Source organism: Onychomys torridus, chromosome 20 (assembly GCF_903995425.1).
Source record: "Onychomys torridus chromosome 20, mOncTor1.1, whole genome shotgun sequence".
Lineage (NCBI taxonomy): Eukaryota > Metazoa > Chordata > Mammalia > Rodentia > Cricetidae > Onychomys > Onychomys torridus.
In genome coordinates this window covers 45771722-45908745 of record NC_050462.1, presented here as the reverse complement: position 1 = coordinate 45908745, position 137024 = coordinate 45771722, and the positions used below count along the sequence as shown (strand labels likewise).

Sequence of the window (137024 nt, the reverse complement as noted above, 5' to 3'; positions counted from 1 at the left end):
AAATAAACAAATATGAATATTTTAAGAAAGAGTTAGAATCTGAAGAGCTGATCCAGTACTTCAGAGAACCTGTTGCTCACAGGGGACAGAAGTTTGGTTCCCAGCATCCACATGGTGGCTCAGCTATAAATAACTCCAGCTCCAGGGAGCCTGGCACCTTCTTCTGACCCCCACAGGCACCAGGCATGTGTGTGGTACACATACGTGCATGTAGGCAAAACATTGATGCACACAAAATCAAATAGACACACCTAAAACTACATAAGTTAAAGAGAGGATGGGGGCACAGCTCATTAGGGAAGGCACCTGCCACACAAGATAAGATTTGTGTTGGGTTCCCCAGTACCCGTATAAAATCCCGAGATGGGGACATCTGTGACCCCAGTGCTGGGGAGGAGGCTATCTGCATCGATGCATTCCAAGTTCAGGGAGGGACCCTGCTTAAAAAAAAAAAAAAAAAAGATGGCTAGCTGGACAGTGGCGGTGCATACCTTTAGTCCTAGTACTTGAGAGGCAGAGGCAGGTGGATCTCTGAGTTCAAGGCTAGTCTGGTCTACAGAGTGAGTTCCAGGACAGCCAGGGCTACACAGAGAAATCCTGTCTTGACAAAAACAAAGAACAAAACCAAACAAACAATAAAAAGCGAGGTGGGAGCTGATGAGGGGACTCTGCAGGTGAAGGCGGCTGCTCCACGCCCGAATACCTGGCTATGTATGTTCAGTCTCTAGGAACCACAGGCTGGCCAGAGAGAACCAATTCCCTCAAGCTGTTGTGTTGGTTGAAGTGAGATGCCCCTGCAGCCATAAGTTTCTCCAGTCCCACCCAGCCCTGAGGTCCTGCAGCTGCTTATAAAATAATCACTCAGAGGCTTAATATTAATTGCAAATTATGTGGCCTATGGGTCAGGCTTCTTGCTAGTTCGCTCTTATATTTTTGTTGTTGTTTTTTGAGACAGGGTTTCTCTGTGTAGTTTTGGTGCCTGTCCTGGAACTCGCTCTGTAGAACAGGCTGGCCTTGAACTCACAGAGATCCGCCTGGCTCTGCCTCCCGAGTGCTGGGATTACAGGCATGCGCCACCACTGCCCAGCTAGCTCTTAGAATTTAACTCAACCCATTTCTATTAATCTATATGTTGCCACTGGCCGTGGCTTAACTGGTCTGCTGGCATCTTGTTGCTCTGTGGGCAGCAGGCTGGTGTCTCCCAGACTCCATCCTTTTTCATTTCATCTTTAGTTTCAGTGTACCACCTAACTTTATTCTGACCTACCATAGGCCAGTGCAGCTTTATTTATCAACAAATCAGAACAACACATATTCACAGCATACAGAAAGACATCACAGCACTTCCCCTTTTCTGTCTTGTCAAAAGGGAAGATTTTAACTTTAACATAATAAAATTACATATAAAAGAACAGTTATCAAGTAAGAATTACAGTTATAATATCTAGTCTATTTGTATTTGGCAAAGTTAAAGAAAATATTCTATCATCTAGCCTATATTTGTGAGTCTAAAGTTTCATATCTAATTTATTTTTTATCATAACCAAGGAAAACTATAATTATAACTAACTGGTCTTCAACTACATCAAAGACCCCAGAAGGATATATTGTTTATTACCTAAGTAAATAGGAAGTGCTTTGTAAGCGATGTCCATAATTCTAAAAATGACGGAGACATCTGTCTGCCTGGGCAGTCATCCAAAGTTCCTCTGCAACATTGGGGCATCTTTAGCCTATAGACCTAGTGTCTCTCAGTCACCTTTTCCTGTGTCCTGTAGATTGTCTGGCAGTAGATTGCAAAGCAGGAACCTGAAGGACCATTTCACCTTGTTTTGGCAAAATTCAGTGGTCATTTTCCTATGGGTCCTGTATGTCCAATTTATACAACATATTGTCAAGCAGTCCAGGCAAGAGCAGTCTCTTGCCCAAATGACCAGTTTTGCCAAGAAGAAGATAAACTCCATATGGAGTGTCTTCAATGCCCATCTTCCTCTTTGAAGTAAATTGGTGCTGCCAGGAGCAGATTTGTCTCACTGTCCAGAAAAGTCTGTTTTTAAGTATTTGAAGATTAGCTACCTAAGTGATATATATCTATGTATAACTAGAAAACTTAATTAACATGATTATAAATTTGATCATTATAAATGGCTAATTATTTTGTATTTTTAATTATATATTACAATTTAAATGAGTTGCATAAACTTAATACCTTAAACAAATATATATATATATATATATATATATATATATATACACACAATTAACTTTAAAATTGTATCAATAAACCAAAATCCATAGCAATGTAAAACAGTTCAAATAAGTTGTTGCTCTTTAAAAGTAGATTCAAAGCCGGGCATTGGTGGTGGTGCACGCCTTTAATCCCAGCACTCAGGAGGCAGAGCCACGTGGATCTCTATGAGTTCGAGGCCAGCCTGGGCTACCAAGTGAGTTCTAGGAAAGGCACAAAGCTACACAGAGGAAACCCTGTCTCGAAAAACCAAGAAAAAAATTAAATTAAATTAAATTTTAAAAAGTAGATTCAATAATCTACCCTTTTATCCTATCATATCTATATCTTACATTTCTATTTCATACCCCCTTTTCTTCTTTTAGAAAGAAATTAACTATGACCATTAACAATTTGTAACCAAACCCCTAAACAAAGAGAAACATCATAATTCATTTTTTGTGGAGGGAGAATGTGGACATAGTCCTCTAGGCTACTTCCTGCTGATTGGGGGGCACTGTTAATCTTATGGGGATCCTGAGAAAATTGGGAGAGGGGCATTATTTTCTTAGAATTACTTCCTGCTGTTTAGGGGCCAACAGTATCTCAATGGGGTCCTGTAAGAAAGTTTAGATAGGCCGGGCGGTGGTGGCGCACGCCTTTAATCCCAGCACTCGGGAGGCAGAGCCAGGTGGATCTCTGTGAGTTTGAGGCCAGCCTGGACTATAGAGGGAGTTCCAGGAAAGGCGCAAAGCTACACAGAGAAAAAAAGAAAGAAAGAAAGAAAGAAAGAAAGGAAGGAAGGAAGGAAGGAAGGAAGGAAGGAAGGAAGGAAGAAAGGAAGAAAGAAAGAAAGCTCAGATAGTCAGTTCTCAATAGGATAGCTGTAGTAATGGGTAAGATTGTCTGAGACTAGAAGTGTGGTATGATGGACCATCTCATCTTAGAACTATCCTGAAGAATTATCAGTCCAAGGCCAATCACTGAGTAACATTCTTAGGTACAATGGCATCTTTCTGGACTGAGTAGAGTCATTGTTACGGGGCCCCATCTTCCTTCTGGAGACTTCAGAGATTGCTATTGGAAAGATTCATATTTCACTGTGGAAAACTTGGAACATTATTAACATCAAAATGTAAAGTTTGGATTTATGCTGGATTGAGAAGGGATTCCCAGGAAGCAAGGATAAGCATGGAAAGAAATAGAATCTTGACAGCAATAGTCCCTAGATTATTGGTTTTCTTCTGTCTCATACCAGTTGGCTCTTCTGATATGAGACAGAATTTCCTGATTTTTCTTTTAGCAATATGCTTGGGTTTAGAGAAGGAGAAAACCACATCCCAACTCCAAAGCCAGCTTGATTTGTAATTGAATCGGGACCTCAACTATTCTAGAGTTAAGGAGATATTGATGTTATGGTGCTGGAGAGATGGCTCAGAGGTTAAGAGCACTGACTGCTCTTCCCGAGGTCCTGAGTTCAATTCCCAGCACCCACATGGTGGCTCACAACCATCTGTAATGAGATCTGGTGCCCTCTTGTGGCCTGCAGTCATACATGCTGTAAACATAATAAATAAATTTTTAAAAAAGAGATATTGATGTTAGGCATTGAGGTATGACCCTGTAGAGTATATTGGTATCACTAGGTCCTTCTCTTCTGCTGTAGACGTCTAGATGTCTAAGGCTTTATGATTTCTTAAAGGTGGGTATTTCTATTATCCTGTAAAGACAAAAGACAGAAACCTGCCTCAACCCTTGTTTGTTGAGTTTTTCTTACAGTTTGTAGAGATGTCACATCAGTAGATGAGCTATTACTTCTCCTTATCAAGGGGTTTCTCCTGTTCCAAGGAAATTTTTGTTAATGTTGTTGGTATCCATAGATTTTTCTTCTCCTGTAGAAACAAAAGCAAATCCCCTTCCCCAATGTAGGGCGTTATCCTTGTGGTGATATTTCATTTGTGCTGAAATGTGGTGGTATTTTATTTGTTCTTTAATAAATAAAGCTTGCCTGGAAATCACAGGAATAGAAACAGCCATTATAAGTAAACAAAGAAGTCAGGCACCGGTAGCACACGCCTTTAATACTGTCACTTGGCAGGCAGGGATCTGTCTGGATCTTTGTGAGTTAAAGGTCACACTGGAAACAGCCAGGTGTGGTGGCACATGCCTTAAATTCCAACACTAGTTAACCATGGAGGTCTGGAGGTCTGTACAGACAGACAGGGAGTGACAGAGCTGGGCAGGAAGAGGAAGTGATGTAGCTGGACAGAGAGAGCAAATCAGATGACAGAACAGCAAGGCATGTAGGCATGGGCAGACAGGAAGTCGCTCACATTTGGAAGGTGCCAAGTTGGTGAGGTGAGGTTGGCTATGGCTTTCCTTATTTCCCTGATCTCTCTTAGGCTTTCACCCTTATATCTGGCTGCATGTTTATTTAATAAGACCATTTAGAAACTCATCTACATATGCTGGTTTCCATTCCGAGGTCAACACGTATTTGAAGTAAACCAGTTGGTTTAGCTCAGGAGTTTTTTCTGTCATCCAATGTCTCTCTGCGACTGTTGTTCCTTTCTCAACAGCATTGAGAAAATTCAAGGTTAATAAACCACTATGCAATCTATTTCTAGGAGTCATTGTTACCTGTTGCTGTTTATTTAGCATATCCTTGAAAGTTTGTTTGGATCTTTCTATGACTGCTTGGCCTATGGGATTGTGGGGTATACCTGTAACGTGCTTTATATTGTAATGAGCAAAAAACTGTCTTATTTTATTTGAGACATATGCTGGAGCATTGTCAGTTTTAATTTGTACAGGTATTCCCATGATGGCCATAACTTCTAGTAAGTGTGTAATCACAGAATCAGCCTTTTCTGAATGCATGGGAGTGGCCCATTGACATTCTGAATAGGTGTCAATGGTATTTTTTTTTTTATCTGTACTAGCAAAAGCTAAATCCGCTACACAGTGTGCGTGGCATGGAGACACCTCTGTGTACCACAATGGGAATCCACCATGCTGTAGGTCAAGCACACATGCTGCAAACCTGCCATGCTGTAGCTCAAGCCTGCACGCCATGGCATCTCTATATCACGGATTGCCCAAGAGACACAGCTGCTTTTGGTTCCATTTTAGAAAGTTTCAGGTGGAAATTCTTGCTACCATGTTGGTTGCCAAAATGTAGTCATAAGTTTCTCTGGTCCCACCTGGCCCAGTGGTCCCATGTTTCTCTGGGCCTGCCTGATCCCATGGCCCCACAGCTGCTTATAAAATAATCACTCAGAGTGAATATTAATTGCAAATTACATTGCCTATAGCTCAGGCTTCTTGTTAGCTAACTCTTATAACTTAACTCAACTCATTTCTATTAATCTATATGTTGCCATGTGGCCATGGTGTTACTGGTCTGCTGACATCTTGTTGTTCCTTGATGGAGCTGATGTCTCCCCTGACTCCAGCCTTCATCTCATCTTTAGTTTCAATGTACCACCTCACCTTATCCTGCCCTGCTTTATTTATCAACCAATCAGAGCAACACATATCCACAGCGTACAGAAAGACATCCCACAGCATGCCCCCCAAAGGTTCATCTATTTGAATCCGTGGTCCCAGTTGGTGGAACTGTTTGGGAAGGATTAGAAGGTGTGTCCTAATGCATTTACCTTAATTGTTCTAGTATTAATAATAAAAACTTGGGAGTCAGAAATTGAGATCAAAATCTGATAAATTAAAAAAACAGCGGAAGAAGGATCAGCTGACCCTACTCTCTGTTTCCCAGATCGAAAAGCCCGAGAAACCTCTCCAAGCCCCGCTTTATCTCTTCCTATACCTCTCTATCCAACTCCGTGGGTCCTCCGATATATCTATGGCTAATTCCAGTCAGCCAACCACTGACTCTGCCCTCTGATTCAAGGTTTAACTTTATTAGAAGCCCTGGAGTGTCAGTGGGGACAAACGCCACACAACAGTGTCTTTGTTGAAGAAGATGTGTCTCTGTGGCAGACTTGGAGGTTTCAGAAGCACGGGTCATTTCCTTCTCTCTCTTTGCCTCCTGGTTGTATCTCAAGATGTCAGCTCTCAACTACTGCTCCAGTGCCATGCCTGCCTGCCTGCTGCCATGCTCTCCACTGTGATGGTCATGGACTCACTCTCTGAAACTGTAAGCCCCAAATAAACACTTCCTGTTATAAGTTACCGTGGTCATATTATCTTTTTTATTTTTTCCAAGACAGGGTTTCTCTGTGTAGTTTGGTGCCTGTCCTGGATCTCACTCTGTAGATTAGGCTGGCCTTGAACTCACAGAAATCCACCTGGCTCTGCCTCCTGGGATTAAAGGTGTGTGCCACCACCACTGCCCTGGCAGTCATGCTATCTTATCACAGCAACAGATAGAAATCTATATTGTGTACCCTAATAAATTTGTCTGAGGATCAGAGGACAGAGCCAGCCACTAGATTAGACATAGAGGCCAGACAGTGGTGGCACACACCTTTAATCCTATCACTTGGGAGGCAGAGATCTGTCTGGATCCCTGTGAGTTCAAGGGCACACTGGAAACAGAGCCAGTCATGGTGGCACACACTTTTAATCCCAGTACTGGGAAGCACACATGCCTTTAATCCCAGGAAATGATGACAAGGCCGGGTGGAGAAAGGTATATAAGGAATGAGGAAAAAGGAACTAAAGCAGTTCAACTGAGACCCTTTTGGGTGAACACTCAAAGGATTTCAGTCAGAGGATTGGTGGAGTTGGTGAGGTAATAGGTGGCTGTGGCTGCTCTGCTTCTCTGATCTTTCAGCATTTGCCCCAATATCTGGTACTGGGTTTTTTATTAAAAGACCATCTAAGATTTAAACAACACTAAGTTGGTTGTCTAAGAGAACTGAGTCCTCCAAGTTACCCCTTGCCTCCACACACACTATGGCACTTATGGTGCTTTGAATAAGAATGGTTCCCACAGACTCACATATTTCAATGTTTAGTCATCAGGAAGTGGCACTATTTGACAGGATTATAAGGATTAGGAGGTGTGGCCTTGTTGGAGGAAGTGTGTCACTGGGGGTGGGCTTTGAAGTTTTTTTTTTTTTCTTTTTCGAGACAGGGTTTCTCTGTGTAGCTTTGTGCCTTTCCTGGAACTCACTTGGTAGTCCAGGCTGGCCTCAAACTCACAGAGATCCACCTGGCTCTGTCTCCTGAGTGCTGGGATTACAGGTGTGCGCCACCACCACCCAGCGGCTTTGAAGTTTTGAAAGCCCATTCCAAGCCCAGTGTCTCTCTGCCAGAGGATCAGGATGTAGCCCTCAGCTACTTCTCTAGCACCGTGCCTGTCGCCATGCTCTCTGCCATGATAATGGACTAAGCCTCTAAAACTGTAAGCCAACCCCCAATTAAATGCTTTCTTCTATAAGAGTTGCCGTAGTCAGGATGTCTCTTCACAGCAATAGAACAGATTAAAACAGTAGTCAGTGCACCCTCTGCTACAGGTACACCAAATAAATAAAAATGCGAAAATAAGTAAAATTTTAAAATAAGGTGGAAAGCTGGGCATGGTTGTACAGGCTTTTAATCTGTGTCTCTCTCTTTTTAAGATCTATTTATTTATTATGTACACAGTGTTCTGTCTGCATGTATCCCTGCAGGCCAGAAGAGGGCGCCAAATCTCATTACAGAGGGTTGTGAGCCACCATGTGGTTGCTGGGAATTGAATTCAGGACCTCTGGAAGAGCAGTCGGTCCTCTTAACCTCTGAGCCATCTCTCCAGCCCCCAAGCTTTTAATCTCAGCACTAAGTAGACAGAGAGTTCAAGGTCAGCCTGGTCTACAGAGTGAGTTCCAGGACAACCAGGGCTAATATGGAGGGACTCTGTCTCAAAACCAATCAATCAGTCAGTCAATCAGAAGCAATGGTTCAGGGATTGAGAGCACCGACTCTTCTTCCAGAGGACCTGAATTCAATTTCCAGGACGCACATGGCTCCTAACAACCTTTCCTAACTCTGGTTGCAGAGGATCTGACATTTTCTTCTGACCTCCTCAGGCACCAGAAATGAATGTAGTACACATATATACACGCAGGCAAAGCACTCATACACATTAAATAAATAAACATTTAAAAAAACTAATATAGGACTGGAGAGATGGCTCAGAGGTTAGGAGCACTGGCTGCACTTCCAGAGGTCCTGAGTTCAATTCCCAGCAACCACATGGTGGCTCACAACCATCTGTAATGAGATCTGGTGCCCTCTTCTGGCCTGCAGGCATACATACAAACAGAACATTGTATACATAATAAATAAATAAATATTTTTTAAAAACTAATATAAAACATTAAATAAAATAACAATAAATAAATAAAACTAGGAGAAACTGGGTGTGTTAGGGTTCCTATTGCTGTGATAAAACACCATTAGCAAAAGCAAGCTGGGGAGGAAAGGGTTTATTTGGCTTACACCTCCACATTGCTGTTCACTGAAGGAAGTCAGGACAGGAACTCAAGCAGCCTCCTGGAGGCAGGAGCTGATACAGAGGATACAGAGGACACAGAGAAGTGCTGCTTACTGGCTTGCTCTTCTGGCTTGCTCAGCCTCCTTTCTTATAGAACCCAGGGCCACCAGCCCAGGGATGGCACCACCCACCATGGGCTGGTCCCTCCCGAATTGATCACCAATTGAGAAAATGCCGGGCGGTGGTGGCGCACGCCTTTAATCCCAGCACTAGGGAGTCAGAGCCAGGCGGATCTCTGTGAGTTTAAGGCCAGCCTGGTCTACAGAAAAGAAAAAAGAAAAGAAAAAGCCTTACAGCTGGATCTCAAGGAGGCATTTCCTCAGCTGAGGCTCCTTCCTCTCTGAGGACTCTAGCTTGTGTCAAGTTGACACACAAAAGCAGCCGGAACACTGGTGTGTTGGTTTGTGCGTGTCATCCCAGCACTGGGGAAGCTGAGGCAGAACCGCTGGGAGTCTGCGGTCAGCCTGAGCTACAGAGTAAGGAGCCTGACTCCAAACCACGAGATCAATTCCCTTCCCACAGAATTCAGAAGGCCATAGAGGGGTCTTGGAACCTAAAGGCTCCATAATTGTCCAGCTGTGGACAGTGCGTCACATGACCCATGCAGAGCTCTTTCTTTCTCTGTGGTCACTAGCCTGCCCTGACTTTGGGTCCCTTGTAACTTCTCTATTTGGGACCTGTCAGTCATGCGGGAGTGGCAGGTTGGTTCCCACTCGCACAATGGCTGCCTGCATTGGTAAGATCTCAGGCCCATGCCCAGCCTCACCTCATGTTGATGTTGTTTTAAACACACTTACCTAGCAGGCCCAAGAAGGTGGCTTAGAGCAGGAGAGATCTGTTTGAGGGAAAGGACTGCTTTTCTCCCGCCACGCTTCTCTCTCAGGTGGGAAACGGAACCAGCGACCCTCTTCCTCCCCGTACCCAGTCACCACAGCAACACCAATCCAAAGAGACAGACTACTCCCCTGTCAGGCGCTGCCTCCAGGGACTGCAATCTCCCCTGGGGTGCTCTTCTTTCTCTGGGCTCATGCAGCTCCCTCCCGGGGCTCCTAACTGGGCCTTGCAGGCGGGGAACCTGTCAAATTTAAGTCCGCGGGTGCAATCGGATCCCGAGGAGTGCCGTGTGCGAAGACGGCCAGCAGAGGGCGCAAGAGGCCTTAAAGAGAGCCGTGTGGAGGTGGCCGCAGCCTCCAGAATTTGGAGATGGGGAAGGAAGGTTGAGGTGCTTTATGGACAGAGGACGCCTCGGTGATCTGTGCACACACACCTGGCACTTAGGACTTGAGCCCATGCTCCTCTTTCATGTTCCTCGGGCCGCACCCCATAGCCAACCCAACTCCCTTTGCCCAAACCCCAACTCTCCCAAATCCTCCGCGTTCCAATCCAAGAGCGAGGCTGGCCTATTAGACCACACAGCATGGAGAATGCTCAGTTAAGACCTAGGAAAGCCGACGGCCGTACCTCCAAAGTTAACTTTCTGGGGCGAGCTTCTCCATCCCCACTCCCACCCCACCCACCCACCCCCACCTCCACCCCCCTGCAGCCGCGCAGTATTTTCCCCCAATGTTTTCCTGGCCCTGGTTCAGGTCCTCTTCGTGGACAGCCGATCCTGGGATCCGCGCCGGGATTTGCTGCCCACCAGGAGAAGCGTGTTGGGGGGGGGGAGTAGTAGGCAGTATAGGGTCCCTCAAGGGAGGGGGAGGATCCTGGGGGTCCTGGGGGTGCCATAAGCCCGGCACCCCCTCTCTAACTTCTGGCCACCCCACCTCATCTCCTAGAACGGCCTGAAGGAAGGATATTGGAAGTGAGCGGGAAGAGCGGCGGCGCGCCGGTGGCAAGAGCGAGAAAAAGTTTTTGCAAAAGGGAGAAAAAAAAAAAAAAAAAGTTTGCGCTTCTCGCGGGTGGTCCCGGCTCGCGGCCCGGCGGGCTGGGCCGGCGGGAGGGCTGGGGGCCAGGTTGGGGGGGGGGGGTGGCATTGAAGCTGCGCTGCCGTGGCCCTGTCGCCCCCCCCTCCCCGCCGCACACCCCCCTCCCCTGCCCAGTTTCCAACCCTGGACCACGCATCCCGAGCCCTGCGCCCCGACGGAGGTGAGAGGGGGGGCCGGAGGGGAGACCACCTGGGAGCGATGGGGGAGGGGGCTGCGGGGATGCTCTACCCCCCTATCCCACCGGGAGACCTGGGGTGCAGGGGCAGGCTGGGGTGGGAGAGACTGGGGCGAGCTGGTAGGAAGTTTGGGTGTTTTCCTTGTCCTGCTTTAATGGGTGCCCCCTTTTGCTCCGTATCTCCTTTTTCTCCTGGCAGTCTGTCTGTCTCGGGTCCCTTTGTCTGCGCCCTCCCACCTCTTAGAAATCTCTCCCTCTCTTGAGGTTGGCATGAAGAGGCTGCTGGGACGGCCAGCTGGAGGTCTGCGCGGTAGAGGGAACCCCAGGTGCGTCCCCGCGCGCCGCTGGAAGACGTCAGTGTGGCTAAGAGGGGACCCACCGCCAAGAAGGGAGCGCTCGCTCGGCGGGGTGGGAACCGCCGTGCTCGGGGGGCCGGGCTGGCACTGGACTCTCGACCTGTGTGTTGTGACAGATGTCCCGGTGGGGGCTTGGGTTTGGGGGCGAAGGAGTGTTTTTGGACTAGGGAGGAAGCTGGGGTGGGTTTCCGAACGTGTCGTGTAGGCCTTAGGAAAAATCCCTAGGAAACGGGTGCTTCTCCGTCCCGAGGGCTGTGTGGGCAGGGCGCAGGAGCTGGGGAGACCCTGTCCTGACCCTCTGACCCCAGGACCACCGGGGCAGCTGAAGCCAGGCGCCGGGAGACCCCTGCTGGGGCAGAGCGGGGCCACGGGCCACTGCCAGCCTGTGTATCCCGGTTGGCCCCCCGCCCGAACGGGAGCTGGGGACCGAGGCCCCTCCTCTGGCTTAGACCACCCTGCCTGCCCTCGCTCCCCGCTCCGAAGCCGCTTTCAGGCCCCGTGACCCTGAAACAATCCACCCAGGACAGTTAGCTTTGGGGACAGGATCAAGGAGAGGGGACTCCACAGAGGCCGAGGGTTGGGGATGTCTGGAGGACCGGGGACTTCACGGCGTCGGTCTTTCCTTCCAGGGCTGGGGGATAAGATGGGCAGCTTGCTGGGAGCGAAGTTCTGGAGCGCGGGTGATTTTTCCCCAGGGGGCGGGGTTCAGAAGGACCCCCCATTATCTCCCTGGGCATCCCCGCCGGACGGACGTCTCCGACTCGCCCTTGACGTCACTAGGGGGTTCCCGGGGGTCTCTAGGGGTTAACCCTTAGGAAGCCGGCGGCCGGGATAGTCCGGGAGCCCAAGGTGTCCTCTCCATGCACACCTTATTTACCCCGGCGCTTCTTTCTCCGTGGTGTCTGGTTTCTTCTGTCCCACTCCACTACCGGGACCCCACTTTCCAATAGTGCCCCCCCCCCCACCCCACCCCACCCCGGGACACCGCCGCCTGCTCTCAGGATGCGCTGAGAGGAGGGAAGAATGTTCCACCCTTCACCCCCCCACTCCCTCCCTCGCTTTTCTGGGCTCCCCAGGCGGGCGGGGGAAGCTGAGCCGTCTGCAGCCGGAGCCTGCGGCGGCGACTTGGGTGGGCCGAGAAGGCACGGGGGCGGGGAAGGCGGGACCGGGAGAAGGGGGTGGGGCCGGCTCCTGGGAGTTGGGGAGCAGGGGTACGGACGGACGTAGGGGACTCGGGGAAAAGAGACACTGGCCACGATCCGGGTCTCTTATGGGCAGGGTAATCATTCTGAGCGCTCTCTGCCCCATCCCGCCCAGAAAACCTTCACCGAACCTGGCAAAGCCAGCGACGCCTTTGCTAGCTGGTATGGGAGAGGGGAGGCGTGAGGTGGAGGCTGTGGCGCGCGTGGGCGAGGAGGGCTCTCGCCCCGTGTCCATCGGGTCTCCCGGGGGGCGCCCAGGCCATGGCGACAAGAAGCTAAGCGTGACACCGTCGAGGGAGCCTCTAGTGTCCGGGGGCCGCGTGCGAGCCCCTCCCTCCCCCTCCCCGTGAATGAGTCACAGCGGAGGAGGCAGGAGACATGCCCCCTCATCCAGCTGCCAGCCAGCTGTGCCCCCCTCCCCCCCCCGCCCCCCACCGTAGTGCCAAGGTCGAGTTGGGAGGTCTTGGATGCGGGATCCGGGGCCCAGCTGGGAAAGGAGGAGTTAGCCTAGGTACGGCCCAGGCCACGGCGCCTGGGCTGGCTGGGTCGCAGGGTCCGGGTTCCGTTCCCCATGTTGCCCCGCCCTCACCCTAAATCCCAGCATCCCGGGATCACCCACCGCGCCGGCCGGCCCCGCTCCCGGTGGTTCTCCACCCCACCCCGCCCCACCCCACCCTCCGCTCCCGGAAGACCGAAAAACGCGGACTGGAGTGGAAACTGGCTGAGGGAAGGAAAGCTGGACCTCGCACCAGCTCCTTGCTCTCCTGCTCATCAAGCCCATCCTCCAAGTTCTTTTCCAGGCCCCCCGCTCCCGCCCCCAGACCAAAAGGGTTAGGTAGGCGCAGGTTCAAGCCGCCTCGGAATGACTTTAGCCCCCATCCTTTTTGCTCAGCAGACGGGAGACGCGCTGCTCCGAAGCCCTATTCCCTCCCACACACAGTTCTCTAAGAGGACAGATCGTTTTTGGTCTCTTCTGGCCCCACCAGCTCCTCTGGACTGAAGCGAGGTCTCCCTCTCCTGGACACCGGAGAGATTGCATATGCGTTCTTGGGCTGGGGTTCAGACAGAGCGAGCAAGCAGCCCTGGGCATTTCCCCATCACACCTTCAAAGCTGGCCGTGGCCAGAACAAGAAGGGGTGGAGGGATCATGGCATTAAATCTCCTGGAATTTATGTTAGATCAAGAGAGATAACTTTCCCATGTGCATACACAGACCGTGAGGCTCTTACCCAGTTCCCCCCAGAAGACCCCTAAGACTTCACAGACTACTTACTTCTGCCTGCTCTTTGGGATGCTTCTTCTTAACGCTGCTGAATGGCATTGTTTTCAGCTTGATTGCCATAACCAATCTCTGAGAGAGAGGTTAGGGGCCCAAGGGGCTGCCTGTGGTTTTGTGCCCACCGAGATTGTCTTCTGCTTCTCACCGTCTTTACAACGTGGCAGGTCTGCTTTTCTTTCTGCAGTCTCCGTCATCCTTCCCTGAGACACCATGTTCAACTCCATGACTCCACCACAAGTCAATACCTATGGTGAGCCCTGCTGTCTCCGACCCCTCCCCAGCCAAGGGGTCCCCAGCATGGGTACGGAAGGTGAGTGTGTTTACCAGTCCCTGAGCCTTGAGGACTCGGCAGATCTCTCACCTAGTTCCAGGATCCCCCCCAACCTGCCCCACGCTACTTTGCTACCTACAGGACAATTTCGAGACCCCATACTTGGAGTCTGGGATCATAGCTTACGTGGGGTCTCAAGGTACGCCCCGTATCGCCGCCCCATCCAAATGCCCCACTCCACCTGTCTCTCTTTTCCAGGATGTTCTGGCTTACCCTTTTGCCACCAAGCCAACTTTATGTCAGGGCCCCAGGGCTATGGGTCTGCCAGAGAGACCAGCGGCTGTACGGAGGGTGAGGACCCGGGCAATCTCTCTCGCCTCTCTGCCACTCTGGGACTTGTTCTGAAGGAGGAAGTGGGGAGGCAAGGACCAAACTCACTGGAGGAGATGTCCAGAGACTGACCAAGAGATTGACCAAGAGGTCCTAGGTAGAGCAAGGCAGAAAAAACCACCATTTTGCTCTTTTGAGTCAGGCGCCACCTACTGAGTGCACGGAGACATGCACTTTTACTGGATTCTTTTTCTTTGTAAATTTTATTTTTTAAACAATGTGTGCGTTTGTCTGTCTGTGTGGGTTTGCACATGGGAGTGCTGTGCCCCGAGAGGCCAAAGGTGTGGGGCCTTCCTTGGAGCTAGAGTTACAGGTGCTTATGAGCCACCTGACGTGGGTGCTGGAGACCCAGCGCAAGTCCTTTGGAAGAGCAGCAAGGGCTCTTAACTACCGAGCCATCTCTCCAGCCCCCTCTGCTGTATCTCACCTCCTGTCTCCTGCCCTAGGGCCGCTTTTTCCTCCTCCCCGGAGTTCGGTGAGGTTGACAAAGAAGCGGGCGCTCTCCATCTCCCCTCTGTCCGACGCCAGCCTGGATCTACAAACAGTTATCCGTACCTCACCCAGCTCCCTCGTGGCCTTCATCAACTCACGTTGCACATCTCCAGGAGGCTCCTACGGCCATCTCTCCATTGGCACCATGAGGTGCTGGCAGCCTCACACTAAGAGACCCCTAACACATGTACTGAAACCCATTAGAAGACTCCAACCCTTCAAACCTCCAACCCAACTTGAATCCCTAACCTTCCCAAAGCATTGGAACCCTTTTCAGGAACTCCCTGGGGCCTACTCAACCAGGCCTTCCAGAAACCCACGGAGTAGAGCAGAGACTCTGATAACTGACGGTCTTAAATAACAGCCTCCTCTTCTCCTAGTCCATCTCTAGGATTCCCATCCCAGATGAGTCACCAAAAAGGGACTTCGCCGTCCTATGGAGTCCAGCCCTGTGTTCCACATGACTCTTCTCGGGGTGCAATGATGCTGCACCCTCAGTCCCGGGGACCACGTCCGACCTGCCAGGTGCCGCTCTCCACATTGCCATCCTACTTGGCTATCTCAGGATAGGTGGGTGGTCGGGCGACTTAGCAGCGGGGCAGGTGAAGAAAGACGGTAGACATAAAAGCCTTTGGTACTAAGAAGGTAGAGGTATGGATGGTAGGTTCACCCTTCCGGGCTGACCCAGGCTCTCCCGGATGAGAGCACCCTGTTGTTCATCCCATTCACCAGTGCAGGCCGTGGAGGAAGTCCATCCACATTCATGGGGTTCCTGCTAGTTGGGTGGGGGCCCGTAGGGCAGAAGGACCTGGCAAGCTTTTCCTCCTGACTGCTCCATCCTCATTACCCTCACCTCTTCCCCTGGGAAAGCTGAAGTCAGAGCTGGACATGCTGGTGGGCAAATGCCCAGAGGAGCCTTTGGAAGGTGACGTGTCTAGCCCCAACTCAACAGGCACACAGGTAAGGGGATGGGCAGGACTCTCTCTGTGGCATCTGAGCAAAACAAAACGCGCCACCTGTGACCCTGAGGTTGTCCCCTTTGCCCTAGGAGCCCCTGCTGGGGATGCTGGATGGGCGGGAGGACCTGGAAGAGAAACCTGAGCCTGAGTCTGTTTATGAGACTGACTGCCGCTGGGATGGCTGCAGCCAGGAGTTCGATTCCCAGGAGCAGCTGGTGCACGTGAGCCCCAGGGCGTAACAGATGGTTGGTGGGAGCCTGGAGGAGACTGAGTGGGGCATGATGGTCTCCCCGAGGGCGGAGGGCAGGAGGTTCAAGGGTACTGGGGTCAGAGATTGCATGCTCAGACCTGCATACCAAAGCTCTGAGTAGCTTTGCTCTAGAAGGCTAGAAGACCTGAGATGTGGGATGTGCCGCCTTCCTGAATCTTATCTCCCCTAAGAGGCGGAGCTGAGGATGAACAGAGGGCTGAAAGGGATATGTCTCGGGCTTGGGTGGCATCGGGAACCTGGGAAAGCCTCGTCTTCTTCCTCCTCAGCATATCAACAGCGAGCACATCCACGGGGAGCGGAAGGAGTTTGTGTGCCACTGGGGAGGCTGCTCCAGGGAGCTGAGGCCCTTCAAAGCCCAGTACATGCTGGTGGTGCACATGCGCAGACACACGGGCGAGAAGCCGCACAAGTGCACGGTGAGGCACCCGTCCCTCCCCATATTGGTGCCAAATCAAGGTAGGGCCCAAGGTAGACGTTTGCCTCCAGAGTCCCTTCCTTCATAAGTGAGTGTTTAAAAACCTTGCTGAAGACTGCATTGATAGAAAGAGGAACATACTGATATGCATTAAAATATTTTCAGTTGAATTTTATGGGGTGGGGGCTTGCATTCCGAGGTGTGGATGTGGAGGTCAGAGGGCAACATGCAGGACCCGGTTCTCTCCTTCCACCATGGGGGTCCTGGGGAATCAAACTCAGATTGTCAGGCTTGGCCACAGACACCTCTATTCACTGAGCCATCTTGCTAACTCTAAAATATGTTCCTGGTATTGTGGCATGCACCTGTAACCCTAGCACTTGGGAAGCTGAGGCAGGGGGATCAAGAGTTTGAGGGTAGGGGCTGGAGAGATGGCTCAGAGGTTAAGAGCACTGACTGCTCTTCCAGAGGTCCTGAGTTCAATTCCCAGCAACCACATGGTGGCTCACAACCATCTGTGATGAGATCTGGCGCCCTCTTCTGGCCTGCAGGGATACATGCAGACAGAACACTGTATACATAATAAATAAATAAATAAATCTAAAAAACAGAGTTTGAGGCTAGGTCTCAAAAAACCAAAAATGCCGGGCGGTGGTGGCACACACCTTTAATCCTAGCATTTGGGAGGCAGAGGCAGGTGGATTTCTGTGAGTTTGAGGCCAGCCTGGGCTACAGAGTGGGTTCCAGGAAAGGCACCAAAACTACACAGAGAAACCCTATCTCAAAAAAACAAAAACAAGCCTCATCTCATACCCTTAATCCTAGCACTAAAGTGGCCAGGCAGGCAGATCTCTGTGAGTTCATGGCCAGTTTGGTCTACATGATGAGTTCCAGGCCAGCCAGGGCGACCCAATGAGACTCTGTCTCATAAAGAAATAGATGGCAGGGCCTGGAGAGATGGCTCAGTGGTTAAGAGCACTGGCTTGTTCTTCCAGAGGTCCTGAGTTCAATTCCCAGCAACCCACATGGTGGCTCACAACCATCTGTAATGAGATCTGGCGCCCTCTTCCGGCATACATAATAAATAAATCATTTAAAAACCAAAAATAATAATAAAATAAATGAAAACGTATTTCTGAATCCCTCATTGTGGGCTCCTTAGTAGTCTTGCTACCACCTTGCTTGTGGATAGGCCCTGCATCATCGCTGGAGGACACTCACGTAAGCCCCACCCTCAGCAGACGCCACTCTAGGACACGCTAGCTCTGTGCAGGAGACCTGCTCCAAGAGGCTCCCTACTTCACCGCTGTCCCCTACCCTGAGCGGTTTCCAGCTTCCTCCGCCTTTAGCTCCCATCTGCCCTTGTGCCCGAATCCTGGGATTCTCGTAGGTCCCCATGTCCCCCCCTCCCATTTTCATTCATATTCTCCGGTGTGAACCCTTACATCCCCATGTCCTGTCTGAGGAGTGTTGCTTGGCCCCTTCACACCTCCAGTTTGAAGGCTGTAGGAAGTCATACTCCCGCCTTGAGAACCTGAAGACGCACCTGCGGTCGCACACGGGGGAGAAGCCTTACATGTGTGAACACGAAGGCTGCAGCAAGGCCTTCAGCAACGCCAGTGACCGTGCCAAGCACCAGAATCGGACGCACTCCAATGAGGTGAATGCCCGAACTACTGGACTCTTCCCACGTGAGACGCTACCCCCTGAGTGCGTGCCCCCGTGAAGAGCCCCTTAACCCAGGACTCACTCCAGCGGGGAGTTCCCTTCTGTGTAATCCATACGGGAAACACTTTGCTGAAAGCAATAATTTTGTCCTTGCCACTCTTTGGGCTAGCCATCCAAAGGGTCAGTGTAAAGTAGAGCCCTGACCCCTTCAACTTCTGAATGTATGTGGCCTCTCAGCCTGGGGCGGGGTGTTACCTCTTTTCTCCATGGGCCCGCACCATCTGTTTGTTAAGTCTTTCTATGAGCCTCTCTTGATGTACTCCACCCGAGGTTTAGAATTCCCCTTACTTGAACCCCGGGCCTTCCGGCTTGGCAACTCTACTCCACAGAAGCCGTACGTGTGTAAGCTCCCCGGCTGTACCAAGCGCTATACCGATCCCAGCTCACTCCGCAAACACGTCAAGACAGTGCACGGTCCTGACGCCCATGTGACCAAGCGGCACCGAGGCGACGGCCCCTTGCCACGGGCACCGTCCCTGTCCACGGTGGAGCCCAAGAGAGAAAGGGAAGGGGGATCCATCAGGGAAGAGAGCAGATTGACTGTGCCCGAGGGTGCCATGGTGAGCCCCCTAGGAAGTCCTGCCTCCATACCCCATCGTGCCCTGCTGACCTCTTTCTAGCCTTTTCTAGAAGCATCCTCTCCTATATACAGTCTTCCTGTGGCCAGCCTGCCTGTCTTTAGTTCTGGTGTTTCCCCGTGGCTGCCCCCAGGTCTAAGGATGATGTTATAATTGTCAGTTGTTTAATTGGTCCAACACATTCATTTTGCAGGGGTGGGGGTGTGGGGGGGGGGGTGTAGGGGTGTGGCTGCTTGGACTATGAACACACGGTCGGCAAATGCTCCACCACTAAGCAAATCTTCAGCCCCCTATGGACTCACTCTTAAGTAGCACTTAACTATATAGTTCCGAGCCTTAGGCGTGTGTATTTCGTGTATTCTTCAAGAGAGGGAGCAGGCAAAGACAGCTTGTCAGGGTCATAGGACTAAGCAGGAATGGAGCCCTGGGAGTCTGGACTCCAGCAGGGACCCTTCCCATTTTCCTCTAGTTCACCCTGACCTCTTGCCTGCTCAGTCCTCTCTACCCTTGTATGCCTGTCCTCAGCCCTTGCAGTCACTGGGACACAGGCTTCAGCCACTCCCCGAGAGGGAGTGGGGGAGGGTGCCACCCTCCACTCTCATCCCGCTTCACAGAAACCACAGCAGAGCCCTGGGGCACAGTCTTCCTGCAGCAGTGACCACTCCCCAGCAGGCAGCGCGGCCAATACTGACAGCGGGGTCGAAATGACCGGCAACGCAGGGGGCAGCACTGAGGACCTGTCCAGCTTGGATGAAGGCCCCTGTGTTGCTGGCACTGGAATTTCTACTCTTCACCGCCTGGAGAACCTCAGGCTGGACCAGCTGCATCAGCTCCGGCCAGTAGGATCCCGTGGTCTTAAACTGCCCAGCTTAACCCATGCTGGTGAGACCTGGGTGTGGGAAGTGTGGCTGAGCTCAGCTGTGGATCCGTCTGTCCTGAAGCTGAGATGACGAGGTCACCCTTGAGTGGCCACATGGCATCTCTTTTCATCATCTGAGAAATATTCCCCTTCCTTGAAGATGTTTTCCCTTCCATCCCTATATATCTAGGCCTGGTGGTTGTCCACCTGCCATCCCACCACTGTGGAGGCTGGGGCAGCAAGAGTGTTCGATACATCCACGACATGCTGTCTCTAAACTGTGCAGCACTGTACAAAACTAACTGCCTGGAATCCTTTGGGGAAGCAGAAACAGAATAAGTGTGGGGGAAGGGGACAGCGTGGTTAGGGCGAAGAAGCCTAGGACTCTTTTACATGGGGGTTCTGGGTCAGAGCAGGGTGGGAACCACAGGGGCTCCCTACCACCTGCCCTTTCTCTGTCCTCTGCAGGCACACCCGTGTCCCGCCGGCTGGGCCCCCCAGGCTCCCTTGACCACCGCAGCCCCAGCTCCAGCAGTATCAGTTCAGCTTACACAGTCAGCCGCCGCTCCTCCCTGGCCTCCCCTTTCCCTCCTGGATCCCCACCGGACAACGGGGTGTCCACCCTACCTGGCCTCACACCTGCCCAGCACTACATGCTCCGCGCGAGATATGCGTCAGCCAGGGGGCGTGGTACCCCACCCACGGCAGCCCACGGCCTGGATCGGATGGGGGCTCTTCCTGTACCTCCTTGGAGAAGCCGAGCTGAGTATCCAGGATACAACCCCAACGCAGGGGTCACCCGGAGGGCCAGTGACCCAGCCCGGACTGCCGACTACCCTGCTCCAGCCAGGGTCCAACGGTTTAAGAGCCTGGGATGTGTCCACACGCCCCCTGGTGTGGCGCCCGGACGGGGCTTCGATCCCCACCTCCCTACCTCTGTCTATTCACCACAGCCCCCGAGCATCACTGAAAATGTTGCTATGGATACCAGAGGCCTACAGGAGGAGCCAGAAGTTGGAACTTCCGTGATGGGCAATGGTCTGAACCCATACGTGGACCTTTCATCTGCTGATAGTCTGGGATACGGGGGACCTGAGGGAATGGCGGCTGAGCTTTATGGAGCTAGGGGTCCAGGCTCCCTGCCTCTTGGGACTGGTTCACTGACCAACTATGGCCCTAGCCACTGTGCCCAGCAGGGCTCCTATCCTGACCCCACCCCGGAAACATGGAGTGAGTTTCCTTCCCATTCTGGGATGTATCCGGGCACTAAGGCTCCAAGTGGAGCCTATAGCCAGTGCCCTAGACTTGAACATTATGGACAAGTGCAGGTAAAACCAGAACAAGGGTGCCCCGTGGGGTCCAACTCCACCGGACTGGCACCCTGCCTCAATGCCCACCCCAGTGAGGGGTCCCCAGGCCCACAACCTCCATTTTCCCATTATCCCCAACCCCCTCCTTCCCAGTATCCCCAGTCGGGTCCATATCCTCGGCCTCCCCATGATTATCTTCCGTCAGAACACAGGCCTGGCCTCGATTTCGACCCCCCCTCTCATTCCACAGGGCAGCTCAAAGCTCAGCTCGTGTGTACTTACGTCCAGTCCCAGCAAGAGCTGCCGTGGGGGAGCAAGGGCCGGGGAGGGCTCCCCGACCAGGAACTTCCCTACCAGAGCTCCAAGTTTCTGGGCGGTTCCCAAGCTAACCAAAGCCCTGCCAAAGGGCCAGCAGCTACATACGGATCGGGCTTTGCACCTACTTTGGCCAATCACAAGTCAGGCTCCTTTCCCGTCCATTCGCCGTGCCAAGAGACTTTGGCAGTGGGGGCAAACCGGCCTTCCCATAGGCCGGCAGCAGCACCACCCCGGCTTCTGCCCCCACTGCCCTCTTGCTATGGACCCCTCAAGGTGGGGGGCACCAACCCTAGCTGTGGACACCCTGAAGTGGGCAGGTTGGGTGCAGGCCCTGCCTTGTACCCTCCCCCAGAAGGGCAGATGTCCAACCCTCTGGACTCTCTTGACCTGGACAGCACTCAGCTGGACTTCGTGGCTATTCTGGATGAGGCCCAGGGGCTGAGTCCTCCTCCTTCCCATGAGCAAGGGGACAGCTCTAAAAATACCCCACCTCCCTCTGGACCTCTCAACATGGCAGTGGGTAACATGAGTGTCCTACTGGGGTCTCTGCCCGGAGAGACACAATTCCTCAACTCTAGTGCCTAAAAGGATAAGGAATCCCAACCAGATCATGTTTCCTAGATGGCTACACGAGGTGCCCAGGGACGGAAGGTTTGGGCTGGGGACTGTATTTAGTCTATGTATGTTCCAGAAAAAACAAACCTTTAATAATGACAGTTTCCTGACAATAAAGGAATGCTGAGAACAAGTGCCTGTTCCCGTCAGCTTGGGGAGAGTGGAAGTGGGTTCATACACCTTCCTCTTCAGAAAACTCCCACATCCAGCAGCTCAAGTGAGACTCAGGATGTGGAAGAGTGTCCTCTGGGAGAGAGGTTATGGGATGTCTTCATCCCTCTCAGAAAACTAGCTGACCAATCACAGGAGATGTCTTCCTTTTTCTCGCCCAAGTCAGGTGAAGAGGCTAGCAAAGTTGTTGAGCATCAGTTGGATGAGCTGCCCAGGGTAGAATACATGGGCCGTCATGTCCGAGGTCTCCTGCTCAGGTCGGAACAGTGTTGGTCCAAACACAATTCCCAGGTTGTGGGCAGTCATTCGGTTCTTATCTGCATGTGCAATCACCCTGAGGACAAAGCCAAGGAAAGGGGAGATAGGCACTAGCTACTCACTACAAACCAGTACAGCTCCATCAGGTCTGAGCAGGGCAGAGATCACTCTGGGATCCCTCCACGTGCTGCTAAAGGAACCAAGTACAGACCCAAAGAGGATCAGGGACGGGCCGGTGGAGAGAAACCTTCAGGATACAATCTGGAGGCACAAGCGGGTTAGAACTGCTTGGGTCTCAGCTCCAGGGATAAGCCCTAGCATCCTCTCACAAAGTGGGAGGCTTGCCCTCAAGCGTACCCAAGTGCGGCTCAGCTAAACAAGCCGCCCTGCCCCGTGGGAGACGAAGGCCAGGGAAGGGAGAGAGAATACCCTGTTTCTCTCACAGCATTCCCGGTTCCCCATGCAATGCTCGGCTTGGACACATGTCGGTGTGCCCCATCTCCAGGCTGCCTGATCAGAGGCCCCGCAGACCGCCCACTCCAGCCTCCCCAGCACGAACCAGGCTGTTGTGTCTTCCTGACCTGCACAAATGCCCCAGGATGTACTGCAGTGTGTCATGGTTGGGCTTTGGCAACAGCTCCACCAACTTCTTTATTTCAGCGAGACACTGCTCTGGCTCAGAAAGTTCTAGAGAGCGACAGGAAGGACAGGAGAGGGAGGTTAGGAGGAGGGACACAGCTGGGTGGGCAAATTCCCTCTTTCCCATTAACTAAACGGTATCGTTTGTCCAGCGCTCTTCCCTCCCCCTTTGGTACAAGAGATTCACCCAGGGCCTTGCATGTGATAAGCACACGATTTACTGCTGAGCCATAGCCCTCCACTCTTTTTTATTTTTATTTTTGGTTTTTTTTGAGACAGGGTTTCTCTGTGTAGTTTTGGTGCCTTTCCTGGAACTCACTCTGTAGCCCAGGCTGGCCTCGAACTCACAGAGATCTGCCTGCCTCTGCCTCCTGAGTGCTGGGATTAAAGGCGTGCACCTCTGCCGCCGCCACCGCGGCCACCACCACCACCTGGCTGCCCTCCACTCACAGCTCAACCTCAACTTTCAGAATTCTTTCCAGCTCAGCCCTCTAAACACACACACACACACACACACACACACCAAAAACAACTAGAATTGGCATGTAAATTATCTTCCATCCTTGTAAATAAGGATGGACGGGACCCTCTGTGTCAGGAGCACTGCACAGAGCTCTTGACCCTTACCGAGGGTGTCTCGAAAGTGAGGCAGCAGTGGCGGAGGCACCAGAGGCTGTGGCAGCTCCCGGAAAAAAAGCTTCAAGGCCCCGGTGACCACATGGATGTCATCCCATTCGGCGCTGTCTAAATCTAATTTGCCTTCTAGAAGGAAAAAGAGGTTCCTTGGGTTGAAGGCTCAGAAGAGACAGAGACATTCCAGACTCAAAGGTCAGGGATTTGGGGGACATCTGGTTAAGAATGTGGTGATGGTCCACAGTAGGGCATGCCAACAATGGAAAGGATGGGACAGCCTTTGTAGGGGCGGGGCGTGGGGACAGGGGCGGGGCAAGGCGTGGGTGGGATCCATGGAGCACAAAGAAGGCATGCATGTCAATTTCCTGAGTCTGTGGGGCTTCCCAGGTAAGTACCTTGTCCTGGCTGTTCTGGGAACATGTATCTCCCATCAGAGGTTACTGCCCGTTCTGTAACATGCATAAGAAGAGACCAGTAGCTGAGACATGCTGTTCCAACCCCCAGAACCACACTCAATTCCGAGGTGCCGAGTTCTTAGGTCCACCACTTCCTCCCACGTCCTCTCACCTCTGTCTACCAGGAAGCGAAGCTTCTGGACCACCGCCAGGTTCCCACTCACCCGGTAAATGCCGTCCACATCTAGACCTAGGTGAGGCACAGGGAAGATGAGGACTCTAACAGTGTGTGTGTGAGGGGTCTGAGGGCAGAGACGGGGCGAGGGGGTCCTAGGGCTTCCAAGGGGAGATTTTTGGAGTCTTTGGAGAAAACTACCTTTTTTATCCACAGCCTCGACACAAAGCCGGACAAAGCTGGGCACGGTGTCCCCTTCCCTTTGGCATAGGGATTCCAACTGGCAACCAAACACCTGGTCTGCAGAGCAAGTGAAGGGGGAGGTGATCAGTAAAGGTCTCCAGTACCCACGTGAGACTGGGCCTGCTGCCGCAGGGGGTGACGTGGGGGGGGTTCTCTGCTCTCTGCTCCTCCAATAATGAGGAGTAGGGGAGAGCAGGATGTCATTAGACTCTAACTGGTTCTGCAAAGCTCTACTTTGAACCCCACTAGAGTTTTGGTTAATGCTGAGATTAGGAATGTGAAAGATCCTGAAAACACACCTCTCAGTCCTGGCATGGCGCTTTTTTTTTTTTTTTTTTTTGGTTTTTGGTTTTTCCAGAGAGGGTTTCTCTGTATAGCCCTGGCTGTCCTAGAACTCGCTTGGTAGACGACTAGACAGGCCTCGCACTCCGAGATCTACCTGAGTGCTGGGATTAAAGGTGTAGCCACCACCCAGTGTGATGCCTCTTACCTGTAATCCCAACGACACTAAGGAGGCTGAGGCAGGAGGATTGCCCAGATTTGAGGGAAACGCTGGGATAAATACTGAGAGTATGTTTCAACAGTAATAAAACCCGAAAACCAAAATCTACACAAAGCAAAAACACTAGTAACTCAAGTGCAGGGCTGATCCAGCCCAGCAGACCTCGGAACAGGCCCCGCTCCTGAAGGCTCTGCAAGGTTGGTCTCTTGGCGATCAGCCGCTTCAACTTGTTCCGCACGCGGTTCTTCTGCTCAGTGCCCTCGGCGTACCGACCTGCCCAAACCGGGGTGGGGAGTGAGCGGGGGCGGAAGGACCCCTCCCCTGCACCCCAGCCGGGCCAGCTCGCTCCCACGCCGTACTGGAAATCCTTCGGCTGCTGAGCCGAATCAGCGGCTTGGACACCGGCTCTGACTCCAGCTCGTCGTCCTCCTCACCAGCGCTCAGCTCCGCCAGCTCTGCGGGTCCCGAGCCCGACAGACGCAGCTCCAGGGGGTTCTCGCGATCCTAGGCCCCGGCGGGAGATGAGGAGGGAGAACATCCGCACCTCCACATTCCGGCCTGGGCCGAGGTCAGGGCTCCACCCACCCCGAGGCCCCGCCCCGCTCCCCCGGGCCCACGCGGGTCCCCCTTTCCCGCCTGCCTTCGGGGGTCTGCACCCATCTAACCAGCCGCTCGATGACCGCTCGCAGCGCGCGGTGCCAGGCGCGCAGCTCCGGCTCCTCGTCCGACTGCAGCAGGAACTCATGGCCCGGGACCGTGCGGATCTGGGGGGCCGCGCGGGGCAAGGCTGGCGTCAGCGGGGACGTGCGCCCTGGGGTCCCCCCGTCCGCCCCGTCCCCCCAGTCCTTTGCGGACGCGCGGCAGGGCGCTCACGTGCAGGACGTTGCGGCGGCTGGACAGGTGGCGCCCGCTAGCCAGGGCCGCCCCGCGCAGGTCCACGCTACTCTCCGGCCGGCTTCCAGCGGGCGCCTGGCCAGGACGGGAGAAACTGAGGCTAAGAGCTGGTTTCCTCACCGCTTCCCTCTCGGGAGGGAGGAGGGGGGTGAGCTGCTTCCCCTTTCCTTTACCTTACTCTCCAGATCCTTCCTCGCCGCCCCCACTCCCGCCTCGGTGGGCCTGACGCACCCACCAGTAACCCCCCAACCAAACCCTTGCTGCTCCGCCTTGGCCGATGCTCACCCAGCCTTGGGAGGGCGCAGACTGCGGCGGCCGCTCTCGGTAGAACACGAGGCTGTTGCCAGTTAACACCACCCAAGCCGGGCCCCAGTTCTTCCTGTGGGGGGAGGGGAGGAGGGAGGTAGCTGAAAGGTCATTTTAGAATTTCACCTGGGGTGCCTGAGCTCCCCGGCGCCGTTACCGTCGCTTTCTACCCTGTCGGAACCCAACAGCCCAGACCCCTGGCGTATTCTGAGTCCTCACCTGAGTTTACGCCCTCCTTGAGCAATCTTGGTCATGTTGATCAGGCCTGACTTTTCCTCCTGGGAAAGGTATGGAGTATTGTCTGTAAACCGCCCTGTGCCACCCACAGCCGCCAAGGGTTCTCTCTAAGGGGTGAGGTCCGTTCAAGTTTGAGGGTGGGGGGGGCGGGGGGACTGGAGAAGAGCAAACATCCAGAAAGAAGAAGATGCTTTCCAGGAGCAGGAGTCAGGAGGGCGGTGCAGAGAGGATCTTGGCACTCAGAGACAGGAAAGACTCACATGGGGGTCATCCAGGTGTGGCGGACCGGGACAGGATTGCAAGGCTGTTGTTGGCTGGTCTGAGAGGTCTCCCCAGGGGCCGCTTCGGCTGAGGCTTGGTAAACCCTGAGGATGGGGGATTGAGACAGGTAGAGGGACCTTCAGTCTGGAGGTCCCAGGTTCCAAGAGGAAGAGGGGTGTGGCTACAGTGGGTAAAGAAGAAGCCTTACATAGGGGAAAGTCATAAAAAGGTAAGGGGAGTGTTCTCACCTGTGGATCAAGCCATTCCTGAGGTTGTAGGGCACCACTGTCCCTAATCAGAGTCTCTGTCTGTTCCATGGAGCCAGGTTTCTGGGTTTAGGGGGAGACAAAGCAAAATCCAGATGGTACCCCGACAGTTGAACACTTCTCACGGTGTTCTCTTTCTTCTGACCTTCTAACAGCCCCAGAGAGAAATGTGGGAAGGGGGCTGAAGGGACAGTGGGACAGGCAGAAGGAAGGTGTCTTGAGTGTAACTGTGGCACAGGGGCAGCATCCAGAGGGGAATCGGTCGTTACAGGGGTTTAGTTATGGCTGAAGCCTGTGTCGGGGCCGCTTAGCAATCTTAGCTTTGCTACTTGTCCCCAATAACCAATGGAAGAGACAATGCTGCAGGTCAGAGAACAGGTTTTCTGGGGCTGGACAGGTGGCTCAGTGGTTAACAGCACTGGGTGCCTTCTGGAGGGGCCGGGAGAGGGGGGTGCGGTTGGATTTTCAGCATCCTCGTTAGGGCTAAAAACTCCAGTTCCTGGAGATCTGACACCCTCTTCTGGTCTCTGTGGACACTGCATGCATGTCCATACACACACATACATGCTGGCTGGCAAAACACCCATACGCATAAATTTATTCAATGTGGCCCCACTGAGAAGTGGATCAGTCATATAAATAGATCCAATGATCCCCAATGCTGCTTTTGGGGTCTAACATGAGGTTTAGGTTTGAATAGAGGGCAAGAGATAATCATAAAGCCAGGCATGGGAGCACACCCCTTTAATCTCAGCCCTCGGGAGTCAGAGGCAGGCAGATCCCTGTGAGTTCGAGGCCAGCCTGGTCTACAGAGTTCCAGGGCAGCTAGAGTCCCTGTCTGAAGTGAAGAGGGGGTAATTGTGACAGAGCAGTGTGGTCCTCGCCCATCTTTGTCCCAGCTCTGTTCTCCGTTGCAGGAGGACCTGCCTGACAAGTTGTGAGAACAGTGTGAACTGTCCTCCTGGGAGACAAGTTCCTTCTCTGGCTGATATCAGGACCGCAGCTTTTTACTTCCCCGGCAGAAGACTCCTGGGGCAATTCTAATTCCTTGGGGTCCATGTCTCGATGGTCTGATAGATGAAGGAAGAGACACAGCCTTTCTCTTTAGAGTTCTGTCCTGTCCAAAGATGCTCCCAGGCATCCAGCCTGGGTGGGGTGGGGTGGGAGGGGATACAAGGTCTTGGCCAGGGACCCTGGACATCGAGAAGGCCAACTAGATTACAATACACAGGGAGCTCTGGCAGGAGGGGCTGGGATCCTGCCTGCTAGGGAAATGGGGAAGAAGGAGGTGGTTGTTCTGCGCCACCCCCCCCCACCCCCGTCCCTCCCAAATCTCCCATTTACTCACGGTCAGCTCCGGGCCAGGGTGACCCTGGTACGGGGTAGAAACCCCCGTCCCCGGCTGCTTTTTAAAAATTCTCCTCACAGCCTTCTTTGCTCTTCTCCTCACTTCCTGTTGCCAACTTCCCCCCTCCCCCACGCAACCCCGCCCCGGGGCTGCAGGAAAGGGGAACAGGCTTTTGGGGTGGGGTGGGGAAGAGAGAGTGCCCCTTCCTCACATCATTCCCAGTAAAGGACACCACCGAGAGGTGGGAGGCTGAGCTAGGGGCGTAGGAGAGAAAGGACCATTTTCTTAGCCACAGGAGACAGAGAGGAGAGGGGGCCAGGCTTGCTTGTAATCCCAGCACTTGGGAGGCTGAGGCAGGAGGATTATAGGCGTTGGAGGTCATCTGGCCTACCTAAGGAGTCCAGCTCAGCTGGGCCAGCTATGGAGTGAGACCCTGGCTCAAAATGCAACTGACGGAGGGGGATGGGGGCACTGAGCAAGAGAGTTACAACTTCAGAGGGAACTTGCTGGTGTCCTGACTTGAAGACGTGACAGAGGACAAACCTTGCCCTGGGCTAGGAGTCAGAACCAGAGAAAAAGCAGTCTGTTGGCCCTTCCTTCCTTCTGTTCTGCTGGACTCCCATTCCCTCAGGGCCTGTGTGACTGGCTGTCCTCTCATCCCCTGCTTTGCTTATGGCCATTCTTCCTGTCTGCTCAGGCTCTCTTCGGTGTGCCTCGGCCTCCTCAGGGTATCTGCCGTGATTACTGTCAACCCTCCCCAGACTCAGTCCTTCAAGGGAGGGAAGCTGTCTGTCCTCTTAACCACTGTGCCCAGAACAGGGCCCCCTGCTGTGTAGCTGACAGACCACACTCTGATGAAGATCTGTAACTCACCATATCGGCACTGGCCTCTGTCATCGAGCCTTCCTGGGAGAGAGATCTTTCTCTCGGCCCTTCCTTGAGGGGTTTCAGGAAGCAGGACTTCAAACTGGCCATGCTGACGCTTCTGCACATTTTGTGGGGACAGGGAGGAGGCTGCTCGGGAGTAACCTGGGGTTCCTGAGACAGGCCAAGCTCCTCCAGGGAGCCATGAAACAGCGTTGTCCCTGGAAAGAGAGACAGAGAGGAGTGGCAGGTGATGACAGATTAGGGCCTTGGAGGAGTTGTCAGGGAATGCAGAGGAAGGCTGCCGGAAATGGCTTGAGACCTAGACCGCTCAGAGCTGGAGGGGGTAGAGGGGGACACCACCGTAGTGTGTGTGAGAACAACGGGGCTCAGCACAGCGAGACAAGGGGTCGGCAGAAGACAGAGGCAGACCCACTCGGTCACTCTCGCAAGCCAGGGAAGGGGAAAGGGGAAAAAGGCTAGCAGTTTACTCACGGGATGCATTGTGGGTAGCCCCTGCTGGTCTCGGGCAGGAGAGTGATTCCTCTGCCATGTATGCAGCTGGAACAAAGACAGGCCGGGAGCTGGGGGGCGCTCCCAGGCGCCTCGCCAACCACCAGTCTGAGTTGGTCTTGCGAAGCAGTCGGAACCTGTCACCTTCAGCCAGAGACACCTGGCGGCCATCCGCCCCAGTATACGTGAAAGGGTAGAGGACACAGAGCTGGGGTCCCTGAGCAGGGCTTTGTAGACTCAGCCCTAGATCACCCCAGGTACTCGGCCACCACCGGCCCGAGAGCATTGTGGCCACCACTGTCACCTATGGGAGAAAGGAGTGATGGAGTTCCAGAAGGAAATAGGAGAGGGTGCCTCCAGGCCGAGGGACATGGCTCTAAGAGTGTGTGTGTGTGTGTGTGTGTGTGTGTGTGTGTGTGTGTGTGTGTGGACAGGACCCTTGGAGTGAAAAGGAAGGGGGTAATCAGAAGCCCCGAATGGGAGAGATCCGCACAGGTTTGGGGGCTGAGAACTCCTGCGTGACGTCTGATGAGGAAGTGTATAAATAAGGTGAGAGAGGATGTGGTCAGCAGGCCTTCATGGCTGGCAAGGCAGGAAATCAGAAAAGGTGACTGAGCTTGGTAATCTTTTCCTTGAAATGCCTTGCGGAGGTCACCTGAAGTTCCAGGGGCAGAAAGACTCGGTCCCGGGTGCTCTGGGGAGTCCTGAGCTGGGCACGGAAAGACCCCGAGGAGGAAGAATCAGGCTGAGAAAGGAACAGAGGCAAAGTACCAGAGATGGCGACTATTCAAAGGCTCTGACTTACGACCCTTTTTAAGTTTGCACAGGTCTCAGTGTTTCCGTGACCAATGCCTCAGACTTAAACCTTTGCATTTCCTGTGCAGACAAGCCAAATAAACAGTAAGAACCAGTGAGAGGGGAAGAGAGAGAGGCTGAGACAAAGAGGGTCTTGCATCACCTTCAAGGTTATCCAGGACACACTGTCCTCTGCATCAGCCTTCTGGAGGGTCCTCAGGTTTATTGTGGAGCTCTGTCCATTTGCATTTTTGTGTCATGTGTATGAGTGTTTTGTCTGCCTGTCTGTGCACCACCTGAATGTCTGGTGCTTGAGGAGTCCAGAAAAGGGTGTTGGATCCCCCGGATCTGGGGGTTCAGGCAGTTGTGAGCTGTCATGTAGGTGCTGAGAACTGAACCCCGGTCCTCTGGAAGAACAGCCAGTGCTCTTAACTGCGGAGCCATCTTCCTAGCCCCTTGATTTACATTCTTAACTAGAACTGATTGGCACCTCCTCCCGTGTGGAAGTAGCTGTCAGGAGCTATAAATGACAGAAAGGAATGAGCTCCGTGAGGACGGACAGACCTCATTACACAGTGAGCTTTAGGACGGAATTGGAGACTATGCAGTGTGGTCCAAGATGTCAGGACGCACTGGGTGTGGTGGCACAAATCCCAGCAGGTAAAGCAAGTGGATCTCTGTGAATTCGAGGCCAGCCTGGTCTACATAGGGAACTGCAGAACAGCCAGAGCTACCTAGTGAGACCCTATCTCAGAAAAAAGAAAAGAAAGAGAAAAGAAAAAGAGAAAAAGCGCAGGGCGGTGGTGGCACACGCCTTTAGTCCCAGCACTGTGGAAACAGAGCCAGGCGGATCTCTGTGAGTTCAAGGCCAGCCTGGGCTACATAGTGAGTTCCAGGACAGGCTCCAAAGCTACACAGAGAAACCCTGTTTCAAAAAAACAAAAGAGAGAGAGAGAGAGAGAGAGAGAGAGAGAGAGAGAGAGAGAATGTACATGGCAGGTTGGAGTCTGAGATCAGCTTCTCCCTAGGGAGCAGTGGGACTGTCTTGTTTGAGACTGCCATCAGTTAATACCTACACTTCTCATTTTTTCCCCCAAGGCAGGGTTTCTCTGTGTAGCTCTGGCTGTCCACCCATGGACCACCATACCTGGCCTCATTGACTTTTTTTTTTTTTTTTTTTTTTTTGGCCAGGCAGTGGTGGCGCATGCCTTTGACTCCAGCACTCAGGAAGCAGAGGTAATCAGATCTTTGTGAGTTTGAGGCCAGCCTGATCTAGAGAGTGAGTTCCAGGACAGCCAGGGCTACATGGAGAAACCCCAGGGAGGCCAGAAGAGCATGCCAGATTACAGACAGTTGTGAGCTGCCACGGGTGTTGGGAACCAAACCTGGGTCCTCTGCAAGAACAGTCAGTGCTCTTAACTGCTGACTTCTATCCACTCTGAAACTTGTCCACGTCCCCTCTTTATAAACATTTCCTTCTACAAGGCTCCCAAGTTGCCAGTGACCTTCCAGAAGTGGTGTTCACACCTGTAGATGTCAGCATTTGAGAGGTCGAGAGGAACATAGAGCTGAAGGCCAGTTTGAACTGTTTAGTCAAAGCTTGGCTTGAGGCGCAAAGCGACACAAACCTGTCTCGCCATCCCCGCTCCGTCTCCTTTTCTTGCCCCCTTCCTCGGACGTCTTCAAGTTGACTACACAAAGCAATCTTTGTTTCCTGTCCCCTCCCTTCTCCTCGCAGACACTTCCTGAGTTGTTTGACATTTCCATGGCACGTCTTCCCCTGTGCCCTTCTGGCAGTTGCGTCTCTGCGGTATAAGGGAGACTCTTCCTCTGCCTGTTCCTTAGACCACAAAAACCCATCTGAGCGGTGACCTTTGCACTTTGCATATGCCCCTTCAGTGAGCTTACTCTCTCAAACCGCCTCTGTCTCCTGCTAAGCACTCTGTCTCCAGTCCAGATCTTTCTCTGGAGCTCTGGTCTTAGCCACTATCCACCAAAGGACTCGACAAGTCTTCCACAGGTACTACATACTCACTCAGCATGCACCAAAGTGAACATGTCAGCCTTCCCTACAAATCCTTTTTTCTTTCAGAACCAGCATTCAGCTATTGAATCCTTGTCAACACTTGGATTAGGCAGGAGGATCATGCCGATTATGAGGGTAAATCCGGGCCAATGCCCTCTCATACAATTCAAATGCACCGTGATTAGAATCACTGTGGCAGAGGAAGTACTAGCAACTGCTGGAGAAGCATGTGCCCAGTTGTGCATGCCAGACGCCCAGCAGCTTCTTGTCTGTTTCCTCGCCGCTCATATGGATTGACTGATTATCAAACACTGACATTTGTATTTTTCTAACTCTCCTCCCCCGCTTCGCTGGTGACTGAATCCAGGGCTTCCCGTATAGCAGACAAGACTTTTACTACTGAGCTGCATTCTGGTCCTCATATTCCTTTTTTTTTTTAAAGACAGGGTCTCACTGTGTAGCCCTGGCTGTCCTGGAACTCATATGTTGATCAGGCCTCAAACTCACAGAACTCTGCCTGCCTCTGCCTCCCGAGTGTTGGGATTAAAGTCATGACACCAGCCCTTGGGGTTTTGAAAGGGGTTTGGCTGTCTGGCTCACAACGCTGTGCAGCTCACTGTTTAGCTGGTCCCAAGCTCTAGAACTTGCCGTCCAGATCTTTGTGAGTTCAAGGCCCAGCCTGGTCTACACAGTGAGTTCCAGGACAGCCAAAGCTGTTACATAGAGAAACTCTGTCTTGAAAAACAAAACAAAACAAAACATTATTTTAGGGCTGAAGAGATGGCTCAGCAGTTAAGAGCATTGGCTGTTCAGTTCATACAAGGTGGCTCATCATCATCCTTTATAATTCCAATTCTAGGGAATCCAACACCCTCTTCTGGCCTCTGTAGGGCACCAGGTTTCCAAGCAAGCAATTTTTAAGGAGAAAAAAATTATTTGGGGGAGGGGAGCTGGAGAGATGGCTCAGAGGTTAAGAGCACTGGCTGCACTTCCAGAGGTCCTGAGTTCAATTCCCAGCAATCATATGGTGACTCACAACCATCTATAATGAGAGTTGGTGCCTTCTTCTGGTGTGCAGACGTACACTGTACACTGTATACAGGGTCTAATGTAGCCCAGGCTGGCCTTGAACTGACTATAGGTGAAGAGGACCTTGAACACTTGATCCTCTTGCCTCCCAAGTTTGGAATTATAGGCATATATCATAATGCCTGGCTCTCTTAATTTTATAGATTTATTTATGTGAGTGTTGGGGAGCCAAACTCTGAGCTTCCATAAGCACAAGTGCTCTAACCACTGAGCCATGGCTCCAGCCCACCCCCCACATATAGTTTTTGTTTATTTGAGACAGGATCTTGCTTTATATCCCTGGATGGCCTAGCATACTCTATTTAGCCTAAGGCTGGCCCTGAACTCACTTCAATCCTGCCTCTGCCTTCTGTGTGCTGGGATTACAGGCCTGTCCATTTAGGTCTGGCACTCTCCATCCACCAAGCCTGTCTTCTAGCATCAAAAAGTCTTGAATTGCAGGGTGACAGTGGCGCACACCTTTAATCCCAGCACTCTCTGTGAGTTCGAGGCCAGCTTGCTCTACAGAGTGAGATCCAGGACAAAACTACATAGAGAAACCCTGTCTTGAACAAAACCTAAATAAATAAACAAATAAAAGACCAGAATCTTGAAAAATTTAAAAAAATAAAAAATTATTATATGTGTGTGTGTCTGTCTTTGTGAGAATATGTGCTTGTGAGGGTAGGTGCCTATGGAGTCCAGAAGAGGGTGTCAGATTCCACGGGGCTAGAATTATAGGCAGTTGTGAGTTGCTCAGCATGAATGTTAGGGACCCTGGTCCTCTGCAAGTGAGTCCCACACTCAACCACTGAGCCATCAGTCCAGCTCTTTTTATTTTATTTATATTTATTTATTTATTTGGTTTTTCGAGACAGGATTTCTCTGTAGCTTTGTGCCTTTCCTGGAACTCGATCTGTAGACCAGGCTGGCCTCGAACTCACAGAGATCCACCTGCCTCTGCCTCCCGAGTGCTGGGATTACAGGCATGTGCCACCACTGCCTGGTCAGTTCTTTTATTTTTTGTACATTTGTTTATTCAGTGTGTGTGTGTGTGTGTGTGTGTGTGTGTGTGTGTGTGAGAGAGTGAGAGAGAGAGAGAGAGAGAGAGAGATTTTAGGCATTCTGCTCCCTCTCTGTGGGTTCTGGGGATTGAATTCAGGCCATTAGGCTTGGTGGCAAGCACCTTTGATTATTGTTTTGGTTGGATGGGGTCTATTGAGATAGTATTTCACTATGTAGCTCAGATTAGCCTTTGGGCTCATTATGCATCCTAAACTGGTCTCAAACTTCTGTCTGGGCCTCCTGAATGCTGGGATCATAGGTATGAGAGACACGTCCAACTCATATTATTTATTTATTTTATTACTTTTTTTTTTTTTTTTTTTTTTTTTTGAGACAGGGTTTCTCTGTAGTTTTGAAGCCCATCCTGGAACTCACTCTGTACACCAGGCTGTCCTTGAACTCCCAGAGATCCACTTGCCTCTGCCTCCTGAGTGCTGGGATTAAAGCTGTGTGCTACTGTACCTGGCCACCCTATATTATTTTTAAGGGAATACACAAATGAATAAAGAGCCAGCAGGATGGCTTATTGGGTGAGAAGGTGCTTGCAGTGGGAACCTGGCGACCCACATAAAGATGGAAGACAAGTGTGGTGGTGCACACCTTCAATCCCAGCTCTTGGGACGCAGAGGCAGGTGGATTTCTGTGAGTTTCAGGACAGCCTGAGTTGCATAACCAGCTTCAGGACAGCTCAAGCTACATAATGTAGAGACCCTCTCTCAAATAAATAAATGATGGTAGGTGAGAGCCAGCTCCACAGAGTTGTCTCCTGACCACCAAAGATGTGTGTCCCACCTCGTGCACACATACTAAGGTTTTTTTTTTTTGTTTTTTTTTTTGGTTTTTCGAGACAGGGTTTCTGTGTGTAATTTTGGTGTCTGTCCTGGATCTCGATCTGTAGCCCAGGCTGGCCTCAAACTCAGAGATCCGCCTGGCTCTGCCTCCTGAGTGCTGTGATTAGAGTGCACCACAGCCCAGCTTAAGGTACCCCTTTATTCTACATATGTTCCTTTCATTTAACTTTATTGTGAAACCTCTCACTTCCCCTTAGTTTGACCTTTTGCTCACATACGCTCCCATCTCCCTTCGCTATGATTGTCTAGTTCTACATAAACTTCAGGCCAGTGTTATTTTCGAAGATTTTATGTATATGAGAGTTTTGTTTGCAAGTGAGTGTAACATTTTTGTGGAGTGCCCAAGGAGGCCAGAAGAGACTTGTCCCCTGGAACCAGTGTTACAGAAGGTTGTGTGCGCTTGGAACCAGATCCTAGGTCCTCTGCATGAACAGCAGGTGCTCCTTAACCTCTGAGCTATCTCTCCTGCCTCCTACCCCCTCTTTTTAAATTTAAAAACAAACCAAACACACACCTTTTTAAAATTAAAAAAAAAAAAAAAGACTGAGTCTATGAAGACCAGACTAACTTTGAACTCAGAGACCCAACTGCCTTTGCCTTCTGTGTACCGGAATTAAGGGCGTTCTCTACCCTATCCAGCGCCCCACCCCATCCCTTTTCCTCCCATCTTTTTATTTGTATGGGTATTTTGTCTGTATGTATGCCTGTGTATCACATGCAGGCCGAGCTCATGGAGGAAGGGGGAATCTCATCCCCAGGGCCGAAGTTACAGACACTCTAAGTTCCCTGGAAGCTGGGACTCAAAGCTGAGACCTCTGGAAGAATGGCCTGTGCTCTCCAGTGTGCAGCCATCTTTCCAGGCCTCCTCACTTATTTCTTGGATAGGTGTCTTGTAGCTTAGGTTAGCTTGCAATAGAGGATAACCTTGAGTTTCTGATCCTTTTGTCTCCACTCTCCCAGTGCTGGGATTACAGAAATGGGTACACCACCCTGGTGCTATGGAGTGAACCCAGGGGTTTATACATGCTAGGCAAGCACTCCCATCAACTGCATTCCCAGCTCCTAAATACATTTTCACTAGCCACATCCTTTGTAGTTGGTGGGTATCCACATTAATTTCCAATTTTTTACATTCATACATAATTCTTTTATTCATCCTATTTATTTTACATCCGGGTCGCCTCCTCCACCCAATTTCCCTTCCCAATCCCTCTCCCCCAATTTCCAATGTGACACTAAAATTAACTCATAATTCCCTGACTACAAAACGCAATTAAAAAATAATAATTTATTTTTATCTCACGTGCTTTCTTGTTTGGCCTGCATGTATGTGTGAAGGTGTCGAATCACCTGAAAGTGGAGTGATAGGCAGTTATGAGCTGCCGTGTGTAGGTGCTGGGAATTGAACCTGGGTCCTCTGGAAGAGCAGCCGGTGCGCCTAGCCGCTGAACCATCTCTCCCGCCGCCAAAACTGGGTTTTTAAAGACAAGACTCTCTAGGAACCCAGGCTGGCCTGGAACTCGGTATGTAGTCCAGGGTAACCGAACCTCTGACCCTCCTGACTCTACTTTCCAAGGCTGGGACTACAGGTGCGTGCCCCTCGGAGGTCCTTCAAACACTGATGGCGGGCGGTGGTGGCGCACGCCTTCAATCCCAGCACTCGGGAGGCAGAGGCAGGCGGGCCGCTGAGTTCGAGGGCAGCCAGAGCTGTTACACAGAGAAACCCTGTCCGGAAAAACCAAAACAACAAAACCCAATAAGCAAACAAAAAATACCAGCCAAACAAGCAAACACTGATTAGCGGCGTCAAGGAGGCTCAGAGACTAAATGCATTGCCACCGGAAGGCGTCCTCCGACGCGCACGCAGCACCACGCTCCCACCTCCCCGCACACACACGAATTAAACAAAAAAATCTTATTAATAACTTGAATCGGCGCATGCGAGTAGCAGCAATCATGACCGCCACTTTATCGATGACGCCGAGATTAGAAAATACCACCACGCGGGGCTCGGCCCTCGGCTCGCTCTAGAGCGCCCGGCTGGAACCGAAGACTCTCCGAGCGCCGCCCCACAGTGCCGCGCTAGCCCCCACCGCTGGCTTCCGGGTCTCGTTGGTGTCCATTTCCTGTTTCTTAACGGTGCATGATGGGACAAGTAGTCTACTCTCCCGGAGTCGGCCGCGAGCGTCGGGCCGACAGGGAACTCCATTTCCCGAGGTACCTAGCAGCGGGGGGGCTTAACCCAGAGGCGGGAGGCCGGTTCCGGTTGCATCAGCGTGGGCTCCAAGGCGAGATGAGGCTGTTCGTGAGCGAGGGCTCCCCGGGGAGCCTGCCAGTGCTGGCTGCGGCCGCGAGAGCCCGGGGCCAGGCGGAGCTGCTCATCAGCACCGTAGGCCCCGAAGGTAGTCGAGCGGCTACTGGTGGGCGGAGGGGAGGGGCGTTCATCTCGCAGGTGTCGGCCGGACTCCAGTGCCCGTCCCCCCGTCACTCTGTCCCCCTTTCTGTCCGTGATCCTTAAGTTACTTCCCTTAATTATCCTCACTGTGTTCTTCCCTGATCCTTAGCCTCGTTTTCCACGATCCTGCCTCACTCCGTTTCCTTCTTAACCTTCCCTCCCACCTATCATGCAACTCCCTCCAGCCCGACTCGTGATGACCTCCATCCAGCTACCGCTTTGTCGGTTTTTTCAGGGACCCCCTCCCTCCTCTTTTAGGACCTCAATACAGACATATGCACACCCGGTTTACCTCTTATTCCCAGCCGATTATTGGGGTGACTTTTTTTGAGAGTTCTCTTGTCAGATCCCCTCAGCTCTGTCAGTGCCGGTCTCCCACTGTGACCTCAGGTCGAAGCACTACTCTATGCATTACCTCCCCTGGGTCGTTCCCACCTGTTGTTTCCAGTTGGCGGTCTCAACACTTGCTGGCCTCTCTAGCATGTTCCAGGCCCACCCCCTTTTAGTGTGGCTGTCTTGGAAACCACAGATTGAAACTGTGCCACCCCCGCCCCCCCCAATGTAAAGTTGTCGAATAATGTCTTTTCTTAACCCTGTTTTCACTCATTTTCCTCTGTCTCAAGAGTGTGTGGTACCATTCCTGACCCGGCCTAAGGTCCCCGTCTTGCAGCTGAATAGTGGCAACTACCTCTTCTCTACTAGCGCGATCTGCCGGTCAGTATTGGTTCTTGGTGTGGGGAGGTGGTTGGATCATAGCTAGGCTTCACTGACTTTTTTTGTGACCTTATTTGCAAAAACACTGTTTCACTGAGGGTTCACACATGAACTACACAAAAGGAACCCATCGATTTTAACTTCTGTTCTCTCCCTCGGCAGGTATTTTTTTCTGTTATCTGGCTGGGAGCAAGATGACCTTACCAACCAGTGGCTGGAGTGGGAAGCCACAGAGCTGCAGGTGGGCCTCATGGGCCTGGGAGAACAGACTGCTCTTCCTCTGCATGAACATCCTGACCCATGTTCCCTGTGTTCTAGCCTGTGCTGTCAGCTGCCCTGCACTGTCTGGTGGTTCAAGGGAAGAGAGAGGAAGATGTGCTGGGCCCGCTTCGGAGGGCCCTGGCTCACATTGATCACAGCCTGAGTCGTCAGAACTGTCCTTTCCTGGCCGGGGTGAGTGTGGTTTGTTGAAGGCTTATGGTGTAGGACTTAGAGGGGAGATGGTATTCAGACCCCAACAACCAGTTATTAGCAGTGTAACATTGACATATCACTTAACTCTCTAATCCTTATTGTTTTCGAGATAGGGATTCTCTGCGTATCCCTGGCTGTCCTGAATGGAACTTGCTCTGTGGACCAGGCTGGCCTGGAACTCAGAGATCTGCCTGGCTCTGCCTCCCCAGAGCTGGGATTAAAGGCGTGTGCCACCACTAATCCTTGATTTTTTTTTTTTTTTATTCATTTGTGAAATGGAAGTAATAGTTTTTGCCTTATTTAGAGTTATTGTGAGGATTATGATAGAAAACGTACATTGTCTCACCTCGTACTAGGCACATAGAAAGTAAATACTGCATGTGGTACACGCACCTGTACTCCTCGCCCTTGGGAGGTAGAAGCAGGAGGATCAGAAGTTCAAAGTCATCCTTGGCTATACAGATTCAAAACCCACTAGAGCTATGTGAGACCTTATTTTTTTTTTAAAAGAAAGCAAGCCAGGGGTGGTGGCATGCACCTTTAATTCCAGCACTTTGGAGGAAGAGGCAGGCAGATCCCTTCAAGTACAAGGTCAGCCTGGTCTACATGTCCATGATTCAAAAAGAAAAAAAAGTACACATTTGCTGTCACCATTGGCAAATACATGAGTGCTTCAACTGTGTGCTTTTCTCTTTCTCCAACTAGGACACGGAATCTCTAGCTGACATTGTTTTGTGGGGAGCACTGTATCCATTACTGCAAGACCCAGCTTACCTCCCTGGTGAGAATTGTACACGTCACTTCATCCCCGGCCCCAGAAGTTTGGTACAGGGTTCTAGAACAATAGAACACTGAGTATTCACTTCAAGGTACTGTCTAACAGGGCACTATAGCAGAATATGAACAAAGAGCTGGGGAGTGTGCCTGGAGAAACCTTCAGAGGAGAGGAGGTCCACGCCTGCCTGCCCAGACTCGGTCCTCAAGTTTGTTCTTCTTTGCTTTGCTATGCCTACAGAGGAATTGGGTGCCCTACGAAGCTGGTTCCAGACGCTGAGTACCCAGGAGCCATGTCAGCGAGCCGCAGAAAGTGTTCTGAAACAGCAGGGTGTCCTGGCTCTGCGCCCCTACCTCCAAAAACAGCCCCAGCCCCGCCCTCCTGAGGGGAGGGCTGTCAGCAATGAGCCTGAGGTTTGGGAAGGGGGGGGCGGGGGGGCGGGGCACTCTCATACAGTCTTAGGGCCTGAGGTAGGAGGTGGTGAGGAGGCCGATGTTGACTGTGGCCACCTTCTTAGTAGTTAGAAAACAAGAGGTGACTTTCTCTACCCTGGGGGCCCCCTCATGTGGCAAGGGGTTCTGTTTATTCTTCTAGGAGGAGGAGCTGGCTACCCTGTCTGAGGAGGACATTGTCGTGGCTGTGACTGCTTGGGAAAAGGGTTTGGGAAGCCTGCCCCCACTTCAGCCCCAGCAGCATCCAGTGTGAGTACACAGCAAGAATGGGGTTTGCTTCATAACTGGAAATTGTTGCTGGGGAAACAGCAGGCACCCTCTTTGCTCATGGAATGCTGGTTCCGGTAGGGTAGAGAGGTGTCCCCAAAACTGCTGCAAGTTGTCTATTTATGAATTTTAATTAAGTCCCAGGAGAATAATAGGACACTGTGAGAGAAAAAAAATCATGAAACCAAAGACCTGTTTTTAAATACGTTTTTAGCCCAGTCTGGCCTCAGACTCACTGTGCTGAAATGACATTGAACTCTATTGTCTTGCCTCTACCCTGAGTGCGGGGACAGTGGAAGTGCACCACCACACCAAGCTAGGCCCTCTTCCTGGTTGAGGGCCCAGCGGGATGGCTTGGTGGGTAAAGCACTTTTTTTTTTTTTTTTTTTTTTTGGTTTTTCGAGACAGGGTTTCTCTGTGTAGTTTTGGTATCTGTCCTGGATCTCACTTGAACTCACAGAGATCCGCCTGCCTCTGCCTCCCGAGTGCTGGAATTAAAGACGTGTGCCACACTGCCCGGCGGTAAAGCATTTTCTGCACAAGCCTGGTGACCTGGGTTTGACTCCCAGAACCACATTAGGTAGAAGGAGAAAACGGACCATACACAGTTGTCCTCTGACCTCCATGTGTGCTGTGGCGCTCCAGCCCCACTCTAAAAGTAACCTTCAGATTTATCTATTTTATTCTATGTGTCCGGGTGTTTTGACTGTATGGACACCACATGCGTGCATGGTTCCTATGGAGGTCAGAAGAAGGTATCTGATATCCGGGATCTGGACTAAAGATGGTTATGAGCCACTGTGTGGGTGCTGGGAATCCAACCTAGGTCCTCTGAAAGAGCAGCACACACTCTTAACCCCTCACCTATTCCTCCACCCCCCCATCCCCTTCAAGACAAGGTTTAGCCTTGCCTGGCCTGGAACTCATTGTGTAGACCACACTGGTCTGGAACTCAGAGTTCTGTTTCTGCCTCCAAGTGGTAGGATTAAATATATATGCGACCATGTCTGCCAAAAGATAAACCTTTTTACATGTTTGTACTGGCTAACATGTTTAAATAACTAAACAGAGGAGGAGACGACCGGCATTGGCCTAACCTGTCATCCCAGCTACTTGGGAGGCTGAGGCAGGACCTTTCAAGCTCAAGACCAACTTGGGCAACTTAAGTAGACCTTGTCTGAAAAGGTGAAACCAGGCCAGGTGTGGTGTCATACGCAGATTAGCCCCAGCAGACAAGGGGACCGGGAGGTTAGGCCAGCCTTGGCTATGTAGTGACCCTGTGGTTAAAAAACCATCCACTGATCAAACAGGCCCCCGGCGAATGGTAGAGTTCTTGCTCAGCATGTGCGAGGCTCTAGGCTCGGTCTTCAGTACTGCACAAATAGACTTCATAAGGCAGTTTGGGTGTCTTACTTCTGTGTGTGTTGTGTGGGAGAGGGAGGACGTGGGCATGGTGCTTCCCTTGCTTTCCTCCAACCGCTGCTGTGTTCTGTGCCACTGTACTAACCCAGTCAACAGTTACATACCAAATCCCTTCTCTGAAGTCCTGCTTGCCAAAGTTTTGCCCAGGTCTGAAAATTTTAAATGGAAAAACTCAAGAAATATCCATCCACAAGTAGCCCTGGCGGTCCTGGAACTTGCTTTTTACCACAGAGATCCGCTTGCCGCTGCCTCCTCCTGAGTACTGGGATTAAAGGCGGGCACCACCACCACCTGGCCATCCATGAGTTTTAAATAACTTCTATTAGAGTATGTTGTTGGATCTGCTACAGTGTTATGTTTATTGACACTGTATATAAGCTGTGCTTAGTTTGCTATCAGAGGTGAGGGGTAAGAAGCTGGTAGCTGTAGGGTTTGGTACTGCCTGTGATATCAGATTGGAAGTAGTCCTAGGAATAAGGAGGACAACTGGATGATAGAACCCAGGGCACACTTGTCTGTGTCACAGTAGCTGGAACACCCATGAGAAGAGAAGTTTAAGGATGATGCAGAACCTCTACACAATCTGGTGCAGAGTGCTTAAGGACTTGGGTTGCAGCAAAGACGGCAAGGCCAGTTGTTAGGGAAAGGTCCGGCAGAAGATCTGTAACTTGACCTTCAACAGTTAATGGGATCCAGTTATGGGAAGGAAGGCCAAGCAATGGATGAGAGACGATTCCGTGGAGGGAGTCAGCTGTGCAGTGTCCTGGCCATAGATAGACCGCCTGATGGGTGTGCTGCCTTCGCTGGGAAGAGCAGTGAGGGACCAGCGGTCATAGGAGAAAGTGGATGCAAACTTGACAGGCGCTTTGGGGAAAGTGACAGGGAGGTGGGGGTGTGTGTGGGGGGTGTGTGCAGCTGAGCTGGGGCGGGGGGAAGGCAGTAAAAAGGGGTAATGAGTGACTTCCGTCGGCAGATTGAGTGGCTCTGGAGTTCTCTGGTTCTGGCCACTCTAGCTAGTCAGCTTGTCCCAGGAACCCCCAGCTCTACCTCTGTGGGGCTAACGAGCTGTAGTGGTGTCAGGTAATGAACAGGAGTCCTAGTAACAAAGCTAAGAAGAGGTCAGTACTGGGAAGCTTCTTGGGAACAGTGAACGATCGGCAGACACATCCTGGGAAGCTTCTTGGGAACAGTGAACGATCGCAGACACATCCTGGGAAGCTTCTTGGGAACAGTGAACGATCGCAGACACATCCTGGGAAGCTTCTTGGGAACAGTGAACGATCGCAGACACATCCTGGGAAGCTTCTTGGGAACAGTGAACGATCGCAGACACATCTGGGAAGTTTGAGCCTGAGAATGAGTTAAGACCATGAGAGTGAAAGGGAGGAAGCTGTTGGAATAGGGATGTGCAGCACACAAAGCGGTACGTCAGGCTTGCTGACCGGGCAGGGCCCTCACCAGCAGCTCCAGGACTACCGTCCTCTGGGAGGAAGGACTCCGATCTGAGGCACCTAGTCTGTCCGTACCCTGCACACTTCGGGTTTGTGATATTTGCATCTCTGCTGTGGACTAGTCTCTTTGTTCTTTTTAACCAGGTTGCCTGTGGCTGGGGAAAGGAATGTGCTCATCACAAGTGCCCTCCCTTACGTCAACAATGTCCCCCATCTTGGGAACATCATTGGCTGTGTGCTCAGTGCTGATGTCTTTGCAAGGTAGAGCCAGTTGCTGGAGGAGAGCTCTCCAGAGGGAGGAGGGGTCCCCCACATTGCTGTATCCTTCCAGGTACTCGCGCCTCCGCCAGTGGAATACCCTCTATCTGTGTGGGACAGATGAGTATGGCACCGCGACGGAGACCAAGGCTATGGAGGAGGGTCTGACCCCGCAGGAGATCTGTGACAAATACCACGCCATCCACGCCGACATCTACCGCTGGTTTAATATCTCCTTCGATACTTTTGGCCGCACCACCACGCCACAGCAGACCAAGTAGGTTCCCCACAGTGAGGCAGACACGGACTGGAAGCTGAGAGCAGGGCTAATGAGGAGGCGGAGGCAGGACCAGGGTGGCAGACCACGACCAAGCTGAGCTTGGGTTCTGACCACTGCCCTGGAATGTCCCCTGGGTGCTTTTCAGGCCTTGAGAAGGTCCCTTGTTTACAGAGCCCAAGCAGGGCCTGAAGGAACACCTGAGGGAGGGAGAGAGGACTTCCCTGCCTTCCGTCCCGTGCTTCCCTTCCTCTGGTTTCCTAGGGGTCTTCTTAAGACAGGGTCTTACTGTGACCCTAAGCGGGTCTTGAACTTGTGGCAATCCTCTTGCCTGAGATTGTAAATCTGAGGTTGGGGGGGATTATAGGAATTTGCTACCAAGCCCAACTTGGGAGTCTTGAAAACAAAAGCATCCCTGCCTGTTATCTCTATAGCACACAAGTCCATTCTTTCTCTGCCTGGAGAAGTCCTCACAGAAGCTGCAGACAGATGGACAGTTGATGGTGCTGAGTATGTCAGCCCTGAGCACAGACACGAAGGCTCAGCTGGTTATGGCCAGTCGCTTGTAATCACAGCATTTAGAGGGGGAGGGGGAGGACCAGCAGTTCAAAATGGCGGTCCGAGTTGGTCCCGTGCCACCTGCCTCAAAACCGAATGCAACCCAAACAAGAGAGCATGTCGATACGTAGATAGAGATCGCACAGCAGTTGGAGATCCCCAGAGCACCCTGGGCTCTGTGGGATAGGTGGCCTGCATCCTGGGAGGCCTGCTGCCTGATGAGTTTGGGTTCTGGCTAGAGCAGCAAAGATGGGGAAAGGGTCCACACTCCTGGCTCTTCTTCTCACCCTGCTCGCTGACCTGGCTAGAATCACCCAGGACATCTTCCAGAGGTTGCTGACGCGGGGGTTTGTGCTGCAAGACACTGTAGAGCAGCTGCGGTGTGAGCAGTGTGCGCGTTTCCTGGCTGACCGCTTCGTGGAGGGAGTGTGTCCCTTCTGTGGCTATGAAGAGGCCCGAGGTGACCAGTGTGACAAGTGTGGCAAGCTCATCAATGCCGTTGAACTCAAGGTAAGAGGAAGATCTCAGAGGACCCAAAGAAAACAACTGTTTATCCCTTCAGAATAGCAGGAAAAGGGCTCTGGTGGGCTCTGGTGGGCTCTGGTGGGCAGGCTCCATCTCACTGCACCCTTGGAGCCGTGGGCTCTGGTGGGCACATCAACTTTTTGTTTTTTGTTTTTTGGTTTTTTTTTTTGGTGGGGTTTTCGAGACAGGGTTTCTCTTTGTAGCTTTGGAGCCTGTCCTGGAACTCGCTCTGTAGACCAGGCTGGCCTCAAACTCACAGAGATCCACCTGCCTCTGCCTCCCAAGTGCTGGAATTAAAGGCGTGCGTCACTACCGCCCGGCCCACTCAAAATTTTTAGTTTTATTTGTTTATTTTGAATCGGCCTGGCTGGCATGGAACTTTCTCGTCATATATTAGGCTGCTCTGGAACTCTCAGAGATCCACCTGTTTCTGCCTCTCAAGAGCTGGGATTAAAACTGTGTGCCACCATGCCTGGCCAGGATTTTAATATTTAGTGCTCAAGATCCTATGCTAATCTCTAGTGGGCAGTTGCTCTGTGGTGAGCACCGTGCTGGGACACAGACGGGTTACTTTAGGGTTAGGCTCTCTGACCAGTGCTACTTTAGATGATTCTTTTTCTCTCTTCTTATGAGACAGGTTCTCTATGTAGCTCTGGCTGTTTTAGAACTCGTTATGTAGTCCAGGCTGGCCTCCAGAAATGTGCCTTTGGCTCCCAAGTGCTGGTATTACAGGCATGCGGCACCACACCTGACAGGTTATTCTTTTTTTCATAAATACTGCTGACTTCTAGTTGTTGGTTTACTTATTATTCAGTTATTTAACAAATGTTTTTGAGTCCTTTTAATGGGCCAATTCTAGACTGGAAATGAGGGAATGGACCAGACAGGCTTTTATCTCACATGGGGACATTGAGGCAGTTTAGATATTTATTAGTCTAGTTGAGTGGGAAGCTGCTGTAAAACTGATGGGATGGATGAAAGAGGAGTGAGGAGGAGGTGCTGGAGGCTAGACTACAAGAAGATGATGTTAAACCAGTTATAGTAGGCGACTAGTACAAAGAAATGGAGAGAAGGATAGCTTTGGAGTGGGTGTTAGAAAGCAAGTGCCGGATAATCAAATAAAGGATCGCTTGTGTTGGAGATATCGTTCAGAGGTGCAATACTTGGCTAATATGAGTGAGATCCTGGTTTTAGGGGGCTTGGGTAGACGGTAGTGCCATCTGTGACCATAGGTAAGATTAAGAGAACAAGGCTTGGAGCTGAATGCAGCAGTACTGTTTGCTTTTGCTATGCTTAGGTGCCTACAGGTGTCTTAAAAAGCAGTTGGGAAGAGATGTCTTATCTTGAGAACCACAGGTTAGGGTTGGCAGGATGGCTGAGCAGGTAAAAGCGTTTGCTGCCAAGCCTGGCAACCCGGAACCCTATATGGTGGGAGGGAGAACAGAAAAGTTGTCCTCTGATCTCCACATGCTCACACTCACACACCAGATAAATACATCAAAATAGATCAGATTAGCTTCTCCTGCTAATTCCCTGTGCTGCCATTTCTCAGTGTCTGTGTAGTCATTTTATACTACAGAATTATTTCTGGCCATTTGGCTTTATAAAGGCCCATGCTTGTGTCCCAGGCACACCACCTTTCCCTTACTGGTTGTAACCTCAAGGAGAGGGGCTGTGTGTCTTTTCCTTTTTCTTTACATAGCTGAGTAGCTAACCTGTGCTAAGAATGCTCCTCCTATTATGGAGTGAACAGTGCAGTGCTCTGTAGGTAACCTGTGCTAAGAAGGCTCATTTCTACTTGGGAGTGAGAACCCAGACCAGAGTCGCGGGAACAAACGTTGCTACAGTGTGTGGACACAGTCTCTGTGTTGCAAGGAGGTCACATACTGGGGGTGGGGGGGTGGGCTCATTGTGAGCTGTGATGCTAATCTAGAGGGAGGCTGAATGGCCCGACCCTCCATGCCTGCAGCTTGCCTGCCCAGTTTCCCCTCACCTCGGCTCCGATCCTCCTGCTCCCACCAGGACTACACCCTCTCCGGAATTTCTCTTTACAGAAACCTCAATGCAAAGTCTGCCGGTCCCGCCCTGTGGTGAGGTCCTCTCAACACCTGTTCCTGGACTTACCTAAGGTGAGTTAGTCTCCCTCAGTCTGCTTTTCCAGAGTCTTCTTCAGCCCCCTCCCTCTGCCCCAGCCACACTGATGGCCAACCGCTCTCAAGTGGGTTTTGTTTCTTTTAATGTTCAGGTATGCGCCACCACGCCCAGCTTTTTATTTTAGTTTTTTTGTTTCTGTTTTGTGTGTCTGTGTGCTTCTGTGTATGTGTGTAACCGAAGAAGGTATCAGATCTTCTGGAGCTGGAGTTATAGGTAGTTGTGAATCACCCAGTGTGGGTGCTGGGAACTGAACTTGGGGTCCTCTGAAGAGTATTTTCATTTCTAGTAAACCTTTTTATACAGCTGGGGAACAAAGCTTATGGTGGAGCTCTTGCCTAGTCTGTTCAGGTCACTGTGTTCAGGTCACTGGTGTTGGGGTAAAGGAGACATGGCTGAGTGTGGTGACAGCCTGTGGTTGGTCCCAGCACCCTCCACTAAAGAGGCTGAGGTGGGAGATCTGGAGAGTCAGGGATTTCAAGCTGCCTCGGTATTTCAGAAAATAATAAAATAACAAACACATTATTGTGATCTAACAGATTAAAGGGTAGTGTGTTTCAGGGTTCAGTGCTAGGCCCACTTCCTAGACTGTTTTCCCGCAGGGCGCCATTATAGATCAGGCGGGGCTTAGACTCACTATTCAGCTAAAGATGATTGTGAACTCCTGATCCTTCTCCCTCTGCCTTCTAAGTACTGCATTACAGACAGACATATCACCATCTCCAGCTGTTTCCTCTGCTATTCATTTTCCAAATTAAAAAAAAAAAAACACTTTATTTTTCATTTTTTTTTTTTTTTTCAAGACAGGGTCTCACTATGTAGCTACATGAAAGTTGTGCACCACTACACCCAGCTCATAGTTCAAATTTTTGGAAACATTATTAAGTATACAGGATTCTGTCTGCACATATCCCTGCATGCCAGAAGAGGGCACCAGATCTCATTACAGATGGTTGTGAGCCACCATGTGGGTGCTGGGAATTGAACTCAGGACCTCTGGGAGAGCAGCCAGTGCTCTTAACCTCTGAGCTATCTCTCCAGCCCCCATATTCTTAATTTTTTTTTTTTCCAGAGCTGAGGACTGAACCCAGGGCCTTAAATTTTTAATTCCAATAATACTTTTTAAAAAAATTTTTATTTTAAAAGGAAAGCTTTTTATTTTATTTATGTGGGTGTTTGCGTGTGTGCCTGTGCACCACGTGTGTGGTGCCCTTGGAGCAGTGGTTCTCAGTCTGTGTGCTGTCAGCCTTTGAGGGGGCCGATGGACCAGTTTATAGCCGTGGCTGAGCCCTCTGTCATGTCCTGCACACCAGATGTTTACATTACAATTCATACAGTTATGAAGTAGCAACAAAAGAACCTTAGGGTTGGGGCCACCACACAGGAGGAACTGTAGTAATGGGTCGCAGCATCAGGAAGGTTGAGGACCACTGTCCCAGAGGAACTGCATTGGAACTAGAGTTACAGGTGGTTGTGAGCTGCCATGTGGGTTCTGGGGACCAACCAAACCCAGGTCCTCTGTAAAAACAGTAAGTGCTCTAACCACCGAGCCATCCCTCCGTCCCCCAGCCTCATTTTCTTGATGGTCTTGTAATACTTCATTCTGTGCGCACACTTCAAGCACCTTAGTTAGTCATCTACACTGTGGGGTTCATTTTCTTTAACATTTCATCATCCCCTCCCTTCCCACCCTCCAACTGTCCATGGCTTTTTCTTTGTTGTTTTTTCTGGTTTTTTTGTTTTGTTTTTTTTTTGGTTTTTTGAGATAGGATTTCTCTGTGTAGCTTTGGTGCCTGTCCTGGAACTCACTCTGTAGTCCAGGCTGGCCCTGAACTCACAGAGACCCGCCTGCCTCTGCCTCCCGAGTGCTGGGATTAAAGGCATGTGCCACTACCACCACCTGGCCTTTTCTTTGTTTTTGATACATAAAATATATACATTTCATTACATAAATGTACAACCTGTTGAGTCCACTTAGTGTTGCTTGTATGTATATGATTTCAGCACGACTATTTTTAAAGACTGAGTCTTTCTGGACCTTACATATTTGTAATCCCAACAGTAGAAAACAGTAGGAGGGTCAGGATTTCAAGTCCATCTTCACCTGTATAGTTTGAAACTACATCAGTGAGGTCCTGTCTTGAAAAAAACATAAAACAGTGTTTAGAGAGCTGGCTCACTGGGTAAAGACACCTGCCACATATCCATGACACCCCCTCGCCCTCACACACATGTATGAAATAAAAATGCTGGGCCTTGCTGGGCATGACGGTATACACCTATACCATCACTTGGCAGGCAGAGGCAGGAGGATTAAGAGTTTGTGGCCAGTCTGGAGTACAGAGTGAGTTCAAGACCAGCCTGCTATAAATAATAAGACTTTGTCTCAAAAAATGCAAGGGAGCCGGGCGGTGGTGGTGCACGCCTTTAATCCCAGCACTCAGGAGGCAGAACCAGGTGGATCTCTGTGAGTTTGAGGCCAGCCTGGGCTACAGAGTGAGATCCAGGAAAGGCACAAAGCTACACAGAGAAACCCTGTCTCGAAAAACCAAAAAAAAACCCCCCCAAAAAAAAAAAAAAATGCAAGGGCTTGGTGCTGGAGAGAGGGCCAGCATCTCTGTGGTAGTTCACTCACCTCTAACTCCAGTCCCGGAGTTCTGTTAAGGTTCTGTTGTGGCTTTTCTAGGCACTGTGCACTACATTCAAGCAAAACACCCATATTCATAGAAAAATAACCTAAAAAAAGGAAGTCCACTAAAAAAGTCTTGAAATAAATCTACTCAGCATAGAGTATGTGCCTAATGTTCACAAGTTCCTGACTAACTCCGTTGTCTCATCTTGGCTGCCTAAGTAGGCAGAATTATCAAAGTACATGCCTCAATACTCGGTTTAGAGAATTATCAAAGTATGTGCCGCCATACTCAGTTTAGAGAATTATCAAACTACATGCCTCCATATTCAGTTTAGTTTCCATGTATTCTTGCTTTCACAGACAATATTTATGTGTCCATCTTAGTAATCTTTTTGTTGAGTAAGTTTGTTAATCATTTCCTAGATGTCCCTGGTCATGAATCTTCATTTTAGTTAAGTATTTATTACCAATCACAACATTTGTACTCGCTCACTTGGTGCCAGCCCTTTGAGATGGTCCTGTGTCATCTCCATTTCTCTCGTCTTAGCTGGAAAAGCGGCTGGAGGACTGGCTGGGGAAGACATTGCCTGGCAGTGACTGGACACCCAATGCTCGGTTCATTATTCGCTCTTGGCTTCGAGATGGCCTCAAGCCACGATGCATAACCAGAGACCTCAAATGGGGAACCCCGGTGCCTTTGGAAGGCTTTGAGGACAAGGTAGATACCTTTCTCCTTTGCTCATGGTTTAAGTGCTCAGTCAGGACTGAGTTTATGGGCTGGCAGGTTAAAAAGCTGATGATGGTTCCTCTCAGCTTGAGACTTGGGGCTTCATTCCTGTTTCCTTCCTCCAGGTATTCTATGTCTGGTTTGATGCCACTATTGGCTACCTGTCCATCACAGCCAACTATACAGACCAGTGGGAGAGATGGTGGAAGAATCCAGAACAGGTAAGCAGCCTCAACCCCTCTGTGGGGACAGGCTATGTAAGAGGTGTTAGAGTTAGAAAGTCTCAGGCTGTCTCTTCAATGCATTCTCCTAGGTGGACCTTTACCAGTTCATGGCCAAAGACAATGTTCCCTTCCATGGCCTGGTCTTTCCCTGTTCAGCCCTAGGAGCTGAGGACAACTATACCTTAGTCAAGCACCTCATTGCGACAGGTGGGTGTCTGGCAAAGCACGGGGGGGGGGGGGGGGGGGGGGGGGGGGTTGGTTGGTTGGGTTGTTCCAAGCCTGAGACAATACTTGGAAGAGCCCAGCGAGGGGCTAGGTTTTAGGTTTGAATTTGAGATGAAATAGGAATAATTAAAGCATGAGAATTCCATCCAAAAGAGGGAAAACAAGAACTTGAAAGCAAAAATCTAAAGCTAAAACTATTATAAGCAAAGAGAAAAAAAGGCCAGAATGGAAGCATGGAACTCTGTGACCTGTGTAAATTATTCAAGGAAAGGTGTTTTTGGACATTCACCATTGAGAGAAAGGGAAAGAGGCAGTGCGTGAGGGGGGGAAGGTTGTGATTTGAATCCTTCTCTTTTGTCCAGAGTACCTGAATTATGAGGATGGGAAGTTCTCTAAGAGCCGGGGGGTAGGAGTGTTCGGAGACATGGCCCAGGATACAGGGATCCCTGCTGACATCTGGCGCTTTTATCTGCTGTACATTCGGCCTGAGGGTCAGGACAGTGCCTTCTCCTGGACAGACATGATGATTAAAAACAATTCTGAGCTGCTTAACAACCTGGGCAACTTCATCAACAGGTAGGAAGGAATTGGTGGAGAGGTTCACACCAATATGGAGAGAACTGCTAAGTGGGATAGAAAAGGAAATGGGGAGCCGGGCAGTGGTGGCACACACCTGTAATCCCAGCACTCGGGAGGCAGAGCCAGGCAGATCTCTGTGAGTTTGAGGCCAGCCTGGTCTACAGAGCGATATCCAGGACAGGCTCCAAAACTACACAGAGAAACCCTGTCTTGAAAAGCAAACAAACAAAAAAGAAAGAAAGGGAAACGGGAAAGTTGTTCCTGTGGATTGGGGCTGGCTGCCATGCCAGCACACACCAAACTGTCCTTTTGAGACAAACTAGCAATTAGACAGGTGGTTGGGCAGAGGTGGTCACGGAGCAGACCTTTGTGTGTTCTGTTGTGTTTGTCTAGAAAATTCAAAGCTCTGAGTTTCATCCTCAACCCACAGACATGCCCTCCCTCCATGGCTTAAGACTCTTCAGTGTTCTGGACCTTTAACTCGCCCATCACCACATTTAGTAGCCTTCTTTATTTGTTAGTTTATAACACACTTCACCTTGGCAATTCTGAATATTTACTTCTAAAAATACATACTTTCTTAACTCATTTCTTTATTTACAGAGTCACATTCTTTGGGGAGAATGTAGATTTAAGATTTATTCTAGTTTGAGGGGCCGGGAATTCTCAGGCTTGCACAGGAATGCCACAAGAATGTTTTTTTGTGTGGGGGGGGTTGTTTTTGTTTCTGTTTTTTTTTTTTTATTTGAGATAGGGTTTCTCTGTGTAGCTTTGGTGCCTGTATTATTGGATCTTGCTCTGTAGACCAGGCTGGTCTTGAACTCAGAGATCCTCCTGGCTCTGCCTCCCAGTGCTGGGATTAAAGGAGTGCGCCACCACCGCCCAGCTACAAGAAAGTTGTGTTTTGGTTTTTACACTTGTTTACTGTGTGTGAGGGGTGTAGTTGACACACTGCAGTGAACACCACGTACAACCTCTTGAGACAGTTCTACCTTCCACATGTGGATTCCGGGAATTGAACTCAGGTCACTGGGCTTGGTGGCAACCTTTATCTGCTGAGCCTTCTGGCTGGCCTGAGCATGAAAAGTTATGGAAGCAGGATGAAATTTCTCTAAGGAAACTGGACAATAACTTTGTCTCCCCCTCCCCCCCCCCCCCCCAAGAGCTGGCATGTTTGTGTCAAAGTTTTTTGGGGGCTGTGTGCCTGAGATGGCACTTGCCCAGGAGGACAGACGCCTGCTGGCCCATATCTCCTGGGAACTCCAGCACTACCACCAGCTGCTCGAGAAGGTCCGGTAAGTGACTTCCGGCACAGTCCTGGCGGCAGTGCGCTGCTGTGGTGACAGACCGTCATGGCGGCCCTGCACTGCTGTGGTGACAGTCCCCTGTGCTCTGCCTCCTCCCTTCCCAGGATCCGGGATGCCTTGCGCAGTATCCTTACCATATCTCGACATGGCAACCAGTACATCCAAGTTAACGAGCCCTGGAAACGGATTAAAGGAAGTGAGGTGGACAGGTGTGTTCAGGAGCTGGGGCTGGCTGTGGAGTTGAGTGACAAGCTGTCCTCTTGGTGGCCTGACCTCTCTCTTTCCTCAGGCAGCGGGCAGGCACGGTGACAGGCGTGGCGGTGAACATAGCTGCCCTGCTGTCCGTCATGCTCCAGCCTTACATGCCTACAGTTAGCGCCACCATCCAGACCCAGCTGCAGCTTCCACTTCCTGCCTGCCACGTCCTCGTCACCAGCTTCATTTGTACCTTACCAGCAGGTCACCGGATTGGCACAGTAGGTCTCGTTGATGCTGGCGGAGCTGGCCAACTAAAACTTGTTTTTACAGTGCTGCCTTTGGAGTGAGGCCAGAGGTCTCAACATCTCTGGCTTTGAGATACGGGGCACTACAGCTGTTCTCACAATCCCTCTTTTTGGGGGGGGGCGCTTCTGAGACAGGGTTTCTCTGTGTAGCCCTGGCTGTCCTGATTCTCACTCTGTAGTCCAGGCTGGCCTCGAACTCACAGAGATCTGCCTGCCTCTGCCTCCTGAGTGCTGGGATCAAAGGCTTGCGCCACGGCCCAGCATGCACTTGGGCTTCTTATAAAAGGTTCTTGGTATTGGATCGTGAATACAGCACTATCTATATATCCTTATTGCTGTTCATGCGAGAAGCCAGTAAGTGGGCAGTCTAGAAACGGTTGAAGGTGACCACAACAACCTGATCTTGATGTTCAGAGCCATTTTCTCTGACACTGGATGACGAATGTATACACAACCCTTTTTGTCTCCATTTTCTTTCCACTCCACCCTGTGACCTCTTCTGACGCTCTCGGGCATTTGCTCGGTGCCACACTCCCGGTTCTTGTAAAGCAGCTGGCATCTCTAAGTGTCTCTGGTGTGGTAGAGGTTATCAGTGATTAATTCTGATATCTTTCCCCAGGTCAGTCCTTTGTTCCAAAAACTGGAAAATGACCAGATTGAAAATCTGAGGCAACGTTTTGGAGGGGGGCAGGTGAGCAAACAAGACTGTGTACCCCCTTGGTGAGCATAGCGGTGCCACCTTAATTCCTCACTGTCCCCCACCTTGGGCCTCGCTGCTCCTCCTCACTTAAGTCTTTCTTTCCTGTCTTAGCTAGAAGAGTCCTTGGAGTTAAAGGTAACCATTTCCTCTGAGCTGTTATGTCAACCGGCCACCAGAGGGATTTATGGCAGCAAGGAATAAATGTACTGCTCTTTTCCAGGCTAAAGGATCCCCCAAGCCAGCAGCTGTGGAGGTGGTCACAACAGCTGGGCCACCGCAGATACAGATGTTGATGGAGGAAGTGACCAAGCAGGTGTGAAGCTGGTGGCCTGTGGGGCCTGCAGGTGTGGACCCTGCACAGCTTCTCCTGCCTCACTGTGGCCCCTCACTTCCATCTCTCTCTTAGGGCAACATAGTCCGAGAGCTGAAAGCACAGAAGGCGGACAAGAACCAGGTTGCCGCAGAGGTGACCAAACTCTTGGATCTAAAGAAACAGTTGGCTTTGGCTGAGGGGAGACCCATTGAAACCCCTAAAGGCAAGAAGAAAAAGTGAGAGGGTGTTCACAGAAAGTCATTTTATTGGGTACGGACAATAATAAAGAATGTCCACGATCTATGTATATATATACACACAGCTGAGACCCTTGGTTCTCCCCACTCAGCATGCAGTTGAGGGTCCATCCTCAGCCTTGGTGATGGTGTTTGATATGCTCCAGGAGAGGCAGGAGGTGACTCCGGCTGGGGAAGGATGGTCCCACTTGTTCATGCGTGGTGCAGATTCACCATGCGGTCGATGAGAGCCCGGCGAGTGGCCTCCACCTCCCTGGTCAGGCGCTCGATCTCCTGCTTGAGCCGTTGGTTCTCCTCAGCCAGCTGCACCACTTTCCTCTCATTCTCCTGCTCCTTCTCCTTCGTGCGCTGCTTCCCAGCCCGGGCTGCACACTGACCACTCCGTTTCCGTTTCCTAGACTTCCCTTCCTCCTCCTCCTCCTCCTCCTGAGCCAGAGAGCTCTGACTGGAGTCTGGAGAGCGAGGGCTCTGGGAGGTGCTTGTGACCTCTGCTGGCCCTGGCTCCTCAGTCAGCCACGCTAGGGACGCGGGGTCAAGGGTGGTGAGGGCTTTTGATCCTTCCTTTGAGGAAGTGAAGAAAGGGAGACGGGTATTAGTTGAGGAGAGGCATACGTACTCCCCAGTTTTGTGGGGTTTATTTTATTTTTGCTTGTCTTTGAAACAGGCTGGACTCAAACTCGCTAAGCTCAGGCCGGCCATGAAGTAAGCCTCTTGCCTACTGGCGGCGAGTGCTAGGATTGCCAGTGTGCACCACCACACCTGCTTGCCCATTTGAGACTGGCATTCTCTCTCACTCACCTCCTCATTCCCAGGGGATGAAATATAGAGACCCCCATTGTCATCTGAGGACAGCACCTCCTGCAGATCCTCATACCAGGCTTCCAGCTCCCAGCTGGACACGGCCTCCAAGGTGAAAGGCAGGGACTCAGCTGCCATGTTGGTGGTTGGACTGGGTTCTAGAGAAGAGCATACAGGGTAAAGGTTCCAAGGGTCACGGCTGGTGAACCGGTCTCATGCCTATTTTAACACATAGGTTTTAAAATGTGCTGGTCCTGCAGGTTAGGTAGGGACGTGGGCTATCTATCTTTGAAAGCCACATTGGCAGGGGTGGGGAGTGGAAAACCATCACCTACATGTTGTTCTCTGACCTCCACATGCACACACAATAAATGAATGTGGGGCCAGGGAGACAGCTGAATGACTACAACTGTCACCAGCCAAGCCAACAATCAGGGTTTGATTTCTCTTAGTCACCTAGTAAAGGGGAGAACTGGCCCCCCAAAATGGTCTAGACCTTCACGTGCACACCATGGCCAGCACCCCCACAACACAAAAATAAATGTAATTAAAACAAAACAAAACAAAACAACTAAACCCTCCAGGCAGTGGTACTTAATCCCAGAACTCAGGAGGCAAAGGCAACAGGATCTCTGAGTTCGAAGCCAGCCTAGTCTACAGTGAATTCTAGGATAGCCAGGGCTACACAAAGAAACCCTGTCTTGAAAAACCAAAATAATAACCCGTAAAATCAATAAATGTAAACAAAATATTATTTAGTAACCTTTTCGTTTCTATAAAACAAGTTTTATGTGTATGCATATGCTCACGAGTGCAGCAGTGTCTGGGGGTGCAGAGGCATTGGGTCTCCTGGAGCTGATGTTCAGCAGTTGTGAACCACCTGATGGGGACACTGGAACCCCAGTTCAGGGCCACCTGAAAGCAGCAAGTGTGCTCGACTGATGAGTTTCCATCCAGCCTCTTGTTTTCCATTTTCTGTTTGTTTTGTCTTCTCATTAGTTTTTGTTGTTCTGGGAACTGAACCAGAACCTTGTATATATGCTAATCGAGCATATTACCAGGACTAAAGAAAATAGGCAATACACCTTTTTGTATGATTTTGGGGGTCAATCAAACCTAGTGCCTTACACCCCAGTCCAGCTGGAACACACATCCTTTTTTCAAAAATGTATTTATTTTATTGTTTGTGTATGTGTGTGTGAGTATCTGTATGTAACATCTATGTGCTGTGTGTGTGCCTGGTGCACATGGAGGCCAGAGAGGGAATGGGTTCCCCGAGAACTAGAGTCATAGATAGTCTTAAGCTGCCATGTGGGTGCTGGGAATTGAACCCGGGTCCTCTGCAAGAGCAGCCAGTGCTCTTTACCACTGAGCATCTCTCCAACTCCTAAGAACACACTTTCTATTGAGAGGGTCTTACTATAGATAGCTGAGGCTAGCCTTGAACTTCATGATCCTCTTGTCTCTGCCTGTCAAGTTCTGGGATTTACAGGTAGGCATTATGCTTGGCTGTGCATTTATATTCTTACGGGATTATAGTAAAAGTCTTCAACTCACTTGGGAACACCACTGGTAAATTCCAGGGGCAATTACCAAGCCATTTGTGTTCCTTTCTCTTGGGTGGGAAGCTTGGACCAAAAGTCCTGGGGGTTTGTCTGACCTTGTGGACTGTGAATCGGAAAGACAGACCTCTTGCCATTGTTGAGGCTGGTGTGAGGGCCAGCTTTCAGTTGGGACGTGCTCTAAAAATAACGTTGTGGGGTCAGAGAACAAGCAAGAGCTTGTTCAGATCAAAGCCTCTTCTACACTGTCCAGCAAAGCAGCCCCAAGAAGCACCGGGAGTTGACTTGGACAAGGGCTGGGTAAGTTTACCTGCTTTCAGGTGTGGTGATGTATGAAGATACACTTCCTTCTGGAACACTGTGGAGGATAAAGATAAATGTTTACTGTTTGAAAGGGAAAGAAACAGGTTCTTTACCCCCAGCCTCCCACCCTTGAGGCCTCCTCTCTGTGTAGTTGGCTGTCCAGGGTGTAGTTTTTGTAACACACGCGCACACGCACACACACTCCTGAAGCCAATTCCAAGGATAGAGAGGCAAGCTTGATTTTATTTTTAGTTGCTGACATTTGTAGTCCTGATTACATAATAGCAAAGTTCTAGCCAACTGAGCTTTCTCTACATTCCAGATAGACCTCAAATCTGCCAGAGTGAGGGCTAACCTACAGGGAAGAGAAATACAGCAGCACTTGCTACAGTCCATTCTCATACTGGCAGCCTCCAGTCTAGACCTGTCCTGGGACCTCCAACTCTGCTGTCTACCCGCTATCTCCTGCATGTCCATTTAAAACAACCTCCTGCTGCCCTTTCCTCTCCAAGGTTGTATCATTCTCAGTGTAGCCTGGTTGTCTTCAGTATGCAGACCAGGCTGGCCTTGAACTCACAGAGATTTGATTGCCTCTGCCTCCTGAGTGCTGGCACGAACGGTGAGACACTATGCTTTAGTGACACTTGTCTTTTATTTTGTATTTCTGGGGTTGACCAGAGTCCTCTATATACTAGGCAGGCAGTCTGCTATTGAGCTACATCCCCAACCCTTTATTTGTGTAGTTACTTATTTTGAGTTAAGGTCTCAGAGATCTGCCGGCTGCCCCTGCCTCTCGGAATTAAACATGTGCCATGACACCGGGCCTTAGGTCACTCCTGCTCAGACCCCTCCAGTGGCTTCCTGTTTCATGGCTGTTAGACTCACATCCTGAGATTGGCTTGCAAGGTTCTACACGATCCACCATCCTCTCGTGTCCACGTCAGTCCAGCCCACTGTCCTGTTCTGCCCTTCTCCCCCTGCTCCTTCTGGAAAGGTCTTCCACTTTATCTGCATGGCTCACGCACCTGCCTTCTTTGGGACGTTCACTTAAAATCCCATAGGTGATTCCTGACACAAACCAAAGCTCTAGCCACAGTCCTGAGCATTCTAGTTCTCTGCATTTTCCCCCATGGCAGTTTTTTGCTTTCTGCAGAAATATAAGCTGTATTGAGAGCAACAGTTTTATCTTTTGCTCCTAATATACCCTGGGTCCTCAAATGCTTGGCAAAGTCGGTGCTTATTTCCCTCATAGAGAACGGAGGACTAAGCCCAGAGGCAGAGCCGGAGCGGCCTATCTCTGGGGACTGGAGATGCAATATTGCCCCGAGTGTTTCTCTGCAGGGCTGTCCTCTGGGGGAAACTCCCTTGGTCTTCCAGTGTGTGGGACCTGGCTTTCATCAGCAGTGCAGCCCCAGGCCAGAGGGTGCAGAGAGAGGCAAACAGTGGGCTAGCCTGATGCAATGGTTACAGAGATTAGTCGGGAGACAGGACTACGGGGCAGAGATCAGTCCTGGGAGAAGCACAGCACCCTGGAGACACCCCAAATAATTTCCCACAGTTACTGAGATCCAGGCTGCTCTCCTGTGCAGAGACCTCTGCGGGAAAGGGGGAGCCCATCTATGCCCCTCGCACCAGCAGCCCCACTCCAAAGGGCTGCAGACTTAGGGGTTCTCTTAAACTCAGGGCCAGCTACTGCAGTGGCCCTGCTGGCCCCTGAGGCGCTGGAGAGCTGGGGGTGAGGGCGCTGGTGGAGAAGAGGCGGAAACGGCCAGAGGCCCCTGCTTGGGGGTGTGTCCTGCTGCCCCGCCTTTCCCCGGACAGGCCCAAGAGGGCCGGCAGTTCTCCATCCAGACAAAGTTTCTCGAGGGCGACCTAACGGCACAGAGCACTCACCGACCCGAGACAGGGCAACGGCGATGCGGTCGCCCGAAGGAAGAGGGGCCTGTGGGCACCGCTCCCGAGTCAGGGCTCCCGCCCTCACCCCGCCCCGCTCGGTGCACAACTCCAGAGCAGTCGCCCCCACTTCACGGAGCAGCGATGCTGGCGGGGAAGCGAAGAAGGGAAGGGGTGGACGGGGTCGGTACTCGCCTCTCTCCTCAGGTTCCGGCTTTTATTTTGGCTCTGTCGCTGCCACCCGTTCATCTTCAACACGATAGGATCGACGTACCAGACTCAAGCTACTGACCTCCGGAGCGCCGAGCCAAGATCTTTTACGCGGGCCGTCCCCTCCTCTTGGGGAGGGGGGGGCGCGGCGGGCCCAGGAGCCTACCAATCAGAAAGCGGCACGCTGGCGCTGGCCCCGCCCCAGCCCTCACACCCGCCACTCAGGAGTCCCCCGCGGCCCCGCCCCCCTGGCGCCCTGGGGGCTGGAGTGACGGGACGTGGTCTCGGACCCGGAAGTGGCTTTGGGTCACGAGGCTGCGCGGAGGAGGTGAGTCATGCGCGCGCGCGCCCGCGCCCCCGCGCCCCCGCGCGCCGGGAGCCGAGTGTGTGGCCGGGGAGGGGAGGGGAGGGGAGGGGAGGGGGTGACGGGGGTGACGGGGGCGGGGATGATGCAATGTTTGGCAACCGGTGTCTGCGCGCGCACGCGCAGCGGCCCGGGGGGGGGGGGGAAGAGGGCGGAGCGCCAGCTCCCCCGGAGCCAACGGCCGCAACGGCTGTCCTTCCTGCACTGGGCCGCCCGCCCGCCCGTCCGCCCGCCCGGACCGCTCCCGGCCGCCGCCCCGGGCCCCTCCAGCTCCTCCTCCGTGAGGACCCCGCCCCGCCCGCCCGCGGCCCTCGGCCCGCCGGGACGCACATCTTCTCGGGCCCTCGGAGGAGGCTGTCACCGCTCCCGCCCTCGCCACGCCTCCCAGAGGCCGGCGTCCCTGCCAGCGCGCCCGCTCTTCTCGGCCGTTTCCCGGGGCGTTTGCTCCTGAGCCCTCCATGTGTAGGCCGGAGTTGAAGTTCTTTGTAGCGCGCGCCCCGCGCTGCCCGCCTCCTTCCCGCTCGCCCCACCCCTGCTCTCCGGGACCCACGCCACCCGTCTCCTCCTCCCGGGCGGCAGGTCCCCGACTCCCGGCGCGCAGCCGGCGCTGCGGCGCGGTCTGCCCCGGCCTGGGCTGTCGGGGCACACAGACGCTACCCTAGTTCATCCACTTGTCCATTAAAGCTCGAGAGGCCAAGGGGGGACAGAGCACCGCGGAGGCCACTGGAAGGAGAGTAAAAGCACCCTGCAAAGCCTATTTCCGTGCCGCGGCGACAGCGGCCAGCCGGTCGGCCCGGGCAGCCGGTGCTCCGGGGCCGGCCGCCGCGGGAGGGCCGGGGCCAGATGGTCCCTCCTGGCCCGCAGACGGACCAGGTTGTCGGTGACAGGCAGGGGTCATGTGACTTGACAGGCGGAGGTCGTGTTGTGACATGTTGACCCGGAGAGGCGGGTCAAGTCCCGGCGCACAGCCCCGGGAAGCCGGCGGGGCGGGGCAGGGCAAGTCGCGACTTTCATCTTTCGGGGCCGGCCCCCCCCGGACCTGACATTCCTGGCTCCCCCCAGCAGACTGTGGCTTCGCAAGGGGCCCCTCCCCGGGGAGGCCTGGGATTGGCCGCCGGTGGCCGGGGAAGAGGCCCAGATCCTTCCGCGGAGGGCGGGGTGGGGGGCGGCGGCGGCCGCGTGGGGTGTTTGTTCTCCTGGGGATTAATGGGGGGGGGGGGGGGGGCGGGCGCGCTCCCGCATGCGCACTGCGGCCCCTCCTGTTGGCTCGCGGCTGGCCGCTGGGCGGGGGCCCGGCCCCGCCCCTCTCCCGTCCGGGCAGCGGCGGCGGTGGCGGCGGCGGCGGCGGCGGCGGCGGCTGCGGCGGTGGCGGCGGCGGCGGCAGCGGCGGCGGCGGCGGCGGCGGCGGTAGCAGCCTGCGCGGTGCCTTCTGGGAACGGAATCCCCAGGGCTGCCCCTGGCCCCTATGGCGCATGCGCGGGAGGCCGCCGCTCGGTGATCCGCGGCGGCGGCGGCGGCGGCGGCGGCGGCGGCGCTGCTGCTGCTTCCTGCTGAGACCGGCCGGGGCCGTACCGGAGGCTCGGGCTCCACCGACCCACCTCCCACCCCCTCCCACTCACCCTCTGGGCCGCGACTGCGCAGGGCGGGGCCAGCCGAACCATGGGCCGCGGTGAGTGCGGGGCCCGGCCCCCCCCCCCCCCCCCCTCCCCGCTCTCTCCTCCCCTTCTGTCCTACCCTCTGCCCCCTCCGCGTCCCCTCGGCCCCTTCCCCCGGCCCCGGCCGCAGTCCCCCACCCTCACCTGCCCCCGCCGCTTCTCCCCTCCAGTGCCTGACTTGTGCCTTCCTGACCTCCCTCCCTCCAGTGCTTCGCCCACCCTCCACCCGCCCTCTCCCCAAGTTCCTTCCTACTTCGTGCGGCTGCCTTCCCCTCCTCCCCAAGCTGAAGGAAGCAGTCTGGGTGACAGGGCGCCTTGTTATGAGAGGGAAAGTTTGGAAGCCGTCAGTGTGCGGTGGGAGCGATGGTGAGGTTGGTGAGGACACTTGCAGGGTTAAGGGTCGTCCCTGCATGTCAGAGAATACTTCTTGTTGCTGATTGGCAGCCGGTGGGAGATTAGGAGTCCCCTTTTCTTCGGCTTGAGAGAGGACCAGGAGCCTCTCAGGATCCTGGAGGAAGACAGAGCTCTGGTTCCAGCCTCCCTCGAGCTCCAAATGAATTAGACCTGAGATTGTCTGATGGAGTGGGCATGGGGCTGGTACCACCCTGCCAGGCAGTTGGGCAATTGCTTGGTGACCTGTGGGGCAATCTGTACTTTTTATATGATCTTCCTGGGGGAGGGGACAGCAGTGGCCAGACACTGGGAAACTTCCTAGTGGCCTGGCATTATGGGAATTAGCCCACACTCCCGGTTGAAGTCTCCTGTCCCTAGACAAAGAGAACTAGCCCTTCATATGTCAAGAAATTAGGGTATGGTTTTGTGATCCTTGGGAATGGAGGTGCTGAACTCCTTTGGTCCCTAGGGACTGGGCTTGGAGAGGACAGTTGTGGACATGGCCAGCAGATCTCTGAGGTCCTGTAGGCACGGCGTCATGTTATTTGTGGGCCTTTCCTAGCGTGTTCTGGGCTGTGGTGCTTTCTTGATTGAGCTAGGTAGATTCTTGAGCGGCCTTTCCCTCTCCTTGTGTTGCAGGTGTGGGCTAAGCTGGTGGCCCCGGCTGTAGACTGGATCCCACAATGTTTGCAGAGATGTTCAGGTAGCCATGGTGGTGTGGCAGAGGATCCCTCCTCCCCAGCTCTCCGAGGGGGTCCCTTTGCCACTCAGGAAGCCTGAGTTTCCTTGGGTCTCCCACCGCCTTTGCCTCCCTGGAATTCTCCCTCAGGTACCCAGCCCAGTTTAATCGTCCTGGTGCCCACATGGATGTCTGTGTTATCAGGCGCAAGGGAGCCGATTACACACAATGAATGGGGGCAATGAGACCAGTGGAGCAGACAGAGCTGGGGGCCCTGTGGCCACATCTGTCCCCATCGGTTGGCAGCGCTGTGTACGAGAAGGTGCTGTGTTCTATGTCAGGTACGGCTTTCAGGGACCCCGGGTACCTCCTGTTGCCCGAGTGTTCTGCCCTCGCCCTCCTCTGAGAACTTCAGTGTCGGGGACCTTACTGGTGTCCTCTGTTCCCTCCTCCCTAGGCGTTGTTTGCTCTTTATCTCTGGGTCTCTGCGTCCATTCGACCCTCTTTGTCTCTACTCGCATCCCTATGCCTTGCCCGTCCCAGGAGAGCATTTAACTGTCCTTTAGGAAGTATCTCCAGATTGGCTGACAGTTAACCCCATACCCATGACCATTCTCTCCCAGCCCAAGTGGCACAGAGCTGTCTTCCTTGGAGCAAACCCGGAGCTACCTCCTCAGCGATGGGACCTGCAAGTGCGGTCTGGAGTGTCCACTCAATGTCCCCAAGGTCAGAGTCCTGGGGATGCCAAAAACTATAGGCATAAGCCAGAAGACTTAATCCAAATGACTGGCCATAGTCCCTTCTCAAGAGTCCACCCCTCAGTGTTTCTGCCCATGCTTTTTACCTTACAGGTTTTCAACTTTGACCCTTTGGCCCCGGTGACCCCGGGCGGGGCTGGGGTGGGGCCTGCATCAGAGGAGGACATGACCAAGCTGTGCAACCACAGGCGGAAAGCTGTTGCCATGGCAACTCTGTACCGCAGCATGGAGACCACCTGCTCACACTCTTCTCCTGGTGAGTTTTCTGCCACTTTAGAAGAGAATGAGGGAAACCTGAGGGCCTGGAAGGTGGATGAGCTCTGTGGGAAAGCACAGGGGTGGCGTTGGTGGGGGACTGCTTGGTGACAGACATCAGCTTGGGAACTTGTGGGAGCTGGGACTGGAGAGGAGACGGACATTCATGGTGGGACCCACAAGCTGACCCTCCCTTTCTCATTTATTGCAGGAGAGGGAGCAAGCCCCCAAATGTTCCACACTGTGTCCCCAGGGCCCCCCTCTGTCCGCCCTCCTTGTCGAGTTCCTCCTACAACTCCTCTTAATGGGGGTCCTGGCTCCCTTCCCCAAGAAGCCCCCTCGGTTCCCCAGTCCTTCCCCCTTCTAACAGGCCCTGCAGGGCTCTTCCCACCGCCACGGCTTCCTGATCCAGTTCCCTCCGGGGGTAGCAGCAGCCCTTGTTTCCTCCCGAGGGGCAATGCTCCCTCCCCAGCCCCACCTCCTCCACCTGCTATCAGCCTCAATGCTCCCTCATACAACTGGAGAGCGTCTCTCCGGTCCAACCTGGTGCCCTCTGACCTGGGCTCTCCTCCAGCCCCTCATGCCTCCTCCTCCCCACCCTCAGACTCACCCCTCTTCCACTGTAGTGATGCCTTAACACCTCCTCCCCTGCCCCCAAGCAATAATCTTCCTGCTCCCCCTGGTCCCTCTGGTCCTGCCACTCAGCCACCAGTGTCTTCAGCCACTATGCACCTGCCCTTGGTCCTGGGATCCTTGGGAGGGGCCCCCACAGTGGAGGGGCCTGGGGCACCCCCATTCCTTGCTAGCAGCCTACTCTCTGCGGCGGCCAAGGCCCAGCATCCCCCGCTGCCCCCTCCCAGCACTTTACAGGGCCGAAGGCCCCGTGCCCAGGCCCCCTCAGCTTCCCACTCATCACCCCGTCCCTCTCAGCGTCGGCCTCGGCGGCCCCCAACTGTCCTGCGATTGCTAGAAGGGGGAAGCCCTCAAACCCCTCGAAGGAGCCGTCCTCGGGCCCCCGCTCCGGTCCCCCCGGCCTTTCCTCTCCCGGAGCCATCCCAGCCTATCCTGCCCTCTGTGCTGTCCCTACTGGGGCTCCCCACCCCTGGCCCTTCCCACTCGGACGGAAGCTTTAACCTTTTGGGGTCAGATGCACACCTTCCTCCTCCCCCAACCCTCTCCTCAGGGAGCCCTCCCCAGCCCAGGCACCCCAGTCAGCCCTCTCTGCCTGGGACCACCAGTGGCAGCCTCAGCAGTGTGCCAGGTAGGAGTGCTGCGGGCTTCCTAAGCTTGGCTGTGCAGTCATCCAGGGCGCGGTGGGGGCAGTTTAGAGAGCGCTTTGGAGGTGTGGGGGTTTGGGTTGGGGAGGCTGGTTCTTTGGTTGGTTCTAGAAGGCGGCTTCCCTGGAGCTGGATTTCTTTTCTCTTGCAGGTGCCCCTGCCCCACCAGCTGCCTCCAAAGCCCCTGTGGTCCCTAGTCCTGTGCTTCAAAGCCCATCTGATGGGCTGGGGATGGGGGCAGGCCCAGCCTGCCCAATGCCTCCCTTGGCTGGTGGGGAGGCTTTCCCTTTCCCCAGCCCTGAGCAGGGCCTGGCACTCAGTGGAGCTGGCTTCCCAGGGATGCTGGGGGCCTTGCCCCTCCCTCTGAGTCTGGGACAGCCTCCGCCCTCCCCATTACTTAGCCACAGTTTATTTGGTGTGCTGGCCGGGGGAGGACAGCCTCCCCCTGAGCCCTTGCTACCCCCACCAGGGGGACCTGGCCCTCCCTTAGCCCCAGGCCAGCCCGAAGGGCCTTCGCTTTTGGTGGCCTCTTTGCTCTCTCCGCCCCCTTCAGACCTCCTCCCCCCTCCCTCTGCACCCCCTAGCAACCTTCTTGCTTCATTTCTGCCCCTGTTGGCCCTGGGCCCCACAGCTGGGGATGGGGAAGGATCTGCAGAGGGGGCCGGGGGTCCAAGTGGGGAGCCATTTTCAGGGTTAGGAGACCTGCCCCCCCTACTATTTCCCCCACTTTCAGCCCCCCCCACCCTCATAGCTTTAAATTCTGCGCTGCTGGCTGCCAGCCTGGATCCCCCCTCGGGGACACCCCCCCAGGTAAGGCCTAGGGTATGAGTTGGTGGGGCAGAATGAGAAGTCAGTCAGGATGGGGACTCGTCCTTGAGGCCCCTAAGGAAGGTTTCGTCTTGCCTGGGGGTAGGTGGGGTGGACACAGAAGGGAGTCTGTATTTAATAAGCGCGGCCTACCTCGCTGAGGCTTCAGTCAGACCGCGCATGTGAAGGTACTGTGAGCCTGTCAAGCGTGTCACCACTCGCTGTCACCCTTCTCCGCAGCCCTGTGTCCTGAGTGCCCCCCAACCTGGACCACCTACCTCCAGTGTCACCACGGCAACTACTGACCCGGGGGCCTCCTCTCTGGGCAAGGCCCCCTCCAACTCAGGGAGACCCCCCCAACTTCTTAGCCCTCTGCTGAGTGCCAGCCTGCTGGGTGAGTGGCATGAAACAAGCAGAACTGGGAAGAAACGTCCACCATGGGTAAAAACCAGAGAGACTGGGGTCAGCTCAGCCTGTCTAGGGAGAGTCCCTGACTCCAGTCTCTCGACAGGTGATCTGTCTTCACTGACCAGCAGCCCTGGAACCCTCCCCAGCCTGCTGCAGCCTCCTGGCCCTCTCCTTTCCAGCCAGCTAGGACTGCAGCTCCTCCCTGGGGGGGGAGCGCCTCCCTCCCTGTCAGAGACTTCTAGTCCCCTAGCCTGCCTGCTACAGAGTCTCCAGGTGAGCAAGTGGGAGGGAGGGTCTCTGTCAGGAAGAAAACCTTCCTGGAAACCGGGAAGGTTTTCTGAGTACAGAGGACTTTGGTTGAAATGGAGATTTTTTTTTTTTTTTGCCAGCAGATCCCTCCAGAGCAGCCAGATGCCCCCTGTCTGCCCCCCGAGAGCCCCGCCTCAGCCCTCGAACCGGAGCCTGCCCGGCCCCCCCTCAGTGCCTTAGCCCCACCCCATGGTCCTCCTGACCCCCCAGTCCCTGAGCTGCTCGCTGGGAGGGGGTCAGGGAAACGGGGCCGGAGGGGAGGAGGGGGGCTTAGGGGCATTAATGGTGAGACCAGGCCAGGCAGAGGCCGAAAGCCTGGCAGCCGCCGAGAGCCTGGCCGACTGGCCCTCAAGTGGGGGACACGTGGTGGCTTCAATGGACAAATGGAACGGTCCCCACGAAGGACCCACCACTGGCAGCATAATGGGGGGCTAGCTGAAGGGGGTGCTGAGCCCAAGGACCCACCCTTTTCTGGGCCCCATTCTGAGGACCTTAAGGTAAGTGTGACATGTCAGGTTCAGCCCCAGCGCCCTAGTGCATGCTTCTCACTTTCCCACGAACGCTCTCGTGTCGTCTTCCCTCAGGTGCCCCCAGGGACAGTCAGAAAGTCTCGTCGTGGCCGGAGGAGAAAATACAAGTGAGTGTGAGGCCCACCCGTGCTGCCTGTCTGTTGGGATTCTAGAGGTGTCCACATAGTGGCTTGGTGTCATCTTATTTTTGTGGTGTTGGGGATCAAGCCCAGGGCTTTGTGCATGTCAGGCCAGGCGTTCTACCATCGAGCTGTATACCCCCTGGCCCCAAGTAGTGGCTGGGTTTTCAAAAATGGCAGCTATTTGAATATGAATAAGGATATTATGCCTTTACTATCCAAATGTAGACAGTTTCTCACCCAGCCTTCTGAAATTCACCTGGTGCTTGGGAGCTGTTCCTGATCATCTGTACCCTTATTGCAGCCCTGCCCGGAACAGCAGTAGCTCCCGCCAGGACGTTACCCTGGAACCCAGTCCTACAACCCGAGTGAGTGTGGCTTGGGTGGGGGTGTGCTTAGAGGCACGAGGAGGAGGGGGAGGAGGGGGGAGGAGGAGGAGGAGGGCGACTCCTGTTACCTTGGCTAACTCACGTCACTTCTCTGCACCTCTCTTGCACAGGCGGCTGTCCCGCTGCCTCCCCGGGCCCGCCCTGGACGTCCTGCCAAAAATAAGAGGAGGAAACTGGCCCCATAGCAGCCGTCCCTGGAGCTGGATCTGACCCTGCCTGGGGAGAGCTGAGTGCTGAGCCTTGGGAGCCCCTGCCGGCCACACACACCTGTGGACAGTGGGTGGGGGCACTACTCCCCACTCAGAGCACAAATGCAACCCCTTCCCCTACAAATCCCATCCTGAGCCATTGCAGGGGGTAGGGAAGCTCACCCCCTCCCCCCCAAAGCCATGTCACTGAAGAGGCCTGGGGGGTGGTATATGGCCCTCTCCCCATCAGGCGCTAAGGGGAACACCCTTCCCCAGGTCTTTATTTGTTTAAGTTATTTTGCACAAATGACTCTTTTGTATTTAATTGGACTTCATTGCCTCCCTTCTTAAAGCCAGCAGGCTCAGTTTACAAACCTGTGAGCTACTGCTGGCTGCTGCCCTCCTTCCCAGTGAAAGGTACAAAGCAATAAGCATCATGCATCTTCCCTCGGCCTCCAGCACCCCTCTGCCTCTGGCTCAGGTTGCTCAAAGCACAGATCCCCTCTTACCCCTGACCCCAGGATTGAAACACATAGCCTCATTCAAAGTGTAGCCAGGTTCCCTCTGCTTTCCTCTGGGATATAACGGGGTGAGGGGGCACAGAGGACCTTTTGGATCTCTCCTCCCATACACACTACACTGCCCCTTCTCCCCATCAAAACGCTCAGAGACGTGATGATACGACTGAGGATTATGCAACGTGGTCCAACCGGAGCGGCCAGCATGACCAGCTGTCCAGGGCTGCCTCCTGCCTTTTTTTGTAAAGACAAGACCCTTGGGAGTTTGAATTCTGTTTTGTACTTGCCCTGTGGGGCCTCCACTGCTTTTCTATGGGAGACACTCTTAATTTAACAGATGAGAATATTTTGAAACTCTGGTTCTGGCTCTGTATCATTTTTATTTAGTTCTTTGGTAAGAACAGATTACAGCTGAAATAGTCTCATAATAGTGTGGCTTAGACTGTTATGCTCTGCACGTCTGTCTCAGTGCTTCCTCTTTGAAACCCAGGAAACAGCAGAGGCTACACAGTACAACAGCATTTAATAGTCAGAAACAGTTGTACAGAATCCTAGTCAGCCACAGAAGCTGTGTTAGAGGACAGGATCCAGTCCTCCCCCACACCAGGCAAAGCAGTTATTGGACATGAGCTGGCTTGTGGCTAGGCCCACATCCTCATCCACTGGGCCTGAGGACAGACTCCCATCTAACAGCCCCAGCTACCATCCTATTCGTCAGGGGAGGGGTCTACACCCCACATGCAAGACCCCTCCCTTTGTCAAGTGGGATGGGGCTGGGAGTTATGATGAAGGGGAAGCCCCGTGGAAGCCTCTCACAGAGCTTGGGCACGGGTTACCCCTGTTCTCAGCTCTCCACATGCTCACTTCCCCAGCTTCCTCATCCGCTCATCGATGCTGGCAAAATTCCCCTCAACCGTGGCCAAGTTTTCACGCATAGTTGTCTGCACCTACAAAGGGGAAGAGAGGTCTGATTTTTGTTTGGTTCAGGTGTCCATTGGAGATGAAGAGCACCCAGAAGAAACTCTCTTCACTGGAAACAGAGCAGCTAAGATATATCTCAGTTGGTAGAGTGCTTGCCTAGCGAGCATAGACCAGGCATGGTGGCCCACGCTTATAAACCTAACACTTGGGAGGCAGAGGCAGAAGGAGCTCTTGAATTCGAGGCCAGCCTGGTCTGCAAAGCAAGTTCCAGGTCACAATAAAAGAAAGAAATGGAGCCACAGCTTTGGCGCTCTGGCTTTGAGAGGGGTGGGTGGGTGGAGGGAATGTCTGTAGCAGCAGTTCCCAAACTGTCCTCAGAGTACTATGGACTTAGGTCAGGGTCTGCGTGACTAAGGATTCCTATTCACCCTGCCTTCAGAACTGCCGACTTTATGGAAGGAAGGGTAAACAACAAATAAGACTGATGGAACCAAGTTTTCACAGTTCAGAATTTTAGAAAGCTAGAAGAAAAATTACCAAATACTTTATTTTTTTGTTTTGATACAGGGTCTCTCTCTATTTAGCCCTTGCAGCCCTGGAACTAGCTATGTAGACCAGGCTGGCCTCAAACTCAAAGCCTCCTGAGTGCTAGGATTAAAGGTGTGTGCGCCACTACACCTGGCTTTTTCTTTTCTCCATTTAATTTATTCTGAGACTAGGTTTCATGTAATGTGTGACTGGCCTGGAACTCACTATGGTGACCAGGCTGACCTCAAACTCAAGAAATCTGGCTGCATCTGCCTCGGAAGTACTGGGATTAAAGGCTTTCACCACCAAACTTGGCCTGCATTTTGGTTTTGTTTGATGGTGGCCTGTGATGCTGCTCCCCCTACAGCAGGAAGAATAATTCATCTAATAGGAACTGAGTACCAGCTATGTGCTGAGCATGCTACAGGAATGAATGAAAACAGGCTGACGGCTGGGGAGCTCAGCAGTTAAGAGCACTGGCTGCTCTTAGCACACCCACATGGTGATTCACAAGCAGCTCACGGTTTTCTATAACAAGCACTTCTGGCCTCCTTAGGCGCTAGGCACACTTACGGTACACAGACATGCAAGCAGGAAACACACACATAAGTAAAAGTGAGCACAGTGGTATTTTACTCCAGCGCTCCATGTGTATGTGTACATGCTGGGAGACAAGGGTGAGTGTTCTAAGCCCAGAGAAGGCAGCGAGTCCACAGTGAGTCCCAGATGTTTCTGTGAGGGACCCCGTCTCATAGTGAGTCCCAGACGTTTCTGTGAGAGACCCCGTCTCACAGGAAGGTGGAAGGGCTGGAACAACGGCTCAGGACAAGAGCACACACACTCTGCAGAGGGCTCAAGCTCAGTTCCCAGCACCCACCCTGGGCAGCTCACAACTGCCTGAAGTCCAGCTACAGAAGGATTTGGTACCTCTGATCTCCTTAAGCGCACGCACACACACTTATTTCAATAAGAACATGGAGAGTGAGGGGACATTCAACATCAACCTTTGGCACAGCTCAGTGCACTCCTGACACACATAGGTATACACACATGTACACACAACTCTAGAAACCTGGGCAGGAGAGATGGCTCAGTGGTTAAGAGCACTGACTGCTCTTCCAGAGGACCTGGGTTCAATTCCCAGCACCCATAGAGCAGCTCATAACTGTAACTCCAAGATCTGACATCCTCATACAGATATAACATGCAGACAAAATACCAATGCACATAAAAATAAAAATAAAAAATAGGGTGGTGGTGGTGCATGCCTTTAATCCCAGCACTCGGGAGACAGAGGCAGCAGACAGATCCCTATGAGTTCAAGGCCAGCCTGGTCTACAAAGTGAGTTCCAGCACAGCCAGGGATACACAGAGAAACCCTGTCTCCAAAACCAAAACCAAAAGATGAACAAAGAAGGTGAACCTAAAGTAGGCTGTGCTCAGGCCCCGTTCCAGCCCCCGGGAGTCTAGAGCAGTAAGGGTTGTTTAGTTGTGAATTTGAGGCCTGTCTCCAAAACAGTCAAGCATGGTGGCACATTCCTGTGACCCCAGCACTTGGGAAGAAGGTGAAGAAGGACTGCCACAAATCTGGGGCCAGCCTGGTCTACAAAACAAGTTTCAGGCCAGTCAGAATGAGACTCGGTCTGACATCCCCACCTTTTGCCAAAAAGTCCAAGGTTAGAGAAAAAGGTTACTAGATTGAGCACAAAGGTCCTACAGCTTTGAAACCAGAAGGACAGTCAAAGCGGGAAGACAAAACCCACCAGGGGGGCTGGAGAGCCTCTCTGAAACAGGACAGAGCGGGCACAGAGCCAGATTGACACACCTGGCTCAGGAGCGCGGTGTTGTCCTTCAGGGAGCCGGCAATCATCTGCTGAGTGGTGTCCAAGTGTGTCAGGAGCTGACCAAACTGCAGAGCTACAAAAGAAGAGGCAGAGCTGAGAGCAGATCCAGGGCGAGGGGACAACAGGCCCCACGCAGAGGGGCCAGCCTCACACCTTGCTCATGGAGCTGCTTGATGGTGACTAGTCTCTGCACCAGCTCGGGGAGGGTAGAGGCGATGGGGCTCCAGCGCTGTATGGTTTCATAAAGCTGATGCACCTGAAGAACATGGCAGGGCCCAGAAAGGAGGGCTGAGGTTGTGGGCCAACCGCCTCGACTCTCTCTTACACCCAGAGGACCGAACCTCTCGGTCCTGCACTCTGACCTCAGCACTCAGCGGATGCTGAGGGGAGGACAAGGGCACAGAGACGGGAGGCTCTTCCTGACCTTGCTCTGCGTGTCTGCGTCCTCCACAGAGGCTTTGTGCTTGGCAATCTCATTCACCTTTCCCAGGACACTCTGAAAGCAAAGGTGTTAGGGTGAGAGGGCACCCAGGGTTTCCCAAGTCCCCGGCTACTCAGGACCCAAGAGGTTCTCCACTTAGTACCTGCAGCCGGGCCTCTACTTGGTCCAGAACTGCAAGGTCCAGGGCGCTCACCTTGGCCTGCAACAGTTCTACTGTTTCCTAGAGCGTGGGGGAGGAAGGGTTTGGGCCAGTGTCACAATCAGACTAGAAAAGGTCTTTTACATTGCACTGGAGTTAATGACTGTACCACTGTACCCCAAAGTAATTGCCACTTGTAACCCACCCCCATCCTTCCTTTCACACTCACCATCAGACAGGCTCCCTGCAGACCTGCAGAAAGGGGGTTCTGATGGGAAATGGACGAAGGAGAGAAATCAGCAGTCTTCACACCTCCAGAGGATTAACTACCTGGCACCCACTAACTCACCCCTCCCAGGTTCTGGGGAGCACTGGACCTGAGAGCTCAGGGTGCTGGCTAAGTACAGGTGAGCCCCTGACCTGAGCATCCTGATCACAGCGGACAGTGGCCTCCAGCTCTGTTAGACGCTTCTCAAGTTCTGCAACCTACAGGGAAGGAGGAGGTGAGGTTTGCCACCCCCATCCTCCCTTTCCTGTTCGAGGGGCTCCTTTCCTGGAACACATCCCTAGCCACAATCTTAAATTTCAATTCGAATTAGATGCAGCACTTGGGAGGTAGAAGCAGGAGGATCTGGAGTTTAGAGCCAGCCAAGCTAGCCTAGACTGCAGGAAACCCTGCCTCAAAAAACAAATACGCAAGGACGACAAGGTCAGTGAGACTCCAGGGGGATCAGAGCCTTCCAGCAGCGCCCTGTCCCCAGGCCTGATCCTCCAAAAGGACACTTACTTTGGCAGCTTGTGAGAACTTGTCCTGCTCAGGCCGAGAGTGGAGCTCGTAAGTGACGAGGCTGCTCTCTGGAGGGGTCCCGCCTGTGCTCCTTCCCCCTGAAGCCCCTTTGCTGTTCTTCGTCGCTTCCAGCTGCAGCAGCAGGCGCCTGGGTCACGAGAACAGTGGCAGCATGACCTGAGGGTAAGGACTATGGCACGGAGAGGCTGCCTCCCAATGTGGTACTGCTGCTGGGTCTGGCTGGGGGGCTTCACAGCTCCACGAAGGCACTCACTTAGCCAGGGCTCCATCCGGGTCAGTGAGGTTGATGGCAGCATCGGGTCCCAGCAGCTTCTCCAGGTGGGAAGCCACCAGCTGCTGCTTAAGGGCTGCCAGCTGCTTAGCCAGCACCACAGGGGTCAGCTTCTCCTCTGTGGCCGCCTCCTTCACTGTCGTCTGACAGGAGAAGAGGTGGGCAGTGAGGGTGGCGGGAAGGAAGCAAGAGAGCGGCATACCCTCAAGGAATGCTAGGGCCAGGTGACTTCACTTATGATGTATCTGGGTGTCGTGACTGTGTGTCTGTCTGTGTACCATTGCAGCTGGAGTTACAGATGGTTGTGAGGACCCAGTGGGTGCTGGGAATAGAACCTGGGTCCTCTGAGGAGCAGCCAGTGCTGGTGCTCTTAGTCCCTCCAGCCCCTGCACATCCCCAGGAGAGAGTCTAGAACAGCAGACCAAGGAAACTGCTCTAAATGTCGTGTGCAGTGGTGTCTTCCCTGCACGTGTGTCTACGAGAGGGTGCTGGGAATCAAACCCGGGTCCTCTGGAAGAGCAGCCAGTGCTCGAGCCGCTGAGCCGTGCCCTCTGCCCCAGCAGACTGACTTAACACATAGACCTGTAGCCCTGAACTCCGACAGCCTCTCTGGCCCTCCCCCACAGCTTCTGCGGCACAGCCGGCAGAAGGGCAGTTAGCTACCTTGATCTTCTCCACCTCCGTCGTCAGCTCCTGCACTTCGTGCAGCAGTCGCTGGTACTTCTGCTGAGGCGTCTCCTTCACTCCCAGACCCTCTCCCAGCTACAGAGAAAGAAAGCACACAAGAGGCTACGGCTCCCGTTAGAGAGAGCCTTGGGAATTTATCCAAATCTGGGACCTAAGTTGGAGGACTCTCTCCAACTCCCGAGTCCTCTGTGCCCTAGGACAGAAGAGGAGGCAGCCAGAGGCCTGGAGACTCCAGAGCAGCAGTGGGGGCAGAAACCCTCAACTGTACCCTGCTTGACTCCTCAGGAAACCAACCAGATGAGCCCAGAACAAGACTATCTCCCCAAGCTCAGCACTGGGAGCACTCACTGGCTGCTCTCACAGGAGGCCTGAGTTCAGTCCCCAGCACCCACATGGTGGCTCACAACCGTCTATAACCCTCTTTTTAAAGGATCCGATATTCTCTTCTGGACTCTCCAGACATCAGGCACACACATGGTGCACATACACACATGCATGCAGGCAAACACTCACGTGTACAAAATAAAAATAAATTAAACTTAAAAAAACAAAACTGAACATTCCTCACTCCCCAGCTGCATGCCTGCTGTGAGCTCACCACCCCGTCCATCAACACAAACAAACCATCTCATAGTCTCCAGATTCATATCCTGTCCTCTTCGTTTTTCCAATGCGATCTGAGAAATCTGCCAAGACAAGGGAGTAAGACTGAGTGGCCTGGCCTCGGCTCACTGCAGTCACACTCCTACTGGAGGGGACACCCCCCCCCCCCCCCCCCCCCCCCACCAAGCACACGCCACCCAGTGCTGGGGACAGGAAACCCTGATGCTCTTCTCTAGTACTCCCAGCCACCGCAGCCCAATCTCACCAAGTCCCTTGGTTCCCACTCTCTTGTCCTTGAACTTGTCATAGGCAGCATTGGGATTGACAATGATGTGCTCCACGCTTGTGCTGGTCAGCTCCTCCTGAGGGAACAGGAGTCTAGGTCAGGGGTAGCCCATTCCCACCTTAGCATTTCACTATCCCATAAAATCACATAAAACCCCCAACCTACTAAGGCACTGGGCCCTATGTTCCAAGGGGAAATAAGAGTGGTTCCATTCCAGAACCACTGCATGCCTGTGCCAGAGAAGCTTCCTGGTGAAGCTGGAGCCTCAGTAGTATAAATATTAATACCCTGGTTTAGCTAGGAAGAGGCAGCGTAACCTCCCCCACCCACTGTGTATACACACCTCCCTCTCTCAACCTCTCCCAGTTGTCTGGCACACACCATGCACTCAGGGAGAGAAACCATGCTGACCTCTCTTAACTGCCTCCCCACAAATACAAGTGTCCTTTCCTGGCTGAGCAAGTCCACAGAAAGCTGACTCCCCATCCTTGCTGGAAGGGAGGAAGGCAGGCCTCCAGCGAGGCCAATAATCTGAGTGTCGGCAGCAGGCTTCAATCTTGCTGCAGGTAAGACACCAGCTCTCAGATGTAGAGGAGGTTGGCAGAGAGTGCCTAGAAGCCTGGTTTCTGGTTACTGCAGGGTCAGACAGCTCAGGGCAAAGCAGCAAGGCTCAGCAGGTGTTTTAAGGGACACCTTGCAGGTAACAAGCATGAGCAGCCACTTCCCTGGAACACCTTGGGGAAGGGCCACAAGGAACGGAGAGAGTCCAGCCCTCATCACAGATGTCTGCTCTTTTTGCACTCAAAGAGGAGACATGGCGGAGGGAATACAGTGCCCTAGAACTGAGGTAGAGGCTCCCAATAATTACATCAAGACAGCACTCAGGATGCAGGACCCTGTTCTAACCAGGGAAGGCCACTAGGGTGCTGAAGGAAGGGAGGAGCCTAGGAGTGTTTTGGTTAGGGTTAACAGCTCTCTACTCCACAGCAGGAAGGCAAGGCCAGCCCTCAGTCCTGAATCTAGGCAAATGACTCTCAACTCTAGCTGCACATTAGTTACTTAGAAGAGCTTTTCTCTCCTCCTGCACCCTCTCTTGGGTGCTGACTTAAATGAACTGTTCTGGGTAAGGCTAGCTGCCCAGGTAATCCTATCTGCATCCAGACAGAACCTCTGCCTGGGTGTGGGTGTGTGGGGAGCAGGCAGGAGAAAACAGGACGGGAGAGAAGGCAGCAGCCAGAGGGAGGCTCCATCCTTCCCTCCACTCTGAGTCACAGAAGGATCCGAGTGGGCGGGCGGCAGCTTTAAAGACTGAGGACAGGAGCGGGGTGACTAGGAAGCAGCAGCCCCTTCTCTACCTTTTCTTCAGGAGTCTCACGGGAAGGGAAAACAGAAGGACTCGGTGGCCCCCGCAAGTCCTATGGAGAGACTTGTGAATCCCAGCCGCCCTAATCCCTCCAAGGCCCTCAGGTGCTGAGCAGCTGTGTGGTTTTTGGTCTCTAAACTGTCTGAGGACATCAGCTCAAGCAAGAAAAGCCCCTCCTATGAAGCAGACTCCCGGAAGCACACTGTTTCTCTCCACAAAAGCCAACAAGGCAGAAATGTCCTTTTCAGACAAGCACAGCGGCAGGTGCTTGTAATCCCAGCACCCAGGAAGATAACCAACTCCAGCTAGACCAGAGCATGGTACAGCAGGAGCTGTCTCAAAAATAAAAATAATTCCAGGTGGTGGGCGCACACCTGTAATCCCAGCACTCAGGAGGCAGAGGCAGTCGGATCTCTGTGAGTTCAAGGACATCCAGAGCTACATAGTGAGACCCTGTCTGAAAATAAATGAATTAATAAAATAAAAAGACAAGCTGGGCCTGGTGGCTCACACTATAATCCTAGTACTTGAGAGGCTCAGGCAGGGGGGTGAGTTCCAGGCCAGCCAGGGTCACAAAACAAGACTCTGCTCAAAAACCAAAACCAGACAAAAAATTTCTTTAAGAAAAAAAGATGGCCAGATGTAGTGACACATGCCCTTAATCCCAGCATCTGGGAGGCAGAGTCAGGTGATCTCTGTGAATTCCAGGTCAGGCTAGTCTACACAGTGAGATCCCATCTTAATTTAAAAAAGAGAGGAATGGAAGGCTGATGTAACTGAATGGTAGAGTACCAACCTACCATGCTCAAGTTTGACCTCTGGTATCACATATATATAAAAGAAAAGAGAAGAAAAAAAAAAAAAAAGAAAAAGAAAAAAAGAAAAAGGCAGGGGAGGCAAAACCTGAAGAATAAGGACAGTCAAGTCACAGTCCACATGCACTGAGCCCTCACAGATGGATGCTCTGCAAGGGAGAACCTACTTTCTGATTTCTGTTCTTAAGCAGGGAAAGATGGTAGCAACCAAGGATCACTATTAAGGAGGAAAGTTTCAGTGGTTCTGAGCGATGTTCTGCTGCAGAAGCAAGGCCTGGGCAGGAGGGCTACCCAACGCTGCATCTTCTCAGCATCTCAACATCTGGAGCAGTGGCCCCAGGAGGGTCAGGGTGGCTGTACATGCTGGTCTTCACATGGCACCTAGTCCACCAGTGTCTCAAAGGTCTGCCATGCCACCACAGTGACTTGGGAGACAGGAAAGGGTGCCGGGAGTGGGGCAGACGAGGAAGTCCAAAGATTCAGTGGAGACAGAAGGATAGAGAACAACTGCCCCACCCCAGCACACCCCGTCAGAAAGCAGACCAAAGGTAGGGCTTCTTACCAGCTCCTTGTGGGTTCCCCAGAGGTGAGAAAACCAAGAGTTAAAAAGGAAAAGGTGTGGGGGAATAGGGATGAGGGAGGGGAAAAAAAAAAGAAAAATTGTTATTAGCAATTGTCACATGCACTACATGACAGTCTTCAAACACTGCACCACAGGGTCCCAGGGGAGCCTAGCAAAATTTGGGGGCCAAGAATTTTAGCTGAGGTCAGAATATGCCCCAAGAGAAAGAAGACCATGAGACCCTTTCCTCTCTGGTGGTGAAGATGTCATGAGGCTTAGCCATTTAGCAGTGGTCATGGAGGAGTGTTGGGGCATGAGGAGTTAGCTGTCACAAGCTGGTGCAGAGCAGGACAAGTGCAGGAAGAGAGGCCCAAGTGGCTGGGAGGCTGCAGAGATGGCAGGATGGGAAGCAGAAAACGTGGAGATTCTGAGGGCCTGTCACTGACTGAGGGCCCACAGTTCCCCAGGGGGAATCTCCCTCACTAGTTTACAGGGTTGGAGCCTGCTTTCTCTGGGTGACTGACTGGTAATTCATTCTGTGACAGCTCTAAAGACACAGGGGGACCCTGCCACTATTCGATAGCACAAGAGCCCAGAGGACCCTAAGATCCACAGCCACCAGCCCTGATCACAGACTCACAGAGCTGGACATGGGGGGGAGGAATGCACTTCAAGGAGGTCTTATTTGGTCCAGGCTGCAGAGACAAGGCCATATCTCCAAGCACGACTGGTGGGTTCTGTACTGCTAGAAGGGAAACTCCAACGGTGTGTGTGCTCTGCCCCCAGCTATGTTGATGGGTGGGCTGACAGGTGGGGGCTGGCGGCCATTGCAAGTATAGGAAACTCAGGGTGAAGGACAGCGTGCGCTTCCTTCCTAACAGCTCATCCAGACACACTGGACAATCCCAGAATCAACCCAACCACGGCTCCTCTTTAATTTTAGCCCACGTTGGAAGTGACCCCAGGCCCTAAGAGGTCACCCACGGGTGACATGTGCAAACACGAGAGAAGCGGGTATTACACCTGGTTCTGACTTGGTCTCACCAAGCTCAAAGCAGCACTGGGAGGGACTCAAGGAGAGGGAGGGGACAACTGGCTATGAAGCTGAGTTCAAACCAAGAGGGAAGGGCATAATGGAGAAGAACAAAAACCAAAGCAACCAAAAACCAAAACAAGGATGAATAATGGTACAGACAGTATTATCAATCTATGCTATGAGTAGGTGGAGGGATGGTGTTTAGAGCGTAATTTCTATAATACGGAGTAGTACCAGTTACCATAGAAATATACCACAGAAAATTAGAAAATTCAAGTGCTCTGACCCTGGGTACCAGCTGACCTGGTACATGACTCCCACTCCCTCTCATGAATGGTTGTTTAGCTAAGTGGCTGTGCCTCAGAGAACAAGACCTGAGGTTCTAAATCAGACAGGGAAGGCAGCCACCCCTGAGGCTGTTCAGGGTCTATGCCAATACTTCAGCCAGGGGGACTTCAGAACCATGGTGACAAGGAACACAGAGAGATCTGTAGAATAAAACTGTCCAGGATGGGCCAATATGATACTGACTACCCATCCATTTCTAAAAGAGGAATCCAGAAACAGAAAGGCTCAGAAAACACAGATAACTCAAATGATCATCCTAAAATTGCATACACCACCTTCCACCCTGCTTTTCTCCAAGGCTTAGCACGGGAGAATACTCAAATGAGTGCTTTCTCTTCCAGTTCTCCACGAACAACTAGGAAATGGGGTTTGCCCTTCCCCTCTGCTCCCCACCTCTGTGGAGAATGGCTGAAGGCCAGTTCATAAACATCTCTCTTACAACCCTTCCAAGTCCATCAGGTCTAAAGGCCTCCATGTTTCTGTTCCCTCCTTCATTCAGTTTTATTCTGCAGACCTCACAAGGCGAAGAGGCAATGATTCATAGTGATCCGTCCATCGCAGTTGCGATTCTACTTTGATTAATGATCTTTAAACGTAAGGCCAGCAAGGCCCAAACAGGGACTCCCTGGAATTTGAAACAATTAGCTACAATGGTGGCAAAGTGGCAGAGCATTGCATGCAAGAGGGCAGATGCACACAGCATGCAGAGAAGAAGCGCTGGGTGGCCTTACTTGTGCAAACTAGCGTCCAGGCAGGGTGTGAGGAGGGAGGAAGGGAGCATGAGGGAGGAGAAACTGGGGTAAGTTCAAGTGTGCCAACAGTCAATGAACACATCAAGCACATTCTATGATACTCTACACTGTAGGAAGAAACCTCCGTCAGTCCGGCCCACCCACCTAGACCCAGGAAATCTTCCTCCATCACACAAGGAAAGTGGTGCCCTCTTCTACTGAGGCTTTCTTAATTTTCCCTGCTTCAGCCAGGAGCAGAATGCTTTACTGACCCTAGGCAGGCTGTGGGCCCAGGGGAGGGCATTCCATTTGGGAAGTAGCTTTCCAAACATTGTTTTAACCAACCCAGGAGTGGTGAATGCACATTTTCCCATACTGTGAAGGGAAGGGCTGCTGTTTTCCTCTCCATTCCTGTTGTAAAGTAGTTTACATCCTGCTAAAAGTGTTCTAAAGGAACATAAGAAAAATTGGGATCATCTGGAAAAAAAAACAAACAAACCAAATCTCCTACTTCTTTCCTGCCCCACCCTTCCCACTATGGGAATCATAATTCTTTAAGTTAAACTAGCAATCAAGGTCTGAAGAATATTATTTCCTTCCACAGTAATTTTTTTTTTGGGGGGGTGGTAGAGAAATCCGATGAAGGCAATTCTATGTGATATTCATTTAAATTAACACCTGGAAGCTGGGCATGGTGGCGAATGCCTTTAATCCCAGCACTTGGGAAGCAGAGGAAAAGACAGGTGGATCTCTGAATTCCAGGCCAGCCTGGTCTACATAGGGAGTTCTAGGCCAGACAGGGTGAGATAAGAGACCTTGTCTCAAAAATAAAATAAAAAATAAATTAACATCTGCAGATCCCCCACATTATTCACAACTTGTCCATATTGGTTGTCCCCGAGACAAGAACTGAGTGGCAGGCAGCGGTGGAGGCTTCCTTACTACACAGCCTTAAATGCTGTCTTCCTTCCATGCATGTATGACTTAATTTAAAAACAAATTAAAGTTGAAAACAATCTGGAGATCCCAGCAGAGGCTGAAGACCTCATGGTTCAGCCGCAGGAGATAAAAGTGGACAGGCTCCCAGCCAGAGTGCAGGGCTCACAGTCACAATTCTAGGTAGACAAGGCATACAGCTGCAACACTCCTCAAGTTGCACATTTACGTCAGTGTTATGAGCAGCAGCAGAGCCATTATGCAGCTTACTTCCCGAAAGCTGCCTTCCTAAGGCCCACAGGGACATGAAGGGGGCCAGAGACATTAGCTGACATCAGGAAATAACTCAGCTCTCCGGGCTCCTGAAGAGCTTCTGAAGGTCTCCATATACACTCCTCTCTACCAAGGTGGCTGAGCCACGGTGATGAGAACACCTTCAAGGCACTGGTGTTCACCGTCAGCTTCCTGGGTAATGTGCTGCTGGAAACAAACTCTCTGGGTGTCCTTCATCCACAGCCATTAGCTGCTACATCCATAGGCTGCTCAGGCTCAGTGAGGAAAAGGACCAACGGGAGCTTCATATTCAGGTTCCATCGTTGGGCACCATCTTCCTGTTATTAAGAGCTACCTCTGTACCTCCAAGAAAATGATGATGCATTTATTTGTTTGGAAACAGGGTTGCTGTGGTACTGTCCATTTGCATCCCACTGAGCGAAAGGAAAAGGGAACGAACAGAGTTCCATTCACCACCTCCTTACTCTGTTTTTCTTTTCGTTTTTTTTTTTTTTTCCTGAGACATGGTTTCTGTGTAGTTTTAGTGCCTTTCCTGGAACTCATTCTGTAGACCAGGCTGACCTCGAACTCACAGAGATCTGCCTGGCTCTGCCTCCTGAGTGCTGGGATTACAGGCGTGCGCCACCGCCACCCAGTGAGGGCTTGGTAATTTACAGGCAGGTTTGAAGCCATCTTTGATTGATGTAGGACAGGAATTTCCTCATTATGTACTTTGCTACTCTATGAGGACAGGGTTAACTAAGATACCTCTCGGAGCGACAGGTTTACATTCAAGTATTTGGGCTATGACATTCTGCATTATCTCCAGATACTCAAGCTTGAGGAAGGAGGCAGAGGTGGGCTGACATGCCAGCAAATACAGAAGCCACGAGGAACACACTGTGAGAGAAGGCACAGGCAAGCCATTCCCACAACGTAGGAAACGTTCCCATGGGGAGAAACAAAATAAGTGAGTACGCCAAGCCATGTCATCATAAGCCAGCCACCAACGCTCCCCAGAACTAACCAGCCCCACAGACAAGGCCACAGGACTAACAGACACACAAACTGGGCCTGCTGACAATGTCCCCATGACTTTCTGGCCACACCTTCACTGAAATCTCACAGCATCAATGTGAGCCCAGCTCAGCTTTCTTCGGAAATAATAAAACAAGACCTACACAAGACACTGCTGGGCCTTTGTCCCCACGGTACTACACTGACTTCTGTTCGTTCACTTTAGGCTTTTCTTATGTTATCTACATGTATCCTAACTCTTCTATTTCCTGTGTGCATCCTAATTACCACTTTAGTCAAGGGCTCCTTAGGGGGAGGGATATATGTCTCTTCCTCTGCACTGGGCAAAGATAAAAACAGAATGAACATATTCTGTTAAATAATACAAAATAATTCCCTTCCTGCTTTTTTTGTTTGTTTTTTGTTTTGTTTTTCGAGACAGGGTTTCTCTGTAGCTTTGGAGCCTGTCCTGGAACTCGCTTTGTAGACCAGGCTGGCCTCGAACTCACAGAGATCCTCCTGCCTCTGCCTCCCAAGTGCTGGGATTACAGGCGTGTGCCACCACCACCCAGTTCCCTTCCTGCTTAGCCTGTGTCCACATCAACTCCTCAGAGCTCACCGAACAAACCTAATATATTACCATGGTCTCTTCGTGCTGCTGATTATAAGATTGAGGTTTTTCCTCAAAATTACTTTGGTCTAACTAGGCCTCTTATCTTTCTGAAGTCTCCAAGTCATTCGTTTATTAATGGCTACTGATAGTTCAAATTCAAGTTCTTGGCAAATACTAATGAGAAGGCACCGAGTGACATATATTATAAAACAAAAGCTCTACTTCAACCTTAAGCAGTCTAACTCAAAGCATGGATTAGAACCCAGGGGCTTAATTAATCACTAACCCAGAATGTAACTGTTTCGAGATAGTTCAAGTGTATTTAGAAAACCTAAGACTTGGGTTTTACTAGCTCAGGTCCCACTGGGTTGACCCTCCTTTCTGGCACTGTTCATTGGTGGCTGCCAGCTCAGCAAGGCCTTTGAAAGCCCTGAGACCTACCTACCACCCAGGCTGGGGTTGGCATACCCACTTATTGCTGTGGCTTGCTCTCCCTAACTGGGGCGGGGGAGAGGTCAGAGTCCAGAGGGGTCCTGAGGCAGCACATGGTCTTACCGCATCGAACTCTGCTTGGTCGTCCTCAGGGAGGTCGCTGGTTTCATAAACATCTGGCTCGTTCCTGGCCTGCAGGTAGAAGCAGTGACCACCCAGTCTCACTACCCCAGCATTCACCTCGCCCCACTCCTCCCTCCCTCACACCCCCGTTTCCTTTGAACAGGCTAAGGCAAAAAGCGGACTGTGATTCAAGGACTGTCGGTTCTCCATCCCCCTGCCCACAGTATGTCAGCTCCCGTATCTCAGTGGGATAAACTCAGGTACACACTGGGGCCTGGGGTAATAAATGACCAATGTGAAAAAGAATGATGTTACCCTGGACATGGCTGAGAGGCCAGTCCATGGGTATAACTACTTTGTCCTAAGCAGCTGCAGGTTCCTTGAGTGGTGAGGCCCTGCGTTCACCACTCCGCTGCTACAAGGGTTGAGAGTGACTCAGGTCCTGGGCGCCGGCCTCCCAACCCCGAGAATGCAGACGGCGCGGCGCACACGAAGCGTAAATGCCGGCGTGTGCCCGAGACGGGTGCTCCCGTGGGGGGTGGACAGCGCTCCCCACCGGCGCAAGGCTCCTGCGACAGTAACCTCTTCCCTGGCGAGATGAAGGCCATCACCAAGTGGCCTAGTGAGTTATGGATGCGGGGGCGGGCAATCGGGAAACCGGGGGCGGCAAGGGCAGTGTTGACATGGACCATACAAACACTCTGGCACGACTGGCAAGCGCCCGGAGGCGACCTCTGGGCGGAGACACCGGCTACTGCCAGAAAAGGGGGCCAGGCGCCGAGTCCAAGGGCCCGGCGCGGTCGGGTCGGCCGTCCGGAAGGCGCTGCGGCCGTCGAGGGGGGCGAGCGGCCGCAACCCTCGGGGCGGAGAAGGGGCTGCCAGCGGGAGGGGCCGCGGGCTGGGGAGCCGGGCCCGGCCCTGTACTCACAATGCCGGGGAGGTCGGCGTATTTAGGGTCCGCCATGGCGGCGGCGAGGCGGGGCTGGGGGACCGAGGCCTCGGTGGAGCCGGGGCCGGTGAGCGGGTGGGGGGAGAGGCTGGGTCCGGGTCCCCGGCTAAGGCGACGGTAAAGGGAGCGGCGGAGGAGCAGGAAGTCTCGCGACAGGAGCAGCCCGGCAGAAGGGGGACAGCAGAAGTCGCGAGGACAGCCGGCAGCCACACCCCTGGACAGGCTGGGATTGGTGGGAGCGACGGAGAATGAGGTAATGGCGAGGAGACGCCGCCTAGCATTGTGGGATGTGTAGTCCTGGTCGTCTGGGGCTGGGAGCGGTGATAACACACACACACCCCTTAGGGAGCTACTTTCTTTCACTTTTTGATAGGCTGTGAAAGGGATCGCATAATTCCCGAGTTCGAACATCTAGAAAGGCGCTAGATGAAATCACAACAGCTCGGTCACGTTGTGAATAACGGTATGGAAAAGTGAAGCAAGCGGCCTTTTCAGATTAGGGCTGCCGGACAAAATAGAGGTCTCCCAGTGGAGTTTTATTTCCGGGAGCTGGAGAGATCCTTTTCAGCGGTTAAGAGTTCTGGCTGCTCTTGCAGGACCCGGGTTTGATTCTCAACACCCAGATGGTGACTCAACCATTTATAACTCCAGTTCCAGGTGATCCAGTGCCCTCTTCTGACCTCTGAGGGCACCAGACACACTCCTGGTACACAGACATAGATGCAGGTAAAACACCCATATACATAAAATACATAATAATAAAAAATATTTTAAAGTGAATTTCAGGTAAGCAACGAGCAATTTTTAGTATAAAAAGCATGCATCTTATTATATTTGTGATATACATGTAATAATCTGAAATTCAAATTTTATCTGGGTATGCTATTTATGGATCTTTTTTTTTTTTTTTTTTTTCAAAACTTGGAAATCTAAACAGGAAAGCAAGGGCTCCAAGTCTAACTGAACACTCCATGGTTTTTATACCATTAATGAGTCCCCAGAAATTAGGAGGAAGGAATTCACACAGGGCCTCAAAATGTAGCCCAGGGTGCCTGGAACTCACTTTTCATTGCTGGGTATTGAACTCAGGGCTTTGCACATAGTATTTTGTGTCCAGGCTAACAACAAACCCTTCTGGAGAATAGACATGGCATAGGTGTTCTTTTCACTTTACCAAATAAATATATGATAATAGAAACCTTAATTGAATTTATTTATTTATGTGTGTGTGCGCGCGCACACACACACACACACACACACACACACACACACACACACACACACACGAGTACCTCTACATGAGTATGGAGGTCAGAGGACAACTGTTACTTGTCTGTTTTTTCTTCCCCACCATGAGGGACCTGGGGATCAAATTCCGGTCCTGGTTTGTTGGCAAGCCCCTGCACCTGCTGAGCCATCTCACTGACCCATTTTTATTTTATTTTTTATTTTTTGGTTTTTCAAGACAGGGTTTCTCTCTGTAGCTTTGCGCCTTTCCTGGAACTCTCTTTGGAGACCAGGCTGGCCTCGAACTCACAAGAGATCTGCCTGGCTCTGCCTCCCGAGTGCACCACCACCGCCCAGCTTCTGACCCATTTTTAAAACACAAGAGAAGCTGGGCATATTGGTGCATGCCTTTTATCCTAGTACTTGGGAGGCAGAGACAACCAGAGCTACACAGAGAAACCCTGTCTCGAGAAAACAGCCGAAGAGGAGGAGAAGGATGGACAAACAGATATAAAGCCTACTGTCTACTACCGCCATCATTATCTGGTAGAGAAATACAAAGACATACCCAGGATAAAAGAAGTTATCGGGGTTGGGGATTTAGCTCAGTGGTAGAGCGCTTGCCTAGAAAGTGCACGACCCTGGGTTCGATCCTCAGCTCCACATAAAAAAAATAAATAAAAATTTAAAAAAAAAAAAAAAAAGTTCTCAAGCCAGACATGGTGGTGCTCACATATACTCCCAGCGCTTGGGAGCTTGAGGCAGGAGGAATGCAAGAACAGACTGGACTCCATGCATACCAAGTTTCAGGCTAGCCTGAGCTACATAGCTACCCCACCCCCACCCCATCTCAAAATTAAAATAAAAGAAAGTTCTTTGAAGATTGATGCAGCTGTAAAAGAACGTGTGTGTGTGTGTGTGTGTGTGTGTGTGTGTGTACCCACTGAACTGACTTTTTTTTGGGGGGGGAGTGCCTTTCCTGGAACTTACTCTGTAGTCCCAGGCTGGCCTCGAACTCAGGATCCGCCTGCCTCTGCCTCCTAAATGCTCTGATTAAAGGTGTGCGCCACCACTGCCCGGCTGGACTGGTATTTCTTTTTCTTTTTGAAAGAGAGAGAAAGAGAGGTGGAGGGGTACACACATGGAGGGAGGGAGGGGGGGGAGGAGGGAGAGAGAGAGAGAGAGAGAATGAAAGCCTGGCAAGGGGCGGGATCAGAATATTATCAATGCATCCCTGCAGGCCAGAAGGCAGCACCAGATCTCATCACAGATGGTTGTGAGCGCCATGTGGTTGCTGGGAATTGAACTCAGGTCCTCTGGAAGAGCAGCCAGTGCTCTTAACCTCTGAGCCATCTCTCCAGCCCCTGGACTGGTATTTTTAAAGCCATTTCACTAAGGATGCCACTTTTTTGCTTCTCGAGGCTGGATGTTGGTAATTTCCTGAGCTGTCCAGATGCTGCAGAAATAGTGCCGGACAACGGACTCTAGAGTTCCTGAGTTAGGACTCTTGTCATTCTCGTACCTGGCTTGTGCCCAAGCCTCGGCCTCTGTCACCATGACCCCGAATTCTCCTATGCAGTCTTTAACTCCTTTCCTTCTGTTCCCTTGAGAGTCAAGGTGTCTGAGTGGTGGAGGCCCAGCTCAGTTGGTTCTTGGTGGGTGAGGGTGTGTTTGTGTAGGCCACTCGTCTGGCTCCTGCCCCCATGGTGCCTAACTGACCCTAGACACTGGCCAACTTCTGAGCGAAGGCCTCCACCCCCTCCTGCCTTCTCCCATCACCCTGTTCCTCCCCTTGGCTAAAACCTCAAGTCCCGCAGCCTCGTTCTCTGTTGGCGAGCAGAGGCTGTGACATTGAGCAAAATCAATTTGGCCAGCTCTGTTCAGGGGCTGCAGTGGAGCCTGACCCGACGGGGGGAAAAAGGACAAGAAGTCTCTGGGCTTGGCTTTTTCTTTTCTTTTCTTTTTTCTCACCAGGAAACTGGGAGAAGAAGAGACTGGCTTGAGAAAGGGGCTGGGTTGCTGGGAGTCTACCCACAAGGAAGTAGGATAGTACATACACAGATACCTAAGCCTGTCTGAGACCCAAATGTAGCTGCGTGCCCTGCTTCCAGGGCACGGTACCTCTGACCTTTTGTTCTCCTTACCACTCTTCCCTCAGGCTTTTAGACTCCATTTCTCTTACAAAAGCTACCCCTGCCGGTTTGTATCCCAACCCCAACCTCAAAGACTTCATTGAGGACTCCATCTGCCTGTGAATGCTGATGGCCCAGAAGATAGTTTGGCTTCACTCTATTTGGGGACCTGATTATCACCAGACGGTAGCACTTTCTGTGAAGAAAGGGAAGGGAATAAACCAGACCTTCCAGCCATTTCTCCAAGGCATGGGACCTGGACAGCACTTCCATAGACGCACACCCACGAAGCCTGGCTGTATACCACATCTGGGCAGCGGGAAAGAGGCTGGGGGGGGGGGGGGGGGGAGATGGGACGATGACAGGTGTGATTTAAATATGGAAAGAGGATTGTAATGGGTCTGGGGGATGTTCTGGAATAAAGGACATGGTGAGGCCTGTTGGTGCTCTTCCCCAGGCAGACCACAGGCCCACCTTAGTCTCCTCATCCGTTCCAGTAGGTGGAGTCTGAGAAGGCACAAACGGGTCGCCCGTAGCCGGGTGAGTTGTGCAGGGAAGGGGTGAGGACACGGTAATCCGCGAGCCTTAAGGTGGAATCGAGGAACCAGGTGAGCCAAGCTCCACCTTTGGGTGGTCGCTGTCCAGCGTGGATCACCCCCAGCGAAGGAAACCCCGCCCCCGCTGCTCCTGCGCGCCCCGCCCAGGCCCGCAGCGCGGCTGCAGCGCGAGGGGCGGAGAGGCACAGCGCGGCGAGAGGACCAGACGCCCAGGTCGCCCGCATCCAGTGCCGCAGGAGACCCAAAGCCGCCTTCGCCCGGGCGTCCCAGCTGCTTCCTTGGCCCCAGCGACAGATCACCTGCCCTCCGCCTCGACCCCAGCTCAGCGCTCCCTTCCTCCGGAGCACACGCTACCCCGTGCAGCCCAAGACTTGCCCCAGCCCCTCGTCGGCGACCACCATGGCGGATACCAACAACGAATGCAGCATCAAGGTGCTTTGCCGATTTCGGCCCCTGAACCAGGCGGAGATTCTGCGGGGGGACAAGTTCATCCCCATTTTCCAAGGGGACGACAGCGTCATTATTGGGGTGAGTGCTGCATCCAAAGGAAATTAGAGGAGGGGGCGGGATGCAAGCATCTTTTCACCTTCAAGACTGAGCCCCTACGCCTGTCATTCTGCAGCAGCGGCTCCGGGCTGCTCACCCTCCATCCGCCGCAGCCCCTCCTCTCCCCTGCATCAGGATGGCTGGGTGTGGCCTGCCTAGGCCCGCAGCCAAGTCTCTGCAGAGTGGGAGGGGGCTCCTTCCCCGTCATCGGGAGCCCCAACTTGTCTTTGCCACTCTCTTGGAATGTTCCCACCCCTTAGAGCCAGTTCCCTGCTTTGGGGATGTTTTCCCTCCCACCCCCCCACCCCACCCCACCCCACCCTCGCGGGAGAAAGCGCGTTTTCCCTTTGTTATTGGCTTGCATCTCTACCCTAACCTCCACGAAGGGAGGGGAAGATTAGTGGGTGGGCTAGATCAGAAATGGGAAGTCTAGGGTCTCTGTGGAGGAATGAATGGGAATGGGTTCTAGGACCAGCCCTTCATCACCACCTGAAGTAGTTGCTGCCTGGACTTGGGGGATGGGGGAAGGGTGCAGGTCTGATGAACGGTTTTCTGGGAAAGAAACACATCGATGCCACACCCAATTGAGGAGGTAGCCTCTAGAACCCTAAGGACGCGTCTGCCTTTCTATCCCAAGTATAGTGTCAAGAGAATTTCAGACTCCCTAAACCCTTCCAAGTCAAAATGCCCAAACCCTGAGTTCATTCATACTTGCTTATTCGTCTCAACCTTGAAGAGCCAATAAAATGTAGTAATTGGCTGCTACCTCATCATGGCGGCCCTTCTCCATGGAAATCTTCAGGAGCATTAATACTTACCCTGTACTTGGTAACCCGCGTTTAGTACTGAATCCTCAAAACTGTTGTCTGAAGTAGTGTTCATATTTCCATTTTACAGATTAGGAGATTGAGGCCCAAGGAAGTTGAGTGACTTTCTCAAGGTCATGCTGAGAACCCATGGTTAAGTCTACAGAACTGGACTCAAGTCTGTGATTCCAAAACTCACATGATTTCCCTTTGTGTCTGTCACCTTGCCTCCCCAGATTTCTGTTCCAGACCATTGTCTGTGATGGCCTAAAGGGACTTCAGGCTGTGAGTGGGGTGAGAGGATCGGGGGCTGAGTTCTGCAGGGGTTTGGAGGTCCTGAGCCAAGAAACCGTGGCTGGTTTTGGAAGGGAGGGGGATCCATGACCTTCAAGGTCAGGGTGATTCTCCTGCATCTTAGTCCACAGTGCTGGGCATAACCCAACCAGAAAGGCCACGGACACCTGGACCTTCTGAGTTTGGGGAAAATAGGACTTTTGTACACATGTTTCTGAGGAAGCCCCAAGCTCCTACACTAGTCTATCACTCTCACTCACATAGTGAACTCAGATGGCCACTTTTGCTACACGAGGGCACTCTGTTTGTTTTGCCTTAGGGACCTAGGCTTTGTTTGATCAACTCTGGGGATCTCTCTCTCTGAGTAACCTGGCTATCGGGCTTTAAGTGTGTGTGTGTGGGGGGGGGGCTTTGCACTCCGAGGTCCCTTTAAGTTGAAAAGACTGAACAACAGGAGAGGGTGGTGGTCCTGGCAAGCAAATGCACCAAGGGCATCTACTTTAAAGCTGACTTCATAGTTCCGGGTTTATCCATTATATCCAATTATACAAAGATGGACTCCTTAGGTTCTGTGGGCCATCTTGGTGTGTAGGATGGGTCCTGGCCTGTGCTGTTGGGAGGCTCATCTGTCTATTTAGTCCAGCTAAACAGGAAAGACACCAGGGATGGGGAGAGAGTCAGGTGAAAAGAAGTCCGTGGTCCCCTGGAAATGCAGATTCTAGCTCAGCTCTGTAGCTGGCCTCCTAGCTGGCCTGCTGATACTGGTAGAGACGCACCTTTGTCTTATTCTGAACCTTCCCTTGCCCAAGCCTGCCTTACTCAAGATGTACGTACGTTCTCACAGGGGGGCCATTTTGTCTCAGGCAGCATCCTGAGAGCTGTGCCTTCTGGACTTTAGTTCTTCGCTCTGCCGGAGGATGGTTTATTGGGGACAGGGTTCTGAGGAGGCCCTTGGAGGTTCCAGTCAGGCAATGGCAACTCCCGCCCCTTATTTTCTCCTCTAGCTCTCTTTGGGAGCCAGTGTGTGGGGAACAGTGCGGTGATCAGTGGAAGAAGCCACCTCAGAGAGTCTGGGAAGGTGAGGGGAAGACAAGCTGGGGTTGGCTGGGAGAGGATCACTCCCTAAGCCAGTGGCCTCTGCTAGCGCCTGTGAGGGGAAGGCCCTCCCTTCTCCTCTCTGCTTGCTCTGGGCTTCTGGGGCCCTTCTGTCCCTGGGCTGCATCGGCTTGCAGATAGAGCAGCAAGAAAGTCCACTTTGTCTTTGCCCCCACTCTGACTTCGCTCGGGAACCTCGAGGGTGGGATTCGACAGAGTCAGCAGCCTGAGTCACAGTAGAAGGGTTCCTGGGGCGCGGGCCTGTGTGTGCTGTTCTGACTTACACTTGGAATCCAGTCTGACTTTTTTCACTGAACGCATTTAGGTGTCTCTCTGGCTTTTCTTGTCTTTGTTCCAGCCTGGGCCACTGCCAGATGTGGGGGAGGGGTGGCGGCAGGGGATCAGTCAGTTACAGTCAAAATCTCTCTCCCCCTCCTTTTCAACTTTCCTCGGGCCTCCCAAAAGTTAGGTGAATTCTGTTTTCTGTTTGTTTGTTTTTGTTTTTGTTTTTTGAGACAGGGTTTCTCTCTGTAGCCTTGACTCTCCTGCCATTCACTCTGTAGCCCAGGCTGGCCTCAGACTCAGAGATCCTCCTGCCTCTGCCTCCCCGAGTGCTGGGATTACAGGCATGCACCACCACCACCCGGCATTTGCATCCTTTTAAATGGCATTATTTATTTTGTGCCTGTGATGTGGTGGCGGCTATATGGTTATGGTGTGGGTAGCGGCTTTGCGTCTGCCACAGCACACACCTGAGGGTCAGACGACAGCTTTGAGAAGTCAGTTTCTCCACCACCCCCCACCCAGTAGGTCCTGGGGGTTGAACTAACACCAGACCTGGCAGCACCTTCACCCACTGAACCACCTCACTGACCCGCTTCTGTTTTATTTTGGTTTCGCGACAGGCCTTTCTGGATCTCAGGATGGTCTGAAACTCTAGGCATTCCAGTCTGGACTCAGACTCTCAGTCCTGTCTCAGCCTCCCGAGTGCTGAGATTGCAGACAGGTACCACCATCGTGACTTTGGGGGTCCTGTGGTCTCTGAAGGGAAAGCAAGGATCTCTTTAGCTTTGAGGGGAGGGTCAGGAAGGAAAATGGAGAGCTGAGGCAATGTTCACTGTGGCTAGTGTCTCTCAAGCATTGCCATGGCAACAATACCCAAGGGTATCACTACAGAATAGGGCTTCAAGTTTGGGTCCTACCGAGTGCTTTCTAGAGGACTGAACAGGTCTTGGAACCCCTAATCTCGTGCTCCCCGTTAGCATCAAACAGCACACGTGCTGGAAAACCATAGCAAGGTGCTGGGACCTCTCCTGGGCCAGCTGATGAAGGCAGGTCAGAGTGGGTTCTGAGACAGCGTGGAGCCCTGGCTGTGGGACTTTGCAGGGAGAGCCCCTGGGGAGGGCTAGCAGGAGCGTGGAGCCTGCAGGGCTGGGAGAGAGCAGCTCAGAGGTGGAGAGACTTCTGCAAGGGTTATTTCTAACGGAGTGGGTATTTGGCTTCGGAGGCTTTGCCGTTAGCCGCGTGTGCAGTTCCCTGGAGGAGAAGAGGGTGGAAAAGGCTTTCTGAAAGGATTCGGGGGAGAAGTGCTTCTGAAATGGGGTTGAGGTTGGACAAGGGGGTGATGAAAGGCTCTAGTTCTCCTTGAAAACACTTCAAGAACTACAGACCAGGAAAGCATGAGGCAGTAAGGGCAAAGCCATGAGAAGGATCCGACGTGGGGCTGATGTTTGCAGTCACTTTGGGTATGGGTGTGCAGTCAGAACCCCGTGGGTGTGAAACCATGCTCATCGGTTCATAGCTGTGTGACTGGGCAAACTTCTCTGACCCTCAGTTTCCTCATTTATAAAGTGAAGAGAATAAACACTTACCTCCAGCCACCCCAGCCAGGCAGTGGTGGCGCACAACATGGATGCCAGCACTCGGGAGGCAGAGCCAGGCGGATCTCTGTGAGTTTGAGGTCAGCCGGGTCTACAGAGCGAGTTCTGGGACAGGCTGCAGAGCTACACAGAGAAACCCCATCTAGAAAAAAAAGCCAAAATAATAATAATAATACCTCCTAGGATTATCATATACATTATTTTTTAATTTTTATTTAAGGAGTGGGAATATATGTAGTATATGTATGTGTATGTACAAATATGTGTGTGAGAGAGTGAGCTTGCACATATGTCCACACACAGAGGCCAGTGGAGGACATCTGTGTCTTCCTCTGTTGCTGGCCACCTATTCCCTTGAGACAGTCTCTTCCTGAACCTAAGCCCACCACCAAGGCTAGGCTGGTGGCCAGTGATGCCCTGGGCCCCACCTCTTTCTGCCTCTCATTACTAAGGCCACAGACACACACACAGCCAGACCTAGTTTTTCTGTGGGTGCCGGAGCCGTGAACTCAGGTCCTTGCACAGCAAGTGACCTTCCTGAGTGACTCCCCAGCCTCTGTTTCTTTCTTATTTTAAAATTACACTGATTTGGGTTGGGGATTTAGCTCAGTGGTAGAGTGCTCGCCTAGCAAGCGCAAGGCCCTGGGTTCGATCCTCAGCTCAAAAAAAAAATTACACTGATTTATTTGTGGGGCAGGGCACACATGCCAGAGCACACCAGTGCAGGTCAGAGAACATTTGCAGCTCTTTTCTTCCACCAATTGAGTCCTGCAAATGGAACTCAGGCCTGGCAGCAGACGCCTTTATCCACTGAGCCATCTCAGCAGCCCCTGTTCATTATTTTTTTGAAACAGCTTTTTACTGTGTGTCCCTGGCCGGCCTTTTAACTCACTGTGTAGTCCAGGATGGTTCAAGTTCAAACTTGAGAAAAAACCTTCAAGCTTTATCCTCTTGAGTGGTATTACAGGTGTGTGCCCCTATGCCCCAAATAAACTCCTGACAACAGTTAAAAGTTAGCTGAACACACCCTGTGGTGCACACCCTGTGAGTCCTAGCACAGGTGGGAGGCAGGAAGATTGTAAGTTTGAGGCCAGCTTGGACTCCACAGAGACCGTGTCTAGAAAAACAAGTGGGGAAGGGGGTTGTTGAAGAGATGGCTCAGAGGTGAAGAACACTGGCTCCAGTTCCAGGGAATCCGCTGCTCTCTCTGGTCTCTACACGCACTAGGCGTGCACGAGGTACACACACATACATACATACATACATACACATATACATACATACATACATACATACACACATACGTACACACATACATACATACACACACACACATACATACATACACACACACGTAACACACACTCATACACATAAAATAAAAGTAAATAAAGGATGTTATCTTTATTCATTTTTGTCTCTGCACAGTGAAATTTGAAGCGCTAAGCACTTTGCCCTCCTATGGGTAGAGTCATCCAAACCACTAGTATCTATTTCTCATCAACATCTGTTTATTCAACAAACATAAAAAGTAGCTTGTGTTCCAGAGACTCTGTTTGGTGTCGGGGATTTGGAGGGGGGCATTGTTCTTGGGGGGAAATCCTAGATCTGGGTGGACCGTCAGGAATGGTTTTCTAGCTGGAGCATGGTTGCCGTCGTTCCTTACAGCACTTGGAAGACTGGGGGCCGGAAGGAGGACTAGCCTGAGCTACCTAGCAAGGTCCTGTCAGAAACAAACAAGGCGCTTTTACCAGCTCTGTGCTGATTTCTTTACTTTCTGATAAAGATCCTTTATTACACACTACAGGGTAGTGGGAGGTGCACTCAGGGAGCAGAGACAGGCGGAGCTTGGGGAGCTCCAGGACAGTCAGGGATACACGGTGAAACCTTGCCTCAAAACAAAACAAACAACAAGCTGGTCGTTGGTGGCGCACACCTTTAATTCCAGCACTTAGGAGGCGGAGGCAGATCTCTGTGAGTTCGAGGCCAGCCTGGTCTACAAAGCGAGTTCTAGGAAAGGCACAAAGCTACACAGAGAAACCCTGTCTCAAAAAACAAAACAAAAAAACCAAAACCACAAAAAAAAAAAACTAACAAAACAAACAAAAACAAAAAAGCCCCCAACATACAAACAAAAATGATACATAGCTCAGATTGACTTCAAATTCTTGGTGATCCCCCTGCCTCAGCTGTGTAAGCGCTGAGATTATAGGCGTGAGCCACCATGGCTAGCTGACAAAAATCTTAGGTTTGGGCACTTAGAAGATGCGTTCAGGAAGAGTGACGATTTGAGGCTACGTGGGGCTACTGGGCTACATACAAAACAAAACCCCAAACCACAAAAAAGAGCTAGAAATTGGAGTTGATGCGGAGCTGAGCGCCCAGAGAAGAATAAGGAAGCAGCCGGGCGTTGGTGGCGCACATCTTTGAGCCCAGCACTTGGGAGGCAGAGCCAGGCGGATCTACAGAGTGAGATCCAGGACAGCCAGGGCTACACAGAGAAACCCTGTCTCAGAAATAAAACAAAACAAAACACTAAATGAACAAAACAAACAAAAGAATAAGGAGGTCATGAAACTATAACATACTTCACGGCTCATCACAGGAATGGTCACAATGCACCCATTTCTCTGCTCTTCTAGCCTCACAGACCCAAGAGTCCCTCCCATCCTCCCTCCATCCCTCCCTTCCAGCCTGGACTCCAGAAAGAGGGGCCCCAGGCACTCCTCCGCTTCAGCACTTGGAGAGCGCCCTCCAGCCCTCCATTTTCTTCATCCAGCATTCTGCAATCTTACCGCTGGGAAGGTTTTGAATGGAGTGTGTGTAGATTTGAGTGTGTTGGTTCCCATGTTCCCAGGGTGGGGAGGTGGGGGGGGGGGGGGGGGGAGGGGCCAGGCTGGCTGGAGGGTTATGTTTAACCCACTTTGGCTGGGTGCCAGGCTCTAGGCAGCATAGCTAGAGATCATTGGTGGAGAAGAGAGGAACCTCATCTGTCTGAGGTAGACATGCTTTGTTTCTGTTTCGGGCCACTGGGTGGGAGAGACATGGATGTGCGTTACAGTTAAAAAGTTAAGGTAGATTTTTTTTTTAATAACGTTGGAAACTATATAATTATAAACTTAATACATTGTAACTGTTGGCAAAGTTAAAAAGAGAGCACATAGAAGGTGCCCCCCCCCAAAAAAAATTCAATCTTATCAACATTCTTAAACAAAGAATAATTATTTGATGTTTGCTTCTATTTTTTGTTATTGTTGTTCTTTGGTTCATTTGCTTTTTATTTTTGTTGGTTTTTGGTTTTTTTTTTTTAGCTCTCTAAAAACGTTTAAATTACGTCTTAATTTTATTCTGTGTGTAAGCATATGTAGGCATGTGTTTGCATGTCGCAGCACCCAGGAGGTCAGAGGACCACTTGCAGGAGTCAGTTCTCATCGCCTGTGTGTGTTCCAGGGATCAAAAAGATGTTCATGCTTAGCGGTGTGGTGCATATCTTCACCCAGTGAGCCAGCCTATTGCTTCCCCGCCCCCACCTTTGAGACGGGGTCTCCCTCTGTAGCCTAGGCTGACTTCAGGCTCACAGAAATTCTGCTGCAGTCTCCTGAAGGGCTAGGATTAAAGGCATGGGCCACTAAACCCAAGATTCCATTTATTCTTGGCATACGTGTATATATAAAGTTTAATAAAATTGTATCATAAACTATATGTATTTACATATTTTTGGAAGGTGCTAAAGATGGAGTCCAGGCCCTTGCACATTAATCTTGCATTCTGCCCCTGAGCTGTAGTATGAATCTTAAAGGTTCTTATTAATAAAATCAAATCTGAGGCCAGTTATTGGGGTGAATGCTGGAAGATCAGAGACACAGAACAAGCCACAGCTATCTCACCTCGCCAGTTCCTCAGCTGGTCTTGTTTCCTCAGGCTGGAAGCTTCTGAGTCCTCCTCCACATGAATCTCAGCTGAACTGTGTTGCTCCAAAGCCTGAATGCTTAACCAGCTAAATGCTTAACTAACTAAATGCTTAACTAGCTAAATGCTTAACTAACTCCGGTGCCTGGTTTTCACATCTTATATATCTTTCTACTTTCTGCATCACACCCTAGGATTAAAGGATGGGTTTCTGGGATTAAAGGTGTAGGTCACCATGCCTAGCTGTTTCTAAAGTGGCCTTGAACACACAGAGATCCGCCCGGCTCTGCCTCCCAAGTGCTGGGATTAAAGGCGTGCGCCACCACCGCCCAGCTTCTGCTATGGCTTGCTCTGACCCGTTTTCTAGCCACCATTTCTGGCTCTGTTCTAGTGGCTGTCTGTTCTCTGACCCCAGATAAATTTATATCGGGGAACATACAATATTTCGGGGGAACACAATACCACACTGAGCTATACTCACAGCCTGTTAGATATTTTAACATAACTTTGTATCGTTTTACAATTGCCTTCATTTTTATTTCTTATTTTCCAGACAACCTTGATATGTAGCTTAGGCTGGTCTTGAACTCATGACAAGCCTCCTGCCTCAGTCTCCTGAGTACTGGGGTTACAGGCATGTATCACCAAGCTTTGCTCATCTTATAATCCCCTCCCCCCAGACAGGGTTTCTCTGTGTAACAGGCTTGGCTGTCCTGGATCTCACTCTTTAGACCAGGCTGGCCTCGAACTCACAGAGATCTGTCTGCCTCTGCCTCCTGAGTGCTGGGATTAAAAACAGGTGCCGCCACACACGGCCCATCTTGTGTTAATTTAAACTTTCCATAAGTCTTACAGGAACATGTAACAAACTTCAAATAATAGAAAATTTTCAATGAAAAGTAATCTTCCTTTGTACTTCTTGTCTGTAGACTTCTTTCAGAAAAACACCACTGCCAGTTTCTGTGGACAGTTCCAAAAACTATATATGCTTACAACCAAGTACATGCATACATGCATACATTGTATTCACTTAGAATCAAGTACATATGTACAAGCATACATTATATACATTTACAACAAAGCACACATGTACATGCCTACTATCTTAATTAGAGTTACTGTTGCTGTGACGAAACACCATGATGACCAAAAGCCCATTGGGGAGGTAAGGGTTTATCTGGTTTACACTTCCCCATTGCTGTTCATCACCGAAGGAAGTCAGGGCAGGAACTCAGTCAGGGCAGGATCCTGGAGGCAGGAGCTGATGCAGAGGCCATGGAGGGGCTGCTTACTGGCTTGTTCCTCATGGCTTGCTCAGCCTGCTTTCTTTTAGAACCCAGGGCCACCAGGCCAGGGACAGCACCACCCACCATGGGCCGGGCCCTTCCTCCCCTAACAATCACTAATTAAGAAAATGTCCTACAGGCTTGCCTACAGCCTGATCTTATGGAGGCATTTTCTCAACTGAGGTTCCCTCCTCTTAGATGACTGTATCAAGTTGACATAAAACTATCCAACACATCATACATTTTTCATATATATGCTAGCATACTATACATACATACTATTTTATGCTTTTTAAAAAATTACCTTTGAGCCTTGGCGATCTTTCCATATCAGCACATAAAATTCATTTCATTCAACATGTAAGCAACTGTGTAATTTGTTGTCTGGGGACAGTCTGGGGCGGGGGGCTCTCTCCTGGGCACTGAAACCTCTCCCATGTTGGAAAACAAGGATATTAATCTATTTAAAAACTTCAGAATTCTGGGCTGGGTGCGGTATTTTATACCTTTAACCTCAGCACTATGGAAGCAGAGGCAGGAGAATCTCTGAGTTCGGACCAGCCTGGTCTACAGAGTGAATTAATTCCAAACCAGTCAGGACTACATAGAGACTGACTCAAAAAATAAAAACAACAGGAACATTGGATTTTCTGTTTTTCTTTGTCTTTTAAACCCTGTCTTGGGGGAAAAAAAGAGGTCTTTTTATTTTGGAAGAACCTTTTTGTTGTAGTTGTTGCTATTGTTTAGATAGGGTCTCACTATGTGACCCTGGCTGTCCTGGATCTCACTCTGTAGACCAAGCTGGCCTTGAATTCACAGAGACCCACCTGCCTCTGCCTCCCAATCTCGGAGACTAAAGGTGTGCACCGCCGCCATCACCACCCTGTACAACTGTAGAAGTTTTAAGTCAAAAAACATAAACAGCAACAACAAACACCAAACCTTAAAATCAGTGATGCATGGTAGCTGCAGTCCCAGCCTTCTGGAGATGGAGACGGAGGCTTGCCATGAGTGCTGGCTAGTCTGGACTACAGTGTGAAGTCCTCTGCCCCTCAATCAATCAAATGAAATAAAAACCCGTACTCACCGAGGATAACTACTGTTAGCATGTTCTCCACATACTGCATATCCTGTGTTTATACCCACGTATATTGACAGAAATAGAACCATTCTTATATAGTGTTTATTTTGCAATGGTATTTTTACTTACACACACACACACACACACACACACACACACACACACTTGTTGTTTGTTTGTTTAGAGGTATTTTTGTGCTTACTTTCTCATCACTGCATATTCTTCTGTAACAACATCTTGTAGATGAATTTTTCTTTGGGCTGCCAGCTCACAAAAACAACAACAACAAAAAAAAAAAAAAAAAAAAAAAAACACACACACACACACACACACAGAGACTTACTGATTGGCCTATAGCTTACGCTTGCTCCTAACCAGCTCTTATAACTTAAATTAACCCACTTCTATTCATCTATGTTTTACCCGGTGGCTTTTTACCTTTTTTTGATTCCATACGTCTGACTCTCCGTGTCTTGTTGGTGTCTCTTCTACACCCTAATTATCTCCTCCTACTTCCTCTCTCTGCCCAGATGTTCCACCTATACCTCCTGCCTACCTATTGGCCTTTCAGCTCTTTATTAAACCAATCACAGCAATATATCTTCACACAGTGTACAAATACCCCAAAATATCATCTATACTTTGTTGTTGTTGTTTGAGACAGGGTTTCCCTGTGTAGCTTTGGTGCCTGTCCTGGAACTCACTCTGTAGTCCAGGCTGGCCTCGAACTCACAGAGATCGGCCTGGTTCTGCCTCCTGAGTGCTGAGATTAAAGGTGTGTGCCACCACTGCCTGGCCTCATCTATACTTTCATGTTTTTAATTTAACCTGTAGTTAATCAGTAATTGTTCCATTTCTGGCTCTTTTATCTCCTCCTCCTTTAGAGACAGGGTCTCATATAGCCTAGGTTGACCTTAAACTTACTGTGTAGCTGATGTTAGCCTTGAATGGGCATCCTCCTGCCTCCTCCTCCTCAGCGCTGGGATTCATCATGCTGGCATCCATATATCTGTTCTATCCCTATACTCCTGACCCCTACAAGACTTAGGTTTTTTTGTTTTTGTTTTTGTTTTGTTTTTCCTAGACAGGGTTTCTCTGTGTAGCTTTGCGCCTTTCCTGGAACTCACTTGGTAGCCCAGGCTGGACTCGAACTCACAGGTATCTGCCTGGCTCTGCCTCCCAAGTGCTGGGATTAAAGGCGTGAGCCACCACTGCCTGGCCTTTTTTTTTTTTTTTGAGCTGAGTATCGAACCCAGGGCCTTGCGCTTGCTAGGCAAGCACTCTACCACTGAGCTAAATCCCCACCCCCAAGACTTAGTTTTTGCTACTGCACAAAAGGCACACCCTCTCCACATTTTATCTTTCTTATCTTGTCTCTCCCCACCCCCAGAGAATTACATGGTGTTCATGGAATAACCAGGAGGCCTTTGTCCCACACCTTACCCATAAGCGGTGCCCCAGCTCACACACACTTCTTGGTAGAATTCAGCTTGGGGGTAGGGGCCGGGTGTATCGTGCACAGATTTGATTTCATTGTCAGGAATGGAGCAGAGAGCCGCTCCCTCCTAGGGACCACTGCAGATGCTGTCTGGCCAATAAAGATGGCAGACCAAACTCACACTCAGCAGTCATGGGGGTTGGGATTATAAAGGCCTGTGGCTTGATGGGTCTTCTTCATTGTGTCTCCCACACATCCCGTGCACACCATACCCACCATGGCCACAAGCATTGTCAGGAAGCCTGCTATTTTCAGGGCTCACGTGGACTTCATGGCCATGGGCAAGAAGAGCATGAGACTGTACATTTGCAGCTCAAGAAGCAGGTCCTCTGAGTGACACATTCCATCCACAGCCCCTGGCACACAGCTCACCTATGAGCTCATCTGTCATAGATCTTCTTTAAAAATGTAATCTCAATAGAGTGTGTGTGTGTGTGTGTGTGTGTGTGTGTGTGTGTGTGTGTTGCTTGGGACTGAACTCAGGGCCCACTGAGCTGTGTCCCCAGCCCCATGATAGACATTTTCATTGAAGCAGTCTTAGACGTGTCAATATATAGAAACTACCCTCCCTTTTGTTAGTTTTTATAGACAGGGTCTTACTATGTATCCCTGGCTATCGTGGAACTCTCTCTGTAGCCCAGGCTGACCTCGAACTCACAGAAATCCTCCTGCCTCTGCCTCCCAAGTGCTGGGACTAAAGGCGTGCGCCACCACCGCCCGGCCCTCCTCCTCTTCTTTGATAAAATGATATGCATTTGTTCGTGTGTGTACCGGTGTTAGCATGCCAAGGCACACGTGTCAGAGGACAGCTGTGGGAGCCAGTTCTCTCCTTCCACCAGGTGAGTCCTGGGGATCAAACTTAGGTCAGGGGTGGCAGTTAGCTTCACCTGCCAAGCCATCTTACCCAGTACCCCTTTTTCCTCTCCCCTCCCTGCCACGCCCTGTTTTCCTTACTGTCTGTACCTCGTGCATTCGGAACACACTCTCTGAGCCACAGTACAACTTGCCATTGCCCGATGTTCGACTTTCTTCTGTTTTTTTTTTTTTAATACAAACCACTGAAGTGAATGTTTTTTGTTTTTTGATTTTTTTATATCCATTTTTAATCACGCCAATAAGTGTTTTGCAAACTGCATTCCCAGCACCGGAATCTTGGTATAGAGTATAAATATTTAAGTACTTAATGGAATAGAATGACTTGCTAAAACCGGTTCATCACACCCCATTAAGGAGTTCCTTCCTCGAAGACTCCTTTCCTGTGTGAATCCTGTTTCCTGGCTTTATCTTAATGTTTTGGTGACTGGATCAAGCCCAGGGCTTTGTCCTGCTCTGCAGATGTCCAGCACATGCTCCTCTCCTCACCCCTGGTCTTTGGGCTCTGGATGTATTGATTACCAAGAGACCAAATAAATATTTCTAGCTGGTTTTAACCAAAGCCCAGATTAGTTAAACAACAACAACAAAAAACACCTTTTTTTTAGTCCAGAGTCCTTGGCCTTGAAGGCTTTACAATGAGGATGACCTTGAGGTTCTGACCCTCCAGCATCCACCCCCTCCACTCCCCCCCATGCAGGGGTCACAGACTTGAGATAGTTCACTTAGTTATGCAGTGCTGGGGATCGAACCCAGGGCTTTGAACTTGGTAGGCAAGCATTCTACCACCCCACATTTCCAACTTTAATTTAAAAATTAATTTTATTATTAATGTGTGTGGGTGTTTTGCTTGCATGTATGTCTGTGTGCCCCTGTGCATGCCTGGTGCCAGCTACCATGTGGGTGCTTGCTGGGAATTGAACCCAGTAGTGAGTGCTACCCTGCACCATCTCTCTAGCCCCAAAGATTATATATATATGACATGATCTTAGTATGTAGCCCTCACACTTCCAGTGATCCTTCTACTTCTGCTGGGATTGAGGTATGCACTGCCATATCCAGCCTGTAGTTTTTAATATCTTTTAAAAAAATGAAATAAAGGCCAGCCTGGGCTACAGAGTGAGTTCCAGGAAAGGCGCAAAGCTACACAGAGAAACCCTGTCTCGAAAAACAAAAACAAAAACAAAAAATGAAATAAATGTTTCTTTGTGCAAAGAAATATAAGGAAAAAATACATATTATGTCACCTTTGAAAGTTATTTTATCATTTTTATTTCTTGAGAATGTCAAATGTCATACATGTACACAGTTTAATATAATATCTATCCTCCACCTCCCTCCTCCAACTCCCCCATCTGCCCCCCATCTCCCTCACAACATCTTTTTGTTGGTGGTGGTGGTTATTTCAACTAGTCCTGGTCCAGTGGAGCTTGGGAAAAACCTGCCAGTGGGCAGACCCTTAAAAGAGACTGATTCTCCCTCCCCAGCAGCTCCTCAGTAAGGGCTGGGGCCTGGATTGCCTCCCCCATCTACTCTGGAATGGCTGGCTGGAGCTTCTGTGGGTCTTGTGGTGGTAACTAGAGCCGTGTGAGTTCATGAGTGAGACATGTCATGTCCAGAACACAGTATTTCACAGCACTCCTTCCTGCCCTCCAGCCCATATACCTTCTGTTCCCTCTTCCTTGAGGTTCCCTAAGACGTGTGTGTGTGTGTGTGTGTGTGTGTGTGTGTGTGTGTGTGTGTGTGTGATAAACATGTCCCTTTTTAGGCTGGGATGTGTATGGTGGGGCAGGGGTTGATAAATATGTCCCATTTAGGGATGAGCATTCAGTCACCTTTTCTTAGAACTTTGACTTATTATACACCTCTGCATTAACCGATGCCCACTGCAAAAGGAAAACTGTGGTCAGGGCTGGGAGCAGCCCAGGTCTATAGGTACAGATATAAACATTTAGGGCGCAGTTGAAAACATGTCCATTGAGCAAAATAACGATAGCTGGTTTCACCCTAGTGTCTCAGCCTTCCTAATGCTGCGACCCTTTAATACAGTTCCTCATGTTGTGCTGACCCTCAACCATAAATTGCTACTTCATAACTGTAATTTTGCTCCTGTTATGAATTATAATATAAATATCTTATATGCAGAATAACTGATATGTGATACACACACACACACACACCCAAGGAGTCTCGACCCACAGGTTGAGAACCACTGCCCTGAGGTTTTATCAAGTAACCCTGGCTGTCCTGGGACTCACTCTGTAGGCCAGGCTGGCCTTGAATTCACAGAGATCCACCTGCTTCTGCCTCCCGAGTGCTGGGTTAGCGATGAGCTTCTGACTAGGAGGATTTCAGTTTCAGGTGTGAAATCCATCCTGTGGAGTAGGCTCCAAATCCAGGCAGAAAGTAGTTGTGTACCAGTGACAGTTGTGCCCTAAGGCACCAGTGGGCACATGTTGCCTGGCAGATCAGAATTGTGACATAAAGGTTCAAGAACTGGGTAAGATCACTGATGTCTTTTCTCCGGAAGCCCACATGGAGCCTTCTATCACAAAAGCCAGCTAGCAGGGAGGAAGTTTCCGGGTTAGCTTGAGGTTGATGTCTCTATGTTCTGCAATCAAGGTGTGTTATAGGGTTAGTATGTAGTTATGAGACATGAAAACATTTTACATTAAAAATGCTTTTACATTGAAGAATACAGAGCTGGAGAGATGGCTCAGAGGTTTAGAATACCTTGCCAAGGACCTGACCTATGTCTGACAGCTTGAAAGCCCCTTAACTCAGCTCCAGGGGGCCTGATGCCCCCTTCTGGATCCTTTGTGCACCTGCACACACACACACACACACACACACACTTAAAAAATAAATCTATTAGTGTATTTTATTTTTTTGAGACAAGGTTTCTCTGTGTAACCCTAGCTGTCCTGGAATTTACACTGTAGAACACAGAAGTCCTCCTGCCTCCCCCCTCCCAAGGGCAGATATTACAGGTGTGTGCCACCATGCCGGGCTACAACTAATCTTTTTTTTTTTTTTAAGAATATAATCAAGGCTATGCTTTGTAATCCCAGCACTCGGGAGGCAGGGGCAGGCAGATCTCTGTGAATTCAAGGCCAGCCCGGTCTACATAATGAGCTACAGGCCAACCAGGGTGTCATAATAAGACCCTGTCTCAAAATATACATCAAAAAGCCAAAACAGCAAATAAATAAGACCATTGATGACAAAGAGCAAACAATAAAAAGTATCCTCTCTCCCTGTTTCTCTTTCCAAAGTAACCACTGTCTACACTGATGTCCTCCTTCCTAGAGAGTCATGCCCTGTCCACAGCGCTGAACTGCAGAACCGTGCCGGCTCTCGGCCTGACTCCCACCACCTTGCCTCCCTTTGGGTCGAGGTGGCGGGGCTTTCTTTCATTTGTTAAAGCTCATCTCCCAAACTCTGCCACGGGTGGATCTAGAGGCTCACAAGTTACTTTATACATCTTTAAAATAAGTGCGGTTTTTTTTTTTTTTTTTTTTTTTTAATCTACATATGAGTGTTTTGCTTGCATGTATGTAAGTGTACTGCATGTGTGTCTGGGGTTGGGAGAGGCCAGAGGAGACCACCGGATCCCTTGGAACTGGAGTTAGGTCTCTTGTAAGCTGCTGTACCGAACTCAGGTCCTCTGCAAGAGCAGTATATATATATATACACTCTTGGCTGCTGAGCCATCCCTCCAGCCCCTTTCTTAGCAAGTCTTGAAGAAGTTCTCCACCAGACTGCTCTGTAGAGGGAGATATTTTTAAACTCTGGTTCTTTTCACTGATAATGAATAATTCCTCACTTTCCATTTTCCATTCGTCTTTTTCTGTCTGGCTTCCCAGGAAGGTGTTTGGGGTTGGTGGAATGCTAGAACTTCGCATCCAGAGCGAGGACCCCCCCCTTACACAACCTCACTGTGCAACACTCCTTAGTGACACTCTCGCACACAGCACGCCTTCCGCTGTCAGATGTAAACTGCTTCTCCCACCAGGCTCTCTCATCTCTCAGACACCCCGGGTGTTTTCCGGTCTACAGAGTAGGATGCCTTTTGCAGGCTGGTGGAGAGGTCTTCGGTGTACCTCTTCCATCTCACACTCTATGTTGATGTCTCAAGTGTCTTATTTCCCCCTCCAGGGAAAGCCATATGTCTTTGACCGTGTGTTCCCCCCGAACACGACTCAGGAGCAAGTTTATCATGCATGTGCCATGCAGATCGTCAAAGGTAAGAGACTCATCTCCTGGATATATTTTCCCATGCTCACCATCCCCCACCCCCAGCCCCCTACCAAATCTCTTTCTGTGCCTTCTCTTCCAGACGTCCTTGCTGGCTACAATGGCACAATTTTTGCATATGGACAGACATCCTCAGGGAAAACACATACCATGGAGGTGAGGGTTCTGACTGGGGGTTGAGGGATGCTAGGACGGTTCACAGACTAAAGGATCTCTATTGGGCACGATCCAGGAATCGAGGGTGGGTTGAGTCGGAGGCAGATGGGTCTGGAGGATGAGGAGCAATGTGGTAGGGGAGGTTTCGAGGAATCCCTTTAGCCTGCCCACGTTCCCTCCCTCTCGTGACCCCAGCTGTCCTCCTTTGATCCAGAAAAGCGTCATCAATGGAAACCCAAAGGCTGCTCAGTTATCAGTTTCCCTTTGAAGGCAGACATGGCGGTGACCATCTCCTATCTGAGGGTGCTCTCTCTGTCGCTCCTTGCCTGTGTCCCCTGCCTGCCTCCGAGCTGTCTCACCGTGAGCCTTACTCTGCCTTCACTCCTCAGGGAAAGCTGCACGACCCTCAGCTGATGGGAATCATTCCTCGGATTGCTCGAGACATCTTCAACCACATCTACTCCATGGATGAGAACCTTGAATTCCACATTAAGGTGATCAGCACAGGACTTCTGGGGGACCTAGATGGAAAAGCCTAGAACGAACCCGCCAAAGCTTTACTATGCCCTCTGGTTGCCTCAACTTGTCACCAAGATGTCCTCTCCTGCATTTTCCCAGCCACCACCCACCTTGAGTCTGTGTTAGATTTGAGATCACCCTCTTGGGGCTGGAGAAATGGCTCAGAGGTTAACCACACTGGTTGTTCTTCCAAGGGGCCTGGGTTCGATTCCCAGCACATACATGGTAGCTCACAACCATCTCTTACTCCAGTTCCAGGGGATCTGATGGGCTCTTCTTGCACCATTGCATGCGCATGATCAACAGACGAAACACTCATACCCATAAAAATAAAATTAAAATAACAACAACAGAACATCTCACCTCGTCCCCTTTCTTCCCGACCAGGTTTCTTACTTTGAGATTTACCTGGATAAGATCCGAGACCTTTTGGACGGTGAGTGCTCGGGCTTGGGGGGTAAAGGTATGTGAGGAGGCTGGGGAAAGAGAAACCACCTTTATCCAGCGTTTGGTGGCAGATGGGCATCCAGGACATGTCTCCTCTTCACACCAGAGTCCTCTAGCTCTACTCCTCAGGGATGGTGGTGCTTGCCTATAAATCTAGCTAGGGAGGCTGAGGCAGGAGGATTGTGAATTTTGAGGCCACCCTGGGCAACTTAGCGAGGTTGTGTCTCAAAAGGAAAAAGATAAAAAGGGGCGGGGTGGAGGTGAGTGGTGGAACCTGCCTATGGAGAAAGAGGCCTGATGTCCAAACCCTAGTCAATAGGGCAAAATCAGAGACGGGAGGAGGGCGGGGGTGGGAATAGAGGGTGGGAATAAAGAATAAAGGGCTTTCCTAGCACGAGTGAGATTCTGCGTTCAATCCCCTAGACTACAGAAACAAACAAAAAACAAAAAAAGAAAAAAAAATTCCCCAAAGCCTGGGAGAGTCAGAAGACGATCTTAAAGGTGGTTCCACATTATGGAGCCATAAAAGCTGGAGCCCTGTGAGGAGGGGCAAATGGCACCTCCCTGTGAACGGGGGCCTTTGCCCCCACCCCCAGTCTTCCTGCAGGGTACCCAGGGGTGCGTGGGTACGGTGGGTACTGGCTTCTCTCACCCTGCTCTGTCTCGATTCAGTGACCAAGACAAACCTGTCTGTACATGAGGACAAAAACCGGGTGCCGTTTGTCAAGGTAAGAGCCGTGTGGGTCCTGGCAAGAGCCCGAGTGAGGGAGGAGGAGGGGTCGGCGACCCAGACGGCGGGTGAGCCGATGTGCCAAGAGGGACTTGAAGAGCCTCCTGACAGGTCCCTGGGGTGGTATGTGGGCCGCTTATCCTGAAGATCAAAACGTGTGGTCCCTGCTATTTGCCTCCTCCAGGGCTGTACGGAACGCTTCGTGTCCAGCCCAGAGGAGATTCTGGACGTGATCGACGAAGGGAAGTCGAACCGTCACGTAGCCGTCACCAGTGAGTGGGGCGGGGGACCAACAGCTCTTGGGGTCTGGAGGTCTTCTTGCTTTCCTTCTGTGCTCCCTGGGGGCGAGCAAGCCGGGGAGGAGGGGTCTCCTGCCTGTGTTACCCACTGCCTAGGAGATGACAGAGGAGGAGGGGTGGTCGGGAAGCCCTTTCTGGCTCGGTGGGCGCCGCCGTGGCTCGGGGAGGCCGCCAGTGGGCACCGTGGCTCGGGGAGGCCGCCAGTGGGCACCGTGGCTCAGGCTGCAGCTCTGCAGGGGTTGTAGGTAGAGGCCCCGTGTTCCCCTGCTCCCCCAGATATGAACGAACACAGCTCTCGGAGCCACAGCATCTTCCTCATCAACATCAAGCAGGAGAACATCGAGACTGAGCAAAAGCTCAGCGGGAAGCTGTACCTGGTGGACCTGGCCGGGAGCGAGAAGGTTGGGGATCCCTGGGGGGGGGGGGGTGGGGGGTTGGAAAGGAATCCTGGGGGGGGGTGGTGGAAGGTTGGCCTTTTTAAAAATTAAATCTGAGACCGGGCGGTGGTGGTGGCGCACGCCTTTAATCCCAGCACTCGGGAGGCAGAGGCAGGCGGGTCTCTGTGAGTTCGAGGCCAGCCTGGGCTGTGTAGAGAAACCCTGTCTCAAAAAGCCAGGTGAGGTGACAGCCTGTTCTGTAACTCTGACAGGTCAGCAAGACTGGAGCGGAGGGAGCTGTGCTGGATGAGGCAAAGAATATCAACAAGTCGCTGTCGGCCCTGGGGAACGTGATCTCCGCCCTGGCTGAGGGCACGGTGAGTGGTCCCTGGGTCTCTCATCATGCCCCAGTCCATGACTACCCAATCCCTAGTGAGAATCACTGCCCTTTGTTGCCCCGTTGAAGTGGTTTTTCTCACTCGTGGCCTGCCTCCTGTTCTAGAAAAGCTACGTGCCGTACCGCGACAGCAAGATGACGCGGATTCTCCAGGACTCTCTGGGAGGAAACTGCAGGACCACCATGTTCATCTGCTGCTCGCCATCCAGCTACAACGACGCCGAGACCAAGTCCACCTTGATGTTTGGGCAGCGGTCAGCGTCAGGGTCCCCGGAGGGAGCCCAGGGGCCCTGCCCCTGCCCCATCCCTTGCTACCCCCACCCCATCACCAGAGACCAACGTGAATCTCATCTGTCTCCTGGCTTCACTCAGGGCGAAGACTATTAAGAACACCGCCTCCGTGAATCTGGAGCTGACTGCTGAGCAATGGAAGAAGAAATATGAGAAGGAGAAGGAGAAAACCAAGACCCAGAAGGAGACCATTGCGAAGCTGGAGGCCGAGCTGAGCCGGTGGCGCAATGGTTAGAGAGGGATCCCCACCCCACCCCACCATGGGAGTAAGAGGTGTGGCTTAGGGAGAGCCCTGTCTGGGAGTGTTGAAGGCCAGCAACAATCTCTAGGAAGCCAGGCTGTGTTTCTGGACGAAGGGCAGAGGAGCCGTGGTGAATAAGCCGATTACCTACCGAGGTCCTCCAAAGGTGGAGGAGCTGAGGTCCCGGAGACCCTGGCTCTGAGGAGTCTGGGGGGGGGGGGGGGGGGGGGGGGGGGGGGGGGGGGGGGGTGGACTTAAGCATGCAGCTCCCTCTTCTCCACCTGCAGCCACTTTTCTGAGTGCTGTGACGTGACACCTCAGCTAAAGCCACTTAAGAACGAAAGTATCTACTGTGGCTCACAGTCTGGGGGTGCAGGGGCATGATGGTGTTGGTGGCAGGAGCCTGAGGTAGCTGCTCACATTCCACCTCAGTCAGGAAACAGAGCAATGGGGAGTGAAATGATGCAGCCCACATTTAAGGTGGATCTGCCCAGTGTGGTCCACATTTAAGGTGGATCTGCCCAATGTGGTCCACATTTAAGGTGGATCTGCCCAGTGTGGTCCACATTTAAGGTGGATCTGCCCAGTGTGGTCCACATTTAAGGTGGATCTGCCCAGTGTGGTCCACATTTAAGGTGGATCTGCCCAGTGTGGTCCACATTTAAGGTGGATCTGCCCGGTGTGGTCCACATTTAAGGTGGATCTGCCCGCTTGAACAAACTCAGTCTGGAAACCCCCTCTTAGACCTCCAGAGCTTTGTCTCATGGGTGATGCTGAATACTGTCAACTTGGTAAGATCAACCAACACACTGTCTTTCCTCTCCTCCTGTCGCTCTGTCAGGAGAGAACGTACCTGAGACGGAGCGCCTGGCTGGGGAGGACTCGGCTCTGGGAGCTGAGCTCTGTGAGGAGACCCCCGTGAATGACAACTCATCCATCGTGGTCCGCATCGCACCTGAGGAGAGGCAGAAGTATGAGGAAGAGATCCGACGCCTTTACAAACAGCTTGATGACAAGGTGAAGGCAGTTGGGCAGGGCATGTGGCTGGCAAGATGGCTCAGCAGCAGGAACAGGTGCCTGAGCCAAGCCCGGTGACCTGAATCGCATCTCCAGGGACTCACGTGGTGGAAGGAGAGAACCACTCCCACAGGTTGTCTTCTGGCCTGCACGTGAGCACCGTGTGCACACCCCACACAAACACATGCACACTGTAACTTTTTTAAGAAGAAGTTGCTTTGTGCTGCCATTATGCTGAGGGAAATGAGTTTTAAAAGCAGAAGAAAATGGAAGAGACTGGTCAACTATCACTAAATATGACACTGTTAACGTTTTTCTGTTCTTTTCGCATTGTGCGACAGGTATACAGGAGAGGTAGTTTGCATCTTATTTTTCCTTTTTAAAAAAATTTTGTGATTGATTGATTTTTATTTTATGTGCATTGGTATTTTGCCTACATGTATGTCTGTGTGAGGGTGTCAGATTCCCTGGAACTGGAGTTATAGACAGGTGTGAGCTGCCATGTGGGTGCTGGGAATTGAACCCGGGTCCTCTGTAAGAACAGCCAGTGCTCTTAACTGCTGGGCCATCTCTCCAGCCTCCTTATTTTTCTTTCTTACAGATAGTCTCATATTTAGCTGAGCCCCAAACTCCTGGCTCAGCCTCCTCAGTTGGGATTACAAGTGTGGCCACCCTGATCAACTCTAGTTTTTTCCCGTCCGCATTACATTACACTAGTTTTAACAGTTCTTCATAAAAAGGTCTGTTTAGGGCTAAGGGCATATAACTCAGTTGGTAGAGTGCCTGCCTGGCATGCACAAAGCCCCAGGTTCAATCCCCAGCACCATGTAATGCCAGACATGGTGGCACATGCCTGTAATCCCAGCACTCAGGTGGAGACAGCCATATCAGAACATCAAGATCATTCTGAGCCAGGTAGGAAGTTTGAGGCCTGGAAACTGTCTGGAAAACCAAAAAAGTTTCTTTTAAACAGATGCTTTTGAACCAGATGTGAATCCATTTATCAAAATGTATTTGGTTGTTATGAATAAACATTTGTTTTTGAGGCTGGAGAGATGGCTCAGTGGTTGAGACCACCAGCTGCTCTTCCAGAGGACCTGGGTTCCATTCCCAGCACCCACAACCATCTGTAACTCATGTTTTAGGAGATCTGATGTCCTCTTCTGGCTCTCCAGGCACTAGGCATACATGTGGTACACAGACATATAGGCAGGCAAAACATCCATATACATATACATATAATAATAAAATAAAAATAATTATTTAAAAAGTAAACACTATACACACATATAGACATATAGACATACGTGCATATGTGGAGAGAGAGAGAGATTGATATTCCTGCCCTATAATACCAGCACCTACAAGGCAGAGGTAGGGCAATTGGGAATTTGAGGCCAACCTGGGATACATAGTTCTAGGCCAGCCTGGGCTACATGGTAAGACCCTGTCTCAACACACACTTGCACAGAGATCCTGGTCAAGGTGGCACATACCTATAATCCTAACACTTGTTAGGTTGAGACAGGGGGATCAGAGTTCAAGGCCATTTGCAGCTATATAGACATGCAGAGTTCAAGACCAGCCTTAGGCATGTGAGACCCTATCTCAAAAAGTACCCCCAATTTTTAATTTGATTTTTTTCTTTTAAATGATTTGGCTAGACTGGAGTGCTAATATGAGAGTTCTAGGCTACAGGATATGGATGTCCAGACTTTTGCTGTGTACTGTCACAGTGGTCCCAAAGGAATTTAAAAGTGACATGCTGCAGTCCCAGAAAGAAGCCGGGGACCAGGCTCCCTTTTGATAAGTGAGCTTTCCAACTCACAGCAGCACTCTGATTTTTGGGGGATCTTGCTTCTTCTTCTGGTCTCGGCACTCTAAAACGGGAGAAGTAGCCCCTCACCACCAGCTCTTGCCTCTGACAGGACGATGAGATCAACCAGCAGAGCCAGCTCATCGAGAAGTTGAAGCAGCAGATGCTGGACCAGGAGGAGGTAACAGCCCTAGGGAGACCACAGATGATGCTTGCTCGTCTTCATCCCTGCCAATCAAAGCAGGCTTCTTTAACCCAGGGGGGAGGGGCTGAGGAGGTTGGCAGAGTGTGGGCATAGCATGCCCGAAGCCCTGGGGTTGATCCTCAGCACAGCGTAAACCAGATGTAGTAGCACATACGTGTAATCTGGTGCCCACCTATAATCAGGATTGAAGTTCAAGGTTACATTCTTGGCTACAAAGACTTGGATATATGAAACTTTATTCAAGAAAAAAAAAAGTGCATGGAAAAATGGGCATTCTACTTACTGGCTAGTGACCCATGAAAACCCTTAGGATCTGGAAACTTGACTTAGGAGATTGAGTCAGGAAGATCAGGGTTCAAGGCTAACCCAGGCATGATAGTGCACGCCTTTGTTCCCAGCACTCAGGAGACAGAGGCAGGTGGATCTCTGAGTTTGAGGCCAGCCTGGTCTATATAGTGAGTTTCAGGATAGCCAGGGCTATACAGAGAAACCCTGTCTCAAAAACAAACAAACAGACAAGAGTTCCAGCCTATTTGTAGCTACACAGTAACTGGCCAGGTGGTTGTTAAAGTCCTGGATGATAGAGTCCAGGTGCTTTTACATTCTAGTTAGTGAAGCCTGACGCTCACGTCCCCCTGACTTATACTTCGGGCTTGTGCCGGGGAGGGTGTTGGAGCTTAGCTCACACAGACCTAGGGGCCCAAGAGGCGGAGTGAGGTCTTGAGTGCCCTGCCTCTCCCTAGCTGCTGGTGTCTACTCGGGGAGACAATGAGAAGGTCCAGCGGGAGCTAAACCACCTGCAGTCAGAGAACGATGCCGCCAAGGAGGAGGTGAAGGAAGTTCTTCAGGCTCTGGAGGAGCTGGCTGTCAACTACGACCAGAAGTCCCAGGAGGTGGAGGAGAAGAGCCAGCAGAACCAGCTGCTGGTGGACGAGCTGTCCCAGAAGGTGGTGAGTGGCCGGCGATGGCCCGAGGGGGCCCTGGCCTCGGAACACCTCTGCTTCCTGCCGTGGCTGTGTGGTGCTGCACCTGCACTGATGTTCAGTGTGTTGAGATGCCCTCCCCTGCCCTGCCCCTGCCATTTGCCCCTTCTCTCTTCCAGAGGCTTCTGCAGGGTCAGTATTCTCTCCATAGAGGCCCCCAGAGTCTTACATGATATGAGAGGCTCTACTCAAGCTGGGAAGGGGAGCAGGAGGATGGCAATGGTAATGACCTTAGGGGCTGTCTCTAGGCCACCATGCTGTCCCTGGAGTCTGAACTACAGCGGCTCCAGGAGGTCAGTGGACACCAGCGAAAACGCATCGCTGAGGTACTGAATGGGCTGATGAAGGACCTGAGTGAGTTTAGTGTCATCGTGGGCAACGGTGAGATTAAGCTGGTAAGTGGGGAGAGACGGCAGTGGTGTTCAGGGCACTCTTGCTCTGGGCACGGGAGAGAGAGGCATGGTGGGACAGTCCATCCTTCTGGGGTACTGAGAAGGGCAGGCCAAAGAGCCAGGAAACATCCCTTCCAAGAGCCAGATGTGCTATCACACCTCTGTAATCCCAGCATCTGGAAGATCAAGGCAGAGAAAACAAGAGTTCTAGGCCGGCCTGGACAAGCAAGATCAGTTTTGTTTTGTTTTGTTTTTTAAGTTAACAAAAAAGGGGGGGCGTGCCTCAGATTAGACACAGAAAGGCAGAGATTTGTAGGAACAACTGAGGAGACAGATTCTTAAGGGTTCACATACAGGAGAGAGAGAGAGAGAGAGAGAGAGAGAGAGAGAGAGAGAGAGAGAGAGAGAGAGATTCCTGTGGCAAGATCTAGAGGTGACACGGGGTAGGAATGATATCTGTGCATAAGAAAATGACCTATTGGAGGCTGAGCGGTGGTGGCGCACACCTTTAATCCCGACACTCAGGAGGCAGAGGCAGGCAGATCTCAGAGTTTGAGACCAGCCTGGTGTACAGAGTGAGTGCCAGGACGGCCAGGGCTACACAGAGAAACCTTGTCTTGAAAAACAATCAAAACCCAAAACAAAACAAAAAAGAAAAAGAAGAAGAAGAAAAGAAAAAAGACGACCTATTGGGGTTATCAGGCAGAGCTAGTTTATCTACCAAAGGAACTCCAGCGGGTAGGGTGTGCAGCTATAACCCCAAGTCCTCAGGAGGCGGGGACAGAAAATGCACTCAAACCCAGGGGTTTGGGACTAGCACGGGCAATGTAGCAAACAAAAGAAGACCCGTTGATGTTTAAGGGGAAGACTATCAGAACCCAGTATCTGAATATCCGCAGAGGCTTTGAGGTGAGCTGTTAGTGGATAGGAGCGTGTCTTGCAGGGCTACAATTGCTGTGACGAAATACCAAAAGCAACTGGGGGGGGACAGGGACTATTCGGCTGACATACTCCAAGTCACAGTCCGCTGAGGGAAGCCAAGACAGGAACCTGGAGACCATGGAGGGGAGCTGCTTACTGGCTTGCTCAGCCTCCTTTCTTATAGAACCCAGGACCACCGGCCCAGGGATGGCATCACCCACCATGGGCTGGTCCCTCTTCCATCAATCACTAATTAAGAAAATGCCCACAGCCGGATCTTATGGAGGCATTTTCTCAAAGTTCCCTCCTCTCAGATGACTCTAGTTTGTGTTAAGTTGACTGAAAACTAACCAGTACAAGCTGCCAAAAGGTGCTCAGGAATTTCCGGCTTCCTTGAGTACCGTCGAAGGGGTGTGATTCAGGAGGAGGGTGACGGATGTAGGTACACGCCGTCTACCTCAGAGAAGCAGCTCTCCCTCCTCTGCCCACCCTCAGCCAGTGGAGATCAGCGGGGCCATCGAAGAGGAGTTCACTGTGGCCCGACTCTACATCAGCAAGATCAAATCGGAGGTCAAGTCTGTGGTTAAGCGGTGTCGGCAGCTGGAGAACCTCCAGGTGGAATGTCATCGCAAGATGGAGGTGACTGGGAGGGAGCTGTCGTCCTGTCAACTGCTCATCTCACAGGTGAGTGTCTGAGGAGGAGACCCAAGTGTGAGAAAGGCTAGTCTGTGGATATAGAAAATCTCCTGGCCGGGTGGTGGCGGCACAAGCCGGGTGGATCTCTGAGAGTTCAAGGCCAGCCTGGTTGACAGAGCGAGTTCCCAGGACAGACAGAGCTACACAGAGAAACCTTGTCTGGAAAAACCAAAAGTCAGGCTGGAGAGATGGCTCAGAGGTTAAGAGCACTGGCTGCTCTTCCAGAGGTCCTGAGTTCAATTCCCAGCAACCACATGGTGGCTCACAACCATCTGTAATGAGATCTGGTGCCCCCTTCTGGTGGGCAGGCTGAACACTCACTGTATACATAATAAATAAATCTTTAACAAACAACCAAACAAACCAAAAGTCAAAACAAAACAAAAACTTCCCAACACCCACCCTGATGTCAGTGTCTTGGGTCAATAAAGATCAAGGGCTGAAGAACCAGGGTGATCACAGGGAGGATCCAGGCCAAAGACCTGAAGCTCAGGGAGTACTGTCCTCAGACCCGACTGTCTGAAGGAAGAGTCTCCATAGGAGTGGCTCCTGGCCTGTGTCCTCATGGAAAGTTCAGCAGGAGGGAATGGCATGGGAGGCAGCTGCAGTTTATAGTGCTATATCCTGGTGCCCTTGTCTCCTTTATGCCGTGGACCTTCCTTTACCAGCATGAGGCCAAGATCCGTTCGCTCACGGAATACATGCAGAGTGTGGAGCTGAAGAAGAGGCATCTGGAAGAATCCTATGATTCCCTTAGCGATGAACTGGCCAAGCTTCAGGCGCAGGGTGAGGCTTTCTTAGGTCTATCCCAGCCACCCTTGGATCTGAGGTCCCAGACGGGACTGGATAGGAGAGTCACACACATCAGAAGAAAGGACCCGATGGCCTCTGGCTTAGCATCGGCTTGAGTCCTGAGGGTCAGCTCATAGGCTACTTAACACGTAGCCTGGCTTTTGCATGTAGCTCATTTTTCACGAACCACAGACCCTCTGTTGTTCTCCATCCCTGAGGAATCACATGGGACTGTCCCAGCCCAGAACACCCTAGGCACTCATCCCCTGTGGCCTGGAGCTCTGGGATCATGGAAGCTGTCTTCCTCTCTTTTGCTTAGAAACTGTGCACGAAGTGGCTCTGAAAGACAAGGAGCCAGACACACAGGATGCAGAGGAGGTGAAGGTGAATTGGGAAGCTGTGTGATGTGCTTGGCAGGGTGGGGCAGGAGCTGGGCTGCCTGTCGGCCTGGGAACTGGCTCTGAGCGTAGGGTTGGGTTGTTTGCAGAAGGCTCTGGAGCTACAGATGGAGAGTCACCGTGAGGCCCATCACCGGCAGCTGGCCCGACTCCGGGATGAGATCAATGAGAAGCAGAGGACCATCGATGAGCTTAAAGAGTAAGGGTCCTAGAGAGGGGTGTCACCTCCGTCCTTGAGTCTCACGGTGGCCACTCCAGTGATCCTTCTGGATCTTTGATGTCCAAGGTCATTTCCTCAACCAGGACACACGTTGAAGCCCAACTTCAAGAGGCACGGGAAGGGTCTGGAGAGATGGCTCAGTGGTTGAGAGCACTGGTTGCTCTTCTAGAAGTCCCAGGTTCTATTGCCAGCACCCACATGGTGGCTGCAACAGCCATGTGTAACTCCAGTCCCAGGGGGATCCAACACCCTCTTCTGGACTCCTCAGGCACCAGGCACACATGTGGTGCAAAGACATACAGGCAGACAAAACACTCGTGCACATAAAATAATAATAATAATAATAATAATAGAGAAAAAAAGACAAGAAGTTAGAATTAGTCCTGTCCTTGGGATTTTTATAATTGGAGTACTCGGGGTCCCATGCTGTCATGAAAAGGGTAGTGGGGTTTATCCCTGATACCTGAGAGCAGATACATCAGGTCTCACCGGAACACCCTCTTAAGAGGGCTCCTATGTGGGGGGCGGGGCTGCCTCTTCCCGTTCAGTGTCCCTTCACCTCTCCGGTGTCCCCCCCCCATCCCCAGCCTGAACCAGAAGCTGCAGCTGGAGCTGGAGAAGCTTCAGGCTGATTACGAGAGGCTGAAGAACGAAGAGCATGTGAAGAGCGCCAAACTCCAGGAGCTGACGTGAGTGACGCTCGTCACTGGCGGCTGGGAACTGGGATGCAGGTCGCCGTGCCAGAAGCTAGCAAGAAGGGGTAGCAGGGAGAGCAAGGAAAGGAGACCAGCGGAAATGACTACCAGGCTGGGCATGGTGGCGCACGCCTTTAACCCCAGCACTCCCGAGGTGGAGGCAGGGGATCTCTGAGTTCGAGGCCAGCCTGGGCTACAGAGCTAGTTACAGGACAGTCAGGGATACGCCCAGGGCTTAAACACACAGTTCGATTTGCCTGATGTTTTCGGCACTTCTCAGATATTCTATTTTTTGGGGAAGGAGGGGAGTGCGTGTTTCGAGACAGTGTTTCTCCGCATAGCAGCACTGGCCGACCTGGAACTCGCTCTGTAGACCAGGCTGGCCTCGAACTCACAGAGATCTGCCTGGCTCTGCCTCCCGAGTGCTGGGACTACAGGCGTGCGCCACCACCGCCCGGCTGAAAAGCAGATTTTTAAGCAGTGTAGATGGTATGGTTTCAGGAAGCTTTGTATGTGGCTATGCATAAAGAAGAGTTGGCAAGGATGGCCTCCTGTAAGTAAATAATAGAATCGTGGCCTCTCATCAAATTTCCTGAGCTCGCTTTTAAGGATTCCTTTCTGATTACTGCATTGCAAATATGACTAATTTATATAACACATACTGGTGAAGATAAAGGAATGGTAGGGGAGGGTGCATCCTGAGGGGTCTGTCTTTCTCATCCGTCTCTCCCCTTATTTCTCTCGCCACAGATTTCTCTACGAGCGACATGAGCAGTCCAAGCAGGACCTCAAAGGGCTGGAGGAGACTGTTGTGAGTGGTTTCCACCTGTGCCACATAACAGAGTAGGGGGCGGTGCCCCACCCTCCTCAGTTCTCAGGGTGCGGCTGTCCATCCGAGATGCCAAGCCCCCTTGACTATTCAGGCTGAAGGTTCCAGTGACCGTGGAGGGGCAAGGCAGACCCGGCATCCAGCCGCCCCCAATTCTGAATGATTCTTCGCAGGCCCGGGAACTCCAGACCCTCCACAACCTTCGCAAGCTGTTCGTTCAAGACGTCACGACTCGAGTCAAGAAAGTGAGTGCTGTCCTCTCGTCTCGCCAGCCCCCTTCTCCTCCTGGGGGGGGGGTTTCCTCCAGCCTGTTGTCCCTGTGGGGTTGGTGTGGCCTTGGGACGACCGTGTCTCTCTTCCCTCCCATCTAATCAGAGTGCAGAAATGGAGCCCGAGGACAGTGGGGGGATCCACTCCCAGAAGCAGAAGATCTCCTTTCTTGAGAACAACCTGGAGCAGCTTACTAAAGTTCACAAACAGGTGAGCGCTGGAGAGAACCCGAGGCCAGGCCCCTGCGGTACCTAAATCCCCAAAGGATCCTCGGATTCGGGAAGAGTTAGTTGCATGTGGTCCTTAGCTTTCTCTTCTATCTTATGAATTCCCTTCTTGGTACCCCATCTGGATCCACGTGCACACTGATCTTTGCTCTGTACCTGGCCTCCCTTCTTAAAAGTGTCAGCCTATCTTTGCTTAAAGTAGAAGTCCCCAGCCCTACCTCAGAGGAGGAGGTTGAAATGTATGGGAATTGTGGAGACACTGGAGCTGTAACCACAGAGGAGCTGTGAGGTTGCTCAGTAGCAGAGCTGGTCTAGCCTGCACAAGGCCCTGGGGGGCAATCTCTAGTACTACAGTGGGGTTGGGGTATAATAGTACCAGACTTTAGGTAGTATATAAGAAAAACAAGGGAATTGGGCTTTTTCTTAGCAAAAATCTCCACTTGCCTACCTGGGGCAGGTAGGCGGGACATTAAATGATGTTCTACCCATGAGCGACCCAGGCCCTAGTTGGACAGTCAGAACCCTGCACTGTTACTGCCTCTCTGCCCCCTCTTGCTGCTGCTGCACCATAGTGGAAGACTGGGTTTCTAAGGTATGGGCTGCGCAGGTGAAAGGGCAGCCCAGAGGACTAGGGACAGGAAAGGTTTGGTGTGTCCACTGCAGAAGTGTCCTCGTCCACGCCAAGGAGCCAACACGCTCCACAATCTGGCTCTTCAATTGATTCATAAAATAAGCCCCTCCCTCATAAAATAAGCCCCTCCCTCATAAAATAAGCCCCTCCCACCCAAGCCCACCTTTAGATTCCGTCTAGACTCATTCTCCCTGGCCAAGCTCAACTTTTCCTCCCAACCTGATGCTTGTGTGCATCCTTCTGAAAACTTAACCACACCCGACTTGGTCATAGCCTGCTGGGTTTGTGTTCTTTGGGTCTGCTGAGGGCTTAACTATATCTTTCCTTCCTTCTCTCACTATGAAATGGTCTATAATATCTTCACCAAAAAGTTGAGTAACAGCTAGGAAATTAAAAAAAAAAAAACAAAGGCAGGCCGGGGAGGGGGGGGTAGCCTAGTTGAATGTATTTGTAGAGTTTGCACAAAGCCCAACCCCAGTACATATCAAACTAGGGCCAGGCACGGCGGCACATGCCTGTGATCCCAGCATTTGAGAAGCTAGAGTTTGAGGGCAGCCAAGGCTAGATAGTGAGTTCTGGGCCAGCCTGGGCTACATAGTGTGGCACTGTCTTTTCATCCTCCCTCCCTCCTTCCCTTCCTCCTCCTCCTCCTCCTCCTCCTCCTCCTCCTCCTCCTCCTCCTCCTCTTTCTTCTTCTTCTTCTTCTTCTTCTTCTTCTTCTTCTTCTTCTTCTTCTTCTTCTCTCTCTCTCTCTCTCTCTCTCTCTCTCTCTCTCTCTTTTTGTTTTTTCGAGACAGGGTTTCCCTCTGTAGCTTTGAAGCCTGTCCTGGAACTCACTCTGTAGCCCAGGCTGGCCTCCAACTCACAGAGATCCGCCTGGCTCTGCCTCCCGAGTGCTGGGATTAAAGGCGTGTGCCACCACCACTCTGGCATCTCTTCTCTCTCTCTTTCCCTCCCTCCCTCCCTTTCTACTTGCCCCCCTTCCCTTCCTCAAAGCCCTCTGCTTCTGCTCTAAGTCCCACACGCCAAACATGGCTCCCCTAAAGGACAGACAGGATAAGCATGATGTCCTTCCCAGCAGACACAAATCTACGAAGGAAATAGGGCTGTTGAAAACTCACAGCGAGATCTGATGATCCCTAAATGTCTGAAGCGGAAGAGAGGCTCCAGCTTTGTCTCTTTCCCCACTGTGTACTCTGCTATGCTGATCAGCCTGCCTGCCCGCCCCCCCCTGACCCCCCAAGACCTTGAACCTTAGCAGTCTCAAGTACCCCAGTCCTTGTGTGGACCCTGCAAAAAGATCCGCGGGCCTTTTCTGGCTCTGGAGCGGTGGCTACCCCACTCTGGTTTAATCTAAGCGGGGTTGGGAGGATGCCCGGGAGGTCCTTGGACCGGAAGGTAATGAGCACAAATGTTTGTACGATCCAATCGCAAACATTTTCTTTCCTTCCTGGGAGGCTCTGTGTGTGGCTGTGAGGGGTCCTGGGTTCCAGCTTCTGCTTTGCACTGCACTGCACTGCACACACGGCACTTCTCAGCCGTATCCACCCTCTGACTGTCAGGTACCCTCCTTGCATGCTCACACAGCCGTCTCATCCCCACCGGGGCCCTGGAGCTGCTGGTGGGGCGCAGGCTGTGACGACCGTGGAGGGAGTGTCCAGGTGGATGGAACCTGAGACTGGGCTGTAGAGGAGGTTTTGCTGCTTAGGAAATGATGGAGGGAGCCGGAAAAAACTGGATAGAACTGCATCTTACCTAGAAGGGAAGGGAAGGTCTCTCCAGGAAATGCCATGATCCTAATTTTCCTTTATTCTCTTTACTCCCAACCCGCCTCGCTCCACCGGCTGACTCTATTTTGGGTCACTGGCTTTTCTTTCTGCGGCTTCTGTTTGGCGCGCTCCACAGCTGGTACGTGACAATGCAGATCTGCGTTGTGAGCTTCCTAAATTGGAAAAACGACTTAGGGCTACGGCTGAGAGAGTTAAGGCCCTGGAGGGCGCACTGAAGGAGGCCAAGGAGGGCGCCATGAAGGACAAGCGCCGGTACCAGCAGGAGGTGGACCGGATCAAGGAGGCTGTGCGGTATAAGAGCTCCGGCAAGCGGGGCCATTCTGCCCAGATTGGTGAGTGGATGCCAGTAGGTGAGAAGCTGCACCAAATCCAGCCAGGTCCTCAGTGCCAGACAGCTCCGATGCTTGCTTCTGGCCCTAGCCCTTCCACCGAAGGATGATGAGGTCATTTTGCAGGGGGACCTTAGGGACCAGGGGAAACTCAGGTAACCAATAGCTTGCTCAGATCTGTTTCTTCTCTTTCTTAGCTAAGCCTGTGAGACCTGGCCACTACCCGGCCTCCTCACCCACCAACCCCTACGGTACCCGGAGCCCAGAGTGCATCAGTTACACCAACAACCTCTTCCAGAACTACCAGAACCTGCACCTGCAGGCTGCACCTAGCTCCACCTCAGATATGTAGTGAGTGACCGTGGGTGCAGTGAGGCCATCTGGGCCCTAGAAGGCATAGGGTGGTGTCGGCTCTTGGCTTATTTAATTTTTCTTCCCTAAGTCACTAGGCTTCTAACCCTTTTCTTGGCTTTCTGCATGTGATTGGGAGATTACCGGTGTCTCTCCCAGGGATGGACAGGATGAGGGGCTGGGAGGATGGGCATGGCAGTCCTCAGAATGGTTGGAACAGAGGCTGTGTCTCTATTCTCTTCCTCTCAGCTTTGCTAACTCCTGTGCCAGCAATGGAGCCACAGCTGGCGGCCCCTTAGCTTCCTACCAGAAGGCCAACATGGACAATGGTAAGCGGCAAAGCCTGCGGGGTCCCCGGGGCAAACTGAGAGGTGTTTTAGCAGACACTAACAGAACCTTTCTCCACGCCAGGGCATCCAATGAAACGATAATGTCAGGGGTGGAGTCACTGGCAGAGCACTTAGTGTGGTTGCTGCCCTACATCCAAACCCTGGTTCAGGGTAGGGAAGGTGGGAGAGGACAGGGATACATCCACATGGGCCCACTGACTGAGCCTTAGCCTTAGGTAGATGCCCAGCCTAAATCAGGCTGTCCTGGAATTCCTCAGTAGATCAGGCTGTCCTGGAACCTCAGAGATCCACCAGCAGCCTCTGAATGCTGGGGTCAAAAGTGTGCGCCACCACCTCCGGTCCCGCTGGCACAGCTTTGGGTAGCTGAGGATAGAGCGCCCGGGTTCACCCGTGTCTTAGAGGCGTTAGGGTGGGAAGGGTGTGTGACATTTGCTCCTCACACCAGCTTTTCTAACCAAGTGCTCTCAATCGTGGTCTCTTTAGGAAATGTCACAGACATCAACGACAACAGGTATCCAGACACCACTAACCTGGGGTTCTCTTGGTGGGACTGGGAAAAGTGACTAACTTTTCTCCACTTGGACTAAACCAGAGCCTTTGTGGGGAGGGAGGAGCCAATGAGGCTCACTGTGAGCACTTCATGTCATGTCATGTGCCCCCCCATCTAAGCCCCTCCCCTTTCAAGTTAGGATACCTGGGGGAGAATGCCGTGGGAATTTGATGTTTTCTCTTCTGCTTTTGGGGACTTTCTGACCTTGGGCAAGGCTGTAGTTTTCCGAGAAGCATCTTCCCTGCCCTGCCCTTTCTTATCTCACAGGCATGCTATCAGAACAGCGGCAGGCATGGAGCTGACTGTCCTATGTCTCTTCCTCCAGGAGTGACCTGCCATGCGGCTATGAGGCTGAGGACCAGGCCAAGCTTTTCCCCCTCCACCAAGAGACAGCAGCCAGCTAACTCCCATGCCTGGCTACGTATCTGCACTTTCAGGTAGCTGCAGGCCACTTCCCTGTCTGGCCCTGGCCTCTTCTCCTGTTTCTTTTCTCTTCATCTTATTGTGAGTGTGTGTGTGTGTGTGCGTGCGTGCGTGTATGTGTGTGTCTGTGTCTGTGTCTGTGTGTGTGTGTGTATGTGTGTATGTGTGTGTGTGTGAGAGAGAGAGAGAGAGAGAGAGAGAGATACACGCACATGCACAGGCCGGAGGTTGGCATGTGTGTCTTCACATCACACTGCACCTTATCTTTTGAGACAAGGTCTCTCTCTGAAACTGGAACTTGGTGTTTTGGCTGGCTGGCTGCCCAGTCCCCCATCTGCTTGTTTCTGTCTTCCAGTGCTGGGGATCTGAACATAGCTCTCGTGCCTGTGCAAAGCACTTTATGAATGAGCTACCTCCCCAGCCCCACTACCCCTTTATTTTTTCTTAAACTATCTCAAAACCTTTCAACTCCTGCTTAACTGGGTATGGTGGCACATATCTATAATCCCAGCATTCGGACAGAGGCAGGAGGATCATGAGTTCAAAGGAATTCTGGGTTAGTGAGACCCTGTATCAAAAACAAACAAAAACATTTACTAAGATCCCCAAATCACGCATCATCTCATGCTGTCCCTGTGGAGGCGCTCCAGCCCTGGCCTCCCATGCACCCTGATGCTGGGGGCCTTTGGTGCAGGTGGTAACTACAATACTGATTTCCACCACTAAGGGTCACTGTCACACCAACAGCTACTGCCCACAGGTCACAGACCTTAGGTAACTGGAGAGCTAGGGAGAGCATCCTGTCCCGCCTCTGTAAAATGATCATAGATATGTGGAGCTGTTTTGGGCCAAGATGCCTCATGTAAAGGTGATGATCTCTGCCTTACTCTTGTGTACTATTCCCAGATCTGCATATGCTACCAAAGATGATGCTGTCTGACTCTTGGTCCCTCTAGCTAGTGACAACAGTCCTCTCTGTACCGTGCACTGGAAATGAAAACAGGCTGCCTCCCATCTCCAACTCCTCCAGCCTCCACACCTTCCTCTTGCCAAGTCCTTTGCAGTGGCAGGAGACCCCCTACCTTCCCCCCCCCACACACACACTTCCCCCTCCTTGTTCCTGGTGTCACGGTTGCTTTAGACCCCAGATGGACAGTGGCACCTATTTGGTTGTCCATGTTAGATCCATGGCTGACTAGGATCAAGAGAAAATAGCCAGTCTCTCGCTGGGCCGCACTAGGCCGAACCCCTCCCAGGCACCCCCACCCCACCCCAGAGTGGTCTAGGCATGAGAAAGAGAACTGGAAAGGGGGGCGAGGATGCTGGGAGGAAGTGGGGTGGAGAAACTGGGGTTGGGCTGGCTGGGAGTGGGGGATGGGGTTGGTTTGTTGGTGTTCAGGGAACAGAACTGTAAGCCTATGCCCTCTGTTCCTGCACAGAGCCTGGGCTCCGGCTGGCTCCTCATGCCTTCTCTCTCTTTCTTCCCCAGTTTCTAAGAGGGACTGAGGCCTCTTCTCTCAGCATGCTGCAAAACCTGTGGTCTCTGATACTAGCTCCCTCTCCAGCCCGTGCTGTTGGACTGTCGATGTCTCCTCCTACTCCATATCTTTGTACTCTGTATCTATACATGAGAAGCTGCTGCTGCGTCTTCCTCTCTCTGTCGTCCTCTCTGAATATCTGGTGATGTAGTTAGCGGTTTTTATGCATAGCCTCCTCTCCTCGTTCGGTGTTAGGGAGGAGGGGAATGTCTTCTTCTTTCTTCCATATACTCATTTCTTACACGGAGTGATGTTAGACACTGAGTAGAGGTCACAAGATGATAAAGGAAAAATAGGAGCTAGGAGCCTCGATCCTTCTTGCTCACAAATACACGTGGACATGCACACATACCCAGACAGTGTACATACAAAGCCTTAAGCAGAAGAATGTCTTAGCATCTACGAAAAGAGAGAAACAGATCCCCCCTCTTTACACAGAGCACAGAGGAGGACCCAGTGGAAGAGTTGGTAGATCATCCATGCCCCCATACGCCCTTCACCTGAGTCAGGAGACTGCGGGCGCTTCCTTCCTTCCTATGGAGTCTGCCTCGTGCTCCCTTCCAGGGCATGGATGGTTCAAGGGACTAGTTCCCTTTCTGCCCCGAGCCTCTTTTGATATTTTCTACTTCAGCTATCACAACTAGAACTTAGGGTTGATATAAAAAAAAAAAATTCTGAAAAGTTGAGAAGGCAGACCTCTGAGAAACGGCTGCTCATCTGTCCGTGCCGATAGTTCTAAGCAGGCGGAGTCAGAACGGTGGGTTCCCTGGGGCTGGGGGTCGCTGTGACTTTCTGTCGGTGGAAGCTCTGAGCTCACTCTTTCTTCCTTCTGGCCTGCCCACGTTTCCCACCTCTGATTCTGGTCTGGGGGCTTCCAGTACATTTATTGGCATAATAGCTGTTTCTCAATGCCTCTCCTTCCAGCTGGAGTCTGGCTTTTCCCAGGTATACGTTCTTCCTGTATAGACTAGACTTCCTTCTGGAGTCTCTGTCTAGTAACAAGTACACTTTGAAGACAGAGCAGGAGGTGCATCGCAGTGGTAGACAGCTTCCCCAACACTTGAAAAAGCCCTGGTTTCATCCCCGGCACCTCAAAAGCCAAAGCTGGGGATGGTGGCTCACATTTGTGAACGCTGCTGCTCTCAGGAAGCTGAGGTAGGAAAATGGCTAAATTTGAGGCTAGCCTGGACTACAGTCAGTTCCAGGATAGCTTCAGGTGTGGTGAGAAACCCTGTCTCAAAACAAAGGAAAAAAAGACAGGGACTGGTCAGGTTTTTTTCCAGAGCTGATGGAAGCAGAGGGCTTGAACCTAGTACTCTCCCCACAGCCGTTCTCTGCCCAGGTCCCCTCCTCGCCAACGTCAAGGGGACATGGTTTGAGTTCAGATGGCCCTTTCCTCCCATCTGCTAAGGTGATTTTTCCAGATAACTGCAGGAATGAGGGTCAAGAAATACAGCCGAGCATCCAGATACCCAGCTTACCTGGCTGGGGTGGGAGACCAGCAGGGCAGCCCGTCTCCCAGCTTCTAGGACTAGAAGAAAATGGTGTGGTGACAGCTGGTAAACACGGGCTGGAGCGGCTGTGACGCCTTCAGGAGAAAGGTTCTGCTTTTTACCTGTGAAGGAATGATAGAGACACAAACAAAATCAGAGTGGTCTGCGAGAAAGCCAAAGCAGCCATTCTCAAACACTTTTGAAAATGAATCTTATGTAGGAAGACATAAGAAGTAACACAGGGTTTGATGGTGGCTCAGTGGCGTGTGCTTCCTGTGACACTTAGTGTGGCAGGGCGAAGGGTCTCATGTATCTCTGGAGCCGCAAAAAACAAGAAACAACCAAAATGGTCAAGTAATTCAGGCCTGGGAAGGTTTTTTTTGGTTTTTCAAGACAGGGTTTCTCTGTGTTGTTTTGGTGCCTGTCCTGGATCTCGCTCTGTAGACCAGGCTGGCCTCGAACTCACAGAGATCCGCCTGCCTCTGACTCCTGAGTGCTGGGATTACAGGCGTGCACCACCACCCCCAGGTCCTATATTATCTTTCTTTTCACGCTTTTTTCCCCCCACAGTGGAAAATGCTTAACTAGTTGAAGGGCCCTGAAACAGTCCTAAGAGTCTGAAAATCGTTTATTTGCAAGAGGGGTCCAATGTGGTTCCCCTACCCTAAACCCCAAGTCAAAAGAAAGAGCAGGCGGGGCACATGAGTCACCGCCTCAGAGCCGGTGGGCAAAGGAGGAAGACAGCATCCTGTCTGTGGCGTTACGCCAGCCGGACACCTGAGAACCTGAGGGAGTGTGTGTCGTTTTTGCCACCGGATGATTCTTTGAAAATACAACGAATGTGAAGGTACCCGCAGAGCAGACGAAGGGAGGGTGACATCCTTCTCTGTCTTCAGCAAGATGTAAGGGAAAATGCCACTTGCTTATGTCAGCGAGAAACACCCACTTCACCAGAAGCTTCTCACTACACTCTCCCTCCTTCCATTCACTACGTCCCTCTCAGAAAGCCAGGTCACCAGGAGGGCCCCCTGGCCCGCCCACTCACATCTGCCAAAATGTTGCATGCCAGCGAGGAAGACAGATCAAACTGCACAAATCCCAGTGTGTATTTACTTGGTGGACACAGATACCTTTAAAATAAAATAAATCCAATGATGACGGTGTTGTTGCTTTTATTATTTATTTTTTTAAGGGTTTTTTGTTTGTACAACTGTTTTGCAAGCACACATGTATGTGCACCACATGCGTGCCTGGTGCCCTGAAGAGGCTGGCATAGGGTGTCAAATCCTCAGGAACTGGAGTTACAGACGGTTGTAAGCTGTGACATGGGTGCTGAAAAACTGAGCCCTGGTCGTCTGTAAAAGCAGCAAGTGTTCTCAACCACTGAATCGACACACTAACCCTGTGCAGTGGTTTGCACATATGTTTCAGTTCTTGTCCCCCAGCTGGTGGAGCTGTTTGGGAAGGATTAGGAGGTGTGGCCTTGTTGGAGAAGGTGTGCCACTGGGAGCTGGCTTTTTTTTGGGGAGGGTGGGTTTCGAGACAGGGTTTCTCTGTGTAGCTTTGTGCCTTTCCTGAAACTCACTCTGGAGACCAGGCTGGCCTCGAACTCACAGAGATTCGCCTGCCTCTGCCTCCCAAGTGCTGGGATTAAAGGTGTGCGCCACCACCACCCAGCAGGCTGGCTTTAAGACTTCAAAATGCACAGAATTCCATTAGCTCTCTCTGGCTCAAGCTTGTGGACCTGATGTCATCTCTCAGTTACTTCCCCGGCTCCATGCCTCTCTGCATGCTGCCACATTCCCTGTCCCGATGGTCATGGACTCTAGTCCTCTGGAAACATATGCCCCAAATTAAATGTTTCTTTTATAAGTTGCCTTGGGCATGGCGTGTGGTGGATATTTTGTTGCACTCTAAGGAAATTTGCCTGAAGATCAGAGGACAGAGCCAGCCACTAGATTAAAAGTAGAGGCCAGGCAGTGGTGGCACACACCTTTAATTCCAGCACTAGGGAGGTTGAGACAGGAGGAGAAATGGCTGGGCATGTAAGGAGTGAGGACACAGGAACTAGAGGGCCTTTTGGCTGACTGAGGACTCAGAGGAGGAGTCAGCAAGGTGAGAAGTGGCTGTGGCTCGTGTCCTCTGATCTTTCAGCATTTACCCCCAATATCTGGCTCCAGGTTTTTATTAAGACCATCTAGGAATCATGAAACAATGGTGTTTTGTTACAGTAATAAGAAAATAACTAAGACACTCTGGATTTACTGACACAGGTTCTCATGTAGCCCAGTGACCTCAAACTCACTATGTATGTATCAGAATCTGACCTTGAACTCCTGACCCTCATCTCAAGCGTTGAAATGACATTTCTGTGCCACCATGCCCAGCTGAAAATCTTTCTCTCCAACCTCCCTCCTCTCAAATTTAGTAGTTAATATAGATATATTACACATATATGGACACAAACACACACACATATGAGGTGATATTTTATTTGTGCACCCCAATAAAACTTATCTGGGGATCAGAGAACAGAGTCAGCCACCAAATTAGATACAGAGGTCAGGCGTGGTGGCACACACCCTTAATCCTATCAGTGGGAGGCAGAGATCCCTTTGGATCTCTGTGAGTTCAAGGCCACACTGGGAACAGAGCCAGGCGCAGTGGCATGCACCTTTAATCCCAGAATTTGAGATCTCATGTCTTTGCTTGAGAAGCACACACACCTTTAATCTCAGGAAGTGATGTCTGGGCAGAGGAAGGTATATGAGGTGTGAGGAAACAGGAACTCATGCTCTGGAGGCTGAGGAACTTGCAAGGTGAGGGTGGCTGCGGCTTGTTCTGTTTCTCTTTCATCATTCACCCCAATGTCTGGCTCCAGGTTTGTTTTTTTTTATTAATAAGACTCTTTAGCAATTTGTGTTACACATATATATGTTCACACACATATATATCCTTGCAGATGTTTTCCACATATTTCTAGAATATCCAGACATTCCCCACCCCCTTGACAATGCATTCTGGAGATTTTTTCATGTCAATATATATCTACTTAACTTAAAAAAAGTATACAAATATATATCTATACTCTAGTTTATTCAACCATCCCATTATGGATGTATCTCTAGGTTGTCTATAAACTTTAGCAAAACTCTATCTTGTTTCTCCATGTTTTCACCATGACCCTCACAGTCCTTCATCTGTTCTTTCCCCGCCAGCCTATCTCTGTGCTTCCCTTGACAACAGCTTGATTCTGTGGGTTCAAGGTCTGCTAGCACAGGCATTCTCCCAACTACTACTGTCTCTGCTCCTCTCTCAAGGCATCTAACACCGGAGGAAACTGCACAGTCAGAATGTTGGGGCCACTGAAGATGCTGTTTGAAGACTCATCTGGCCCTCGGGGCAGCTCCACCTGCCCCTGCTTCTCCACCCCCCCAACGTCCCGGTGTTCCTGTCTAGTTCACCTGCCTGCCTTCCGGAGCACCTGGCTTAGATCCCAAGTCTCCTTGGTCCCCTGCACACTCTTCTTGGAGACAACTTCGCTTCTGATTTAAAGGGAAGATTAAGGGAACCGAGTGTCAAGTCCTCTGTTGCATGACACTCCCTGAGGAGACATGAGCATCTGCTCACCCCAAACAGGGATCCGGTGACAGACCAAAGAGGTTACCACCAATGTCTGATAGGGCAAACCAATGTTTATTGGAGTTACAGGAATACCGGTGAGTCTTACTAACAGGAGCCAAAATGACTCAGACAGCCGCATCACCAAAAGCTCGCCCTAGCTCATGAATCCTGCAAGCAGTTCCACAGGCCGGAGGGTGTCTCTTGCAGGCAGCTCAGCTTGTCTGAGAGTGACTCCCAGCAGCCCTTATGGTTTATATATGCTTGGGAGGAACCCAGTGCATCTGCTCAGTTTGGGGTACTTCCTGAGCCTAACTGTTTTTCCTCCCTTTTGAATGGGCATCCTGTCTTAAGGAGTTTCTTTCCCAGATAGAAGGTTTTACCCTGAGAGAATTGCTTCGGAACACACCCATACACACATCTACATGCTTATATGTGCAGGTGCTATGCTGCTATTTCCTCCAAATGCAGACATTATCTCTTTGGGAGAGGAAGGAAGGTAAGTAATTAATTAGGCTCAGAAAACTGTAAGGAAAGCCTGGCCCTCGGGAGGCAGATGCAGGCAGATCTCTGTGCATTCAAGGCCAGCCTAGTCTACAGAGTGAGTTCCAGGACAGCCTGAGCTATGTAGAGAGACCCTGTCTCACAAGAAACAAACAGAAAACAGAAAAGAAAACTGAGGGAGAGTACAAAGGAATCTGGGAAAGCTACAAGAGCCGCCAGGTCTTTTGCCAAGGTTGTGTCAGCTGCAGAGAATTCCTCTGGGAGAAGAGGCTTCTGGGGCGTGCCTGCAGGGCCTCTGAGTGTCACTGCTTAGCATTTACCTGTGAGTCACTCCTGCAACCCCTCACCCATGCTTCAGTAAGCTGCCCTCCGCCAAACCAAAACCAAAACCAAAACCAAACCAAACAAACAAACAAAAAAACAAAAACCCCCACATCATTAGTTCACCAAGTTAGACTTGGGTGGAATCATTTCTTCAGTCTACCTAGAGTGACTAGGCATTTGTTCACATCCTGAAAAGCCCCAAAAGGGACCAGCAGAGCCAAATGAGGAGGAGCAGCAACGTGGTCCCAGTGGGGGCTGGTAAGGCATGTGGCCGAGGAGGAACGAGGTGGGAGAGTGCGGAGGAGATCCTGAACCGTGCACCTTCCCCCTGTGGTCTGGGGTGGTGTGCGTCCAGCCTGACCAGCACTGTGTGCTTTCTGTTATCTGTGATAAGATGCGCAACCAAGGCTGAGGCATCTGACAATGAGGCATCACTGGGGGGAGGGAGGTCCCAGGGTGGCTGTCTTCCTCCTGGCTGAGTGGGGAACCTCTACATGAGTATAGGGATGCCCCCCAAATGGCCGATGTATAGGGATGCCCCCAAATGGCCGATGTATAGGGATGCCCCCCAAATGGCCGATGTATAGGGATGCCCCCCAAATGGCCGATGTATAGGGATGCCCCCCAAATGGCCGTGCCCCAATAGCCGATGTATAGGGATACCCCCCAAATGGCCGATGTATAGGGATGCCCCCCAAATGGCCGATGTATAGGGATGCCCCCAATGGCCGATGTATAGGGATGCCCCCCAAATGGCCGATGCGATATGTCTATTGCAATCCCTGAGAAGCGTGATCGAGCAGGATGGTAAGTGGGCTGCCGTGGCAGTTGCGTGGCTTTTGCTGGGGGTGATAAGCGGTGCAACTATGGTTTGGCTGTCTGTCCAGAAAGAAGTTACCATGTAAGGGGGTTGATTATAGTGAGAGACAGACAGACAGACAGACAGACAGACGTGCTATCCTCTCTCTGCAGAGCTCTGAGGTAGCAGAGGAAGTGGAAAAGGAAAGGGTGAGAGGGAGCATTGGCTTGCCATTTCTTATAGAAGGTGGGCCATAAAGGGAAAGTACAATTTAAATCTGACTAAAGAGCTTTGCCCAGGACAAAAACATCTGTCCGGGGAGAACCAGACAGTGAGGAAGGAGAGTGAGATAGCAAAGGTAGAAGATGTCCCCTGATCTGACCTTAATTCCGAGGAAGGGCAAATCCACGAGTCAGCGTGAAGATGGGGTCCTTTGTAATGTTGCCGTACAGAAGCTGACAATGAAGGAAGACCGTGCCGCTGAGTTGCTGGAACTGGTGCCGACTTGTCAACAAGAAATGAAAGTGTTGCCCACAGCCTGGCTGGTGAAGCTGCGGGACGTCTGGGGAAACGCAATCAGAGGCAGTAGTTTATATCACACACACACACACACACACATATACATATATATATATATGACATTAGACACACACATACATACATATATATGACATTAGACACACACACATATACATACATATATATGACATTAGACACACACACAGACATAGACACACACATACATACATATATATGACATTGGACACACATATACATACATACATATATATGACATTAGATATTTATATAATATATAGCGATAAGTATACAATATGTATATAATATACATATTTACTTACTTGGGCTTTTTGAGACGGTCTCACTGTGTAGCCCTGGGGGCCGTGGGACTCACTTTGAAGATCAGGCTTGAGGTCACAGAGCTTCACCTGCTTCTGCGTCCTGAGAGCTGTGACTATCATGAGAGAGGTCCCAGGTCAGTGCGTGTGAATGGCTTACACTAATGTGCAAACTGGACTTGTAAAGTGATAAAGCAGTTTTTAAAAAGGGGGAAGAGAGGAAAGGTGGTGCAACCTTTAATCCCAGCAGTGGGGAGGCAGAAGGAAGTGGATCTCTGTGAGTTCAAAGCCACTCTGGTCTACAAAAGAATTCCAGACCATCTAGGAACTACATGGTGAGACCATACTTCAAAAAAGGGGTTGGGAGGGAGGTGTGTGAAAGGAAAAACAAGTAGACAAGGGGTGTGTCTTTGTCACTTAGGCAAACGTAGCAAGATTTCTGTGGACCCACAATTCCTGGGGTCGGGGGAGGCCTGATCAGAAGGCCAAGTCAGTACTTGTGAGTCTCTCGTCTAGAAGGATTTAAAGTGCCGAGCAACAGCTTACCAAAGGGTTGGAAGAATAACAGATCAGTACAGGGGAAGAAGTAAAGCTTGTCCTAGAGGCGGCCAGACGTAATTCCTGAGTGTATACTATACCTTTCCCTCCAAGTGATGCGTCCTAGGGGTGGAGACTTGGGCGGGGGGGCCCTGTCAGCAGACAGGAGTGGCTGGTGGAAGCTGTGGCCAACAGTGCCGTCAGAGCTGGGGAGCTAGCTCTGGTAGCAGGCATGGCAGCAGCGGTCCTCCAGGATAAGGTCCGGTGGCTCATGGGAAAGGACTGTGGACCATGGAGGGCTAGGTGGAGATGTGTCCTCCATCCATGCCACTGTGCCCAGCACTGTCATTTTCATGGAGATAATTTCATGATACGTTGGTCCTTGCTAACAGTTTAAAAGCCTAGCCACCTAAGACCAACTGGCACTTCCTTGGGACAGATGGTGGTGGGCTTTCAGAGGCCTCGCCCTCCTGAGAAAAGTTTCACTGTGTCATGCTAACTCTGTGTGTGGTGCACATTTGGGAAAGGCACCTGGAAGAGTTAAAACAGCAGTTAAAGAATTTAAAGGAAAGTATCCTGCATGGGTGGTGTCTTAGGGTTACTATGGCTGCGATGAAACACCATGACCAAAAGCAACTTAGGGAGGAGAGGGTTTATTTGGCTTACATGTCCTGAATCACAGCCCATTGTGGGAAGTGAAGACAGGAACTCAAACCAGGCAGGAACCTGGAGGCAGGAGCTGATGCAGAGGCCATGGAGGGGAGCTGCTGACTGGCTTGCTCAGCCTGCTTCCTTCCTTCCTCCCTCCCTTCCTTCCTTCCTTCCTTCCTTCCTTCCTTCCTTCCTTTCTTTCTAACCGGAGCTGAGGACCGAACCCAGGGCCTTGCACTTGCTAGGCAAGCACTCTACCACTGAGCTAAATCCCCAACCCCCCCAGCCTGCTTTCTTATAGCACCCAGGACCACCAGCCCAGGGATGGAACCACCCACCAAGGGCTGCCCCCCCCCCATCACTAATTAAGAAAATGCCCTACCGGCTTGCCTACAGCCAGATCTTATGGAAGCATTTTCCCCAGTTGAGGTTCCTAGTCTCAGATGATTCTAGCTTGTGTCAAAGTGACATAAAACTAGCCAGTACAGGTAGAGAAGGGCATTCCCAGAAGCAGTAAGGTTATTAAATAATCTGCCAGTGGTAGGAATGGGATCCCTACCTATCAATTGAGGCCCCAAAACTTAAAGGCTATTACCCCTGCTGTTGGCTGCATTCCAGAAGTAGGTGGTAGGGTCCTATTATTGAAGACACTGTGCTTTGGCTACAGGGCATAGGGAAATCCCGCTGGGACTGATCAGTAAGCAAACTCCCTGAATGCTGGTTTTTATGGTTCCAAAAGGCACTGTGCATTCTCCAAGGGCCCAGTTTTTTTCTTCGAGACAGGGTTTCTCTGTGTAGCTTTGCGCCTTTCCTGGATCTCGCTCTGTAGCCCAGGCTGGCCTCGAACTCACAGAGATCCGCCTGGCTCTGCCTCCCGAGTGCTGGGATCAAAGGTGTGCGCTACCACCGCCCGGCTCAGGGCCCAGTTCTTTACTGACAGTCCTGCTCAGTTATAGGTCCTGTGTCCTCTGTTACCAACAAGCCAGGGAAGACATGCCCACAGTTGCAATAGTGGTATAACTGTTAGGGATGCAACTAAGTGCTTTCTTACGGGAGGGAATCAAGCGTTGGTACTGTTAGCAAGGCAGAGATCTGTGGCTGGAGCGTTCAGCCTTCTCAGAGGGAAACTTCCCCTTCCCCTAATGGCAACTGCAGAGCCATAATGGATCAAGCTTTGAAAATCAGTAACTGCTGATGTGGCTCAGTGGCCCAATGCTCAGTGGTAAATAGGGGGAAATCCACAATCCGTATCACCCCCTCCAAGACTCAGAAAGACAGAAGAGAGGGCAGAGAGAATCCAAGAGTCAGAGGAAGGGATGGAGTCTTATGTAACTATGTCCTCTGGAGGGAGGAGGGGCCTCATAAGACTGGAAGTTCATGAAACTTACAAGATCCAGGAACCACAGAAAGTTCTGCCCCAACAGTTCTATTAAGTCTTTAACACCTGCTGCAGGGGAGGAGACTCTACTGTGGAGCTGCCTACAAGGTAGGCAGGGAGATCATAGATGACACCAGTCATCACCCATGACTCGCTTTGAGTCACTTATACACTCCTGTAAGTAACTCTCGCTCCTTCGGTCTGTTGTTAACTTCTCCCAGAAAGCCCCACAAGACACATCCTTTCCTTCCCCTTGCTAGCCAACGATGGATCTCCTTGTTTTTGTTTTTTGTTTTTTTCTTGAGACAGGGTCTTACTGTGTGTCCCTGGCTGGCCTGGAATTCACTATGTAGACCATGCTGGATTTGAACTCAGAGCTCCACCTACCTTTGCTTCCTGAGTGCTGGAGTCGAAGGTGTGTTACCACACGCACAGTTGAACTTACTTTCTTAACAGCCTCCTCTCCAGAAGCAAGCCGTTTCCCCCACTGTCCTTCTTGCTTTCTAGGGACAGGGTGTCCATCTGTAAGCCCAAGGCTGTCCTGACACTCATGATTTTCATGCCTCTACCTCCCCAAATGCTGGGACTAATGGTTTCCACCCCTATTTCTGTGCTTCCTGTTCATTCCTCGGTCTACACTAATCTGGTCTTTCCCTGCTTAAATCACTTTTTAAAGGTTTATTTTGTTTATTATGTATGCAGAAGAGGGCACCAGATCTCATTACAGATGGTTGGGAGCCACCATGTGGGTGCTGGGAATTGAACTCAGGACCTCTGGAAGAACAGCCAGTGCTCTTAACCTCTGAGCCATCTCTCCAGCCCCACCAACCAACCTCTTTGGAATTTTTTTTTAGATTTATCTTTACTATTTTTAATTGTGTGTGTGTGTGTGTGTGTGTGTGTGTGTGTGTGTGCATGTGAGTGCAGGTGCCCACAGAGGCCAGGCCCATCAGATCCCTCTGGGGCTGGAGTTACAGGTTGATGCCATCCTTGACTAGGGTGCTGGGAACAGAACTCGGGTCCTCTGGAAGAGCAGCAGTGCTTGTTCTTAACCACTCATCATCCCTGCAGCTCCACTTAGTCTTTTTTTTTTTTTCTTTTATAGCTCAGACTGGCCTTGAGGTTGATGAGCTCTTCCTGCCTCTGCCTCCCAAGCGCTGGGGTTACAAGTGTCCACTACCCAGCCATACCAGCTTCTTCTTTTCTTCTTTTGTTTATTTTATGTGTATGAGTGTTTAGCCTGTGTGTGTGTGTGTGTGTGTGTGTGTGTGTGTGTGTGTACCACCTGTGTGCCTGGTGCCTGAGGAAGTCAGAAGAAGACATCATCCTGTGGGGAGCAGATGAAGTCCTGAGTAAATATGTATTGTTGACACAGGCACAACCACACCAAGGACTGCAGTGCCTCAGGCTTCTGGAAATGGCGAAACCTTGCCTGGGTGAGGCTCAAAAGCATGACAAAGCCTTCCTTTGGTCTAAGTACAAGTGTTTATAAGTTATTGACCGGTGTGTGCAAAAATTAGCAGCTGTAGCTTCCTCCTCCTGGGACTAGCTAACCCCCTGCTCTTTCAGGGGCCCCTAACAGTGTTTCCGAGTCACCCTCCATCAGAGTGGGCACAGCATACCTGATCCTAGCTTTCTTTTACATGCCTGTTCCCCAGTGCCTGTCATCTCTTCATTCCCACACCCCCAGTCAGGTTTCCAGGACCAAGCTGTGCAGGATGAGGCAGGATCCCAGTCAACTGGGGTTACAGGTGGTTATGAGCTCACTGTGTGGATGCAAGGAACTGAACCCGGGACCTCTGGAAGAGCAGTCAGGGTTCTGAACTGCCAAGCCATCTCTCTAGCCCTGTTTTAACTTAAAAAAAAATCACATTTATTTATTGTGTGTCTGTGCATGCATGTGTGGATGGGCACATAGGTGTGGAAGTCAGAGGACAACCTGAGGGAGTTGGTTCTCTCCTTCCATGCATGTAGGTTCTGGAGGTGAAACTTGGGTCACCAGGCTTGGTGGCAAGCTCTTCTACGCACAGAAGCATATCACCACTCTTTTTTATTTTTTTTAAGCATTCATCTTAATAGTCTAAAATTTAATAGCAATTTTTATAATTACTGGATTTGCTAAAGTTATGTTACTAACTTGGACAATTCTTTTTCATTTTATTGATATGTACATGTGCACACATATGCACAGCCCCAGACTGAACACTAGACCTCATTCTGAGTGTCAGGCAAGCTCTTTGCCATTCAGAGAAGCCTCTAGAAACCCCAGTCCCACAGTTATCTTCTATAAATGCACTCCTCTTCTTAGAGTATGTTTAAGGAGAGTAGCAATCTTTTACTTAAAAACCTCCAATTTTAAATGGAGGGAAAACACCAAAGAGAAAATGCTGACATTGTTTTCCCTCTTCAAATACTGAAGGCTTTTGGCAGCAAGGAGGAGCATACTTGGTTCCACACCGAGTTCTTGGAGTTACTAATTCTTGGAGGACAAGGCCAGCAGTGCAGCCTGGCCAGGTGGTGCCCTTCTGTTCTCTCTAGACTGCTAGCATCTTACCACTAGCAGCCTCCTAAACAATGCTCTGTTAGAGTGGTCTGCTCTTGGGCCTTTGTTCTCAGGAATGTCATTTGTGACCACAGATTCCACAACAGTCCTTAAGTCTGTACCACAGTGCAGATTACTCTGCCACACTTTGGGCCCATATGTCCAGTCGCCACCTTTTTCTCCCACAAACTCTCAGTGTAGCCACATCCCGGGACTCACTCTCAGGA

General features: G+C 51.5%; 7 protein-coding genes across 20 annotated transcripts; 4 read left to right on the top strand and 3 right to left on the bottom strand.

Annotated features, from left to right (window-relative positions):
- Positions 1-10423: 10423 nt before the first annotated feature.
- On the top strand, positions 10424-22005 carry Gli1 (GLI family zinc finger 1). Of its 5 annotated transcripts, XM_036169767.1 has the most exons (13): positions 10424-10814; positions 11029-11155; positions 13851-13976; positions 14196-14288; positions 14774-14969; positions 15200-15344; positions 15690-15779; positions 15868-15999; positions 16316-16465; positions 17960-18124; positions 18522-18752; positions 19385-19652; positions 20098-22005. In XM_036169767.1, the coding sequence occupies exons 3-13, from the start codon at positions 13877-13879 to the stop codon at positions 21840-21842; spliced, it is 3315 nt and encodes a 1104-aa protein (XP_036025660.1). In that variant the 5' UTR covers positions 10424-10814; positions 11029-11155; positions 13851-13876; the 3' UTR covers positions 21843-22005. The 5 variants fall into 5 exon arrangements, with proteins under 5 accessions (XP_036025660.1, XP_036025657.1, XP_036025656.1 ...); XM_036169764.1 differs by having other exon boundaries at positions 11094-11155; positions 13851-14288; XM_036169763.1 differs by having other exon boundaries at positions 13851-14288.
- On the bottom strand, positions 21939-30668 carry Arhgap9 (Rho GTPase activating protein 9). 3 transcript variants are annotated; one of them, XM_036169769.1, is made up of 16 exons: positions 29560-30668; positions 29074-29285; positions 26835-26915; positions 26586-26690; positions 26308-26366; positions 26068-26161; positions 25762-25857; positions 25554-25652; positions 25248-25392; positions 25051-25161; positions 24345-24443; positions 24141-24218; positions 23969-24022; positions 23568-23702; positions 22883-22988; positions 21939-22377 (listed from the first exon to the last, which is right to left on the bottom strand). In XM_036169769.1, the coding sequence occupies exons 1-16, from the start codon at positions 29861-29863 to the stop codon at positions 22206-22208; spliced, it is 1950 nt and encodes a 649-aa protein (XP_036025662.1). In that variant the 5' UTR covers positions 29864-30668; the 3' UTR covers positions 21939-22205. The 3 variants fall into 3 exon arrangements, with proteins under 3 accessions (XP_036025662.1, XP_036025664.1, XP_036025663.1); XM_036169770.1 differs by lacking the exon at positions 21939-22377 and adding an exon at positions 22395-22562; XM_036169771.1 differs by lacking the exons at positions 29074-29285; positions 29560-30668 and adding an exon at positions 28201-28286.
- Positions 30669-37618: 6950 nt separating this feature from the next.
- Mars1 (methionyl-tRNA synthetase 1) lies at positions 37619-54684 on the top strand. 2 transcript variants are annotated; one of them, XM_036169533.1, is made up of 22 exons: positions 37619-37784; positions 38461-38551; positions 38714-38792; positions 38870-39004; positions 39731-39806; positions 40041-40213; positions 40395-40501; positions 43537-43653; positions 43724-43927; positions 44794-44995; positions 47065-47139; positions 50341-50511; positions 50646-50741; positions 50834-50951; positions 51332-51545; positions 52712-52843; positions 52960-53064; positions 53145-53331; positions 53978-54049; positions 54170-54193; positions 54279-54371; positions 54465-54684. In XM_036169533.1, exons 1-22 carry the CDS (start codon positions 37676-37678, stop codon positions 54609-54611), a joined length of 2727 nt encoding a protein of 908 aa, XP_036025426.1. In that variant the 5' UTR covers positions 37619-37675; the 3' UTR covers positions 54612-54684. The 2 variants fall into 2 exon arrangements, with proteins under 2 accessions (XP_036025426.1, XP_036025428.1); XM_036169535.1 differs by lacking the exon at positions 54170-54193.
- Ddit3 (DNA damage inducible transcript 3) lies at positions 54619-57342 on the bottom strand. Its single transcript, XM_036169539.1, has 3 exons — positions 57299-57342; positions 55427-55584; positions 54619-55189 (listed from the first exon to the last, which is right to left on the bottom strand). Exons 2-3 carry the CDS (start codon positions 55562-55564, stop codon positions 54821-54823), a joined length of 507 nt encoding a protein of 168 aa, XP_036025432.1. The 5' UTR covers positions 55565-55584; positions 57299-57342; the 3' UTR covers positions 54619-54820.
- A 3726-nt stretch (positions 57343-61068) lies between these two features.
- On the top strand, positions 61069-68402 carry Mbd6 (methyl-CpG binding domain protein 6). 4 transcript variants are annotated; one of them, XM_036169531.1, is made up of 13 exons: positions 61069-61427; positions 62446-62509; positions 62690-62826; positions 63109-63211; positions 63337-63499; positions 63710-64759; positions 64927-65585; positions 65823-65976; positions 66094-66263; positions 66383-66796; positions 66884-66936; positions 67253-67316; positions 67448-68402. In XM_036169531.1, exons 3-13 carry the CDS (start codon positions 62714-62716, stop codon positions 67520-67522), a joined length of 3018 nt encoding a protein of 1005 aa, XP_036025424.1. In that variant the 5' UTR covers positions 61069-61427; positions 62446-62509; positions 62690-62713; the 3' UTR covers positions 67523-68402. The 4 variants fall into 4 exon arrangements, with proteins under 4 accessions (XP_036025424.1, XP_036025425.1, XP_036025422.1 ...); XM_036169529.1 differs by having other exon boundaries at positions 61132-61427; positions 66380-66796; XM_036169530.1 differs by having other exon boundaries at positions 61132-61427; positions 62636-62826; positions 66380-66796.
- A 1-nt stretch (position 68403) lies between these two features.
- Positions 68404-84015, bottom strand: Dctn2 (dynactin subunit 2). Of its 3 annotated transcripts, XM_036169536.1 has the most exons (16): positions 83750-84015; positions 82822-82890; positions 79428-79436; positions 77313-77318; positions 74552-74648; positions 74308-74369; positions 73660-73758; positions 72979-73139; positions 72705-72852; positions 72338-72403; positions 72147-72185; positions 71921-71998; positions 71761-71832; positions 71490-71592; positions 71318-71409; positions 68404-68990 (listed from the first exon to the last, which is right to left on the bottom strand). In XM_036169536.1, exons 1-16 carry the CDS (start codon positions 83783-83785, stop codon positions 68904-68906), a joined length of 1224 nt encoding a protein of 407 aa, XP_036025429.1. In that variant the 5' UTR covers positions 83786-84015; the 3' UTR covers positions 68404-68903. The 3 variants fall into 3 exon arrangements, with proteins under 3 accessions (XP_036025429.1, XP_036025430.1, XP_036025431.1); XM_036169537.1 differs by lacking the exon at positions 79428-79436; XM_036169538.1 differs by lacking the exons at positions 77313-77318; positions 79428-79436.
- A 3610-nt stretch (positions 84016-87625) lies between these two features.
- Positions 87626-124908, top strand: Kif5a (kinesin family member 5A). 2 transcript variants are annotated; one of them, XM_036169578.1, is made up of 29 exons: positions 87626-88214; positions 105113-105200; positions 105294-105367; positions 105757-105861; positions 106274-106322; positions 107006-107061; positions 107248-107335; positions 107639-107763; positions 108012-108116; positions 108242-108390; positions 108509-108657; positions 109510-109685; positions 111614-111682; positions 112450-112656; positions 112938-113084; positions 114498-114686; positions 115367-115484; positions 115810-115874; positions 115978-116087; positions 116696-116797; positions 117554-117614; positions 117806-117877; positions 118008-118112; positions 120666-120882; positions 121077-121230; positions 121480-121559; positions 122064-122091; positions 122456-122567; positions 124043-124908. In XM_036169578.1, the coding sequence occupies exons 1-28, from the start codon at positions 88086-88088 to the stop codon at positions 122532-122534; spliced, it is 3096 nt and encodes a 1031-aa protein (XP_036025471.1). In that variant the 5' UTR covers positions 87626-88085; the 3' UTR covers positions 122535-122567; positions 124043-124908. The 2 variants fall into 2 exon arrangements, with proteins under 2 accessions (XP_036025471.1, XP_036025472.1); XM_036169579.1 differs by having other exon boundaries at positions 88024-88214; positions 115981-116087.
- Positions 124909-137024: the final 12116 nt, after the last annotated feature.

Bases quoted from the DNA above. Each gene is read 5' to 3' on its own strand.
- Gli1 (XM_036169766.1), top strand. From the start codon at position 13,877: ATGTTCAACTCCATGACTCCACCACAAGTCAATACCTATGGTGAGCCC. The intron at 16,000-16,315 runs GTGAGCCCCAGG...CTTCCTCCTCAG, and splicing joins CCCAGGAGCAGCTGGTGCAC to CATATCAACAGCGAGCACAT. The intron at 18,753-19,384 runs GTGAGCCCCCTA...CCCGCTTCACAG, and splicing joins CTGTGCCCGAGGGTGCCATG to AAACCACAGCAGAGCCCTGG.
- Arhgap9 (XM_036169769.1), bottom strand. From the start codon at position 29,863: ATGCTCTCGGGCCGGTGGTGGCCGAGTACCTGGGGTGATCTAGGGCTG. The intron at 26,691-26,834 runs GTGAGAACACTC...CCCCATCCTCAG, and splicing joins AGGAATGGCTTGATCCACAG to GGTTTACCAAGCCTCAGCCG. The intron at 23,703-23,968 runs GTACTTACCTGG...TTTTCCTTCTAG, and splicing joins CCCAGAACAGCCAGGACAAG to AAGGCAAATTAGATTTAGAC.
- Mars1 (XM_036169533.1), top strand. From the start codon at position 37,676: ATGAGGCTGTTCGTGAGCGAGGGCTCCCCGGGGAGCCTGCCAGTGCTG. The intron at 40,502-43,536 runs GTGAGTACACAG...CTTTTTAACCAG, and splicing joins CAGCCCCAGCAGCATCCAGT to GTTGCCTGTGGCTGGGGAAA. The intron at 50,512-50,645 runs GTAGATACCTTT...TCCTTCCTCCAG, and splicing joins TGGAAGGCTTTGAGGACAAG to GTATTCTATGTCTGGTTTGA.
- Ddit3 (XM_036169539.1), bottom strand. From the start codon at position 55,564: ATGGCAGCTGAGTCCCTGCCTTTCACCTTGGAGGCCGTGTCCAGCTGG. The intron at 55,190-55,426 runs GTGAGTGAGAGA...ACTTCCTCAAAG, and splicing joins CATCCCCTGGGAATGAGGAG to GAAGGATCAAAAGCCCTCAC.
- Mbd6 (XM_036169529.1), top strand. From the start codon at position 62,714: ATGAATGGGGGCAATGAGACCAGTGGAGCAGACAGAGCTGGGGGCCCT. The intron at 65,977-66,093 runs GTGAGTGGCATG...GTCTCTCGACAG, and splicing joins GCTGAGTGCCAGCCTGCTGG to GTGATCTGTCTTCACTGACC. The intron at 67,317-67,447 runs GTGAGTGTGGCT...TCTCTTGCACAG, and splicing joins AACCCAGTCCTACAACCCGA to GCGGCTGTCCCGCTGCCTCC.
- Dctn2 (XM_036169536.1), bottom strand. From the start codon at position 83,785: ATGGCGGACCCTAAATACGCCGACCTCCCCGGCATT. The intron at 71,999-72,146 runs GTGAGTGTGAAA...CCCACGCTCTAG, and splicing joins TGCAGGGAGCCTGTCTGATG to GAAACAGTAGAACTGTTGCA. The intron at 71,833-71,920 runs GTACTAAGTGGA...CTTTGCTTTCAG, and splicing joins AAGTAGAGGCCCGGCTGCAG to AGTGTCCTGGGAAAGGTGAA.
- Kif5a (XM_036169578.1), top strand. From the start codon at position 88,086: ATGGCGGATACCAACAACGAATGCAGCATCAAGGTGCTTTGCCGATTT. The intron at 107,764-108,011 runs GTTGGGGATCCC...TAACTCTGACAG, and splicing joins ACCTGGCCGGGAGCGAGAAG to GTCAGCAAGACTGGAGCGGA. The intron at 108,117-108,241 runs GTGAGTGGTCCC...CTCCTGTTCTAG, and splicing joins CCGCCCTGGCTGAGGGCACG to AAAAGCTACGTGCCGTACCG.